The 119,855-nt window shown below is 39.5% G+C and overlaps 3 protein-coding genes across 4 annotated transcripts; all 3 read right to left on the bottom strand.

Moving 5' to 3' along the window:
- Positions 1 to 8,670: 8,670 nt before the first annotated feature.
- Positions 8,671 to 18,537, bottom strand: CCDC34 (coiled-coil domain containing 34; the record flags this gene model as incomplete). The annotated part of the gene is made up of 6 exons (XM_079309971.1): positions 8,671 to 9,123; positions 10,285 to 10,426; positions 10,862 to 11,020; positions 12,741 to 12,848; positions 15,135 to 15,273; positions 18,320 to 18,537. 6 exons carry the CDS (start codon positions 18,535 to 18,537, stop codon positions 8,909 to 8,911), a joined length of 981 nt encoding a protein of 326 aa, XP_079166097.1. The 3' UTR covers positions 8,671 to 8,908.
- Positions 18,538 to 24,749: 6,212 nt separating this feature from the next.
- LGR4 (leucine rich repeat containing G protein-coupled receptor 4) lies at positions 24,750 to 90,920 on the bottom strand. Its single transcript, XM_079310093.1, has 18 exons — positions 90,300 to 90,920; positions 61,940 to 62,011; positions 48,958 to 49,029; positions 47,417 to 47,488; positions 39,340 to 39,555; positions 38,661 to 38,732; positions 37,253 to 37,321; positions 36,603 to 36,674; positions 36,449 to 36,520; positions 35,738 to 35,806; positions 35,244 to 35,315; positions 34,130 to 34,195; positions 33,424 to 33,495; positions 32,508 to 32,579; positions 32,097 to 32,222; positions 31,167 to 31,288; positions 30,536 to 30,610; positions 24,750 to 27,625 (listed from the first exon to the last, which is right to left on the bottom strand). The coding sequence occupies exons 1-18, from the start codon at positions 90,482 to 90,484 to the stop codon at positions 26,355 to 26,357; spliced, it is 2,847 nt and encodes a 948-aa protein (XP_079166219.1). The 5' UTR covers positions 90,485 to 90,920; the 3' UTR covers positions 24,750 to 26,354.
- Positions 90,921 to 94,462: 3,542 nt separating this feature from the next.
- Positions 94,463 to 104,642, bottom strand: LIN7C (lin-7 homolog C, crumbs cell polarity complex component). Of its 2 annotated transcripts, XM_079310107.1 has the most exons (6): positions 104,569 to 104,642; positions 101,076 to 101,194; positions 99,915 to 99,986; positions 99,365 to 99,574; positions 98,675 to 98,742; positions 97,763 to 97,922 (listed from the first exon to the last, which is right to left on the bottom strand). In XM_079310107.1, exons 1-6 carry the CDS (start codon positions 104,636 to 104,638, stop codon positions 97,880 to 97,882), a joined length of 582 nt encoding a protein of 193 aa, XP_079166233.1. In that variant the 5' UTR covers positions 104,639 to 104,642; the 3' UTR covers positions 97,763 to 97,879. The 2 variants fall into 2 exon arrangements, with proteins under 2 accessions (XP_079166232.1, XP_079166233.1); XM_079310106.1 differs by lacking the exon at positions 98,675 to 98,742 and having other exon boundaries at positions 94,463 to 97,922.
- Positions 104,643 to 119,855: the final 15,213 nt, after the last annotated feature.

Genomic DNA, 119,855 nt, shown 5'->3' on the forward strand with positions numbered 1-119,855 from the left:
AGGTGTGCTGTGTCCCAGAGATGAAACATTTGCATTCCAAAGCACGTGAGGAGAATCAGCTTGCAGATAACAAAAGAGCCTTGAGATGCATCACTCCCAGAATTCATCTAAATGAAAAAAAAATCTCATTCATTGCTATCATAATTTTCATCTAAACAGAATAGATTGAAAATGTCTTTACAGCCAAACTCCTTGCCATCTGCCTAATGCACTGATTAAATTATATTTTCTTTCAATTATTTGCTTCACAGTATTTTCATTATTTAAATCAAGTTGAACAATTTCATATTGTACAAAACTAAAGCTAATGGGATCAGTAACATTATTTTCTATTGAATCAATAACTTGACAAACATCACAGAGCTTTAATTGATGCTAGGACTGTTTTGCTTGACAGAATTGTTTTCAGATACAAAAGTGCCCATCCCTTCTAAAAAAAGCAAAATTAGTGCTAGAGAGGATAATGATATCCCCATCATAAAAGGCAACAAGGAATGCACATTTTAGATACCTAAATCCAGAGAAGGTTCTTAAATGTAAGGGTGGAGGAATTGGAGGTTTGCTAAATATGATTTCAAAAATATTGAAGAATCCAGTTCATGTCATGTCTCCAGTTCTTTTTCAAGACTCAGCTTACCAAGAATCATACCATGTCCAGAATATTACAGAGCACTAAGACATCTAGTGAGTGAAAAATATATTGCAAGTACAGTATGTAATGTAAACTAAGCAGTGCTGGGTTTAGTTATGAGAGTAAGAAGTCAATGGGATCATTGCTGCAGGTTAATTATCACCACATGACTTTTTCCACTGTACATTTACAATTCTTACAGTTCCCAGGGAAAGAAATGACTCTGCACCAGAACCTACCTGCTATGGGATCTCACTGCCATGCTCTGGTCCCTCATCAGGTGCTTGCTTTAGTAAAGACCTAGAACAACAGGAACTCAGAGAAATCATATTTACTGGCATTGTCAATATTGCAGATCTGGCATTAAGTCCTACCCATTAAACACAATCCTGACATACTTATGACTACAGACCACGAGTATTTAAATTACAATTCAGAAATTGGGATGAATCACATGGCACAGGGTGTCTAAACCATCCCTTCAAAAGGAAACACAAACTTTTCACAACTGTGCTTACATAAAGTACAACAAAAACCTGGAATGACTTAATTCCTGATTAACAAAAAGATAAAACTAATTATTTTCCCTAATGACCTGGCAAACACAAAAATTTGTTCAAAATTTGTTTCAATTTGTTAAAAATATAGTTTCAAAAAAATTTGCCATCATCAGCTTCAAATACATCAGAACTGCTTCTTGGGTCTCACAAAATAAAGAACATTAGTTCAGAGCAGATCCCTTCATGTTCTGCCAGGAAAACATGGAAAAATACATAGGAAAGATGCAACACCAACACAAGAATGGCTTTGAGAAACAGAAAGGTACTCCTTCAAACTGAAGTTGAAATTACCAAATGATCACAACAAAAAATTGGAGGGTTAATCAATGTGTTGTAACAGGTTCATTATAAGTTGCAAAGTTTAGAAATCATAAGAAATGCTCAAATTCCTTGAAATTGAAACTTAGGTCAGATTCCCTGATTTATGTAATTTTATCAATAGTATTCATTTTTTTACACAATGAATAGCATATACTATATATACACCACATCGGTATTTCTTTCCCTATCTTTCACTAAGACCAATACATTCTTCAAAATAGGAGCAACAGTACAAGGATTTACCTTTTTCCTTCAAAGAACTTCAGGGGAAAAATATTCCCTGTCTGCTGACTTGTAAGCAGACCTTACATTACTCTGGCTGGCTGTTTTACTGGCCAGACATTCTTGGTTTAGGACCCTGCTTAGGTTTTAATTGCTTATGTTTGACCTGGTATTTTCAGATTTCTTGGTATGCAAACTTTACTTTTTGTGATGTTGTGTGAAAATTTTGGATTGAAAAGCATGGAAATTTCATAAATCTTGAGTCCAGACTGACTTCAGTTACCTAAGAGACTTTTTTTCCTCACATTGATTAGGATTCCATCATTAGTTATTTTTACATATCAAATTACTTTTTTACAAATCTCTTGTATTGCAATCCAGCCAGAAACTCCTCAACCAGAATTTCTCAGAAATTTCTAAATATCTCACTAGTTGCAACATGTCTGTATTTTAAAAGGTGTTTGCACAGAAGGCAGAAGAAAAGGGAATTAGGTAAACTAGGAGCATAGTGAACACAAAATCAAAGGTTATATGCTGGGTATTTCACTGTAATCAAAGAATATATTTTTAAAGCACATCAATTGGATTTAATTTAGAAGATTCTGGTTTTTTCACATACCACAATCTCCAATACTGAAATGCCATTACTACACTGTACTCTGACAATTTATGCATATGATCACCTACCTACCTCATCATTGCCTCAACTGCACAAGCTTCAGAAGTCTCATACAGGTTTCTTCACAAAAATCATCTCCCAGACAATTTGCAGGGAGTTTAATTTAGCAGAGTAAAAATTTGGGAGTATTATTTTCAGCTTTTCTTTGTTATGATACTTTCAGTGCAACAGACAATGGTGCTGGGACCAGATGCACAACCCATACTATCCATTGAATTGTGATCCATTTTGGTCCTGCCTAAGTGTTTCTGGAAACTCCTCAAAAACTAAGGATATTCATGCTCCTAGTGACTCTTCTGTCCTACCCAAAACCTACATAACCACATGGACAAAATCTGTCTTTTTAACTTCTAAGAACTTCTTCTCAGTTTTCTCCATCTGACTGAGAATGAAGTTAACTATGGACACTGAAAACTAAAATCTGACAGACAGGGACAACTTATGTCTGGGAGAAACTGGAACCCAAACAAATGGAAATTTAGTTTTGATTGGCCAGTAGTGTTGCTTACCAAAAACCACAACACGCAGGAGTTGATTCTCAGTAAATTGCTGGAACATTAGTTTACAAATCAACAACAAACTTCCTTGACTTTCTCAGCATCTTGAGATTTTGTTGTTTGCTTGTTTATAATGAAAGTGGGATGCAATCCAGGTTTGTAAGGAGAAATACCAAACATAAGACTCAGAATAAAGTTGTAACAGTGACTAATAATAGACACAGCTTATCTCAAGACACAGCTCATGGTAGAGAAGCTGTGGGCTGAAAAGGCACAGGTTGGACATGTAGATCTGATGAAGCAGCAGATCCCTGTACAGTAGATTCTCTCCAAAAGAGTATTTGCATGAAAAAAACCCACACACTTCTGCAGTATAATCTGTCTTTCTCAAAGACCATTGCTGCACCCTGAGCATGCCAATATAAAGCATAATATAAATAAAAACATAATATAAGAAGATATAAAACAACATAGTGGGAGTAGTTTAGAAGGCAGGGATCTGAAGTTAGGTGAGATCAAAGTGAACACAAGTAACTTTTGTTTTTACTTTGCCTCTAATTACTTGAGAGAAATTTTAGGAAAGGCTTATCAGATTTACACTGCTGAGAAATTTCTCAAAAATCTACCTGCTTGGACACATATCATAAACTTATTACCTGAGAAAAAAAACAGCCTTTAAAACTACTCTTGGAAGTGCAGAGCACTGCAACCAGTGCTTGATGTTACACATCAAGCTCCATTTGAAATCTGTGACGCAGACTCTCATCTCTACTCTCCCTCCTCCAGCAACAGGAGAACTGGTTTATCCAGACAGCTGGATTATAAACTGTGCCTCAAGCTGCCAGTGAGTCAAGGTTTCATATTAGATTGGCTGAGCTGCTGTTGCTTTTGTCTTACAGGAGTTTTCTTTTATTCCCCTAAAAAACTACTGAGGGAATCTACTACTGCCCAACTACCAAGGGGTGGAATTCAAGTGCAGAAAAGTAATCTAAAAGTTATCCTTTATAACTGGGAAGAGAGAGGAAAACTTTAACTAAGTAATAACTTCTCTGTACATAGTATTTATTTGTGTGGTGTTGCACACACGTAATTAGTTATAATTTACTGCCAAGGTTTTCCTGGGGTTTTGTTTTTGAAAGGGCAATCACTTCTGCCTTTTAATGTTAGTTCCAGACATTGTTTGAACTTGGTTTGTGCTCTACCAGTAAGTTCTTACTGTATTATTTTTAAAAGTTCACATTTCCAAAGTGGATTTAGTTGCCTAGAAGAGCATGCCTTTAATCATAATCAACAACAACAACATGGCAACAAAGTAAGAAACAAAATTAAAACAAAGTCATCAAAAACGTGTCATGGTCTGGTTTCTAGATAACATTTAATTGCACCTGCTTGAGACAGTGCCTTTTATAGTGATATATATCACTATATATATATATATATATATATATATATATATCACTGTGTAGTTCAGGTACTCCTTCCCATGCCAGCCATTACCAAAAACCCAGATATTAGAAGTCTCCAGTATCACTCAGCTATGCAGTGTAACCCAGACTCCTGCACCATTTCCTATAGGTGTTTTTCACTTGGCAATCCTAAGTGCTAATTTATGAAAGCTAGCACCTTCCAGACATGCTATAACTTTGGCAGAGAGAAGTCTCTTAACATGTCCTTGATCCAGCAAAGATTCAGATACATAACTCGTGAATTTTAAATGAAGTTCTTTGATTTCATTACAAGGCAACATTTTTGACCCATTATATATTGTCTCAACGTTAATTAAAGAGCATACTGTCTAACTCTATACACAGCTAGACAAGAATTCTTTTTTGAGAACCTGATTCAAAAGCTCATGATTATTCAATGTACTTCCCTTTTGTGTTAAGAAACTGAAGCAATACTAAAGCTTAGCCAAATGTTTTTCATATATTTAAAAACACACATATATATTGAGACTATGAGAGAAGTATATATGAACTCTTTATGCAAATAAAAACATAATTTCATATATATTTCTACTAATGAAAAAGTCTCAAGATAAAACAGAATGAAAATGCTTCACAGTACTAACAAGCCAATTCCCAGATAGACTTTGTAGATCTTATCATTAGTTCATGAGGTGTGGCTTTTGCTTACAGTGATATGGTCTGGAAAGTCTGGGTTGCAAATCCTGCTTGTATATGACACAAAAATTACAACTGAATACATTCAAAATTGAAAGGAAACAGTAGCACAGTATTGCAATACCTGTAAAGTCAAAATGCCAATTAAATGTTTCTCTTCCTAGCCAGCCTCTTGTTGAGTACACAGGGAAACACAATTTACAAAAGGTAACACAAGTTGCAGTGCACAAACATGAGTTACCATCCACACACTCATCCTGCCAACCAGCTGTGTGCAGCAAAAGCTTAACTCACACACTCATGGACACAGTTGTAAAAATAAAAAGGGTTTTAGTGTCAGTAGAGGAAGTACATTTTCCCACCTCAGTCCTTTCCCTGAAATACCATTCAAACTGCATCCAAACCCAACCTACAACTTCCCACAGAGAGCAAAAGACTAAAATATTGCTCACTCAGCATTTAACATACAATTTCTTAAAATCATAACTATGATTAAAGGTTTTTTCATAGAACTTTCGGGAAAAAAAAATCATCTCACTATTTCTCTATAGTCAACTTTCATTTCTCCCATGGGTACTCAGGTGAGAGAATATATTACTCCAGATGTTTAATCCTTCTGCTGAAAGCATTTTACTGTGCATATGTAAGTAAAAGTCCTTGGATTAGAGACTGAAATTTGCATATCATATTTTCTAGGCCACTGGCTCTGGAATTACTATTACCTGTAAGTTATTTTAGAAAAATCACAACCATTTCAAGAGGAATGTCAAATGTTTCAAGAGGAGAGAGGTCAAATTCTGTAAATTGATTGATAAGGACAGTAAATTAACAACAAATCACTGGTCTAACTTAAGTAGGCATGAAGTAGATTAACATTTTCAGTCACTGTACCAAGCATTTGAACTGCTTTACAAGATAATTATGCTTTAGAAGTCCCAAAGGCTTAAAGGTAAGTGCCAATGTTCAATAGTTTTAAAATACATAAAGTTGAAGCTTATTGTCCTTACTCCTGTTTAAGCCTTTTAATCCTGAAATTTTATACCTCTGAAGCAGTCTTAGAAGAACCCTAACAATTTCATGTATGAACAACACACCCAAACCACCTGAAATAACAAAAAAGTATGGAGATTTTTTTTCCAAGATCTGTTTGTGTTGGAATCTCATGAAACATGATCAATACATCCTTTCATTCAGGAGATTGCATAGTATTTTCAATTTTTAAAGCTGTTCAGCTTAATGTGAAAGCAAAAATAGTTCCCTGGTCAGCATTTAAACATGAACTGTACAAATAAATCAATAATAACAGCAGCCTAAAAACACAGTTAACAAAAAAAAAAAAAAAAAAATCATCAGCAGCACCTAAATCCTAGAGTTTCTTCTAATTACATTTTCTGTAGTATTTTGTATTACTACCTGATTAAACCAGCATTCCTTGCTAAATTCATTGGGGTGATATTACTCACTTTCCCTACACCAAGAATGCTGGCAGTTTTACCCTCTCACTTTCCTGCCTGAGAATTTGACTATGAAACCAAACTAAGATCTGAAAGCCATTTGAGTTTGAAGTATTACAGGGAAGTTTCATTCAGCTTATGTCAACTGCAATGGGCTGGAACACTACAAACAAGTGCCAGCCAAAAACATTAATGTTCACCCTGTATCAGTGCAGCAGCTGAACAAACATCACTGTCCAGGTTCTAGATGAGGCAGGCACACCACAGCCATCCTGCTCTCCTCCTGGGCACTGATATTCTACACATCTTTCAGGAACTGGGATGTAAAGATGGATGTGCTAACGTGAAGAGGAAATGGAAGAGTTTTCCCTGATCAACATTTACCAAAAAGGATCCACACATTATAAATTTCACACCTGTATATATGGTGATATTGTATAATAAAACCTGCAGGGGTTTTTGTTGTCTTAGTCAGACTCAAGTTAAAGAGAAAACATTCTAGGATCTATTAACATCTTGGCATTGGTGGATGACTTACCACCTTGTTGCCTTAATCCCAAAACAAAATCTTGCACTGTTTAAACAAATTACCTGCAAAAGTCAATGACCTATTTTTCAAAGGACCTACACGCAGAAGCAATTATTTTCATATGTATCAAGCTGAGTTAAAGTACTTTTCATTGCTTAGTGCTAGAAATAAATTTAGTAGTAAGTCCTGTGAAAGAAACCAAGGTCTGAGTCCTTTGTAATGATATCATTAGCATCAACATAACTGAAACATAAATGAATGCAACCTTGCATCTCTCCACAGCATAGGTCAATAGGTTTTAGGAGCTTCTGGTATACCACTTTCCAAATTGCCCTGATATTTCTCTGTAAATCCAAATTTGTCTGTGAATTAAATACTTGCAATTCATGTTTCAGCCAGTGTAAGTTGGGCCAACCAAAAATTGAATTAAGAAAATATAATAACCAAATATAATTAAGAAAATACCTTCACATTTTCCAAAAATTTGCCTCACTTAACTACAATTTTAGAGAATTGTCTAATACACCGCTGTAAAATGAGCTACACATATAAAATCAGGGATATTACCTTACATATGAAATGGAGGCTTTGGTAACTGAACAAGCTTTAGGTCAGAGGCCTCAAATTCCAGATGGCAGGCTGCTTTAGCCCTTCTTTATCAATGATCTCCTTAATGCATTTCAAGCTAACCAAGTATTCATATGCTTTACTAGATCAGAGTGATCAGATTTCCTTTTTGGTATTGAATTTAAACATAGCTCCTGATGTTGCTCCTGTATTTTAATTTGCACTCACTGCCTCTTCTCTCACTGGGAAGGGTCTGCTCTCTCTCTCCACCCATCAGGTACTTACAGACATTGCTCAGACATTACTGAACTTTCTCCCCCTCATGCTGAGCAGCCACAGCTCTCCCAGCTTCTGCCTGTCTGATGCTGCAATCCTTTACCCATCCTTGTGGCCCCTCCCTGAGCCTGCTCCAAAACACCAGTGTCAGTCTTTTCTGCCATGCCCAGGAATGGGCACACACTCCAAAGGTGCTCTCAAGCAGTTATGGGACAAGGGACAGTCTCTTCCTTTGTGGGGCATTCCTGCTGCAGCCCAGGAGGCTGCTCCTGGACATTCACCCTCTGACAGGGCTGAGGTGAGGCTGACTGCTGGCCTGTAGCTCTGCATACACACTCCTCTCCTAGACTGGTGGACATTCACTTTATTCTACTTCTCAGGAACCTCCCCTTATCACCAAACCTCTCAAAGATAGTTAAGAGTATCCTTACAATATTTCCCATTTCCTCAGCATTCTCAGGTGCCCCCTATCAAATCTGACAGACTCACATGTCATTACTAGCCCCAAACTTCACACCCCTGACCAGCTCTCCCTGGTTTTTTACACATCAGGCCCAGCAAAGAGCCTGTGTTTCCCTGGAGAGCCTGCATCCATTTGCTGCAGTACTCCAGCCATGTAAGCTACCCCACTGTATCTCTGTGATCCCAGTGACATGATAACCCTGGAACTGATGTTGGCCCTGGATTCCTTCTGCACTAAGCCAATAATTGTTTTAAAATTTGCTACAAATAGCATCTTTAAAATAACCTAGTTAATACTGTTGTCCAAAAGAATAATTACATATGCAAAAGAACTTCAACAACAAGAGGGAAAGGTAGAAACAATCTTGTGCATTTTATTGGTATTGAGGTACAGTCCCATTACAATTTATCTTTTCCTTTTTTTTTTCACTAAAATGCAATATAGAAAAAACATAACAAGCCTGATTGGTCAACTAGCAGTAAACACAAAAACCTGTTTATAAAAATGGAAAAAAAAAAAAGAAAAAAGAAAGGCACAAAGCAATTTGCTTTAAACCTTTAACTACACAGAACTTTACCTTTATGGACTATAACTTCTTTCTGCACAGAGATCCAACACAAGGGTTAATCTTGGGCTTAGAAATGACCATGGGTAAAGATGCATGTGGCTGACAGGATACAGGTCTCTTACTCTTCTTCATGGTAAGAACACTGTCTTCCTGTGGGGGAGGCACATGCACTGGTTTCCAAGGAATGGGGTTACAATATGCTGGAGCTGGATACAAATTTCTATCAGCACTCCCTGAAACATTCAGAAAATAAACATAACTAAGAAGGAATAATTATACTACAAGTTTGCCAATGCAAGCAGTTAAAATGATTATCTGGACTAAATACAACACAACATCTTCAGAGAAAGACAGCACAGGCATATCACAAAATATAAGTGATCCAAAATAATAAATATCCCACCTTTTTGTTTTTTAAACAGTAACTGGCACATTCTTCACCTCTACTTAAAATAATAGCAGGCTGAATGCTCAGTCCTTTGTGTTCTTAAAAACTGTAAATGTCTACAAATTGGCTACTTTGTTTCACCCAACCACATGACAGATGCATTTCGAAGTTTGTAATATGTTATACTGAATGACACAAGTGAATAGACAAATATTTTTCAAAAATCATTTAGAATAATGAGCTGTCAGTATGTAATGCAGGTCCAACCAAAACATGAAGGCAAGGTATATCACTATTTACAAAGAGTAAAGGTTGTTCACCTGCTTTATACATGTTTCTTGAACATTCAGAGTACAGAATTTTGGTCTCTAAACTACTTCTGTTGCAAAGTCAAATAAAAGCAATTATTTTAGTTGCATAGAAAAATAACATGTTTTCAAACAAAAAAAAAAAAAGGACTAGGATTACAGAAACCATGGAGGTGCAATGCAGGTGAAAAGCAAAACAGAAAGGAAATTTTAGCTCAGAATACAGGTTGATGCCCCTGTGTCCTTTTTCACACAGGACTTCTGTCAGCTTCTAACTGTTCTTGTGCCTCAAAACCCCACCTCTTTTCTAAGGGGGATTCAGGTGTGCTAAGGTGACACACACCCTCTGGAACAATGAAAACTAACTTCACAAAGATGCTGACATAAACAATTTGCTTCACTGGACCCAGTGCTTTCCTCTAGTGATTCCTATGCATGGTAAGAAAAAATCAGATAAAATCATAACTTGGTATGCCACATAATTATCTCAAATAATGTAATTTTCCTCCCAAACACACAAAAGGTCTTAATCTGTTTCCCTGACTTATACCATAGTGTAAGTAATCATTCCTATATGCCAAAATTAGATACTAGATTAATGTCTTAATTCCACATTAAAATATTAAAAAGAATCACTACATAGTGATTGTAGTGATCACTACAAAGTCACTACATCTTTGTGTACTATATGTACAAACCTGTAGACTTCCCATGTGGGAAACCATAACCATTTAAAGCAGGCTGTGGTTTATTCCTAGCATTTTGCAGCCATTCCTTAAAGATTTTCTCTGATCTTATTCTCTTCTCCTGTAGCTCAGCCTCCCGTTCTCTTTCTTTTTCCTAAAAACAAAAGAAAATTAAGACAAAGCCCTGCACAATACACACAAAATAGTAAAGAATTTTTCTGCAGATTTCCAGACTGTTGAATACATTCCAAATATTTCTTCAAATACAAGCACCTTTTCTCACAATGGAAAAGATGCCTTTTATTTTTTGGCTTAATTCTGAAAAACACCCAACCAACCCCAACCTCCATGTTACTCCAGTGTTTCCCTGAGAAAAGACCAAAGGCTGGTAACAAAAATGTGTTAATATGCATCTTACTTTGCTGACCATACCACAGTGTCTTTAATGCACTAACACTGCAACTCTTGGAAGACTTTTCTTCATGCACAACACTGCCATTTGATGTCAATATATTCAATGTAAGATTTGAATAGATAAATCTTCATCTGTAATAAATTACAGATTAGGTGACAATTAGTTCATTAATACCTTCTCTTTTTTCTTCTTTTCTGCCTCTTCAGCTCTCTTTTTCTTTAACCACTCTTTATACTTTATGTCAGCCTTTTCTTGTAACTGCATTTTTTCCAGTTCCCTTGTGACTCTTTCTGCCATTACTTTTCTCACCTCTCGTTTTCTTTCCCTTCTTTCCTATGAAACATATCAAACAAACAGAATAGAAAATGTTTAGTGTATTCAATGAGTGATTATTCTGAGGAATACAGTTAATTTTAACACACAATTACAAAGAGAATTATCATAAACCTGAAAAAATATGTGATACTGTAAGCTCTCTGAAGTCAGAACTTATAAATCACTAGATTTCCAGGTATAAGAGACAAATGAGTTTGTCAAAAAAGACAATCAAAATTTCACTTTCAGTCTCCTCAAGTTTACTACTCTGTTTTATTTATTGATTTTTTTTAAACACTTTAGACACATCTCAGTATTTCTGGGAATGAAATACATGTTGCAATTCTCAACAACAGTGTGTCAGCTTTACTTGTCAGTGAATCTAGAGCAAATTACAGTTCCAAATGGAAGTGAGGTAAACTGCCTCCTTCTAAGAGTCACTGAGAGATGCAGATTGTTCAGCACACTTAAGCATAAATTCTTCACAGGAAAGAAAAGTTCACATAAAAACCCAGTTCATGTTTTGTGGTATTCTCTCAAGTTTTTTATACTCTTCAGTTTATTCACATAGGGACTATTTCAACAAATCAATCTACACATTTCTCCTGTATAAATTATGGAAGGGAAAATGAGAAAACACCTTCTAGTGTAGGCAAAAAGGTAACTTGAGTATGAAGTGAAACTGCTGCCTGTATGATTTGGAAGGTATCATTCACTTCTACATCTTTTCAGTGTGTGTATCAAACAACAATGTTCTGAGGATCTTTATTTAAGCAAATATCCATATATTCATTGTTCATTTCTTGATCTGGAGAGGGAGGCATCTTCAATTGAAGAGTAACAATAGTTCTAATTTCTGTTCCTTGTAACCTTTATGAAGTGTCTGGAATCTGCTGATGTGACACTATTGCTGCTTAACTCAGCTCTGAAGCAACTGCATACACATGCAGAAGCAAAAATCTACCAGACAAGCTTTGATACCCATACTGCCAACTGTAATAATTCTGAGTCAGTATAAGCTCCTGCTAAATTGCATATCTCCATTGTTCAAGAGGAGTGTGCAGGGATGTGTGTAAGTAGAAGATTTCTTAAAAGAAAAATAATGTATTTTTTCCAACTCTTTTCTATTAAGAGGAAACTGGTCTTAAGTGTTTGAATCTCAAGGAGTTCTAAAATTGTGAAAACAAATGTATGAGGTCTGTCCATCCAACCCAGCTAGTTAATCACTGCCTGAAGGAATTCCCAATCACTAACTGTGTTCTACTGAGAATTCCCTCAATCTGACCCCATACCTCAATTATCCCTTCCAAACCATACCCCATGGTAAATACTCTTCACCTGCCCATGGTGATATTTAACTAAATCCTTCCTCTGGCTCTACTTGCTGTACAAAATATTGTGCACAGTCAAGATGTACACTTAACCAAAAATGTTTGGGCACTGAACTTGGGAATGGGAACATCAAAGGCCAAAGCTCCAGCTGCTGCACAAGATGTACTCCAATTGTCACTGATCTGACTACTCAGAAAACAAACCCTTTGTACCTTACAGAAAAATAAAAAAAATCAGTCTTGAAAAAAATGTGTAGCTGCTTTGGCACGTTTTTACAATTTTCAATGAAAGCAGCCACTTACACAGCAAACTAAAACATGGATGTCCAAATAGACTGAGTAAATTTTACATAAGCTTCTTCAATCATGGCATGTACTACAACATTTCCAGCCAAAGCAATATTTACCTCTTCTCTTTTTCTTTGGACCCATTCCTTGTGTTTCTCTTCAGCTATCTTTTTTCTTCTTTCATATTCTTGATTTTCCTTAATTTTCTCGAGCTCTTTATTAATTTCCTAATTGCAGAAAAAGCATACATTTCAAATGTGGTGGCCATTTACAGCAATACTGGCAACAGTGCAGCAGTTAAAACAATGTTAGCATCACATTTTCCTTCATATTTATCATATCATACATATTTTTCCTTCATTAAGATTTTGGGGAAGAAGAATGGCAGTCAACACAAAAATACACAAAAACACATGAAATACAACCAATGAAAATGTATCAATTTTAGGATATTACCTGGAAATACATATTTTAATTAGGCTTTGGAAGTAATTAAATGTATCAAATAACTCCTCAGGTTATTGAAAAGCCTTTTTAGTCAGCAGACTCTTAATTTGCAGCAGTACTTTCCTACAATATTTAAAATTTACATTGTGTACTGCTCTGCACTGTGGAAGGTATCAAAAGCTAAGTGAAATATTATTCACTGTTTTTTTAGCACCAGAACTACTAGAACTTTAGAGCTTAACCCAAGGCTTACTAAAGCCAAAATTATTGCAGATTCTAGCAAATTTTGAAACAGGTGTCTTATTTTGAAGATGAGAGAAGAAAATTCTAAAGTATACTTACATGACATACAGTATATATGCAATCATTTATATCTCTCCAGTGAAGTTAATAAAGAAAAAAAACATAACTAAGGAGACAATTTGAGATGTCTAGCTTCTCCTGCAGCAGCATTAACACAAAGTGCTAATTTTCAATGAAAATACCTTCAAACACAGACAGATGGAATTATTTCCATGAAACTGATTTTATGGTCCCTACACTGCAGTCAGTTTCACAGAGAACCCCTTTTTCTTAGGGCATGGAATTTCAGTTTAGCAGGACAGCAACAGAAGCTTACAGAAAGCTCAAACACCCACAATACACATAGTTTGAAAATACAGGTGTTCTGTATTGAGGCAAAGTTACAGCAAATGACATCTCTTGAGTTCCAAGATGTCTCTATTGCAGGGATCTTGGTTTCTGTAAAAGCACTCTAAGCACCTAATTCCACTCCAAATGTTTATCCACACTTTTAACATTCAGGGCAGACTTGGTACTAATATCAGCAAAAGATCTGGGACTGCACAGCTGTTTCTCAGGATATCAGTTTAGAACACTTTTAATATGTTAATCTAGCAATAATTGTTTATATAAATGTCACATATTTCATTCTCTTCTGGCATCTTACAAAAATGTTGATTATATTTCCCCCCTAAATATAAGCTTTTCACACTGTCTTGCTGCAGTTTAACATCTAAAGTTTTCAAAATCTTACGAAGTAAGAATATTTACCTACATGACTATTTTTTACACAGCTGTAAGTAATGCTTGTTCCATGACTGTTCTTAATACTTAGTTGAGAGATACCTGCTATCTTATATTTTCATGACCAATCCAGAGTATAAATGGGAAGCCACAAAGTGTTTGGTGGATGGGCATTAATGGATCAAAGCATATTCCTCAAATTTAACACTGACCTGTAAAATTCTGTTCCTGAACCTTCCACTGGTAAGTGTTTTATAAACAACATGAAGTAGCCCCCATAAAACAGCTGAATTGACTTTACAGATAATCACAGAAAAGCTGGGAAAACATTCAAGGTCAAATAGTTAATCAGTAACTAAAGTGAGAAATTATCTAATTTTCATGTGATTGTCCTAATCACAATCTAATAGTTCCCATTTGATTTTCAACAACAGTATCATTTAACCAAACTGCAACTACAAACAGAGTAACCAAGAAAAGATGGAGTGCTCTCACTTAATTGTATCCAGCCCTGGTTCTCAAGAACTGTTAATCTGCAAAGGGGCAAGAGATAGAATGAGGGGAAAAAAATGCTGTAACAGGGATCCCTATCCTGGGAAAGGACACCAAAGAGTTGTAAAGTCACATGCTGAGTGGGTAACAGCACTGTGCCTCAAAACTAACCAAGCAGCTCGGCATGCTTACAATCAGCACACACCCCATTTTCTTCTGCAACCTACATGCAGGAGTACATGCCCATGATGAAGATCAAGGCAGTAATTATATAAATGTTTTAATCTTTTAACATCAAACCATTACCTGGCAGTTGGAAAAACAAAATATTGTACAGCACCAGTTCAATGAAGCATAACATGTAGCAAAAGAAAATGCACATAACATCCATCATGCCAGCACTGACAAATACAAACACTATGGAGGCCTAAGACACTAAAAAAACAAAAAAACCCCACAACTACTTGTGTTTCTACAAGCAAGGAAAAGACAATCCTGAATTTGCTGTCTTTCATTAGACTTAGAATCAAAATGACTGATGCAATCACCTCTGCAGCTCTAGCTTGTAAGCGGGCACGCAGCTCCTTCTCTTTGCTAATGAACCATTCTTCCCATGGGGAAAGGTTATCTCCCAAAAATGACACTTTTCTTCCCCCTGCTGCTTCAGAATGTTCAGCCCTCCTGAATTAAAAGCAAGAAACATAAGAGAATATTATCTATAGTGTAGTTGACTGGAAAGTTTAACTGTGTTTAACAGTGTTACTATCTTGAAAAAGTACTTTTCTATTATGGCATAATGTGACAACAGTGACAAAATGTTTCTACTTGCTCACTAATCTCCCCAATGGATAAATAGCATTTATATTACACCTCTGACCATCCCCCTTACAGTCTACATTTTACTTACTGAATTCTAGCTTGTTAATGATTCTAAACCATGGAACACACTCAAACATTAACTTTTAGGAACAAAACAAAAAGAATACTCCTAACATCAAAGTGTCACTTTCCTTCTCACACATGGAAGCCAAGGGAAAACAGACTTGATATTAACATCCTATCCTTGCTCACAAGAAACTCCATGTATCAAGTGGTCTTTAGCAAGAGCAAAGCAAAAGCAAGAATGTTATTTTCTTTGTTCAAGTCTTATACAAGTGGATTCACAGTATCAAGCAACTCAGCATCAGGAATCCATTCATCACGAATCCATCCATTCAATCCAGTTTTCCACCCTAAAACACTTCCACGGGAAATGTGCTTAAGAAACACAGCTAGCATGCAATACTTGATGGTATTACACAAGGTTCTATTAGACATTTAATAGGATGTCTTACATAAGTCATTCATAACTTCTTTACTCATGAATAATGCAGCAATCCTAGCCCCAGGCCAGAAGTATCTTTTATAATATTCTGTACACGTACTATTTCATAAGTTACACAGCATATTAGGGTCCAAGTCAGCAAAATTTGAAAAGGTGCCAAGAGATTTCTTTAAAACATTTCTTCTACTGCCACAGAATTTTTTCTTGAGAACAAAGCAATGAAACTGGACTTCACTTTACTATTTCATATGGATGTACAGGCTCTGTAAATACCTGCCCACATACTTCACTGCAGTGAGGAATTCTGTTTGCTGAATCTAAGCTGCAGAAGAAGCATCCAACAAGCATTTTATGCTGATGCTCCAGAAACCAATTTTTAAAATGTAAGATATATGGATTTTATCAATATAAAAGTACAGCACATTCACAGGACACAGCAGTAGTCTGTCCAGTCATCTTTAGAATACATTTATGTGGCAGAAAGCATCTGGAGACATTTTGGGTAGGGATACTTCCTCAATACATCCTTTTGCTTTGTTTGATTTGCATTATGGCACCTAGTGAAACATGACTGACAAATTAAACCAACCTTAGAAAAAGCAGCAGGAGAATTAATAAATTGAGAAAAAATTATTTATTATGTCTTTTTTTCTATCAGTAAAATGATATTCAAATGAAATTGAAAATGAAATTCAAGCTGTAATTCACAGTAATAGATTAAAAACTTACTGTAGACAAGTAAGAAATAACATAAAACGAAGCTTAAGCAGAGGAAAAGACAAGCTCAGTATTAAGGCCTATTGGGAGAATCACAACACTGCATCTAAAGCTCTCACTACACCAGAACTCAGTGTTTCTTGATGTGCACCACACCACCCTGCCACACCAACCATGCATTTTAAACCACACAGACCCTGAATTTCACAGGACCATTTTCTGAAATTCTAGCAGTTACAAACTTCTTCAAAATAATTAAAATAACAGATTTCTTAAAATGCACCGTTCTCAAGTGTACATTTATTTTTAAATAAGTATCTTAAATCAAACAAGACACATTTGGCATTAAACTGAAGTCTGATTAACAGAAAACAGTGATTATCATTTGCCATATATTCACTAAGGTCACACCATCAAACATAACAATAGATCCACAATGAAAGCATGAAAATGCCTAACACCATTAACAAGGCCTTGTTTTCACCTTTTCTCTTTTGCAAATAATGCATTTCCCACACTGAGTATCTGCCTCCAGGTGATTTTTGTGCAGTTTTAAGAGGACAACACCACCACCACCACCAAAAGGATTGTGGGTGCATGCACATATGGGAGGCTACATAAGAAGTGTTTTTTATTATTACACTTGTGGAACCGTGGCAGCTATACACTGAAGCTGCTGTATGAGCACTTGGCAGGCACTCAGCACAACACAGCAGCAGTGCCACTCAGCAGCAGTGTCTGCAAAGCAGGTTTCTGCCCATGGTTTCATGACTGCCAACTCAGGCCCTAGAAGAGGCTATCTTCAGCTCATCTTACTGCAGCACAGGCCCAAGGCTTGGGAGCTTTTCAAACAGCCTCTCAAGCTGCAAAGACATGCTGTAGCTTGAGCAAACTGCAACAGAACCTCAGGGTGCAAGAGCAAAATTGCTCATTGGTGAACAGAGGGGTAACAGAAAAACTGACACAGAAGGGACCATGAACTGGCTGATCTCTTCACTCTGAAGCTTTTGACTACATTTGAACGCTCTTTCCCTGGGCTTTTAGCACCTTTTTCAAGAAATGCTCTTAAGTGAAGTTAAGTGTGGTATATTCCCTCACTGCACTCCGAGGAAATTTAAAGCCTGCAGCCCTGTGAAGCACTGCTGTCCTTCCTTTGCTCCACTGGCACTTGTCGCTGGGTTCAGCCTTGCTAGTTACATTCACCAGTTAATGCACAAGCCGGTGAAGTTTCCACCACGAAGTTGTATTCCAGAATAGGATAAGCTTTCTCTGCTCTTCCCCCTTCTGTTTTAAAAAGAATAGGAATTGCTTATTCTCCTGTTAAGCCGGTGAGATCCCAAATAATAAGAATGCATGTTATGTTTGCATATAATTAAAATGCAGTAAGATCAAGCCACCGGAGCAGGAGCTGCTCAACGCATAGATACAAACCTGGCTCTGGACCCAGCTATATGCAAAACAGCCCTTTAGTCTGCATGTAAATTAATGCAGAAAAGACTGCAGCTTATCAGGCTCAGGTCAACTGCTAACACACGGTTATGAGCCCATAGAAACACTCAGGGGTCCACTGAGAAGGCTTCCCAAGACAAAGTGTTTAAAGCGCTTATCGGTGCCAACAAGCCCGTATTTATGTGACATGACTCGTGTCCCCACGGCGTTCAGGGCAGGGAATGAGCGCGGGGAGCCCGTTACCTACGGCCCGGCGCCCGCTCCTGCTCCTCACGGCGCGGCGAGCTGCAGCGGGACGCGGCGGAGAGCGGCGAGCCCGAGCCCGAGCCCGAGCCCGAGCCCGAGCCCGAGCCTGAGCCTGAGCCTGAGCCTGAGCCCGAGCCCGAGCCCGAGCCCGAGCCTTCCGAGGGGCTGCGGGAGCGCTCGCCCGGCCTGAGGAGCCCGAGCCCGGCCCCGCTCATGGCGCGGGGCCCGCGGCGGTTACCGGGGCCGGGCCGATCCCGCCTCCTTCCTTCCTTCCTTCCTTCCTTCCCTCCCTCCCTCACGGCCGGGCCGATCCCGCCTCCCTGGGCCGAGCGTGGGGCCGGGGCCGTGCCCGCGGACAGAGCCGGAGCAGGGTCGGAGCGGCGGCCCCGGTGCCTCACTGCCGGCAGCGGGAGCCCTCCCGGCCCGCGGCATCTGCAGGCGACCGCTGACGCGTACAGCCTATAGCAGCTCTATGTCGCATTTCACTCGTCACATTTCACTCGACACATTTCGTGTTCTTTCTTCCTCACCGTCTTTGCGCGTACCAGTCCAATGAACAGGAACCAGCAGCCCTGTCTGCAGGTGACAATCCCGACACATAGAGCAAAAGGCATCTCAACCCTTTCAAACAGCCAAGTGAAAATTTGTAATCCCTATTTGCGTTAAATTGCAAAATCCCATTTCAGTGCTCACAGTTACTACCTTGTTTCTGATTCAAAGTTTTAAAGACTTGGCTTTCACACACCTCTGCTAGGAAAAGGGTGTCCTTTATCTTCTCTATCAGTTAATTCTCCACTGAGTCTACAACTATCTGTAATAAATAGATCAGATTATATATCTCTATATCTCTATCCTTGCTTGCCACTGCATTCTTTGTCAGTTTTATTTGGGTTCCAAACCCCAGGAACAGTCCCCCCATGGCTCATGCTGGCCCCTTTCCTCTTTTACCCACATCTCAAGCAGGATCAGCAACAAACACTACCAGAGCTTTTCCTTACCTCCAAATTTCATCAACCAAGGAGATAACTGCTGATCAGAGGTTGGCAAATTTTTAGAAAACTTTGAATCATTTTGCGGTGGCTGACCAATCAGAAGCATTACAGGTATTAGTACGATACAGACCTTTGAAAATTATTGCAAATTTGGCTGCTATATTAATTGTTCTTGTGAAGATTCTTTAAGTGCTTTAACAAGAAATGTATTTTTAATTGGATAGGCAAGTTGAAAAATAAGAAACTATTTAAAAAGCTTTGTCTTAACCAGGAAAGTAAATTGTGACATCTGAGGCAATTGATTTGCCATAAGAATTGAATTTCAGTAGCTGAATAGTACAAAAAGGTCATCAAATCTATACCATTATGTACACCTAGATACCTCTGTGAGGCAGGAGACATCTCAATGCTATCATTACAGTCCTAAAAGAAGCCTAAAATGATCACATTTGAAAATTTTAAGAAAAATTTGGTGCTTGGGCTGCAGACTGACAGGCACCCAAATCTGTAATTTCTCTGACAAACAGGCTGCATCTCTGTCTTTCAGGAGAACGTACTTCTTCCCTCTTGCTCACTGGACCCACAAAACCTTACTGAAGTGGTTGGAAAATATTTGGCCAAACAACTTGTGTCTGAGCCAGCTAAAGCTCAGGGATGTATCAAACAACTGCTGAGGCCAAAATCAGGCAACAGGAACACACAGCCACAAACTCAGAGGAAGAGGCAGAGGTGAGGTGTAAGGGATTGGGGATTTCCCCCTTTCACTGGTGGAGCTTCTGCATTTCTTACCATTTCACAAGGAACTGCAGTTTTGACAGGTTGGAGAAATAACATTATGGTTCCTGTAAGAAAAAAACAAATGTTACTGCATCGCTGATCACCAGATACTCATACAGAACTGTTTTCCAGCAAGTTGAAAACCACAAAAAAAGGCCTGAATACATCTCTGCTCTAAGCACCCCAGAATATTGAACACAATCACCATGTACCAAATTGATGTTCATGATGCTTAAATAACACCATCCAATTGTGGTAGATTGTTGAGCTGATTATCTTAAAATAAAGAATCAAGTATGATTAGCCACAGTATCTAACAAACAAGTTAAACCTGTTAAAATAATTGAAGTTGATGAATCAAGTATTGGAGACAGCAGAGTATCACTAGAATCTAAATTTCATGCCAAGTAAAGTTACAAGAAAATTTCCAATTGGTCTGAATTCTTATGATATAAGTTACACAATCCAATGCCTCAGCTGTGTTCAACAAAAACCACCTATGGTTTTACAGGAACTTTTGTATATGTGCTGCATTCAGCTAAGAAATAAAGCAGCATAAAAGTTGTTCGCTCCATGGCACCCAAGCAGTGTGAGCAAAGCTCCGTGTCATGGCAAGCAGGAAAACTTCAGGTATTTCAACAAGCTGCAGTCCAAGGTAATTTCAAGACATCTCAGGAAGGCTTGAAAGCCTTCCCTGACCTTAAAGATCATCTGATAGTGAAGACTGGCGACAGTCATAAATGAATAGGAAAAATGAAAAGCCCCATGTTGCCTCAGTAAATTGAGGAATTCTGGAATTCCCTGCACTGGGCATGTCTCATTTCTAATGGAGCCCTACATCACCTGGAATGGCCAGAAACTATGAAATGGATGTCTCAAGGGCAGGTAGCAGCAATTCTGCCTAACACAAACATTTGAGCTGGTTTATTCCCTCCCTACCCTGTTATACAGAATATGGGAATTCCTCTGGATGCAGGAGCACATATTGGGCTAATAACTTACATTAGCAAACCTTAGCATTGGGACAAGCTGGTAGAGTTCATGCATCAAGACTGCCCATGGAGAGGGTGGCAAAAGCCAGTTCACCCTTTGGGAAATTAAAGCATTGCTGCTGGAATGGCAGAAGCATTCCAACTCTGAAGAGATGTGAAAACATGAAATAATATTGTTACTATCCCTCTGACCATTCTGCCCAACTTGTCAAGCCAGCTCCACAGCCACTGTGCCCTAGTTAACACAGGAAAGACATGAGCCCAAATCATGCAATTTTGTAAAAAACCATTGTAACAACCATCCTGCAGGTTCAGGTACACAACTTCTGTGGCCACAGAAGGACTGGGCATGTTGCAAGGACAGCAAAACCTTAATTCTGTGAACTGAATGCCAGAGGCAGCTGCCCTGGCAAGAATTACATGCAAACACTGCTAAAACCCACAGGCAAAATCAGACTGCCACAAGGAAGCACAGAAGTTTGCAAACAACTTAATGTAGTGGATAAATATATACACACACCCCTATGGTTGATACCAGTGTGAAAAATCATCCTAATTTCTCACTAAAGAAACTATAAAAACTACAGTCAGTCTTTCAGTGCTAGCTCACTGTCACAGACTATAGAATAAGCACTCAGAGCTATCTAGCAACAGAGAGAAAAATTCAGAGTAAAAATAGCATGATGTGTTCACAGACCTACACTTTGTGTCTGCATGGTCATGCCAATCAGTGTGTCTGAACAACCAAATGCTCGTGACAAATTTCTCAAAGTATTCCCTACAGTATTTTAAAAAACCTTTTACACATAAAATATCAAGAAAGCAATTCCTTAGGTAATGGACACAGAAAAGATTTATATTCTAGACACAAATCAACTCCTCTGAATCACTAATCACCTTGACTTGCCAACTCTTGTTTATGAAAGCGTTCGGTTTTAGAAATTCAACTGTAACCTGAGGAACTCAGTCACTGAAAACACAGAGCCAGCAGAAGGAAACTTCTCAGTTCAACTTGATGAACACTAGCCAGATTTAATGAAAAGAATGGGATCAGATTGCTTGCAGATGTCATGTCTGATTCCTCACTAGACATTAAAGAACACAGAAGCATAAAATAATCACATGGGGAAAAAAATTACTAAATTTTGGGACCAAGTTTTAAGCTTGAAGACTATTTTACTTGCAACCTTGAAAAAAAGTAAAAAATTTGAACCAAATATCGTTGAATTCAAGTTTTCTTAAGTCTTCAGATTTTCCAGCATAAGGAAAAATAGTGTGTTGGGCACGGGAGTGAGGAAGAAAGCTGCTGCACTCCCAGTCCATGCCAGAGCTGAAGGAACATTGCCTGTGCTTGTCCATGGGTTATTTTTGTGCCTGATGTCTAGTTCTGCTTGCTGAGAGGCTGTGAAACCCGAGAGGCCCTGGTGCTCCATGGGGTGATGTATTCCCATCCTTGCAGACAGTGCCAGCCCAGCCCAGCCCAGATTCTGCAGACTGGAACCATCTGCTTTACAGGGACAGGGCCCTGGATGAGAATTTCTCTCACCTGGGCAAAGGTGCAGCAGCTCTGTGCAACACATTCAGTTTAAAACCACATCTCGGTGAAGCACTAGCAGGATTCCCACTCACCCAGCTGTTTTATGGTAGTTGTAGATCACAGCCCTCCTGCTCTTGAACAGCCTTCACTTCTTTAGCTAGCTTACAGTTCTGCATAAAGTCTCTCCCATTTAAAGCATCAGTTAGTTACTTGCTCATTTTTGGGCTGGAATTTTCAGAACACAGGTTATGCTTTTGTTACTGGAAACCAGTGAGACATTTCATATTCTGTTATTCTCAAATCAAAATTAGTTCCCTATAAGTAAACACCACAGTGACTGCTAACTAGTATTTTTCAAGTAAAACCTAAACAATGTGACTTTATATTGGAGTAGTGCCATAAGTGCAACATATGAAATATGTCCATTCACTTTCCAAGTTCTTAACAGTATACAATGGTACAGAAAACAGCAATCTGGGATATATTATCCCATTTCAGATTTCATTTCCTTTTTTATTGAATCATCTTCAACTGAAGTCTAGTTGTTAAATCAGACTCTACAGTACAATATATGAAAGAAAATATTGAAAAAAATCTCCTGCTAAAATAAACTTATGCTAATAATAAAAGATCAAAAGCATTTATGTAATTAAAAATAACTGAGAGTACATATAAAACAAACTGTGCATTATGCTTTCAATTAAAAATATTACCCTGTAAATTGAAATGGAAGGCATTAGTAATCAAAGTGAAAAGAATTACTGAAGTATCTGTGCAAACTTGAAATTTCAGAGTCAATTAATAAATAAACTAGAAATTCTACTAGAAAGAAATTTAAAAAGGCAAAAGGTGTGTAGATCAAAAAGTTGCAAAGCAGATGTACTACTTTTATAAGAGAATGAAAAAGCTCAGTTTCAAATGAAGAGCTTTCACCAGCATATTGTCACAGAGCAGGCTAACAGAAATCTGTAAGAAATTACTCTTAATGGGGCATAGGAATACCTTTGGCAGTTTTATTTGTGACCATCTCCCTACAAAAAGCGAGGATAAGGAAGAAGAAGATAAGGAAGAAAAACATTTTTCATTTAAAGTCAAGCACTGGAGCTCAGTATGGCACTTGTGGAGAGGTCTAGAGGCAAGATATGTGTCAATGCAACTGGAAGAACAGTTTTAGCCAGCTTTAGACTCCAGAAAATTGGAGGATTTCTTTTCTGTAGGCACCCCAGAAGGGTGTAGCTTGTGATTTCACTTGTTTCAGTCTCAAAACTGAAATTAGGAAGCTTTACCTAGCAGGCTGAAGCTGGCTCTAAGCAGCTGGTGGCTGGTGTGGCTGATTCTCCTTGTGACTGTCCATGGGTGTCATGCGCAGGGTGATGCTGAGAGGCAGGTTTTGCTGCACCATTAACAGCTGCTGCCCACACTCCTTCCCCTCTACCAGCCCCAGACACAAGCAGAGTGTGCTGGAAGACACTGCACTGAATGGCAGTACAGCTGAACTCCAAAAACACACTGACTCACAGTGAAGAGCCAGAGCTTCAAACAGAGCACATGTGCCCTTCTTATACAGCATGGCAGCAAGGACGCACTGGTAAAACAGAAGAAATGAATACACATGCAACAACACTGACAACACTTTCTGGAAGCTTCATTCCCTTCCCTGCTGATCACAAATGGCAGCTGACATTTACAGTCCTTTTTGGAAAGCATTCTTATTGCCTTTGACAGATTGGCCAACAGAGGCAAGGTGGGACAAGCTGTAACTCTTATACAATGATGTTTAAAAAAACCCCACAATTTTCAACAAAGTATCAATCTGAAAATTATAATCTGTATGCTTATTCAAAACACACTCAGAACATTTCCACTCAAACATAGTTCATCACACCTTTAATCAAGAGATTGCTTCATAACACTTTGCTTAAGGTTTTTAACCTTTTGCATGCCAAGAGTCAGTATTATTCTGAAATCATAAAATCACTTGTAAACTGGCAACTTTCTTGTTTTTCTGGCAGTTCTTTCCTGAAACTTTCACTATATGTAGACAAGAGCAGATGAGACATAATTTATATAATTCTCCATGTGCACCATTTTCAGCTTTAACTTCTGAAAAACAGAAATAAATAACCATAGGTATTCATGTACCCTTTATTTGCTTTCAGTGTAACATTCCATGCTAATTGCAGATCTAATATTCGTGAGTGTAAATATAAGAATTAACAACTCTTGGATGTTTTTTTTCCCTTTTTACACTTGAATATTTTGGCTTACAAAATTAACAGCATACAGTAAATATTCCTCCCATACTTTGTACAAACTACATGATTTTGATATACAAGGATCCTGTTTTTATTATAGTGAAAATATACAACCACATCTATTTACAATGAAAAAAGTACATAAACCACATTTTAAACATTCTGCTACTGGCAGCCACTATTGTTTAGGAGGTAGCTTTAATTAACAAAATGAACTGAAGCCACATTTCCCATAATGGGTTCTATCAAATAACTTACAATACAAAGATAAAAATTCATTGTATGAACAGTATATACAGTTTAATTCTCAAAACAGCAATCTAGCTTTACATCTTAACATGAATTTCTCCAGAGTAACTGGGATGGCAGTGGATTTACTCTTGATCTCGTGTATTGTCCAAAAATCTTAGTTAATTCCTCAATCATGCATTATTAACTTTGTATTGATCATATTTCCAGCTAAATATAAAAAATTGATCACTGGTTGTACTTAAATAATTTGGGTCTCAGAACTTTAATGCTTTAAAAAGACTGCACTGATTTATGTGAAAATCAGTGACTTTGCACAGTATACTTTATTGTCAATAAACTAAATAGAAAAAATGCTTTCTTTTTTACTTCCAAATTGCCTTGCATTTTCCCTCCATTTCCTAAAACCTCAGTTTATCCATGGGTATTACAGAAGTGCTGTAACTTCCAACAGGCTGCAGAGTATCAGCCAGTCTTGCTGCAAAGCCATGAGCTGAGTCCATCAGCTCTGCTAACACCCCGAGACACTGACAACTCCTTCCAATGGTGTGACTCCACTGTGTAATACTGAAGAAACTTGCTGTGGTTCACCTGAAGCAATGCATCATCACTGGAAAATGTGTTCAACCCTACTATCCCTGACAGCTGTTAATATTCTTCTTACAATTAATCTACAGAATATTGCCGGTTACGAGTACTTTACTGCAACAAAGTTTTTTTTTTTTTTTTTTAAATTGAACATTAGCTAAAATATGAAACAAACACAGTATTCTGTATATTGCTGTCACAGTTACGTATGGGAGAATTAATCCCTTTTTTGGCCCTGCAATAAAATGCATCCTGAGATTCAATGCTGGATATACTATACAAAGCTAGCAATAGATTTTTTTTTTGTTTAATTATAAAAAAAGACACATTTAAAAATAATTTCTATAATATTAAACAGCTGTCCTTTATATTGTGCTTTCACAAGGGGGAAAAAAAAAATCAACAGAACTTACCACCAGAAGAAGCAATGTAAAAACTGTATAAAAGAAACCACTATTGTGCGAAAAGAGTAAAAACATTGGGTAACAATTTTGGTTTACCAATTATTTACAGCCAGGGCAATGGATTTATTGAATTGTTTAAAGCGTATGGCTCGAGCAGTCCGTGCCCGGCTCCCTGCGCGAATGCCAAGTGCCGCGCTGGGAGGCGCGGGCGGGCGGCCCCGCGGTGCCGCAGGCGGGCTCAGTCCTTGCCCCGGGGCGCGCCCTGGGCGGAGCGCACCAGCGGGAAGCCGCGGCTCTGGTAGAAGCAGGCGCGGCCGCACGCCTGCACCTGCTCTGAGCTGTCCGACACGAACGACTCGTCCTCGTCCGCGTAGTCCGAGGGCGCGGCGGGCGCGCCGCACTCGGAGCAGCAGCGCTCGGGGCCCGGGCACGGCGCCGCCAGCGCGGGGCAGCTCTGCCACCTGAGCAGCCGCCGGCAGGGCACGGCCCCGGCCCCGGGCCCGGCCAGCAGCAGCGAGCGGCAGCACTCGCACACGGGCTGGCTGTAGGCGCCGCACTCGGGGAACAGAGCCTGCGAGGGCCGCCCGCCCTGCGCGCCCCCCGCCAGCGCCGCCGCGCCCTTCCGCCCGCCCGCGCGGCCGCGCAGCGACTGCCAGTCCTCCCTGAACTGCGGGCTGAAGAACGCGTACAGCACCGGGTTCAGGCACGCGGGCAGCGGGAAGAATATCAGAGTGACGGACTTCATGATTTCGGGGCTGATGGAGATCGCGGTGATCAGCGGGGCGAACGAGAAAAACGCAACAGGACAGAAGAAGATGCAGTTCGTGAAGATTAGCCAAGCCACATGCTTAATCGTGCTGGACTGCGAGTTCTCGGACAGATCCTCTTTCTCCAAGTTGCAGTAGAGTTTAGTGTAGATAATAGCCATTAGCAAAAATGCTAATGAATTCAGTAGCACTAAAGTTACTGTGAAACCCAGCAGAGGCGTTTCTCCAGTGGGGAAGGGCAAGCAAAGGGGTGATGCTGAGTATTGTGCTTTATAAAAAAGTGGTAAGCATCCCGCTACGAGAGCGCAAAGGAAAGCAAAAAATGCTGCAATCTGAAACTGTTTCTGGCGATTGCTTTTCCCCTTTTTAATGAACTCCTTTGCAGAGAAGCTCCGTTCAACAGCTGCCAACATCAGGAAAAAAATGGCACTTTCTGATGAAAAAACTGCAAGAAACCCAGCGATTCTGCAGCCGCTGCCAGTCTCCCACCATATGCCAAACTCAGCGAATCTTCCCCAAGATACAGCATCCAAGAAAGTTAAAATACCAGTATAAACTCCCATAAATAAGTTAGAGACAGAAATCAAGCTTATAAATAGTTTGGAAGTTGGCAATGTAGTACAGGATGCAAATGTTGTTAAGATGACAAGCAGGTTGAAGACCAAAGCAACCAAAAAAATAAACCAGACAGTAAGGCGAATCATCCAGCTGCCCAATAAATATTCACAAGGCTTAAAAGCACCTAGAAGAAAACAAAAAAACAAACAGAAGGACAACCAGTTTAGGAAAAAATTCTGCCTTAACAAGCAAGATTTTGAAAAGGTCTTAAAAGTGTACTCCTCATTAATTCATGAATAGAATACACAGCTGAACTGCTAAATAGGTCAGTTGAAAGTAAATTATTCTGCTGAAGTTATTTACTAATTAATCATGCCTGAAATAGTAATTACTGCAGTGAATGGTCACTTGAGAACATTTTACATAAACAAGCTAGCTAAACAAACTTACTTACCTTTTAGCTATTCAAAATAGCTTTTAAATATTTTTATTTCATGTAGGTTTCATATTTCATAAAGAAGGTTGGCAAAAAATATAAAAGAGAATGTTCACAATCCCCTTGTAAGGGAAAAGAATTTTTTAGAAGGAACGTGTTCTCAAAAAATCATTAACAAACATGCCTTCTGGAGTAACTTTTGGTCACAATGAAGCATCTGCAGAACAGCAGACAAATTCAATTTAATCAGCTTTAACAGGGACAGGAATTTACCACATGCTCTATCCCCCAGCCTCGCCACTGAAAGGCACTGTGAGCTTGAAAAATCATATGAGAAAATTATTTTTTTTCTTTTGCCACTTGAAACAGTTTACATAATAAAAAAGTCCAACAAACAAAATAATAGGAGACAAGACAAGGAAAAAAGGTCACTACTATTGCATACTCTTCCAATCCCCCTAACTGCTGCCTATTCCATAGGGAAATCCTACTGATTTTAAGTAACAACTAGAAGAGTTTAACCTCTCCTATATCCACCAGGCACTGCTGATTGTCCCAAGCACAATAGCTCAGGATCCCTCCCTGCAGGGAGCTGAAGAAAAAATGCCAAACTGCCAAGGCTGGAGCTTCTGAGCTGGACTCAGCCTGTGACCTTGGCTCTGTGCAGCACATGCCTTCCCTTTAGACAGGGGGAAAGCAAGGACAACCCATCCCTGACATGGGCAGGAACAGAACTGCCAAAAATGACTAAATGTCAGTGCAAAATCTCCCAAGGCCCAAAGCAACTTCCAGAAATTAATGAACTGACAAGCAAAAAAAAAAAAATTGTTTGTTTAAATGATCAAGCTTCATTTCTGGCATAAAATAGTGGAGCCCACTGGATTATCAGAAAATCAGGAGTAAAACCCCTTTTTAGCAGGTATTCCCAAGTAAAACACCAATGACAGAATAATTAACTTTACAATACATTCATGTGACACAATACCTGCTAAGCTGATCTGCTTAAAAACAACTGCCTACTTATGAAGTTTTAAAATGTCAATTCTGCACTTCCAAAAATCAATTTGAAGGCGTTTTTCTAGTAGCTGTACATTAAACAAATAAAATCCTCCACCCTTTCCTGTCTTTCTCCCAAAGTCTAGCTGTCCTTTTAGTTAAAGATTAGCCTCCTCTCACACTGATATTTCCAGCCTATGCTGGGAGGGGGCAAAGATTCATGCTCAGAAGGATGTTTCAGCAAACTTGAGCACCACTGTTCAGCAACCCATGTTTTAGGCAAAGTGAAAAGTGGGTCTACAGGCTGAGCAGTGATTCAGAACTTATATGGAAAAGTAACTTAGGACCACATGGCAGCATGAAATAGAAACTTGTTAGTCTGAGAGGGACTGGTTAAAAACAAGGCAAATTGTGAACCTGCAGACCAAGCTCTTTCTTTTAGACCTAATACAGCATTTCTGGCATGGACAAAAAGAATGAGCTAAAGACCTTAAAAATTTAACCCATGTAATACACCATCTCAATTCTCATTCTGTAATCAGGAGATCAAAAGCAAATAAGCACCTTTAACCAGTTAACTTTCAGATTATGATTCTTTACAATTACATTAATATATCTGACTTTCTGACTACAGGTTTTTTGGCTGTGATCAATATCACAGCCTTGATATTATGGATATTAAAGCCAGAGCTAGCTCAAAAAGTAAACAGATTTACATAACGTAAAATAGTAGTTAGGAGAAGAGAAAGAAATAAGACTTGGAAAACTCCTGCTGATCCAGAAGTAACTTCATTGAAAGCATACTGCATCTGCATGTTCCTGTTTATGCAGACAAAAGGGTACAAGATGCATGGAAGGAATCCTCTGGAGAGGCTGTGGCAAGGGCAAGAAAGCCAGAGACACCACAGCAAGTCCTTTGGGAGCTGAGTGGAACAGTGTACAGAAATCTACAGTTTGAGTAAGAGAAGCAGAAGGGCAGAAACAAAGCTGACTAGAATGAAAATATTCATTGCAACATCAAAGACTTTCACCACTCCTGGACTGTTGAAGCCTGAATTGGAGTAAATCTGGTATGCCAATAAGAGTATGCACTGCACAAGTGTCTTTAGCAGTTTAAGGCTGCTACTGCCTACCCCAGCTCCTTGTAACAGCCCTCTGCTCACAGTTACTGTGGCTGTAGCAGGGTTGGGGAACAGATCACATGAATGTTCCTCATCCTCTCTCCTGGAATGACATCAAGCCTTGTTAAAACCACCAATGATAGACAGCAGATTGAGTGAAGCTTTTAAAGCACAGGCTGAACTCACTGAAACAGATGAGCATCTCCTTAACAAAATTAAGGCAGAATTGGGAGGCAGTGCATTAGCAGAATCCAAATATGAGCATTACAGTCTTCATTGTGCTGCTTATGGAAAGAAATTTTGGTATTTTTCCTGGCATAGTTCTCCAGTGAAGAGCCACGTGTCTAAAGCTGAGTCAAATCTTTGTGACTGCTCATCCAAAACAACACTGACATCAAATCAGCTTTTACTGAAAGCACTGGAGAATTTAATCTTCTGTCTACAGAATGACTACCAGGAATGAGATGCAATTCTGCACTCTACTCTTTGCATAACACCATGCCTGAAGTTCACTGTGGCTAAAGCACATTGTAAGATTTACCTGTTGCTGGTGTACAGTGAATAATAGTCTGTCCCAATTCCTCATTTTTTGCATTTCTTGTAATATCTGCATTAGCTGTAAAAGTGAAAAACATGTTAGTTGTAGGAAGGAAAAGAAGTGAAATGGCAGTGAAGCTGCCTAGGATGGAAGCAGTTCACTGACACTTGAGCCTTTTGACAAGTGAAGTTGCTCTGGTTTGCCACATAAGGTCAGATACTCAGCAGAAGCTGCTGCTTACAAGGCTTTGTAACAAAGCAACATCTTCAATCACTGGGGAAAGATCTATGGAGCCTGAAGTAGACAGTGGAAAAACAAGTCCTATCTGAATAGAAAGGCTGAAACACTGAGAACAATAAAACCATAACAGAAGCAATACTTGCAGTTTGAATATTTTTAAGTTACTATTTTTTTTCAGACAGGCAAGTCTTTACAGTGTCCAACATATCTTTCACATGTTGAGAAGGAACATGGCACTGCTGATTTGTAAGCAATTGCTAAGCACTTTCAAAGATTGCTTTTGTATCCCCTAGAAAGACTGACATTTTTCATATTCCCTTATTCCAAGGCAACACACACTGTTATTGGTCTGGTACAAAACAATACTGCTGGTTAAGTACAGTTAAACATTTACCCTTCTCATGATCCATCAAGGCACCTTGATCTTGGTGACTGGAATCTTCAGCATTAGAGTTGAGATAAGAATCACAACCCCAAAATGCACAGCACTGATAAGCATATGGTACAGAGAGTGACCTGAAATACAGGCAGAGCAAGGAACACCATTAAACTTGATAACCGAGTTGAGATTACCACCTATTAAAAATATTGAAGCAGCACACTTCAGTGCTAAACTCAAATCTTCTTTTTCACGGTGGCTGATAAAAACTACTTCAAATTCAGGTATCAGGTATAACCATTTCTAATGAAGTCTTGCACTGAGATAAAGGACAGGATGTATACAAGTGACAAGTACAAAGATGATGTTATGATATTTAGCTCTCTACTATTCTTTCTGCTCCATGTGCAAATCAAATTCTGATCAGGGTTAGTTTGTGGCATTGCTGTAGAAATTCAACTGACAACTAATTCAGTGAGCTAATTGAAGAGTAACTGTTTAGTAACAAAGTTAATTTCCAGATGACCACAACCTTGTGTTACATTTTTCCTTCTCACTCTTCAATCTGTGATACCAAAATAAGATTTCTATTTTTTGTGTGTTTGGCAGAATTGGTACATACTGTTATTCTGGCAGAGAAGTAGCACATCTTCACACAGGGTTCTAAAGAAACCACATAAACAATGAGGGAGCAGCAGACTAGCATCTATTTTTTTCATTCAGGGCTACAATATCAACTATCCTGAATTCTCTTCTTGAAAATACTTAGGGGGAACATCAGACTGCTTCTCCTTAATGTGCAGGAAGATCTTTGTAGAACGGAGAATAGTTCATTATTGACTGATCTATCTCTCACCAAAATCAGTTACAGGTTTCCATTTGCATGATTATTTTTATTCTTATTTTCCCCCAAGATAACAAATATAAAGCCTGGTGATTACATACCGGAGTTTTGCAAAGTTCTTTGCTGCCAAAGCTTCTTTCAACTCAGAATTGCCTGTGAGTTTAAGCTGGTTCAGTCCACTCAATCCTTCAACTGGAACTGAACTGAGCTCATTGAAACTTAGGTCTCTGGAATGTGAATATTAAACTGTGTTACAAAGTAAGTTTGAAGATCCTCTGGCATGCATTTCATTAAAGCAGTGAAGGAATTTATCATATGAGGCTGTGGTCTAGAAATGCCTGTCAGTGCAGCAGGCACTCTAAACAAGGGTGCCCTGCATATAATCAGCTAGCAAGAAGCTTTCTGATTCACAGATATTAAACAAATGATGAATGCATCACCTGTAAGCTCAAAATATTTATTATCTCAGCAGCTGAATGACAGAGAGAGGAGGTGACTGCACAGACACTCACAGGGTGAGAAGAGCTCCAACAGTGATGAAAGCTCCCTTGTGGATCTGATGGATCCGGTTTCTACTGAGGTCCCTGCAAGGAATGCCAAAGATTATTATGGCAGTTTCACCAAATGTAACAGCCATTGTACTGAGAAAAAAAAGCTAAGGTGACAAATGTATCATGCCTTTATCAGAGAAACAGAACATACCCTGTCTCTTCCTATTGAGCCAGGTGCAACAGCAGCCAATTCCTTGGTAATGCAGCTGTGTCCTGCTTCAGCTCACTGCTGAGGTAGAATCCATCTCCCATTCCTCTCCCTTTCCCTTTCTGACGCTAGGAGCACAACCTGAGCTCCCAAGGCTCTAGCACCACCTATTCCCAGCACGAAGGTGCCAGGATGACCCTTTGGTGACAACTGCATCTGCAGCAGGACATGTAGGCAGAGATGGGGGAAGGCAACAAAAGAACAAGCAGAAGAGCATCTGCTTTGCTGGATTTCAAATCCAGCTGCAGCTTTTGCTGGACCATCATGACTTATAACATTCTTCTTAAAATACCTGTCTATTTTTGGATTGTTTTTCCTGCAACTTAATATAGCTTGAGTTGTAAGGGGAGAGGATAATTTTGTTTACTTATCTAATTCTCCTGAGGAAAACAGATAGGATCTCTCCAACAAATACTATATAATGAAGTAATAATGGCTACAATACAAAAATTGGACCACTGAAAAAATCTCATGTTTTAGACTTCATATTTATAAAAATATTTTTATAGGCTAGAAAAATAAAAGGGAGAATAGAAGCAACAGAGCTGAAACTGGCTGCTGGCACTTTGCCATCAATCAAATTTTAAACACCAAACCCTAACATCAGTTTAGATGGGAACCAAAACCATGATCTTGTTTGACTCAGCATGCGGCTATATCTGGACTTACAGGACACGAAGGGAGGACAGTCCTTGAAAGGTGTCCTCTGCAATTTCATGGATTTGATTATGCTGCAAGGAACTGCAAAGGGAAGAAGAAGAAACAGAACTTTATTAGCTGATTTCAAATAAAGGGATAGCCTGGTGTCTGCTAAGGGATGGGTGTAGCCTTATCAATGACAAGATTTTACTCATTTTCCCCTGTAGACAAACTGTTCAGTATTTTGCATCAGCTATACTAATACAATCATGAAACACCTTTGTGGCACCTCTGCCCAATCCCAATTCACAACTCATTTAATTAAGAGGAGACTATTAAGTGTGGACTGAATTAATTTCAAGCTAAAAATAATTCTGTGTGAACACTGAAGAGTCATACTGAAATTTAAAACAACTCTCCATTCTGCATGGAGTCATTTAAGCATATCCTAACCATTCCATCTATGTGCACAGCAATACTACTATGAAATGCAGGGTTAAGATGTGTCTTCCATGTCTTTTGTGCCACAGGAATAATTAAACACGAGCTAATTAAGGAAAGCTCAAATGGTTGAATTCTCTGTCCATCACACTTCTCACATGAGATCACCATATTATCTCTCTCTATCCTTAATTTATGAAAATTAAGATCAAACATCAAGCAAAAAAGTCTCTAGAGTTGTGGACTCAGAATACTAAGGAGTTTATAAAAATAAACAACACTTATTTCTACTTACATTTCTTCCAAGGCGTGGCAGCCCTTAAAACTTGGGAGGTCCTTTATATTGTTATAAGACAAGTCCCTTCAAAACAGAAAATGGGAGAAGGGTGCTTAGTTCAACTCCTTTCTACTTGAAACTTTACATCACTTCCAACTATAAAATAGACTGAAAAAAAAATCATTCTATTAGTACCATTCTGCTGAAAAACTAAGGACAATTTAGATAAAATCACAGAGGGAATCACAAGTGTGAACTCTACATCTCAGTACACACATATCCCAAAAACACTTAGGACATGCTCCCTGAATTCTGAGTTATAATCTAAAAAATTTATTCATAACCTGCTTTTTTAGAATAAACTAGGAAAATTGCATGTAAAACACAAATCTGGAGCCAATTTTGTTTTGTGCTGGTAATTGCTTTAGCAAAGCTAGGAAAGCTCAAGCAGCAAAAACAGACTAGAAACAAGAAAACAATCTAAAAAAAATCTATCTGAAAGGTGAATGGCTGTTTGAAAATAAATCCCACCTTATCAAACAGAATGTATTTTTTCTCCTCCCTTTTTCAGGATTTGCTTTTTTTCCACATTTTCCTGCATGCATCCTCTGCAAACATGGTTTGTCCCCATCCTCCTAATGGTTTCAGTTACCAGTTCAGGTGTTTTTGCATTAATTTTAACACATCCTCACTGTTTTTTATGTCTAGCCTTTGTATTGTATCTTCTTCCTAATTCTCATCTCCTTTTCTTTTGGTTCCTGATACTCTCTGCTCTGTTCCTGAATACAAGAAGTCAAAGCACTATAACTAAACTCTTCTTTAACCTCTGAAAGTAGATGACTACTGCTGTGCTAACAATGAATGGTGGCAGAACAAATTTGCAGCACCACCTTTCATATCTCTCATAACACATGAAAGAAATGCGAGATATCCCTGTAAAGGGGATTCTGTTTAAAGAATGTAAGGCATTGTATCAAAGCTGCCAAAAATCTTGATTTGAATAATTAAGAAACCACATTTCCAACTTTAGCAGAACTACTAGAGGAAAAACTCAAGGTAACACTTTAAATTAGATTTAAGTTTCTTTGAAAACATTCTGATGCACAAAGTGAGGCACCACATGTGTACTTACAAAGTTCGAAGCACCTTTTGCTCTTGGCATAAATTAACAGGAATGCTGTTTATCTTGGTCCCTGTAAGAGTCCTGTGGGGGAGAAAACCCAACAAACCACACATATAAATGCTTGTTTTGTTTATGACAGATGGCATAACAAGGATGTATAAGAATAGAATGCTATCAGGGTGCTAGATTCAAATTTTTTTCTTGTTTTTGTCTTTTTTTTTGGAAGAGGACAATTGTTTTTGTTTTTCATTTCTGGGAGAGGGGGTTAGAATCAATGGCCTTTTTCATAGGCTTTTCTCAGCTTCCCCTACTATTAAAAAAAACAAAAAACAAACAAAAAAACCATTAAGTGGCACCCAGGTATCACAGTGAGGGAAACTGTATCATTACATTTATTGGTTGGAAGAGAACATATATGCAGCTTCTCTCCAGATCCAATAATCATATTTCAATTGCTTCACAAGAGGCAAACCCAAGAATTTATTTCTGCAGAAGACACTTACAAGCTCTCCAGATTTATGGTTCCTGTCAAATTAGGAAACCACTGCACCATGCTGGCACCCCGAATGACCCTAAAAAAAAAAATCCCCATGAAAATTGGCTGTGAACTATTATGAAATTGAATTATGACATTCAGTCTTATTACCAGGTAGATATATACACCAATGAGACATTCTAACATTCTTACTGCTTTTAAATTTTACACTTGAATGTGTGAAAGATTGTCTTTTCACTGCCACTCATTTGCTTAATAAATTATTCCTCCATGAGCAAACAATTGGAATTCATCAAACTCTGAAGAGTGCTAGCTATGAAAAGTGTAGCTTGTAGTTCAAAGTCTCACTCCATTTTGCTTATTCATCACCCCCAGAAGTGATATCTTTCAAGAGCATACATGCACTAACCTGCAAAACATTCTCACAATGTACATCCCTGCTCAAAAACCACCAAGGACATATTGCAGATTGTTTAACTAAGAATCTCAGCATTTGGCCTTGGGTTATGTATCTTAAGAAAGGTAATTTAGAAAAAAAAGTTGCTGTGCACATTTGAGCTTCTTAAGAAACTAGATATTCCCAACAATAAATATATTTATTAACTTACTGAAAAAATGCTCTGATGTAAGAGAGAGTCAGAAAATTTATTTATGACAAGTTCTTAGCCATAACATTTCATACTCATTTATTGTATGGTATTGTTAAGAAGATACTTACAGGGAGTGCAGATCTGACAGATTCTGAAATGCTGAGTTCCCCACAAAAGACAAAGGATTATCATACAAATGTCTGGGAAATGAAAAAAATGTTTCAGTGTTTGTTCTTACAGTCACTGTCCCTTAAAGGCTAAAGATGGATGAAAATTACTTACATTGTTCTTAGAAGGGGGTTTCCTGCAAATGCGCCATCAGGAATTATGGAAATGTAGTTACTGTGAAATCCCCTAAAGATATTAACAAAGAAAAACCCAACATTTAAAACTATGCTGCCAGGAGATTCAACCAGTAGTCATTTTCATTGTATCTACTCAATTCCCAATCCTGCCATAGCAAGGACTGCAACAGGACTAAGTTACTTGTAGGAATAACTTTAAAGGCATGATTTCTGTCAACTAAATATCAGCTAAAATGAAAACATTTCATTAGAAAGATACTATTTTGACCAAAAGTGATGCTGTATTTTCACTTTTCTGACTCATCTCTTAAGGAGGGGACAAGGAAAACATCAATGAGTACCTAATCTGCTACTGGAGGCCAAAATCCTCCTGTGATTAAGATCTATGCAAATGGTTCTCCTGAATAAATTGCCTGCTTATGTAACTCCAAAATAATTCTCAACACATGCCCTCTCTAGATGATGATTATATTTTCTTTTAATTACAGCTTCACTTAGCTTAACTTAACCTGATTTAGACTCCTGTACAATGAGACAGGCATTCTTAAATCCAGGATTTTTTTTTCCCTTTTTAGTTATGAAAAGGAGAAAGAAAAGTGATAAAAAGGGAGAATAAGTAATACTCACAACTCCTTTAGATTTGGAAGTGCTTTTATGGCTTCAGGGAACTCTACCATGTTATTATAATTTAAATCCCTAGAAGAAACAAAGCAAGAATATTGTAACATTTTTAACAGTAGCCATGAATTGTCAAAATAATTTTTGTTTAAGGCAGTCCAACGAAAGAAAAAAGTTCTCAGAACTCCTTTAACTAGACCATAGAATAACTTCAACTTAGATTTAGTCTGCTGATATTTTACATGCTTTATAACCAGCTATAACTTAGGTATATTTAATAGTACCCAGAGGATTATTCATATTAAGTCAAACAATATTTCCTTACAGCAAAGCTCAGTATTTTTCAATACCTCACAGACTTTTCCTCAACAGAATTTACATAGAAATGAATCACAACTTCAAAGATTTAAAAGTAAGGAGATATAAATGACTATTCTTTATCATCATCTGGCTAAGAATACTTTTTGTCAAGGTTTTATAAAACAACCAGTAAATAAGCCATTATGTAAAAGCAGATTGTGCAGCAAAACCAATTATAAATATTGATTAGAAGCACAGAAAGACCTCATGACAGACTGGTGATGGGGATCTGTTGAATTCTCAGTTAACCTGTCACTATCCTAGCAATAATGTCAGGACTTCTGCAAAAGGGAATCCTTGTAAATGGCAAAAACCATTTTCAGAGTCTTTATCAGCTGTATCTATTTACACAGCATGTCATTACTTAACTGAGGTTGTAAGATGATGACAAGATGAAGTGAGCAGCATTTCTGGACTCATGCAAGCTTCTCATGTTAGTAGATATTGTCACTGGCTTGCCCTTCATTAGTTTCACTTATTTAGCATTCTCCAAAGCATTAAAAAAAAGCCACTGCGCAGGGAGATATTGCTTATCAGCCATTCCCTGAGTGAGCTGAAGGGAAATAGGAAATGGAACCCAAGCAGCTGAAAGCCATTCCTGGCCACTCAGGAGGTTTAGGATGAGGAAGAGTGGAGTGAAGCCCTCTGAGAGCCTCAGAAACCTCCCATTGTCACAAACAGCTTTGGCACTGTATCCTGGATGTGTTTAACCCCATAGGGCATCTGAGAAAGGAGTGTTTGTCCCTCATCACTCCTGGGCCACTCAAACCCTTGTGATCTATCCACCTGACCCAGCAGAGTGCTGTGCAAAGGCACATCCTAGACCAGGGCTGAGAGCATTAGAGCTACATGATGCAGCAGGACATTCCAGCCAGGCTGATTTTACCTGCTTTAATTGGCTTTTGGTGGAGCAGTGCACTGACAGCTGGACCTCAGTGCCAGTGCCATGTGCTGCACAGTGCACATGCAAAGCTTCCATCACATCAGTATGGCAACCTTCATTAAACTGAGACTGAGACAAACACTGACCACAAACAGTTTTAAGAAACATACTTACAAGGTTTCAAGGTTGTCTAATCCATCAAAACAGTGTTTTCCTATAGTTTTTATTTTATTATTATGAAGATGTCTGAAAAACAAAACCAAAACAAGCAAATGATTTCATGTAAATTAACAAATTAGCAGATATTTCTATGAAATTAAGTGAGTTAAATAGTTTAGGAATAAAAAATATTGCATGTGGTGGATTACACAGAAGAATATCTTTCACTTCCAGACAGAATATTTCATCCTCATATGGAAAAAGACTAGATTGCTTGCTGTCAAGACAGCCGATTTTAAATCTTTAATCACTAGTCAGAAATGTGATAAAAATATAACAAACACAGAAATCAAACTAATTTTCATATTATTCCATAGAGATTTTAAGACTACAAAGTCTTTCAGATAAAATAGATAGGTTTCAGATAAAATAGATAAATTTTTCTTATTTAGAATTTCTGGGAAGTTTTCTCTGATATCCATTCATTATATAATGAGATGTCAGAAATCAAGTCTCCCTACCCATAGCATACATGACTTTGTTTATGATGACGCCTTTATCAAACCTCCAGCAGGTTCTCTAACACACATGGAATCATCTGTTGGCAGTGTAGGCTGTTATATCACCCGAGCTAAACCATTTCCAGTGCCAGCCTGGATTAGTCAGAGCTGGGAGGGGACATGCAAACACTCACAGGACGACAAGGCTGGAGAGGTTTGTGAAGGCATGGTCAGGAATGTGTGTTATCCTGTTGAGAGCCAGGGTCAGAGCCTGCAGAGAGGGCAGGTTGCTCAGGGGGCAGACGGGCACTTGCGTCAGGCTGTTGTCGTCCAGCCAGAGGTGGCGCAGCTGCAGCAGCCCCTCGAAGCTGTCCTCTGGGATGGCAGCAATGTGGTTGGCATCCAGACGCCTGCAGGGACAGGGACAGGGACAGTCCAGAGCGAGCAGCAGCTCCTGCTGCTCACCAGGGACTCTCTTCCACTGAGACCACTCAGTACTGCCAGGGGCACTGCTATCCAAAGGTGCATCAAAGCACTTGCAAGGCAAATGAAGAGCCCATAAAACAAAGTTTCATAATTAACTTTATAAACATTTTTAATAAAGCATTTGAACAAGTTCATATGCTTATAATCAGCTAACAAAAATGAATTAATAACTCCTAGCTTCTAACACTGCAACAATCCTTAAAACAGCTTGATAGCATATCTAGCATTGCAGAGGCAGTTACTTATTTGAATGGATTATATCCCTACATCTACCTTGCTTATAGCATCATTTACTGTTGTATGCTTTGTTTTGTGGTACTGCTGTACTGTAACAAAACAACTACTTTAGAGAACAAGATTATTAAAAGCTGTTTGTGAACAGAGTTATGAATTATCCCAACAAATAAAACAACTAAAAGTGACTGCTGTCTTGCAACCTGATCTTCTCTAATATTCTCCACAACAAAACATAAAATAGCATGTCAGCATTATTAACTATCATACTGGATTTGCCATCATACTTTTTCCCTAAATGAATGCTAATTGCAAAATTAGATACAGCAACTGTTCTGGTTGCAGCCACCAGAGTTTTTGCAGTAACTAAGAGAGGACAAGGGCACATATCTAATACCCAGAGGTTATTCAATATTCTGGGAAGAAGTAAAACATTCATGGTCCATGCACCTTAGTGCGTCTGAGAAGCACAGGGCAGAGAGCACTGGGCAGTATTTGATGGCCCTCTGACCCAAAGGCTGCTCTCAGTCAACATGCAGCTGCACTTGGCTGCAAACACAAAAGGCAGCAGCTGCAGAGCTGATCTGACATGACTGCTATGGAGCATGGTCTGCCAGGCAGGGAGATAGAGCACACACCCTCATTAACAGGGATGCTCATTAAGATACAAACCAGCTCTGGAACCACATCAGCACTCCCTGCTTTCTATAGCCATGATCAGATATGCTCCTGAAAGTCTAGCTGGGGTAGTTTCAGAAGCAATTTCCTCCAGCCATTCATGCTGTCCTCTGGGCAGGCAGTGGGGAACAAGTGATTTTACTGCATTTGTCACAGCAGATCTGGATCCCAACACTTAAAGGACATGCAGAATCCAAAGGGAGAAGACAACCTGACTATGAATTAATGCAGAAGACAAGTCTGATCACAAATTTAACACACTTCATCTTTTTCCTTAAAACAGAGGTTTGTTGTTGTGATGCACAGGTTTGCATATTTCAAATTATTATTTTAAAAAGTAACCAGCTCAATTTTCATGCAATAAAAAGCTAAAAAATACATCCAATTAAGCAAAATATATACTATTACTATTAAGTGGGAACTTACAAAATGGTCTGCAGCCAAAGCTCTCTCCTAAGATGAGTGAGGTGCCATTAGCTCCAAAGCTGTATGACAGGGAGTTAAATCTGATGGTTCATAAACTGTCATCCCCTTATTTGCCCCATGTCTGACAGGTGGGTATGATACTTGTTTGAATGCTCTTAGGCTGCATGGGGACTAGAACATTTCAGAGAAACTGAAGGCTGATGATATTAAAGAAAGAAAATTAAGAGGCTGGAGGGAGAGAGGAAAAAAGCCTGAGGCTCTTCTTCAGAAAAAAAGCAACTAGAAATTACCTCTTTCTTCTCTTCTAAATTTACACAGCTTCCTGAAGATCAAAGAATTATTTCCCAATGGAATAAACATATCTGAGTCTTCTAATTTCTTTCTACCTCTCTCCCCTATTTTTTCTGAGTTTTTTTTTTATTGGGGGAAGGGGTTGGTTTGGGCTTTTTTAAGAGAAGCAGCATACACAAGAGACAGGCCCCAACCCTTGTACCTACTCATCTAGTCTACTTGTACTTCCACTGGTGCCTTGCTAAATTCCATTTATTCTAGGAGACTTTGGAAAACAAAAGCACACCAAAAAGCCACACATCCTGCTGCTCCTCTCCCACCCTTAAAGAAGGTGAACAGACACACAAAGTTGAACCCAGGGAGAACAAAGATGGTCATGGAGATGATGTCAGAGCCTGAATTTTTAGTCTGCTTTGCCAAGGCCTCTGTCCCCCAGAACAGGTGGATCACCAAGGTAACCCTACTTCAAACTGGTGACTGGCCACAGCATCCAGGCTGTATTCATCTGCTCCAGCCCCAGCAGAGAAGACAAGGGGGGGAAGAACACCACCACCAACAATGAACAGGGATGTTTGGAAATATTTGTAAGTTATTTGGTCTCAGACAATTTTTTTGTGTTCGTTCATTTCTCCTAAGAGCCTAATATGCCATGGTTATTTTTTTTTTTTCTGAACTGGACTTCTACAAAGACTGTCTTTTTCTATTATATTTTAAAGATATGAGTATATTCTTTAAATTAGAGCTTGCAGCATGTGCCTTAATCTTTCAGAAGCTATTCCAATTCCAGCTTTCTTATAGGCACTGGCATGTGAGAGGCTTTAGATTTTAGTCTATAAATTAATAGTTCAGTTGTGGAGCTGTCATAGTCACTTCTATTCCTCTCGTCCCCTCCTCACACAAGCACTAACTCCAAAAGAAGAAAAGAGCAGGAGAATGACAGGAACCTGAACATTCAACAGCTCTTACATCAGTATTTGAGATATTGTTAAAACAGGACATAGCAAGGTTTTCAAACAATTGACTCTGCTTTAAGGAAACCAGAACTAGTAAGAACACCTACCTCAGTTAAAATGAGTAGAGGCTCCAAGTCTAACACACGCATAGAAATGAAATTGTACATACAATTACATACAAAGTGCTTAGGGCAACTGCCCTACAGCCTGCATCCCCCATAGGCAGCACCTGAGAGGCCTCCCAGCCTCACTGGCTCTCACCTGGGAGCACAGGCAGGCTTCCAGGCTCCAGCAACTAGGAAATTTGAGCAGCCTAACTTTTAACTAACAGCCTAATTAACAGCCCTGTGCAGCAGGAGTTTACTGCTGATGTTAATAAAAGGCAAATCACTCCCAGCTCTTGTGTTAAACCACTTCTGCTCAATGGCAATCATTAAAGAACATTGCTCTTTAAAGTGCTCCTTCAAAAAGTACAAAGAAATGACTGCAATAAACAGTGGAGTAGGTTTTTAGGTCTTGAAGTTGAGTACTGATAAGGCTGGTACCTCAGAATGCTGCTGCAATGGGAGGCAACAAGCCATGTTAACACTGGTACTCTACACACTGGAGAGTTTGCTCACTCTATCAAGCAGGGCTCTGTGCATTATGAGAACATCAATACAAGGATTTGCTTTATTCAAAGACAAACTCACAGCAGCCCAGACACTAATGACACCTGCTGCAGCTATTTCAACCACCAGTACTGATGTGCCAGCATATCTGTCCCTTCCATCTGAATGTTGAGATGGTACCAGTCACAGGTCAGTTTGCTGCAATGCACCCACAGAGGATTCAGCTAATTCTGCCCACATGATATTTAACTTTCACCATCTCATTTTTCATCATTCAATTTCTAAATAATTCCCTGATTTAGTTTAAACTTAGCAATTCCTTAAGCAAGCCCAGACAGCTAAAAATAAGTGCTACAATAATGCCAGAAATTCCTGAAGTTCACAAAAAACCATTTGTCTCACTTTCAAGAAAACCAGAGCACCTTCTAAAGGTAAAGATGGCATAGAAATATATGTAAAGTATAGAAAGCAGTGTATTAAAATATTTTTCAGCACTATCAGATATGCTCAGAAGAACTCTTATATATTCTTAACTGTAATCAGTCAAGGAAGAAGAATATATTCAGTGTAGTTAAGACTGCATTGGTTTTGCAGGTTAAAGAGAAAATGTGTCCATTTCTTCCATTCCCATTCTGATTAATTCCATATCTTAACACAGACTAAATCTAAGGGCTGATGCCCTTTAACCCTTTAATAATGGCAAAGCAGGATTATGTTTGCATTGTTCTCTCCAAATTCAGGAATCTTCCCTTCTGACACATTTTGCATTTATGGTTTACATTACTAAAATTGTCAGCAATGTGAACTATGGCTTAAAATTGGGCAGTTTCATTACCAGCAGAATGTTTCTAGATTTGACTTTTTAAATAAATACAGATATTAACCTGATCTGTATAAGGAATCCTTCCTAAAATACAAAAAAGCTAGAAATGCAAGATTGTAGCTGATATGTGCTACAGAACATATTTTAAATGTGTCCTGACTGAAATATATTTCCATTTTCTGTCCCCATGCTTTTGCCACACATTTTTCCCCTGCAAAGCATGATTCTGATCACATTCCTTTCAGCTCTACATTAGGATCATTGCAGTCAGGTAGATAAATTATAAAATAAAGGTCTCATAAAATCAGGGCTTGCTCTCTGCTAAATTAATAGCTAGATTGTCACTTCTATGTGCAGCTAAGTAACTTGCCTGCTCCCATGTGATAACAAACTTAAGCATGAAAACATCACAACAAGCTGTTCTGGTAAGAGAACCATTTGCACCTGCAATAAAATGAAATCTGTCTTATGGGAATCAGTGAACAAAATGTGTAAACTAACCAAGAACAGAGAAATTTAACAGACAAGTAAAATACCTTTTACTAACCAATGGAGTAATTGGCAAGAAAACCATTAACCAATCAGAGCTGCACAGGAGGTCTGTAAAAACTATACAAAATAAGCTGTGTGAATAAAGAATTGGCTTTTCCTGCATGAAAAAAATGGAGTCTCAGCTGATTTATTACAATAGGGCCCTTGTCTTTCCTAGCTGGGCCAAGATGATTCCCACTCCCAGAAAATATTATCCCATCCCAGTTCAGCACATGCATGCCTCCTGCCTTACTCTGCCTGCAGCCTGCTCCAGTCTCCTAAAGCAGCCTGAGAAACTGGCTATGATCCTGCTGTGAGCAGAATGGGCTGTTCATGGAGGCAGATGCCAGCAGGCACTGCAGAAAATGAGTGCTGGTGACATGCAGGGAGACACTCACCCCTGCAGCTCAGAGCACCCACACAACAGCAGAGGAGGAGCTCTCCCAGCTCCATATAGAGAACTCAATTCTAGCTCTCTTTTGGAGGCCAGAGCTGATAAAAATATTAAAAGCAAACAGAAAAGAAAGAGCTGTCATTTAGTATTCTGAACCAGGCTGCCTACTCATCAGCTGTAATATAAACACTGCAGATCATGAAACTCCTAAAACTTTTTTATTTATCTTTATTTCCACCCAGGTACGTTTACTGAGTTTGTTAATACAAACCACATACCTATGAAGCTAAAAACTGGAGCACATTAAGACAGGAAACAGTTGTAAAGGTGCTTCAAATGAAATTTTTATCAATATACTACGAAGTTTTATGAGGAAGTAATTTGTGCGTTCACCAAGAAAAAATACTCCTGAACAATCTTCAGAGCAAACTGGGAAACTGCCAAAAGAGCTCAGTAATGTTTAAACTTGCAGGTTTGAGATAGAGGTTGTACAAAAAAGTAGAAGCAGGTTTTCTAACATATATTCTGCAATGAGTTGTTTTAAAAGAAGCTCACAGCAACTTGGGAGTTTTGAATTCACAAAAACTCCTTAGGGAGAGGAATAAATAACTTTTTTCCCTTTTTTTAATACAATAAAGCAGCATGCTGACACTTATGTTTCCATGCTCAGACACCAAATTCAGAGGACCATTCTTATACTCCTTTGCCAGAAGGTGCTACCTACATTACTAGGGGATATGCATAATCAGTGTAATTATGAATGAGTCACACTAACAAAGCTTTCCTGAAATTCATTAACATCACAGAAATGCATTCTGGTGAAGTAAACAAACAGAATAGAAACAATGCTTTTCATCTCCCACTACACTTGTCTCAAAACCCAAATTATTCTCAAATTCCTGCCCATTCTAACAAATTACAGTGATCTTGCAATGCAGACAGGTACCATTGTCAGGAAGGGAGAGGGACAAACCAAAGGCTGGGTCACATCAGTGGATGGAAGCAAAAACAAAAAAAAAGAAGCCCATGACAAGATTTTCCTGAGCTTGCCAGATCAGCTCAATTGGCTGGAGCATGGTGCTACTAACACCAAAATCATGGGTTCAATCCCATTCCCTAGAGAGATGTGATCCTCCAGCTCAGAACTGTCTGTGATTCTGATACCACTGACCTCCAGACTGGATTTGCCCACCATATTTCCAACAGTTATCCAGAAACCTCAGTTTGGTTTTCCTCAGAAAAAGAAGCAACAAGCAGCTTGCTGCTACTTACTAACCTAATTTCCTCCTTTTTCACCATCCTAAAATTGATATAGTTCATCATTTGCCCTTGAACAATGAAGATCCTAGAAAGGGAAATCTCACCACATTTTAAATTGTTATTATTATATCTTAATTGTAAGGATTATTTGGTTAAGGGATTATAATGATTAAATTACACAATCTTACATAATCATCCTACTACTTTTTTCAAAACTAAAATGTTTGCTTTTTAAAAAATAGATCTAACAGTCATCTTTCAAAAATATTAAAGAACATTATGAATTTTTAAAAAATGACAAAGGATGTCTTAGTTTATACATTATTTTTCTCTTAAATTTAGTTCCCTTTTGCACATAAAATTACATCAAATTATCATCCCCAGCAACTGGAGATTTACTATTTTAAACTTTAATTCGAGAACAAACATTACTGCAAATATGTATAGAAAAAAGCATGCTCACTGAAAAGGCAATGGATGATTTTCAGACAAATGTTTTTACTAAAGCAGATTCTCCTTTTGGCATCACAGAAATGCTGGAAGCCAGGAAGATGCTTTTGTTTTAAATGATTACTAAAGGTTTATTTTTATCATGCAATTTGAAGGGCTTTTATTACAATGCATAGTATTTGCACCAAGACTGAGGTATTTTCTCTTCTATGCACATGAAGAGTTAAATGTGGATGCTCAATTCACTGCAATATCCAAGCAGCTACGAGAAGCAGGGGCAAGATCCAAGCTTAAGGAATTGCTGAAAAATCCTTTACAAAAGTCGTGCAATAGTTTGCAAATCTATTTTGCAAAACTGATTTTTTTTTTCAAAAATCCATAATCTGAAAGAAACAGGGTCTTGGGCCAGAAACCTGAGCTTTGGCACAGAGAGAACAGGTAATTTACACTCTCTTTTCCCCTCTCTCTGCAGGCAAGCCAGAAGGAGGAAAAATTCTGCAGCCCCTCCCATCTCCTCCTCCTCACAGTGATAGGCATCTACCACCTAGAGAGCTGCAACTAAACATTAAAGTTTGATTAAAATGCTTTATAAAGCATAATAAGCCATGAGATAGTATAAACACACATTAAATACCTTCTGTGCAACTAGCAATAATCGCTGAGGTATTCACAACTGTCTGAGATTGCAACACCTTCCTGCAAAGACAACACTATGCATGTCCCAAGAAACACTTCTTCCCAGAAATCCCTTTTCCTGCTCTGGATACACAAGATTTGGGCATCATTCATTCTTGCACAGCATTTAAGAACTGCTTAAACACCCCAGGATGTGCAAGAGGGCTTAGAGTTCAACTACACCACCCCTGCATTAACACAGCAATCTTGCACCCAGTGTTTGAGTTTTGAAAGAGTTTGCATTTGGGCCACTCCACCAAAGATGACAAATAAAATTCCCCATGAATTTTAGTTGTGAAACTTTGTCCCAGTTGCAATTGCACTTTCAGAAACTCCAGGTCCATTATTACACATACATTATTGTAATTCATAACTCTATAGAATGAAGCAGAGGTGTACATGACTGAAAACAGAACTTGGAGAACTATCCAAAACCAAAAGCAAAGTAAGGCAACTTACAAGGACTGCAAGCCACTTAATCCTCTGATGGCTTCATTAGGTACAGTCTTCAGCTGGTTGTTCTGTAGGGTTCTGTAAAAATCTACTGTGTTAATGAAGTAGAATTTGACAATCATCTTTATCAAAGGCAGAGGTAACAGAAAAGTCCACAGTCTTGTTATGGTTTCCCAGATTTCTAGGGTATGTAAATGTATGTAGAATTACCAATACCAGATAGCCAAAGGCAACAATCAAACAAGAAAATGGTGCATTTCAGTTTTATTTACAATTCATTCACCAACAGCATTAATTTGCAGAGAATAAGCTCTGACACAGTATGCTGAAATTCCCTTGGGAACTCACTGAAGAGGTTAAACAACTTAACACTAGGTCAAATTTGCTACAAGAGATGATATTTTATTGTTTTATTGTGGAATTATACATGCTAGAAAACACACAAGCCTCTAATTTTTACTGAGGTCGCACAAATGCACAATGCATTAACAATCAAATTTAAAAAGTGTACTCACAACAAAAGCTGAATTAAGCTATACTGTTGTGGGTTCCTTCAACATTCTCTCATAGGACAATGTGTGTCATGTGAGTTCTTTTACAAAGAGAATGCAAATAACCTTTTAAAAAATCTTACTCAGTTGTGGTGCATTAGGGTAAAAATTCAAGCAGACAAGTTAACTGCCAAAATTAAGATATGTCCCACATTTTTTTAAGAACTGCTAGAATTTCAGGCACCTCCAGTGTTAGTATTACAATGGATATGCCTTCAAGAGTTTTGATATTTTGTATTCAATTTACAAAATATCATATTAAATAGTATTGGAAATGGGCAGTTCCCTAATCTGTACCCTGGTGATAGTGTCTGTTTCTTTCTTTAAACCTCAAGATCTGCTATTTAAAAAAAAAAAAAAAATCTCTTTAATTAACTACCTATTACCCTGCTAACATTTGGAAGAATTTACATCAACAGAAATGTTACAGTTTTCAAATAGAGTTTTTTAAAATCTTAAACAACAGAAAACTTTTTTTATCCTTAGCTATGGAAAAACTACTATCATAAAATTTCTTATCTCAGAAAAACAAAGGGTTTTAATGACAGTAAGCCATTCTCACCTAGAGAAGCATCAAACCGTAGCAATTTTTTCTATTGCCAGTAGGGAATAATTCAAACAGCACATTCAATCTACTAAGTAACAGTACTACTGATAATGTCAGCACACCTGGCAGAGGATGCTGAAGGGCTGGAGAACAACAAAAGCTTATGTGTCCCTTTCAGAATTTTTCCTCTGGTTCTTCTGCTACAAAATATACTTTAGAAACAAGGAAGTGTTCTAATAAAATGCAGCAATTAAAGTTTAGTCAAGTTCATCTTGTCATCTGAACCACATCCAGAAGGCTTTGTAAAGGAAAACAAAAACAAAGCAGGAGAGCTATACTTTAGGAGAACAGAGGGCAAAAAAATTTCCTCCAGCCTACCAGTAAGCAGTCTGGCTATGCACTAAGAAAGCATACAGCTAGCTATGAAACTCTAAAACCCAATTACTTACAGAACTTTGAGTTCTTTCAACCCAGACAAGGCCTTTGGATGGATAAAAGTAAGGTCATTGCCAGCCAGCCGCCTGGAAAAAAAATGCAATAGTAATTTTAGTCACAAAATCCAGTACTTCTCCAGCCTGTATCATATCCTGCAAGCCATTATGCATTTTGCATTCAATTACATTATATTCACACTCTTCCAAGTTTGCAATGTTTATTTTACTTATACCACATTTTAAACAGTGAAGATGCATCACTCAGCCTTGTGGATATTCTTTTGTAAATGTGCTAGAAAAACATCACACCCTGCAATGATGAAGAACCTTCTCATGGTACTGGGTTTGACAGAGCATTTGCCAACACAACCCTCTGGCTTTCAGCACTGCTCCACTGAAACACTCATGTTCTGGTACCCACATGTTTGTAATATACACAGCAGTTTCTCAAGGGAGTAAGAACAGCTAGATGCTACAGCAAAGCAGCAGTCTCTATGAGAAAATGAAATCCCAAATATAAAATCAATATTCACAAGCAAGTGGTATGTTCACCCAGTGCTGACAGTTGACAGGACACATGCTGAATATGAACAAGACATAACATTGGTAATATTTCCTCTTTTTGGACAGCAATGTGGAAGAACTTTTCAAGAAAGGGAACTCTTTTGGGGCAGGGAGAAATAGAACTGGATTCTCAGCCATACACACTGGAAATGTGTATGGACTGCCAGACATTAACACAAAGGAAATGATGAAAATCACCATGATATAAAAAGTAATGAAGACATGAGATGCTGCAGAATACAAAGCAGGAAAGCAGAAATAGCAGTCAAAACAGCTTTTTCCAAACAACTCATTCCCCCTTCCCTACTCTTTTTTACTTCAATGCTTTACCTCTCCCCTGACCAGCAGATCCTGTGCAGTCCAGCCTTGGTTGAGCTGCTAATAGCTGTATTTTATCAAGGGTAAAGACAATAATGCAGAACACCTGGTAATCCATAACTGACAAAAGATGCAAAAACTCCAGCCAAAGTATTTGCTTTTGGACTTGGGTTTCATATCCAAGCTAAGCAAAAGCAATGTTAAACAAGGTTGTGCAATGAAATAATCTGTGGAAATACCATGTACAATCCAGTAAGTGTTAATAATTAATAAGCAATCAATGTGCTTTAACAAAGGTTACAGAATATCAAAACCCACCTCCAAAAGGCACTGTGCAGCAAGCCAGACTCAGTAAAGGGAAAATATTATTTCAAAGAGGCAATCAAAGGCAATAACAAGAGCAACATCTAAAGTATCAGCTTGCCAGAACATAGAAATTACATTTTTATCTTCTTCTCTAACTACATAAAAGAGATTACCAAAGTACATAATGCTTATATAAATCTGCTTGCAACAGAATTAGTGACTTCATAAAATGCTGTCTGATAGACAGGACACTAGTTATCTTTATTACATCCATTTCTCAAATGTGGATGGTTATATTTATAAACCAAGGGAGAAGAGGACAACACCTTCATGAACAAGAAGATGACAGCAGAAGATCCTACTTGCTCTTAGAATACTCTGTTCCTCCTGCATGTTAAGGTAGATGTTGGTTTTTAGTCCTGGTATTTTCATGCACCCCCCAGTTGCTATGGTTCTGACATCACTACAAGCATGTTTTAAAAAAGCCCACATCTGCTGACTGCTGAGAAAAGTTTGTCTGCATGGCTTGAGTATAATCAAACACTTCTGACACTAGAAGCAAAATAAGAAGAATCTATGCATAATTATTCTTGAAATCTCCTGTCTGCAAGCAACCTCAGAATTTCAGAGCTGGACACAATTTTTCAAATACTTAGAATTTTTAACATTAATGGAAGTTTCCAGATGGCAACTAAACATTCTCCTAAAATTCATTTTGTTGTCAGCAGCTGTCCAAATCAACTTGATTAACTTATCTGGGGGGATGTGGAGGGAGGTTTGCAATATTTCATGTCTTTCTTTCTAACAATTCCTTAAGAAGTTCACTGTAAACAGAAAGAACTGATGAAACATGCTGGGTCTCTACAGCAGAGAGCTGCAAAACACGTTTATGTTAAAATGTGTTTGAAACAGCAGAATACAAATCCTTAAATCAAACAGAATTCAGCTGAGGCTGTGGCACCTAATCATTTTGCATACAAACATTACTATGATTGCATATTGCACAATTCAATGAGTGGCAGCCCTGGTACATTTGTCAGGCAGCTCTGGCTGCAGCTCAGCCAAGGCTCCCCATTAATCTGGTGTGTGTGAGGCTTGTCAGGCATCTGTTCCCTCTCCCAAAGAGATTGGGGATTATTACTTCAGCTTTTAAAAAGCTAAACTAAACACAGTTGAATAGTATCCCTCAACCTTAATGCCACTAACATCACCTAAAGAGCACTGGAAACAAATTACAGCTGAGCCAGAGCAAGACTTGTCTGACTTCAAATAGAACTGTGCTTCCCTCAAGGCAACTCCTGCTTCTTCAGCCTTTTCCCAACCAACAGAAAAAAGCCAACCCTTGTGATCAATTCCATTTCCATTTCTGCACTATCTGGCAGTGCTCCAGGAAGTGTGGAGAGGCTCTGCTAATCAGTTTGCCAAACACACGTTTATCATTCACATCCCAGCCCTGGGGAGCTGCTCATGAGGAGGGTCCAGCTGCAGCTCTCAAGCAGGCACAGATCAGTGAATCTCACTCTGTTCTCAACACTTTTCCCATGCAGCAGCTGGAAGGATGGAAATTATTCTCTTTACATAACCAGGTTCATTTTAAAGAGATAATTGTAAATTTGATAGCATACAATATAGCACACATACAGCATTATAAATTAGGATGTCATTGAAATCCTCCAGCCAGGTTTTCCATGTTATCTTCTTTCAGCAAGTTTTAAAAGCATTGATTATTAAATAATTTGAAAGCATCCCTGTTTCTCTCCCTCTCTCTCATGCACATGCAAATGTGCTAAGGGAAATTACAGTTTTACCACAGCCAAAACTCTAACACAACAGAAAAGACACAACTTTGATCTCCTGGCAGCAAGAGTCACTATCCTGCTTGAGAGCAGCTCTGGAAATTTCTGCTCTATGCTGGCAGAAATTCACATTGCCACAAAGCAGCCCCTTAAGGCAGCCCTACATTTCCACTATCAAGGGCTGAGCACCTATCCTGCCCTTCATTCTGAGTGGAAATAGTTACAGAGACCTAGTCTGAAAGTCCATCTGTTGCTACTGAACCATGGTACATCACCATTAATTACAACTCTTTCTCCAAAGGCAGTGGGCTGCAAAACAGATTCACCCACAAAGACAGTAAAAAATTAATTAAACAGACAATGTATGGCCACAGTAGGTATCTTTCCTGTAATTGCTTAGCATGAATGTTGTAGTCTTCTATTTTTACTCTAAAAATAAATATTAAGTGTTTTAATGGTAAATTTGGACAAATTCAAATTTACAGACTCAATTTCAGCATAGCAGGATAACAGAGTAGGGCACATGGAGAAAAAATATTTCTGCTAGAGGTGATGAATACCCTGTAACCATTATTTCAAGTGACACAGTAAATACTCTCCAGATGTGGATGACACCTTATTATTACAGACATCAGGATACCATGGAGTTGAAAACTAACATTTCATGGTGTCTCATTCCCAGAGAACACAGCAAGTCTACTTTCTTGCACTGAAACTGCAGCTAATACTGTTTTCTCTCTTTTGGGAAATTAAAACTTCTGCAATTACGAGTCTGGCAACCCAGCTGCATGTTAACCAAGCCAAGTTAATCACTGGTGCTGCTCCAAAAGTCAGGGAGGGCGTTCCAAGGATACATTTTTGCCTGTAACAATTAAAACCATCTCTCTTACTATGACAGAATGCAATAAAACTTCTTGGAAACCTCTCTCCTTATCTTGAATCCCAGATAGTAGCTGTGAACTCCAGCAAAGACTTTCATCTCCTTCTGTCCATCTGCAGGTCTTATGCTCATACAGAAAATGTTTCTTCTGTAGAATTTGGGTTGCTTTTTTCTTTTCCCCTTGGTGTAATGCTCCTAACATTTTCTCTCTCTTGTCTTTGATTATATATATATATGTATATAGGCTACTTTCTGCACAGATCAAATTCAAATAGTGATACAGACTGCAATCCTGATATGTCATAATAAAACACCTGAATTATTATTTTTACCTCTACATTAGCTGCTTTGTGATAAGACCCAAGAGTCCTATTTTAAGGTTTGGTCAAGCCTGAGCCTTCAATATCCATCACTGTTCCTCTGCCTGGCCCACATCCACTTTTAGCTATCCAACTTTTACCTGCCTATTTCCATTTTATTGGAAAGCATTACCCTGCTTCTCCACCTGAATTTTTGCAAACCCTATATTTTGTGCTGTCTGACATTGAACTACTGTTCCAAACTTCCACCTTTTCTAGGTTTACTGTGTTTGCCAAATACAAATTTGAATTTTACTTGAAGTTCTCTCACAACAGAAGTAATCTCTGAAAATGCCTCACAGATAACTTAATCCATGATGCCCAGCATTTCCTCCAGAAAAGAGCTTTAGTCTCCAGCTGTGCCAAAATACCAGTTGCTCTGGAACATAAATCTTTTTTTCTTAAAGGCTGATGCCTACTTATGTGCTACAATTTATTGATCAAGGTTGAAAGCTCTACAGGAGAGGTGCAGTCATCTGCAGGAAAGTACAGAATACAGGGTTTCACTGCATCCCTCATGCAAGTGGATGCCCTGCCTGTGGCATTGTTTACAAAATGCATTTCTGGTCTAAAAAGCTAAAATTCCTAAGTAAACTAAAGCAATTGATTAAAAAGTCGAAAGCTGTTCAGAAGTTCTATGGTTAAATTGCCAGCAAGAGTCACCAGTATCTACCACAAGACAAAATATGCTCTATGGTAATGCTTTTCATGGACTATCAAAAACAGGAAAATAAATTACAGTGGATTTTCAGGAAAGCAAGCATCTACAACCATGCAAAATATGCTCTATACTTTCATTTTCAAGCAGTATCTGTATTTGGACAAGACCTTAAAGTAGAACCCATGGGCTGCAACACATGCACCAAAAATATCTATAACATTAAAAAATTATTATACACTATGAGTTATTGAAACAAGTGGTCTTTGTAATCTCAACAAGTATTCTGCAGCAAAACATCTCAGAAGTTTGCATATATTTTTTATCATGGGCATATATGTCACAAACATAAGCAACAATACCACAGTGTCTTTTAAACTGGTTAACACCTATTCTACAACAGAAATGCTGAGTTGCTGCAGAAAACAATTTTGATTCTTCTCACCTCCAAAGCAAAATGCAGAATATATTTTATAAAATATATTCTCTTCTCCCTACTTGCCTCTGCACATCTTGTACTATACTGTGGTAACTTTGCTCAACCATAGGGCAGATAGAGCTTTCTCTTGATAGCTATCTAAACACTGAGTAATAATGCATTTCACTTACCTAGCCTGCACAGCAGACACACGGAGATGAAAGCCACCAAGTTTAGTTTTGATCAACTGGGATGAAACAACTCAATTAACTACAGATTTGTGCTTTTAGCAGATAGTGGTACTTGGATGCTCAGATGGTTTCCAAGACCATGAAATATGTTAATGGTCAGACATGAGAGGGTGAAAAAACTGCTGCTGTTATAGTAAACACTCAAAGTTGCTCTGTTCTGTTATACAGCCTTGTCTCTTGTCCTGGCATTTATGGGCTATCTAGGCAGGGGATCTTTGAATGACCATGCATCTAGCACGTGACACTGCAGAATGGAGAAGTGGATTAAGTGGACATGTATTAGCAATGAACTTCTGTTACTGCTTTCTAACCACCCCAGACGGATGCTGGGTAAATAAATATAAGACCCAGGTTCTGCAGACACCCTCACAATGAATGACCCTAAAGAAATTGAGGTAATTTTCAGTATGATTCTTTGATTCAGTTTAGGTTGACTGTTATCTTTTTTTTTTGAGCTGGAATAAAAGTAAATATTTTAATAGAATCATCTAGAATTTTACTTTTATATAAGAAGGGCGGGAAAAAGAACTTCATAGGAGTCTGGTTACTATTTCTGTGTCAGGACATCTGCCAAGGCTAATTAGCCAAAAGTACCTGTGTACTAACAAAATATACAAGAATACAAACATGCAAGCAGAGGGGAGGAAAGCAGGGAAAAGAATGACATCACCATGTCTTCTTGTGGTAACATATAGCATCATACTATGAAACTATGATGACAACATAGACTCAGTTACTTTCTCAGAGTATAAGATGTTTATCTTTAACATACAGGATTCATTTCTTTTCCTTTTTCATCCAAGATTTTCATAGAGCTCCTGTGATGACTCCTGAGACCCTAGCCTTGAACTGGCTACCTGATCACTCACACACACATCTCTTGTTCAACACTCCAATTTCTAAAACCAAAAGGAGGAGGGAGGACTGCATGGCACAAGCACCATTTGGAGACCAGCACTTGGAGAGACACAGCTTAAGGGCTTCTCAAGTTACTGCTCAGCCTCCAAAAGTTTCTTATCTGGTTTATACCTTCAGACAGCCCCAACCTGGCAGCATAATAAGGCTTTAAGACTGGTCTTGAAAGGGTAACACAGGAAAGCCCAGCCTTCAGGCCATTTAGCTAAACCAGCTTCTATGTGTGTGCATGTGAGCAGAACACTGAAACTCAAAAAAACTGACAGATAAGGAAAAAGTTTTGTTGTCCTCTAAAAGTACTTGCAGCAGAATAACCAGTCTTGGGACTGTCAACTTTGGAAATTAACATGTGGAAACAGAAACTGGAAAGGAAAAAAAAACCTCTCATCTTCTAAAAAACAATGGAATTTACTCAACCTACCAGCATCTATCCCCACAAACAGGAAAAAACATGCAGCTGTCAAGCAGAGTAAGAACCTTCTAAGCTACAGAAATATTCTTGTATCAGCATGACTAAAACTCATCCAGAATCAAATTGATTTAGGACTCACAGATAAGAAAGCACTAATTAAACACAGGTTGGCCAACATGTTTTGAAACATCATTTAGCATTTAATGCAGACCAAGTAAATGATGTTTAAAAATATCTTAGCTGACTGTGGTTAATTCTACTTGGGAGTCTTTGCCTAAAGGTTTGTCTTGACTAGAATTTGAAGGTGCAAGTTACAACATGCTGATGACTTTTAAAGCTCCAGTGCACACAAGGCAGTAATGTGAGCTGGCTGGTCAAGTTGTTAGGCTTTTAACTTGCTACCACATGAGAAACCTACCCCTTGCATTTTTTTCATTAAAGTTTTACCTCTTGGAATTCAGGCTGGATCAACTAAGGAAATCACCTCCTCCAGCTGTTCAGGTATTCAGAGCTGGTAGATCTATGAAGGGCACTTGGTGGATTCCAACCCTGTATCATACTGCCATTTTTGAGGGACCAACAGCTGGTATCTACACTGGCTGCCTTTGCAAAAAAGGAGCTGAAAATTATCTCTGCCTGCTCCTCAGAGTCTGCTGGTGAGGCTGAACAGGCAGAGATGGGGCAGTAATGTCTCCAACCATGCCAGCCTGTTTTACAAGAGGATGTTTAACCACACTTTTAGTTATCATATGTTAACACAAGGTATCAGGACAACATGAAGAGTCATTCTTACCTTTTCTACTCAAAACAAGTCCTTCACCTCCAGTTTCTAACTATAAACCTTGGGATTTTTCACACAGATGAAAGAGAAAAGAATTGCACCATCTCATCAGCATTCACATACTGAAAACACTGCTCTTGAAAGATCTAGCATGAAGGACAAGGCAAGTCTTTCCATCAAGTGTCCCACAGCCAGGTGAGGAAAGACACAGCATCCTAAACTAACAGCCCAGCCTTGGCATAACTCTGAGACATGTCTTATTCATAGAACTCAGGGAATATAAAATACACTACACTCCGTCTGCCTGCCCAAGGATAATACAACTTGGTGCTGATGGAGAAATTAGAGGAAGTGTACCATCTAAATTACACACTGAAAGAGATACTACAAAAACAAGCAGCTGTGGCATTTCAGCCAGCTGGTCACCTTCAGCTGCAGTCAAGAGGGAAAATAGCTCCAGACATCTCCCTTGCAGATACTTCCTGATTACAACCTTATGGCAAAACCCCACCCCATTTTCACTGCTAGTATACATTTTAATTATTCCTTATGTTCCTAAACTATACTCTGTCAATTAAAAACCATGATCAAAAACTCTGGCCAGGGAAGAGAGGTGAAGAGATATTTAAGCAAGACCTCCTAAGACTTATCAACATGGATATAATTAAACAGTCAAGCAAATACTCAGTCACACTATTTATTTTCTTGCAACAATTAGTTGCACATGTGTGGTCTCTTGTTCACTGTTTATTCATGTCTCAAAAAGCAGAGCAGCATTGTGTTTCAGAAAATAGAAACTTATATGGAACTAACTCTTCATTTTATTACTTGATCTCCCCAGCCATTAAACAAGAAGGTTTTGCCCTTGCTGGATAAAACAAACAAGGCAGTGTCACAGGAGAGAGACTATTTCATACCATGTATGAGCAAAAACCAAAATCACAACAACAGATCTTGGTATCAGCACACACCTGAAGCTAATAGAGCCCTTGTGGCTGTTGGTGCTCTCAGGAAGGATTATTTTCCCTGCAGTGTTACTGGGTGTGGTTTTTGTACCCAACAGTCAGAGTGCAGAGCACCTCTCTAACCCTGCTGGAGAAGGTCAGGACCCTACCCTAAGGCTGAAATCACCTGTGCTCTCCTTGGGACAATCACATCCTTCTGTCACAGCTACAGACAGACATGGAACGTACTGCAGCCCTCTGCCTCTCACACAGACCAGCTAAAAGCTTATCATCTAAATTCTGCCCATGAGTGCAGGGCAAATAAGATGGCAACATTCTAGAGGGTTAAGAGTGGAAATCAAAACAAGCCGAAAAGGTCATTAAGTCTAAGATACGTATGCTTTATTGGAGTGGTTCAAGTTTCTGATGGCAGACTGGAAAACTGGCCAAGAAAAAAAATAATTTTGATTTTTGCCTTCCTCAATAAGAGACTGCCTTTTTAAATAATCTAGCAGATCATTCACAAATAAGAGTGTAAATCCTTCAAACTACTTTAGATAACTTTACATATTGGAAAGGATTGCCACTTTTCAAAAAGGCCAACAAAACGTAACACAACATAGATATTCTAGTTAAAAATTCACACTGGAAAATGGTTTCTACTTTCTAAAAACACTGAATTATCATGTTATATTTTCCTCTTCTAGCTTTCTATAAATACTTTAGGTGTGGTTAGAAAATCATGGCCAAGTTCTCAAAGAATTTTTAGTTTCCATATCACGTTTAAGGCTGCAGCATATTTATGTTAGCATTTTCTGAAGAATACACATCATTAACTGCTAAGGCAAAACCCTTGGTGGTCTGCTTCTGCCTGACTCTGACCATTGCCATTTCAATAGTTTGCAAATTACTTCCAGATGGGTATCAGTTGCACAGGCATGGAGGATTTTTATAACATTTATAAATAATGCTAGAGCCCTGCTGACATATGGTGAGTGTGCTACACAGCAATGTGCATGCCAAGGCTTGAATGAGGGTACACTGAGCACTCACCCATGGTCTGACTCTGCCCATGGACAAATCAAAACCCCTTCCCTTGTACCTGGGAGTAATACTCTGACAGGACATTATCTCAGAGTCACAAAATCCCAGATTATTCCTGCAAATTTGATTCTTTGCTGGGGTCAGTTGTGCAAACATGGCCATTTAGTGCCATTTCAGATGTCCTCTTCCACCTGGTCCCAACATTGCCACTCACAGCACCCACTGGTTTCCCATCTGTGTCAGACCTGTCAGTCTGGTGCAGGGGTCTTGGATGACCCAGAATATCCAAAAAACAGCCTGAGACACAGAACTGAAGCACCCAAGTTGCCTCCTCTTTGTTGACACAGAAGGCACCTGTGAACTGAGCAGCCAGCTTTTCCAAATCTGCTGCTCTGCTTCTTCCACCAGTGTTCATTTTAGAATTTGGGAAATGATCCTCTGACTACCAAATAATTAATTTCACTGAAGAAATGACAGCCCCCATTTCAAATGCCTTCTACTGAACTTTTTTATCTCAGCCTCTTCATACACGCAACTCAGCTGCCTAAATAATACATTCTAATTGTCTGCCATTTCCATTCAATTAAATTCTATGATACTATTTTGCAACACTAATTAGCAGACTGTGCCAAGGGCTAATCAAACACAGAATGTGACAATGGCAGGGCTATGGCATGGTATGAAGATAAAGTGTCTGGAGCTGCCTCCTTGATGGAGACCCACTAGACTGCATGATGCTGTGGGCACTTACTGCATCCCCATTAGTTTGCAGATTTTCATTTTCTTCAGCATAATTCTTGGGAGAACTTCTCAATAAAAAGTCACTTCTAGCACAGATTCCAACATCACTTTAAGTGTTTTCTTTAAATTACTTTTCTTTGGCATGGACACTGCTGGAATAGCAGCTTTGCAAGGGCTTAGCAGTCACAACTTTGATCTGTTAAACTATAAATAAAAGCTAAGAAGAAACTCTGACAATCATAGAAAGGAAAAATTGTGCTTGTACAGTAGGAAGTATGAGAGTTCACTTGTTCCTGTCCATAACCAGCAAAAATAAAGAATGAAATATTTTTGTACCTTAACTCATAGAGAACAAAGCAGAAACGTTTCATATCTGGTGTTGGTCATTTTTATGAAGGAGGAAAGCTGCTTTCATTTGAAGCTACTTTATTATATCTCCCTTTAATAACTTGAACTGAAACAAGAGAATCTAGAGTTGACTTGTGGTTTTGTTTTGGGGTATTTTCCCCAGAAGTTGCTTTAACACATCAAGTAAGCATGCTAAGAATGATTTAAAGCTTCTTGGTGTTCACATATAATCCTGAGCTTAATGCTAGCCTATTTTTTCCCCAAACTGAAAACCTGGAATTTAGGGGGACAATGAGGTACATGTAGCAAATGGCTCTTTGGCAATAAGCACAACAGGTGATGGCTGAAGGCTCTGCCTTTCCTCTTTATCTCCTGACACACCTTAAGGTTTATGAAGTTACACAATATGCACACCCACCCCTTAGTTTTATTGCTTAATTGCTTTTTGGAGGAAAAAAGTGAAGTCTCCCACAGTCATCTAAGCTGGATAAACAGAATTGTTTGGGTGTGAAATTTGCCTATAAAGAATTAAAATGTAAAAAGCAGGTTACAAATCTAGTCTAACAAACGTACAGAAGCACATGTTAGAGAGCACATCTAGAATGTTAGCTAGTATATATGCTGAAGCCAAACAAGCATTTGTCAACACAAATGCATCATCTGAAAACCTATTTTTCTTCATAAAGCATTCTTGACTATATCAAAGACTTAAGCAATACCTAAAAACAAAGGCAATAAACCAGAACCTGTAAACATGAAATAAGATCTCAAAAAATTTATCTGGCATAAATCAACTTAACTGGACTTCACAGTTGTACTGATCTGAGTCAAAACTATTTAAGAACCAGGTAAAATGGAGTTATTTAAGTGCATTAGTAATGTTTGCTGCTACATTATCAGGATATAAGAGAGATCAAAATTCTAAGAAGAGGTGGAACACTTTATTAGAGCAACCAGTGAGGCTGAGGTGAAAACAAAAAGCTTTCAGGAACACAGGTCTTTCTTCAGAAGAAAGTAATCCACCTCTTATCAATTTCTCAGTGTCTTTGCTCCAATGAGGTGTAGTGGCTGTACAGGTTAGAATAGATAACCAGAGTCAAAGGGTGCAGGGCTTAATCTGCAGTTTTGCTACAGGGTTAATTTATCCTTTTGCCCTCTACAAATGGTTTTCATTCTTTGCTTGTTTCCTCATTGGCAATGTCAGAAGAACACTTCCCTACCTCCTAAGGGTGGTCTGGGGAAATGAGCTGCTCTCTCCCTAAGGTGATTTACTGAAAATCCTCTCAATGCAGCATTCATAGTCCTAGTCTTGCCAAGGTTGCAAACAGAGGCAACTTTAATTTGTACTTTTTAGTGCTCTTTAATATGAGAAATCCTACTTTGCCACTGAAAATACAAGAGAGGCAAAGCAAATTGCAGGGGTTTGTCTTATCTATTGCTTGGCACTGGAAGTTCTCAAAACTCTCTTGCAAAGGTTGAACCATTACCCTTACCCTCACTACACTGATAAGGAAACTATAAGGCACAGAAAGTGCTAATCACACAACAGTGTTTAAAGCAGTAAAGTGAATGTCAAACCTGCCTCCCTGTTTACTGACTCTGAAACCCACCTCCTGAAGGACCATGCTGTTGAAAGCATGCTTCAGCTCTGCAAAGGCATCTTAGCAAAGACTGCAGCAAAACACTGAGCACATGACACCCAAGATTCAGAAACCCAAGTATCAGTTAAGTGAAACATAAAATAGCTAAAATGAGAGTAAGACAAAAGGGAGGTAGGAAGTGGGAAAAAATTTCTGCCAGAGAAATGGAGAAAAAGAAGCCCTGTACCACCCAGCTTCTGATATAGGTCAGGATACAGGATATCTTCCTGATATAGGTCAGGGCTTGTGAGCATTGCATCTGCAGCCTACAAGGACAAGGAAGTCACTCAGAACATGAAGCAACACCTATTTTATGGGACTTGTGCAACAGCTACACTGTAGCTCCTGCAGAAACAATGGTAATTACACAACTCTTGTGTTATCTTTGGATAACACTGTAATTAGGATGTGTCATCACTCTAGCCATGATTAAAATAATTACTGTAAAAAGTCCCTTGTAAGTAGCATTTACTGTCCTGGTTTCCAAACATGTACAAGATTACATTTTTAAAGCATAATTGCTTTTTCTGTTCACAGTTCCACTTAACAGTGTTTCTCCACCCACCTTCACTTATACAGCCACATGATGCTGTGGCAAAACTTTAACGTGTAAAATACTTACAGCTCTTCCAAGTAGGGAAAGTTCTTGAAGGCATCTTCTGGTAGTCTGGTGATGTTATTCATGCTGATATCTCTGGAAAAGAACAAATGCAGATTTATCAATAACCAGGAAAGTAATTTTACACTCTATGAAAAGGATAAGAAAAAGAAAGCCTCATGGATAATATGGTAACAGAAAAAAAGCTATTATAGTATCACACAGTAATGTATCTTTCTAGAAATTTGCATGCTAAACTTTCAAGTCACTGTAATTTGAGAATCAGGTTGCAGCAAAGACCTATAAAACAGGAAGTTGACAAAATAAAGTTTTCCAACACCTCTAAACAAAAATAATTACTGTGAAACTACAGGGAAGGCATGCATGGAGGCTCTGCAGTACTGCTATCTCCAGCACTAATTTTTACCAACTTACAGTTTTAACTCAGATGATTAAGACTATTCTAAAACCACAAGCATATGAAAAAAAAAAAAATATTGTGACCACCCACTGTGCAAATTTTCATCCCACAGTGCCTTGAAAAAAAAAAAATGCGTTAGGACTTAATAAATAGCTTCTGGCAATCAAGGCTTCTGCAACTACTGGCAAGAATAGCAGAAACACGTCCTAGCTCTACCACAGATTTTTTTTGTTTTGTTTTCCTTCTACAAAACCTATGAAGTCCTGGAGGTAATAGTTTTAAGCAGATTTCATTCTCAATCCACGGGCAGAGGGAAGCTGGCAGCAAGTGCTTACATGATAGGTATGCAGACCTGCTCAGCTCTTTTCTGTACAAAGCAGCAGTAAGTGGCAAACTTGGTGACATCACCTCAGCTCACACCTACACAATGATCACAGATAATCCAGTCCCAAAGCAAGTTATTACTCAGTGTGAATAAAAGCAGCATGAAAACGATTTGGTTTGATAATTAAACTAACTGCGTAACAATTCATGACATAATCCAAGTTCTTACTTTCCACTTGGTTGCTGGTTTGGGCTCTTTTAGTATGCAGTTAATAAGCAATTCAGTAACACTTGTTAGTAGAGCCTTTCCTGCTTGCTGTCTTCCACATGTTGTTCTCTAGGCTCTATATGCCACCTCCCTTCATAATTCAGATTAAAGAAGCAAACAAAGCCAAACTCTCCTTTTATCTCACTGATGGCCAACAAGTACCACTGAAGCTCCTCCATGACATTAACAAGTCACTGGCAACTGATCTCTGAATCACCTGTGCAGCAGAGACCCTCAGGCACTGCCAATGTCAAACCTGCACTCTTACACTAAATCTAGAGGAAACCGTTTCTCTAAAATAAATGTTAATTAAACAGTCCTCTAAAATAAAAGTTAATTAAACAAGAGTCCAAAAACTTCATTTTTCATTTCCCAGCACAAACTAAGAAAGCTACTCCTCAGCAGCTGCTAATACTGCACTAACCTAACTCAAGAACAGTGACATCAAAATAAGGTTCAGCATATACAAAACAAACCCAACTGTGCTAAGAGTCCAAAAACATCCACTATGGAACAGAAGATTCCCTTCACTGAGCTCCAGAAGGAGTGAACTGGAGATGTTTTATCCCCAGACTCTAGAGCCTGCAGGCTTTAAGCAGTGTTTGTGCCTCAGCAGCAGCCTGCTCACAGTACAATGCTGCTCTTGAGGATGCTTTTCTTCTTGTGCTGGAAAGTAAATACATGTGTCAGGTACATGAAATGTCATCTGTCTGCAACTTCTACTCTCACACAGTTTTCAAATTGTCATAAATACACACACATTTCACACATCCAGGCTTGTCTTCTCCTTTCCAGAGAACTGCAAATCCACTTTTGTTATCAGCTGAGAAGCATTTATGAATAGAAGAGTAAGAAGAGAGTGGAGACCCTAATCTTAAGAATTGGTAACCTGTGCAAGAAAATCACAACTGTCAAAAAACTGTCCAGCTGCTATAAAACCTTACTGTCATATGCACCACAATAAATAGTGGCAGTAGAAGTCAGAAAGCACTGTATGAGTGCTCACACATCACCATGGCAAAGGTTCTGGCTGCACCCACACTTGTTGCAGCACATGGAATCTCTTTTTGCCAGCTGAGGTAAGGAAATCACACCCACCTGAAAGCAAGGGTCTGAATTCCCAGAGCTATGAATGCCCAGTTTCAGAAGTGCCCTACACAATCCCAAACAAAGCCAATGGAAACCATGCAGACACACAGAATGCATGACACCCAAACTCACACAAATCCTGACTTTCTCTGCGATCTGAAATTAACTAAAAACGGTTTTTCCATGTAGCTTCAAGTGTTAGGCTCTACAATTTTAATTTGGGAAGTAGATTTTTGGATGCAAGCATTAAACAGATCACCTTAATAATGAGGACTTAAGAACCACCATCAATATCTCCAAATTCTACTAAAATCTATTTCCAGCTGAATTTGTAACAAAACCAGACAAAAATATAAACTGTGATTGTCTTTATCATGTGAATCTTCACCAACTGCTTATCATGATGCCTCACTAAAAAGCTGAAATTCTTATTAAGTATCTGCATTTGCCTTCATTCCATGTGACAGCAACTCTTACTAAATAAATAAATAAGTCAATCTTTATAGCACTGATTTGCAAACTTTCCAGAATGTCAGAGCACCAACTCTGAAAGTTTCCTAATGATCACCATACAAATCTTAAAACAATTCTTGTTTAATTAAGAACATTATGTAAAAGCAGCTTTGCTAATACATATATAAATAAAATATTCTTTTCTTTTCACTTCACTCTGCAGAGTATCCTTAAAGAATGAGTTCACAGGCACTATAAGCTGGTAATAAAACATTAAGTACTTCACAAGCAAGAATTTACAAACAATATTAGGAACACCCATGACACTAAAATTAGATTACTTAATAACCAGTCTCTATAAAGTTTTACCAAGTTGATTTGGGAAGATACTCTTAATAGCACATAATTAATAGAAGAATTGCAACAAAAATGGTGGAGCACAATACACTATGACAAAATAATGGTAAATAATCCCCAAAACCACAGTCCTAAACAAAAATAGCCCCTTCTAAGTTTCTACTGTATTTTAAAAATAGTCATTTTACTACTACTAAATTAAAAAAAAGGGGGATCAGTCCATGCAGTATCAAGAAAGCCATCTATTTAATAAAGTATTAGTATGCCCCTTGACATGTCAAAGAAATCTCCACTGAAAAGTTGCCATACACCACCTGTTCCTCTGCTAAATAACCCTCAGGTCTATAAGCCCAGAAATCATTTAGGGAGCTGATATACTAAAAAAGTTCCTAAGAATGAATAAAAGAGTATTAATATTTCTACCCCAAGCTCTAGCAGTGCTCATGGGAATGATGCTCTCACACAACAGGAGGATCCTGTCAGCAGCTGCCTGAAGCCCCTTTTCAGCAGGACTAAGCTAGACCTACAATGGACTGGGTTATTACATCCAGATTAAGGTCCCTAAAAACAGCACAACACCTGCAAACCTTTGAATTGCCACCAAACCCATGTGCACACAGAACAAACAAAACACCAAAACCTCCTTACATTTACCCTAGATTTTACTGGCAAACTGAAGTTCAGACTCAGTATCCAGAAGGCTTATAACAGTTTTCTTGTTCTTCCAACAAGTCCTCAGTATGGTCTGTCAGCACAGCAAACTACACCTATGACTCAACACTAAGTTTAGACCCACATTTGTATTTGGGATGTTTTCCCCAGAAAGTGCAAAACAGACAACAGCTCTAAGAGATGTAAGATTATGGTAATGCCATGGGTTTACACTGGGTTTACCCTGCAGACACATCAGGAACAAGGAGAAGCCAGGGCAGACCTGCACCTTTCAGCAGGCAGCCATTAACTAGGTTTATCTGTACTGAACAGCCAGGCTAACTATTCACTCATTCCCCAACATTAGCAGATGCCCCATTCCTGGAAACATTCCTGGAAGGGCATGATGGGGCAAGAAGCTAGCACTGAAACTAAAATGATGGCCAAGAAACTGGCATTGAAACTAAAATATGACCTACCAAAGGTGGTCACCTCTTTAGCAAGAGGCTGCATCTTGGGGGTAACATGAATCACAGCCTTATAATTACAATTAGTTTCACCATTTCAGGTAGGAGAGGTGCAACAAAATAAACACAACAGCACTCCCTCCCTCCAGTGCCATGGCTGCAGCTTTGAATGATAAATAAGACTTCTTACACTCTGCCAGAAGCATTGCCCCTTCTTCCAAGAAGGTACTGCAGAAAAGAATAAAAGTAACTAAAATTAGTGGCTTGCAACTGTAAATGTTATTTCATCATCCTAGGTAATGCAGAGATTCATTTTTTCCAGGCAAAAGGTGAAAAGTCAAGCCAAGGTTCTCCAGCACTCATCTGCTGTCTCCAGCCTGCTCAGGTAGATCCTTTCAGCTTATTCTGACAACCACTTGAATATTAATTTCCAGCTGACTTTAGCAAAGTTTCCTGCTTTCACCTAACACAGAAACACCTTAAAGTCATTAAAAATACTTACACTAACTGGCAACAATAATAAAAGCAATGAAAACCTCTCTCTGTTGAAAACAGGCCATCAAATCAGCTTTCTGTTTTCTTGTGAATATGAAACAGTTGGGTTTTCCCCATTTAAAGCTCTTTCCCCATTTAAAGCTCTTGTGTCCATTCTCCTTGGAAGAAAAAAGCAACTTTGCTGGACACAGTAAAAACTACACAGCACCTCATCTTATCTTGCATCATGCCAGACATTTAATCACTTTTAAACCAAACAGCAGTAGAGACTTCAGAAAAGCAAACTAGAAATAGAAAACACAATGAACTTAAACTTTTTATCATACTCCTCCTTCAAGCATTCCAGTTCCTGATGTGAGGTTTTAGTTGTTTGGATTTTTTTTTCAAGGATTGTTGATTTTACCACTAAGCAAAGTCAAACATCCCCAGGTTTCAAGATGAGCAGGAATACTTAGTCTCTTGGATGGCAACTTATAAATCTCTCATATTTTAAGAGCAGAAACACTCATCTTTTAATAGTGGGTTCAATCACAGCTTTCATAAGTGGCATCACACAAAGAAGAGTCAGAGGCAATGCAGAGCATGTTACAGTGTCTCCTGCAGGCAGAGGCAGCTTCTCTACCATTTTGGTGGAAAGGGAACAGTGGGACAATAATTCTTGCATAAGAAGGAAAGCTGCAACAACAAAAAGGGACCACTCTCCTCTCTCAACACTTGGATCTGCACTGGGATCACACAAACCCTCCCACACATTCATGCACTGCATCCAAATACATGCTAATGACCTAAAACACACCACCTTGTAAAAACACTCTTAAGCCAAATAAAACCATTAAATACCTAGCTACAGAAAAGCAAACTGAAATCTCAACAAAACCAAATTGAGACTGGCTGTTTAAAACAAGATCAAAACACACCCCAGCCTTGTGCTTCCCAGCACTTTATTAATAGCTATCTACTTTCTGGCTTTTTAACTCCACCAGGTTTAAAAAACAAGAAAGAAAGGGAAGGAGTGAGATAGAAAAAGAGAGGGGAGTGTTGGTTGAAGGAAAGAAGATCATGTTTCAACAAGGCACCTTTAAATTCCTATAAAATACTGCCTCTGAGCAAGCTTAACCTGTTTGTTGATAGATAATAGCATGTAATACTGTAGGCTCCATTCAGTCTTTTCAAATGTCTGGGCCATCTGCCACTGAGTTATTTAATTATAACATGTAGAAAATTACTTAGGCAGAGCTGTCTGTATTTGAATAGAGCCCTCCTACCTACTTGTACAAAACCATTAGGTAATAGGTCTTAATCTTATATAAAATTCCCCGGGTAGTAACCGTGATCCAGTTTCAGTAGTACTAGGAAAAGCTGAGGCTGTTTGTATTTTTAGAAACTACATTAAATAAGCCAAGATATTGCAATTGTACCTCAACATAATGCTGGGAAGTACCCAGCAAAAACCAGCCATCCATTACCATTTGGGCCACTGATAACATAGATAATGACCTGATTACATTAACTCTGGTGAGGATAAAGACAAAGCAACATATATTCTTCTTAGCATACAAGACCAACAGTTCTTCACCAATTACCAAAACCAAAACAAAACAAGAACAAAAAACCCACAAACAAACAAAAAGGACCAATTATACAGCTGCATGGCAATGGTCACTGCTTCAAGTTTTGTCCAGGTGGGATCTGTGTTAACCAAGAGAACATCCTGGTGTTTTGGCAGCAGGGAAAGGCAGAGACACTTGTGCCAAGACAAGTGGGCAGGAGGAGACAAGAAATCAGAGAAACTCAAGGTTAGGCTAATACTAAGTTATACTGCAATGCTACAGTCTTGAAGAAAGACATTCAGTGCCCAGTTCTTCATAGGAACACGTTTACATGATGAAAACAAATGTGATTTTCATCCAAACCACACCCCTCAGCAGCCAGTCTCATAGGAGAGAAGGAACTGAATTATATCTCTGCTTTAAATCTTTTTTCCCATTTAGCCAGTTCTTTCAGGATGGTGATAAAACCACTGAAGGACAGAATAAATGAATTTGCTGTCCCATACCTTACCTGTATTCAGTATGTAATGAAAGCATGAACAGCCTAGAGGATTGGCAAGAAATTTTCAATTCAATTAAAAAGAAACAAATTTCGTAGTAGAGTTTTGTTTAGTTGTATCTTCCTGATGACAAGAAGCAAACAATTCTCTTCCAAAAGCACCACATCACAACTACTAGAGTGCAGCTAAAATCCAAGGATATATGTTAGAAGCAGATGTGCCAATCCCAACCGTGAGAAACCATGAATAGGAAGAAAATAAATACCAGGCAAAGATGATGTTTACAGAGGAACCTACACTTGGAAAGTGTTTGAGTTCAAAATAAATAACATGCTGAGAAATTAATTTCTTACCTTTTTGTACTGGAAAAGGTGTAGTATAATAGTATAATACCTATACTATTAGCTAACATTTCTATGGTGATAGGACCCCCATGTCAGACTGGCATTGCATTTAGAGCTTGCATTCTCTCATTTCTGACAGTCACATCTACTAGGGCCCACTGGGCATTCCAACAGACAGAACTCTGCAGCATTATCCATCCCTATTTCCAATCCTTACTGCCATGTCCCAACATATTTTTTCCTCCTGATAGTTACATACACACAGAGCAGTTAATGACAAAAGGGAAGAATTTAAACCTCTCACATTAATATAGATATTTCTTCTTGTTATTCCATCTTTCCCCAGCAATCCTAAGCATGCTTCTGCTGCCTCTGACGTGATCACAAAGACCTCCAGAACTTAAAAGCACAGAAACTCATTCTGTGCTGACAGTCCATTCTGGATAACAGAAAGCCTATGAGACAGGATGTTTTTTCATCCACAAGCATGCTTCACTTTCCAATTCCTCCAGGAAAACACTATTCTGACAAGGAAGGAAATAACCCAACTATTTCAAGCCTTGATCAGTACGTGCTGTGACTGCTAAGCAGGACGCAGGCTGCATTCCCACCCAGTAAATACACTGCCATGTCCCCAGTTCCCGTGCTATCTCCTAATGAGCACAGCTCTTATCACTGCTGTTTGTACTGCAGCAGAAGCCAAGGGCCCTGTTCACCCTGCCCCTGGGCTGGCACTGTACAAACACACACTGCTCACCTGGAGTCTGCTCCCAAATGCACCTGACAAACTGCACGGCAAGCAAAGCAAGGATGCACAGGCACCTCAACTAAGCGATCCAAAATCACAGCCTGAAGCCCCTCCAGCTGACCAAGGCTGCTCCCTATCATATCCTTCCCCAAACCAATTAATTACCTTGCTTCCCCTGCCCCTACTCTTTGTTCAACAGGAAAACACATGAGAATGCTCTGAGAATTTGTTTATCTCCATTTGTTAGCAGCATAAAGAAAATTATGCTGCAACTTGCATGCAACATTTCCATTCATTTTTCTCTGGCTCTAACTGGAAACTATGTGACAGCTCACTTGGGGATTAAGCACTTCACCTGATTTTTTCAAGGAAATAATCAAACTTCAGATCACACACTGACCCCGCCTATTAAAGAGGATTTTGATTATCAGAATTTTAGTAAATAGTGGCACACAGAGCCCTTTTTATTTTTTTTTTTTTAAGCAGCATATAAATCCTGTAGATTTCAGTAGGCTTTTAGCATTTTGCTGAAGCAGTACCTACAACATTTTCACTGGCAGCAACCAAAAACCTGCAGAACTTCAGGCAGGCCTGTTCCTGCAAGAGAAATAAAATCTCCTTTCTCCCACCGTATCTAAGTTATTTCTCCTGCCTCCTCCTTCCCCTGTCACATCAACCTGTTGGGTTTTTTCCTTCCAACATGGTGTTTTAGCTTTCTTTCAGACACAGTAACTAGCTCTGATGTACCCTATTCATGTGCCAATCAAGCCATCATCAAGATCGTGGAGAGAACAATACCTGTATGCAAAGACCTGTTTTGAACTGGTATTTGAGTCACTGCAGGCCAGCCATTAAGCAATCACACGTACATTTAATGGCTTATGTTGATACACGGTAGGGAATTAACCTAGAAAAAAATTCCACTGCGTTATTATGAAAGCGATCCTGTCCCGGAATAGGAATATAGTGCAAATTAACATGCTCATCAGGTGAATTTTAAGAGCCACACTTTGGGTGCAGAGTACAGCCTAAAGGAAGGGCTTATTAAACCTGGAGAAGGAAACAAAATCTTTCAGTGCAGGAGTATTTCTTCTACACAAAGATTTACACAGCTAGAGATTACTTGTAGCAGAGAGTAAAATTTACAGTTTCATAATTATTTACCCTATGGAATACAGTAGTGCCAGGGAATCGAGTACAAAAAATAAAAAAAAATCAAATCATGTGACAGGCACATTAATCAAACAATCCGAGGGCAAGTCTGTACCAAAATACTACTCCTGTACCTCTGAGTATTAATCTCAAAATATGAATAACCTATAAGATCTGAAACCAATTTGCACATCCTGCTACCATCTGACAGGAAAGCTTCCAGCATGGTCACTCCACAGCTACCTCTGACTTGAGACGTTTTAAAATAACTTACACAAAGTAAGATCATCTTAGCTCAAGGCATTTGCATCTGCCATCATACATTACAACCAGTATTTCTGGCAAGACTTGAGATTATTTGTAAAAGTCAGTAAAGGAAAGCAGAAATATTTTTATTTCTTTTAACCCGTAAGTCTCTACACATAGGGAAAAGGGGAATGTAGCAACAGGTGACACACTTTAGAGTTCAACCAGCTATATCCTGGTGGTATATTTCTGTGGTATATTTTCTTTTTTTTTTTTTTTTTCTTGTAATCAGATGGTGCTAGATGTCTTTTATGGAGCAGCAGGCTCCTATGGTAGTAGGAGAGAAAAGCATCGAAGACACTGGGCACATCACACTAAGAAAAAATGTCACATGCAGCTCACGCTGGTAATAAAATCAACACCAGAAAACCTAAAGGAGTTTTATGGAAGGGTATTTGTTATGTTTTAAGTAAATAAAGTTTAACACTATACCTGCAGCTAAGTTAAAACAGGGTAGCATTGCCAGCTGCATCAGCTGTCTTTTACCATAATGGAATCACAGTCACCGAGGTTAACTAAGTAATTTTTAGACAATTCTAACTGAATTTTCTTTATTGAGTTGTCAGTTCCAGTGTTTAAAGTTAAAACATATTGCAAAACTCCACCACTCCACGCATAACTAAGCCACAGTTTTGTTCCTTACTGCTGAGGAAGTTCTCAAGCACCTTTCCCTTATCAAAAGCCTTCAGGAACAACCATTGCTGAAACACCAGGACCATCACCAAAGTATGTAACCTAACCAGTTTAATGGGCTCTGGCTCCCTCCCCACCTCCGCTGCAGTGTCGGGTTTCTGCTGCATTACCACCAACACCTACAAGGCACATTTCACCTCAGTCAGTGCCTTCAAGGGCAATTCCATCAAACCCAAACCGCCTGGCAGGAGCGGCGGCGGGCACACGCACCCTTTGGACTCAAGGACATGATATCCCCCTCCACCGAGCAACCCGGTGTTTAATGCAGCAAATGCTTCACAGTGAGCTCCCGGAGACAACTCCGGACCCAGCCCCTTGCTCAGGCAGAGATGCACTGCATGCCTTTACACAGGCTGCTTTCCTTCCCAGCCCTGGGCTCTAAAGAGAGTATTTCTGCACTTCTGTGAGACTGAAAGAGGCTAAGGCTACCCATGGGTCTGAGCTGTGCAGACAGAACCTTGAATCTGCTTGCTGATAAAAAGCACTTAAATCAATTCACAAACGTTCATATAAAAATCTTCTGTTGCAATTTCACTGCGTGTTGTTGCTCTGCTGCAAAAAGAGAACATAAACAGCTATAAATCCAATTTCATAAGAATGCCAGCTTTAGTAACTCTAAGTACTTTGAATTTTATTCACTTTCTTCAGGTTTATTTTAGTCTTCTAGTCTGTCCCACCCAATGTTTAGAAAGCAACCAGAGCCTCAAAAGTCTGGGAAAGACCTACATTTTTAGAAGGCTAAAACCAAAAAAATAGCAAAACAAAATTGGTGAATGGACAAAGCCTCTGATACAATAAAGTCAGATGACAAAATCTAAATGTCATTCTTAGTCCAAACCTATATACAATAGCTTTAGCATTTAGAAATTTTTTTGAGTCACATATAACTTGGATGTAACTAAAAACTATTTCTGGCAAAAAGCACTCAAAATATCTATGCTGTGGGAAAACTAAAAGCACATAGTACAACTTCCTAGTGCCAAAATAGACTCCATGGCAGCACCTGGAAGGGCCATTTTAGAACCAAAAATGCTTTTATATAGCAATTTTCAAGGTATCCTAAATAAGCTGATGAAGAACAACCAAATTTGATAGAATGTAAAACGAGTTTTGAAAATTTTTGGTCATAAATTATTGCACAGCAACTTAGCATGAGTAATTTCTGCTTAATGACATTTAAAGGATTAAAGTCAGCCTGAAGTTCCCCATGTGGCAGAGTTCATGTGTGCTGACTCAACCCTTGTGTGTCTCTCAGGAAACTGAGCCTTCAACAAACAGCAAAGCTGCTGCCTATTCACAAGGAGTGTAGCTGAATACAAGAATCCAAACAGCCTCATTAGCCTTCCTCATCTGTAGAGTTATGATGGTTTCACCCACATTTCCTTTTTTGATTTGAAATCAATGTCCAAGTTCTTTATAGATACACATGAAGATGTGGGTTAAGCATCCACCTCAGCTTCCAGTGAACCTTAGACATGAATTAAAATGGAAACAGCCAAAATTACCTGCCAGGACACTCTTAGAGAACAGCTACAGGTTCAGCTTCTATTTCAATAGCACAGGACAGAACAAGGGACATCAAGGGAGTATTCAAATACATAAATTCCAATTTTATTTCTTCTCATACAGAGAGCCAGGAATTATCTTGTTATTATCTGACACATCACACAGCTAAGTATTTCATTTCAGGAAGCCAAATTCATGCATGCTTTTTGCCCTGTGAAAAAGCACACAGCTCTTCTTGGTTAGTCCCCTGGGAGCCAGGCTGCTGGCCCATTCCCTCAGCCAGGCTGAGCCCAGGAGATCACCCTGATCCCTGCCAAGTGCTGCTGGCACTCTTCGGACAACTGCACAGCCCCACACCTCTGTCCTTTTGTTTCACAGTACTACTGTGACCTATGCCAAAATATGTATGCAAATGTGCAAAGAGGCTACCACAAGCAGCCCACCTCAGCAACTGGCAGGCCTAATAAGCAGCCAACATGGCAATAATAACTCTAGTACAACAAAGATGGCTCACTCAGAATCTTCCCCTAACTGGAGGGGAATCCAAATAGTTAGAGAACATGGTTCTTAGTCAACCGAAACTCTTTATCCATTTAAACTACAACTGCTGAAACAAAGAAAATTTGCAGGGAAAAGAATACACTCTTAATTAGAAAAGAAAGAGTTTGGGGAAAAGATTTTTATAATGTACTGGGACCAAGCAGTAAGGGATGTGGGAGAAGGGGTGACAGGTTTCAGGCACAGAGACACTTTTTGGAATCCTTAATGGCACAGCTGATGTGTTCTGCTGTTGTAGGGCTGCCCACTAACCTGCAGAGATTGTCCCTCCAGCATTACTGCACACAAAGGAGCCTGAGCTGGCAAGCCATGAGAGAGCTAAATGCACACTGCAGACCGATTAGAAAAACTCTACTGTTAAAACCAACTGCAGTTTCAAGGTAAAAAAGAAAGTAAGAGAAGAAAAATAAATTTTAAAAACCTCACTCGCTCACACTCCCAGAAAAAGCTGAGCACACTGTTCACATGGGGAATCCAGTCCCTCACACGTTCCCATTCCCTGCCAGCATATTCACAGTAGTTTTCAATAAACATCTAGACAAGTCACTGGAAGGCAAAAAAAAGATCTGTTTTCTTTCATACAATTACACAAAAATAACTGTCATCACAACCATCCTTGTGGTAGAAAAGTCCGTATTTGCCTGCAGTGAAATCCCTCTGCAGCTGCCCTGTGGAAAAGACAGCCAATAATTGGCTTCTTTCACCTCTGTTAACCATGAACAAAAGTGTCATTCAGCTCCCAAAAGGATAGAAGGCACCAATAGATGGTCAGCTCTCTGAGCCAATGGGCTGGAATAACAATAACCCTGTAGCGTTTTCTTTTTCCTTTTGTTTAGTCTTTCAAAGCCCTTAATTAAGTCCCTCACAAAGCACCCCTACAGGCTTCCTTCAATGAAGCATTACACGCCTGTTTTCTTGTATTGAAAGAAGAAAAGTAACAGGGATTTCTGAAACACATTAAGCAGTACACACAATTTCCACGTATTCACAACTGAAATACTGTTATATTTTAGCTTTTAAATATTATCATCAATATTTAAGAAGTTCAATCTTACTAAGGTCATTCTTTGCTGTATGTATCCCTTGCTACCTAAAATCAGCCAATCTGCATCTGCTCCCTCCAAGCTATCACAAGACAGCTCCCAAAAGGAAAGCATGTGGAACAAGGCATGTTCATCAAGCATCCCTGGTCATCCTGAAGCAGACAGCTGAGAAAGAGCCGGGTACCACTGACACTGCACATGATGCAACAGCATTGTCTGAAAACAGAGCTGGTGGAGGCTGAAGTATAAACCCTGCTCTGTAATTGGCCTCGCACACAATTAAATATCTACTTGCATTTAATAGAATCACAGTAATCTCACTCCACTATTTAGGACCAAACTGATGTCAGACTGATGACTGTGTATTAAACAGGACATTTGAGCAGTGTGGGCAGGTTCTGTTTGACAGAAATGCTAGAAAAACTTGCAATGTCTGAGCCCCAAACACACAAACCCCCCCACAGTTTTAAGAAAACACCACTGAAATCCCATCCTCATAGATACAGGCTGATTGGAGGAAACCTAATCACCGAATCCTTTTCCACTCCAGTCCAGGCAGCAGACTAATGTGGTCACTGTTTTTTGGGAGGCATGCAGTGTATATGGTGAAGGGCTGAGGGGTGGGCAGGGATTACCAGGTACAACCACCAGGTACAGCCATCACCTGCCAACCATGGTCCAAGCCCTCCAGTGTGCTGCTGCCTCACTCCATTGTCCTGTAAATGCCCCTGCCAGTCCAGCCAAAAACACCAGAATCATTACCACAGCATATTTTTCACATCAAAGAACCACAGGCTGAGGCTCTGGTAATCTCTAAAACACCTTCTTCCCCAAAAGAAAACTGGAATAGCCTTTTTATGATTGACAGAAACCCCCCAAAACATGAAGAACAGACAAATACAAACACCAATCTGAGCAAATGCAAAAAGCAGCATTTTAATATCCTCTCTACACCACCTACATATCAGGCAGGCACTCTTTAACAAGTACTTCATGCTATAAAGAAAACTATCTAGGCAAAACCTGGGATTGCTCAGCTTGGATAAGAGAAGCCTTTGGGGTGACCTAATACCTGAAGGGAGCCTAAAAAAGAAATGGAAAAAGGCAATTTACAAGAGCATGCAGATCAGAACAAGGGGAATGGCATCAAACTGAAAGACAATAGGCTTCCATTATAGCAGGAGGACATTCACTAGTGCAAGGGTGCTGAGACACTGGAACAAGCTCCCCAGAGATCCTGTGTGTGCCTCATGCCTGGAACATTCTTTATTCAGGACCAGGCTGGATGGGAATCTCAGCAACATGGTCTAGGGAAAGGTGCCCCTACCCATGGCAGGGGGTTGGAACTGGGTGATCTTTAGTTCCTTCCAGTCCAAACCACTCTATGATTTTATGAAAACCCAACTGGGTACAAATCAACATAGACCTTTGCATTATTTTTTGGAATAATAAAAAACCCTTTTGTATTTTTGTAAATACACCAGAGAGTCAGCTGCTTGTAACTCAGTTCATATAACCAAAGAAGCAACTTTCATTTCAGCAATGGTAATCTAATGGTACCTGGTGATTTCACTTTTCAAAGATAAGATGGCCTTCTTAGGTATCATACACCAAAATCTCTTTCTAGTCTTACCTTAGACCACAGAATTAAGGCCACAACAAATAATACAAGATGACTACCTGTCCTACCTGGTGTTCCTGTTTCCCCCTCCTACAAGAAAATGCCATGTAACTGTATTAAAGAAAGGAGGAAAAAGCCCAGCAATGTCTGCATGGCTTGGTTTGGTTTGGTGGCCAACTCCAAGCCCATTTTTGGAAAGCCTATTTGTAAGCCTTTATCTAAATGTCTTGTATCACTGACCTTAACAGAGCTGAATATTGATAAAAGAGGAATTTGCACTCAAGTTCTGTTACATTATTGACAATTCCTGTGATTATTTACCACAGCAGCTCAGGAGAAACTCTTCTCTGGCAGCAAAGAGCAAGAAAAGTAATTTACATTCTCAAACCAACATGAACGCTCATCCTAAGCACATCCAATACAGCAGCTACAATCCAAATTCATATCAAGCTGATAAGAATACTGCCAGAATATCTGATAAAACTGCAATATAATGTGAGAATATGCCATTGCAATGCAATATAAAAAAGCATGACAGGACTCCATCCACCCTGTGCAACCAAGGCCCACATGAGGATGAGGTTTTGCCACTCACTAGTTGCATGGCTCAGTGTCTGACCTGCTGCTGTCAAAAAACAAACACTCCCCCCAGTCAAACAACAACAACAAACCAACAAAAACCCTCAAACAAACAAAAACAACTAACCAAACCAAGCAAATACAGCCATAAACTAAAACACAGGAAACAACAACTGAACAGTTGTGCTAATCAAATTTAGAGGGGCAGCTCTGGACTTCTGGATTCTGCCCTAACATGAATGAAATTAGTAATATTTACTATCGCTGACCCAACAAGATGAGCCAATAAAAACTTAGCATATTTTTAAAATTTTAAGTAAAATGTATACAAACATATGAAATGTTTCACAGAAACTCTCTACCCAAAAGCACCAATAGCCATCACTTGCAATTATAAAAGAGGTCAAGGAAGCACTTATTACTAGTGATTTTCTTGAAAAGATTCTCTTCAGTTTAACTTTGTTCTCAGTATTTGAAAGACTACACTATTTAAAACTGATCAGATTTTAATTAACTAGCTGGTCCACACTCTGCAACGGAGATTAAAGCTTGTCAGCTTTGATCATGTACACAGAATTCATTTTTATACAAATAAATCTAATTCATGTGTGATCTAAAAGCAAGTACCCACAGAAGGCACTCAAGTAACCTGCATGTATTTCTAGCTTGCTTATAGACAGAAACAGTACATGAATCTTCTCAGCAATATGCATTTTACAGATTAACTCCAACACAAAAACTTGGCTTATGAACACTGTCTCCTTGGTTATCTCCACAGGACAAACATGGGCATATTTTGACATCATCACAACTATTCCACAGGCAAGGGAATACACTCTAGATCTCACCCAAAGGCCACTGACCAATGTAAATTCCCACTAGGAAAACTATACTGTTTACAAGCTGGACAAAATGCATCCTTCCCAAGCTCCATTAATAACATGATCTGGCTTGCCCTGTTCACACTTGTTTTGAGGAAGGCTGGCTCCTACCTTGAGAGACTATGAATTTTACTGGATCACTAAACCAAGGCCAGTAGAACTTGCTGTGCAGCTTGAAACCTGCTCCTAACACAGACACCTTAAAGCTACTGACAGCCTGTTTCCTCATTACCAATTTAATTATTTACTTCCATTAACACACCCCTTTTTCCAATTTCCAAAACTATGAAGATAACATTAAAAAAAATAAATTAATTCCTTGAAAGTTTACAGCATGAAAAGGTTACTACTGAAACTGGCAAGCTATTGCTAATGCAACAAATAAAATAACATCCTGCAGTTACAATGTCAGATTCCACCACAAATAACAATGTATTTTATATTCACTCCCCATCTGAAGAATGCAAAGCAGATGCAGCAATTTATTTTAACTTTTAGTTGAGGGACAGGTGATCAGATTAGAGGCATAAGACACCACCTTAGGGGAAAGGTGAGGAAACACACAAAACATGATCACTTTTTCTCTGCTTTTTAACAAACACCAGGGTATAATGAAGAAGAAAGTTTTATTCTAAAACATGCATAGCTTTCTCTAGTTAAAACAGTTTATTTTTTTCCACATACACAATAACAGTGTCATTAACAGTAGAGTTAAATAATTATTCCATTTTATAAGAACACTAAATATTCACAGGTTCAGGACAAATGAAACCTTTTGCTACTTTTCATTATATTTACCACAAAATAGTTAGATATAAGGACAATTTATAGTAAACACAGTAGAGTAAAGCAACCCATCCCAGACATACCAGACTGTATTTTTCACAGCATATACATTAATAAATGCTGCAAATAAAACAGCCTTGAAAACTAATTCTGTACCATACAGTTCAAGAAAGTCTCTCTTCTAACTACCACTGAATTAAAATAAAAATGGTTTTAACAAAGAATGTATGCACTTTATCCCTGCTGGCCTTTACTATTTGCATTTCCTTTTCTTTCATCCATACTATGCATTAAATAGGTCATCATGGAAGGCAAACAGAAGGATATATTCCTGTAAAATTTCCACAAGATTAAATATGGATTTCTTTGCTAGCATAGGAGCAATCTGGCTGGCAGCATTGCACCACATTCATCTTATAAATGCATTTTAATACTGTATGACTAAACAGCTGCCAGGAGAAAGAAAGGTTGAATTAATGGCTGTTATTAGGTAACCTGAATGTCTTTTCCTTTGTACCTGCATTGTCCCAACAGAGTATTGAAGGGCAGTGTGAACTGGTGCTTTCCTGCTGAACTCATGGGCCTTAAGTTAAGGGAGAAATGTTTAGAGCTTGCTTATTCAGTACATCTGGTAGTTTACTTTCTGCAAACTGAAGCTTAACATGATATTTAAAAGGTATAATTTATGTTTCCAAGACAGCTCCAGGCACTGCCTTGTTTGGAGTTGCTTACCAAGCAACTATGTTTCTCCAAACAAACTAATGTGCAGAAGTGCAAAGGGCAGTAAAGGTAATTATTGGAAGGAAATCTCTCCCTAGGCCAGAAAAGAATAACTAAACTTGTGTGTGTTAAATCACATGGGGAAGTGAACACTGAAATGATTAATTGAATTTAAGTGATAGCAAGACTCCACAATCTTCCTGAAAGAAATTAAGGCAGGGATAATATAAAGTGGGATTGTGTAGGCAACATGAAGGCAATATCCCCAAACTTCATTCACAGCTCTTTGTATAAACGTTCACATTTTCCCTCACACACACACACACTCCCCACAGCAGAGAAAACCTCCAGTAACCCAGTAATTAAATGAGTGTGCTGAAACCTAAAGCAGTTAAACTGCATTCTGCAACCCTGGATTCAACAGTTTACTTACTGCTATTAATCTCTCCAGAGATGCTATCTCTGCAACAGCTAAAAAAGCTTAAAATATGCTGCTGGTGTTCAGCTACACATGCAGTGATTATTGGCTGAAGCTCCTGGTGATCTGTACATATTCTCTGAAATTACACTGTATTAACTTCTTGTAAATATAAAAATACAAAGCTAATATGCAGCAATATCCTGCATTTCTAATATCCTATGCACTTCAGGGAGACCTAAACCAAAGACAGACTATTTCATAGGGACAGGTTAGGAAGTAATCCCATTTGAGGCTATATGTTTGAGGTCCCAAAGGAGTTAAGCAACATCTCTAACAATGACAGATATTAAGGCTTTCCCAATAGTTTTGCAGATATGAATAGTTAAGACATCTGCTGCCTCAAAAGAATCATCTGCTAGCACTGTTCTGCTGCAAGAACCTGTCTCCTCTACCAAACTTCAACATTTTTTAAGTCACTCTTAACCCTTTTAGCAAAGCCCTCAGATTAAGTTGTTAAACCAGATATCCATACGTTCCTGCAGATTCCCATTTATGTACAACAGAGCTAAAAAGAATTCACCCTTATCATACATAAAGCTTCTACTTGAAAACAAATATGAGCAGTGCTGAAATGCCAAGGCAGTGTGCTACTACTCAACAGTTTTTCTTTCTTTCAATTAGAGATGCAAACTACCTCTACACTTTGCCTGTTGATTCACACAGAGTTCTAGGTTCTCTTAAGAAACTACTTTTCAATTTGACAGTTCAAGGAAGGCACCAACAATTCAAACTTACTTAGCACATGGGATGACAGTAGGCACTACATAATTCTTGTTCTTTTTCTCAGTAACAGCACAATGCAGCTAATGTAGCATCTTTTGAAAGAAGTGTATTTTTCTGAAATATGTACATGCATCATAAACACTGTAGAATCCTCAGTTTCTCCAGTACCTCTAAAGTTATGGGCATTTGGAGGCCAGAGATGAAACAGAAGCTGCCAAAGGACAAAGTGGTTGGAAAGTCAATTTACACAGTAAAGTGGCCAACAATATCAGCCTTGACCTTTTTATAATTAAATAAATCTGACTGAGTACCAAATTCACTGAGGCAAGTTCAATGAAAAATGGCAATTTTTTTTTTAATGTTTACATTATTATTCCTCTATTCTCTGCTCTTGAAGGCACTGAACAAACCCAGACCAGGTGATGTACCTTGCCTGAAGGACATAAGGAATACATCTGGTGAAACAAATACAAAGGGTATTTGAATATTTATCTGATGTTTGTTACAAAATTTCTCCCATTCATGCTATGAGGGGAAAAAAAATTATTTTGTGCAAGTGAAGATACAATCACAGTGCAAGCAGCCTATTCTTAAGCAGGACTTCAGATACATTATTGTTTTCATGCTTTTTGAATACACAGACTTGCTTTACTGGAGTAGTTGCTCATGAGAGTTGAAGAGTTTTAAGGAGGAAAAACCGGTCTTGCTGCAATACTGCAAAGTATTCTGCTGAAGAAGTAAACAACTGCCACTTATTATCCCAAAAACAAATTAAATCCCTGCTTGATCCCCTTGTGCATTGACATAATGTACGTTTTTGGTCTGAAAACTAGAGACCTGCCTTTGCAGCAAGCAAGGTAAAGAAAAACAACACATAAACAAGTTAGCTACATTTTTCAAAAAAATGTCAAGCAACAGCAAGTAAATGCTAAATAAATGACTGAGCTGATATTGAAAAGATACAATGACTCCAGTAAACATTTAGCAATAGTAACACAGAAACAAGATTTGCCCTTGCAATAGACATGGATTTTCTACCCCCAGCAAGATTCACACTAGGTTCTGTAAAACATTAACAGTTTGGTCAATATTAGCCCTTCCACTTCCATTGTTTTTTTTTAAACCCAAATGTTAAAACCAGCAGCAGCAAAACACTACCAAAAGGCATAAGCCTTGCAGGCCCAAATCATCAGTAACCATATTCTCAGAGTAGGACTCTTAGTAAAGAGCATTTCCTTTTCTCTCCCCAGCTAATTCCAGGAAGGCCACCAAGAGCCCAAGAGGACACCCAGCATGGTGAGCATTTCGTGTCTCAAGAGAACAGGTGCTTGAGTGAAACTCTAAATAAAGGAGATGAACAAGAAATATGTAGGTTGCTGCTGGCAATGGCTTTGCAAACTTCCCTTAAAGAACATTTAAGTCTTCCAGACATCTATCTTCCAAACAGTGCAGGGCTCCTTTCAGTAGGTTAAAGGACTCCTAATTTGCAGGAGCAGCTCACAGAATTGCTCAGAGCACTACTACAAGCATGTCCCCCAGTCTCAGAAAGGTTTCCCCCAGTTAAAAAAACAATATATTTCTAGGGCTTCCAACCATGGCACTTGAAAAAAATTACAACCTCTTGACAGCTTCTACATGCACAAGTGCAGTGAAGGACAGATCCAGCAGCTCTGCCACATGAAAAACACCATGCATGTTTCCAGACAGAATGACCCACTGCACCAGAGAGACCTGCACTCCAAAGTCACAGCTTCCAATGTCCTCACTTCTCCAGATGAAGAAATTGCATCTGCTACTAATCTGGATCAGCATTTAGAAAACAGCAAAGAAACTTCTCAAGTAAGAGTTGTTTTTAAAATAACATGGGACAAAGTTTTAAAAAGGATAGTCAGTTTATTGTGTAAATCAAATTCTAGTAACAAAGAAAGGACTGATGCTACACCCCACCAACTCCTTCTGCCAGCCAGGAGCAGCAAGCTTCCCCAAACATCCTTTCCTGACTTGCACCAGCAAAAGGAGCAAACTGTCCTGCTTTCCTGCCACAAGCCCTGAGTGCAGGAAAACCAAATTCTCCCTTTACGAGCTAACACACTGCCAAGTCCTGCTTTGGATAGAACAGTGGGTGCCACTTTGTGCTGTGAAAGGGGAAGCAATGGACACAGGAGAAGCCAACCCCCAGGCACATCCCAGAAGGATCCACACCTGTGCTCATGTCTTTTGCATCTGCTGAACACCAAACACCAACCCCCACAGTGCCCAAACTGAGGGAAAACACTGTATATATCACAGAGAAGAATGAAACAAGCACAGTGAAGTGCACTGCATGGCTGGGGCTCCTGTGCCACCACAGAACAGTGCCAGGCAGAGCCCAGCAGCTTCAGCAAAGGCATTCTGACTGCTCTCAGCAAAGCCTATGGCAGCTCACCAGCCAGCCCTGCAGCCCCACAATGGCTCTCAGGGGTGGCAGTGACACAGCCCATATGCTCCCATTGTCAGGACATGCCTGCTGAAAGCACAGCCTGCTGCTCTCCCCACCGGGCCACTGGGTCAGCCCATTAATCTGGGGGCAGATGGCAGGAAGGTAATGGCAAAATTCCCCAACTCAAACACATTCTCAGAGAGCAACCTTATAAAATATACAACTGCATCTGCAGCATCATTAAGTTAAACTAAACAGGTTTAGGCCTCCCTGCATACCTCTGAAATTGCACATTCATTTATGATTCACTACTAATCGTGGAACCATTTAAAAGTCCAGACATATTTGCTTAAAATTTTTAGGGTAAAGAAAGTCCTTGCAAGACCTAGCATTTCACCATAACTGGTAGGAGAGAGAAAAGGAGGAGACACATCACTTTAAAAGAAAAAAGGGGGGAAAAAAAGCATTCATATTTCTCTAAGAAAATGCTCAAATGAGAGCTGGAAAGATGCCTGTTTACTCTCCAAGGACCCAACTCCACAACTTCACCTGACTTTGGATTTTTCTTCATTTTGGTGGGTTTTTCCACAGTACATCATTAGCACTTGCTCTCTTAGAATCTGCCCCATAGACAGAACTTCTGTGTGACTTCAATCCCATCTTCCAGACCATAATTCTTTGAGGCTGCTCCTTTTTTAATGCAAAGCGTGCAGAAATTAGTTACCACATCTGAAAAAAAGTGATGGTGTTCCTAGTTTTTGCAACATATTTCCTAGTCCTAAGGAAAACTTTAACTTTCATATTTTAATTTGGATTTTAGATCAAAAACAAAACAAAAAAATTCGGACTCAGAAATTATTTCACATATCTCTTTACTCTGCAAAATCTTGAGACTGAGTCCTCAAAAGCCACTAACCACTGTCTCAATTACCTAAAGGTGACAAGTTATAAACAAAGATTTTTAATTACATGTATTTATCAACATTAAATTTGAACATTGAGCAAAAAAACCTCAATACTGATGCACACCAAACATCAAATTTCAGCAACAAATCTTAAATGTTTTAGAGTTGTCTGAGATTATACCAACAAACATCTGAATACTTTAAAACTGCTATGACTTGAGAAACATGAGAAACTTTTTTCAATTCTAAGATATCATTCTTACCTTCCACACATTCATTACTTCATATGTATCCTTAATGAACTGCACTCACCAGATACGTATGCAAAAAACACACAAAGGAAACCTAAGGAAACAATGTTTATTTCTGCCATGCTATGGAGACCATATGGAGAAGACATAAATCAAATAAAATATATTTAATAGTATACCTTTTAGTAGGTTTAAAAAAAAAAAAAAAAAAAGTTCAAAACTTAGCCGAAGTTTTACTAACTCCAAACATACTGTATGACTAAACTGGCCACCAAAGAAAAATATGACTTCCTTTTAACTCAGCAAATACCAAATATTAAAAAAAACACAGGAAGAAAAAGAGGCTGATAAAAATTCCTAAAGTGATATTCTTATTTCCCAAAATCAAACATATCCCTCACAGATGTCAGGCCACAGTCCACCAGGGAATATATATCAATATCACCTGATCAAAAATAGCTGTCTGTATTTTTAAAAAACTGTTATCATATTGGCTGCTATTGTGCAGAATGCCATCAGTTGGCTATTATCCATTCAAATTCAACAGCAGTTTTCAGACACCAACTTTAAACTGTTATTTTTGAGATCACTACAGTCCTCTCTGTGGTTTTGTAAGATGTATAATATCATTGTGCCTTCAAATTCGTGGTGAAGCTGAAATACAGATTTCCCTTACTCTTTCAGCAACAGGAGTATGCTTCTGGGAGGTGGAAAGTGCTGACCTTGTCACAATCCTGTAACAGTTAAAAAATTCAAGAGTAAAATAAAATGGGTTCTGCTAAGTACGTATTTTTAAAAAATGACATATGATTTGAAAATACTGGAAACTTTCAGCTCCAGTGAAACTCACTGATAGGAACATGAATTTAAAAAAAAAAAGGCAAAAAGGTCAACTGTTTTGCAGGTACATTACAGGCCATTTTTTCATTATTTAATTTTACTTTCCAGGTACCCTTATATCTATTTATCTGAAACAAAATAAATCTGGGCCTGATTCTGAAAGAAAAGCTCTCAGACATATTTACAGTACTTTTACAGTAACACCAAGATCTTCCTCTGCCCTGTGTGAGCCCTGTGCCAACCATCACTGCCTGCAATTCTGCATCAATGCAGCCAGCTGCCCCCACCAGCAAAGGGAATATCAGCAGCTCTCTCCAGAGCTGTGCAGAGGTGTGAGTGCACTGGGAACAACTCCACATGACCAGAAATCTCTTTCCAGGCCAAAGCTTGAGAACATCTTATCAGAAACTGCAACAGTACCTGAAAGGTGGAAATGAAAAGCTACACAGGAGTACCTCTCTGTAGCAAAATCCTGGGTCACTGTGGAAGCAGATGGTTAATCAGCCAGGGGAAGAGCATGGCCTCTAATCCATGACATGCTATTGATACCTCTGTAAGCAAAGGTCAGGTAACATTTAAAATTCTGTTGTTCAATGTACAAGTTTCTTCAAGTAGGGAATGGCTGCTTCTGCTCTTCTGTACCCTCTCCTACCTTTGTCTCCTATTTCTAGGATCATACAAATCTCTCTAAATCTTCCTCAAGCTATTTCTGACTTTCTGCTTCTCCCACAAAGAGACCCAAAACAACAGTTTGGCAGCAGAGAGCTGCTGCCTGAAACACATTCACCCTTAACAGGGTAACTGCTGGCCATGAAGTTTAGTGCAGCCTTGCTGAAGCAAACCAGCCCCATCCATTTCCCTTCCTTGCTTCACAACAAGGAGTAGGCAAACCCGGGCTGCTGGCAAATCCCCTGGAACACAAACAAGATCAGCTCCCACCCATTCCCAACAAGAGGCTGATGTGCACAACAAGCTTTCAGGAGACACGGAGTGGCTGAGGAGCATCTGACATCCACAGATACTCCCAGAGCCCTGCAGCTACCATGCTCTCTAAAATGTGACAGGGGTGCTCAGCCCTCCCGAAATCTAGGCCAGTAATTTTCTCTGGGTAAATAAGAGCTTGTGTTCTGCAAAAATTGCTGGCTTAGATGTAGAATTCAAAACAAAGATCCTTGCAGAGGAGTTTTTTTTTTTTTAGTTTTGTTTTGGTTTTTAGTCCGTATATTACAGCTTCCATATTTTCCCTCTCAAGTAGATAGTTACTAGCAAATTCCTCACAAGAACTGAAACAGTAATTATTTACTAGCATAAACTTGCTTACACTAAAGTCCAACTTTATTCCATGCTTTTTCTTAGTATTTATTCCCCAAAAATCACACTTACAAGCCTCTGCTAGCAAGCATCAAACAAGAAATTATATATTGCTGACAAAAATTAGCTCAGCATACAAAATAAATCCCAAATACCTGAGAATTACATGCTGTGGCAGAAGACTGGGGATTTTGGGTGGAGGGATAAAAGATAAAGAGGAAAACACAAAATTTGATACCAACTCTGAAACACCAACAGCTTCACTTTATGTATGTTACCTAAAAGCATCTACTTTTTTACAAGACTGACAGAAAAATTGGCCAGTTTAAAATGAAGGTAAAGACCACAATCCCTGGGTGATATATGCTGGAAAGACTGTTGCTGGAATCACTGAATGCTCAGCAAACTGAAATACCCCTCCTGTCTGTGGGATTTCATGGGCCTCTACAAATATAACAACATTTCTGCTGATTTATAGGAACATTCAAATTGAAATGACATGACTGTGTCTTTCTAAAAGAAGTATAGAATTACAACTTGCCATCACATCACCAAAAATCCCAAAATATCAAAACAACAATTTCATCCTTAAGCCCCCCCCCAACCTTTCACAACTCAAAGAAAGTAAAATTAAAGCAAGGGACCCTACCCTGTAAATATACACAAGAAGCACTAGAATGAAAACTATCTGTATTGTTTTGTTCATTTGCTTCATATTCATTAAAATACAATAGCAGGCACTGAGAAGGGACTACACTCCTCATGGTTGTCAGGCAAGACCTAAGCCAACTAGGCCCATGAAAGAACTCTGCAAAAGTAATTATCTAGAATTATTTGCTTTTAATCTCCTGCACGTGACTCATACCAGTATTAAACCCTCCAAACTGGAATTTGAGTTCTCAAACTGACATCCCTGAGAAGCCTTACCACAATTTCCAGCCACTAGCATGAAGTTTACTAGAACATAGCACGTGAAACATCACAGCAAAAATCAGGAGCATACAGCATTGAAAAAAACCCAACCAAAACCATTTTTATATTTTAGCACATGCACACATGCACCACTTGCACAGACAGTTATTTTGCAACCAAGAAAACTGAACCTTCATAAACAGAAAAACTGGCAGATGGCAATTAAGAGTTACATAAACACCTACCTAAATTATGCAGAACAAACAGTTGCCTACAGTAAAAGTATCAAGCAATTATCCTTGGTCATGTCACCCCAACTCCCTCCGAGTTCCTCCCCATCCATCCCCTCAAGTCCCAACTGAGTGCTGTCACCTGTCTTTTCTGAGCACTTGTACATCTCCCAACAATCTCTTCACTGAGATGCCTGCAGCTGGGACAGCTTTATTCAAATATCACCTCTCAAAGTCACTCAAAGGCAGTCACCAGATACTCCATCTTTTCAAAGCTGCTGGTCTGATAGAATTATCCTCAAGAGACTTCACCATACTTTGGCAATAATATAACTCCCCACCATCACACCAGCCCCTCTCTCTGCTCTCAAGCCACCACAGTAAGCTGAATAAACAGAAATAAGGAATGTGAAGGGTATTCTGTAAGGATGTGCCTTTAAGGCTCTACAGAAACCCCTGCCCGACCATTCACGGCAGCACCTGGGAAACTAGGCTAAATGATTAGACCCCATACAAAGAAATTAAGACTTCAGGAAAACAGAACTAGTAAAAATGAAATACCAGGTTCCTTCTGTAATTCTCAACTGCCTTGGAACTCACTCACTGCCAACATTAACAGTGAGCACGTTTTATTCTGTTGCTGTCATGGCCAAATCAAAAATCTAGGCATACCTTTGCTTTAGTATCACAGAACATCAGCTGTAACATTCTTTCAGCCATCTCTACACTACAGTCTCTCTGCTGCCATGGCTATAATCAAAAACCAGCCCTCTAGCAATGCTAAGGGGTTTTCCTGGCACTGAAGAGCACAGCAAAGTTTTCTTCTCTTCACACAGCTAAGGTGCTTTGCCATGAGACAAACACCTCATGTAGGGCTGGGATTTTATTTCTGTGTCTTCTTCCACACTAACCAGCTCAGCATCTCTGCCAAAACTGTACGTTGTGCAGTTCAAGCAGGTCAAAAGTGAGTTTATTTTATTGCCTCCAAAATTGTCTTCTACATACCATAAACTTCTATTGGCCTCCCTACATGAAATACCAGTTAAGCCCAGAAGTCATCAATTTCTTTTCCATCTGTAAATAAGGAAGCAGGAACTATACACAAACGGGGATCAGGAGTATCCTCCCCACTGCCACAGCATCAGATGGATTCTTCTCGAGTTCAACAAAGTTTCTTCTCAAGTTGAAAGAGTATAAAATCAAAACCTACAAAGACTCATTCCAAAATACACTGAAGCACGTGCAGGTCTCCTCTCACTTTTGCCATAAGTCTCACACTGGCTGTGTGAAATTTACCTGCACGGCAAGGAGAAACCTGCAAACTGAAACTCTCTGGTAGCCTCATCTCTAATGGGTGTTGGCTATGGCAACTCGTGCCCATTAGACAACTTCTGTCATGTTGCAGACACTCGGGGATGCACCAGTCCATTTCATAAGATAGCCAGACAATACAGAAGCCATAAAATATTATGCTTAAATGCAGCTTTTACCAGAGAGACTTCAAGCACTTTATTAATGTGGGTAACTTTCCTGACTTATCTATGGAGCAAAAAGAAGACAATAATTTCAAGGGTTCACGATGGCAGCATCTAACTCTCTAACCCAAACACTCAGAAACCACTATTTCTGCCACAGGAGAAACACCACAAACCCTATGAACACAGAAATAGGAACAAAATATTCAAGCACAGGTAAGAACTGAGACCTGCAACTTCTAGCATTCATCAAGTATTACACAAGAAAAAAGGCCCAGTAATCTTTCTCCACCCAGCCTGAGCCACTAAAAGAACCAATCCAAATATGTAGGAGAAATTGGAAACCTCCTCAGTAAACCAAACATCCAGTAACTAAGAATACACTTGGCATATTAAGTGTGAGCAAACAAAAAGAAAAAAAGTGCAATTTTCGAAGGCATAGACCACTGCTTATGCAGACAAAATAGCAATTCAGTACCGACCTGAAACTATGCCCCATCACTTGCTGCAGTGTGCTGTACTGTATGTTGTAAACACGGCAAAGCTTTAGTAATACCAGACTTGACCACTGGCCCATACTAGACCTTGCTCCACCCTGTGAAATCTGCGCTGAGAAGTGGGGCAAGACTGACAGGTTTTATTGTGAAACTTAACAGGTTTGTGGATTAGCAAAGCTAACGTATTGAAAGCTGCAAATCCCTCCTCGGTCATGTCTCTGCAGAGCAGCGCTCATTCCTCAATTAAAATTTTATTATTAAAGTTACCAAAACTCCACACGAGATCTACAAGTTTCTGCCTGCTTTACAACATTATCGTAGAACAGGGGATTGAATGTTTTAAGGGTTTATGTTTATCGTCATTGCGGAGCGAAACTCATCAAGTTCGCTGTTCGGTTTCTCTGGTTTATCTCACGGCTCCCCCGCGCTTTAGCGAAGCCAAGGCACCGCATTTAACCAGGCTCACGGTTCATCGGGCTGAAACCTTTGTGAGGAAACCGGCCAGCCTAGCAACTGCTGTCCAGAGCAGAACTGGGAGAAAGGCGATCCGGGGCGAGGAGAGCACGCCGAGCCGCACACATGTGCGGGCAGCAGCTCCCCCCGCGGCCCGGCGGCACCGGGAACCGGCACCGAACCACCGAGCCCTAGCGGCTCCCCCGGGGCCCGAGCGGCTCCCCAGCCTCCACACAGCCAGGGCCGATCCCTCCGGCCCGGGGATCCCCCTGAGCCCACCCGGCCCGGAGGCCTCAGGGCGAGCTCGGGGTCAGACCCGCACCACCACCAACCACATACAGACACACACAGACACCGGCCCCCACCCCGACTCACAGGGCGTGCGTGAAGGCGCTGAGTCCCGCGGGCACGGCCGCCAGCCCCCGCCCGGAGCAGTCCACGCCGCGGTCGCCGTCGCAGCTGCAGGGGGCCGGGCAGGGCGGCGGGGACGCTCCGCCGCTGTGGCCGGCCCAGCTCCCCAGGCCCCAGGCGACGAGGCCGAGCAGAGCGAGACACCGCATCGCCGGGCTCGCCGGCCCCCGGCCCGGCTAGGCTCGGCCTGCGGCTCTCCGCCGGCGCCCTCCGCCTACCGAGCCGGCCGGCTGCCGGGAAAACGTGTAAAAACCACCAAAAACAACGACGGCCAAAAAAAACAAAAACAAAAAATCAAAAATCAAAATAAAGAGGCTCCTCCGTACGGCGCGGCGCGGCTCTGGGGCTGCCTTAGCGGGAAGCCAGCCCTCCGCCGCCCGCCTGCCCCGTGCACAGCCCGCAGCGCCGCTCGCCGCCGCTCATCTCAGCCCCGCCGGCAGCGGGAGGCGAGGCCGAGGCGGTGCCGGGCCGTGCGCCCGCTCCCTCGGCAGCCGCGGCTCCGCTCGGAGCGCCCGCCCCTCCGCAGCTCAGCTCGGTCCGCAGCCGCGGCTCCGCTCGGAGCGCCCGCCCCTCCGCAGCTCAGCTCGGTCCCGCAGCCACGCAGGTTCCGCGCCCAGGGCAGAGGTGGGCATGCTAATGAGGCGGCCGCGCCCACACTCCCATTGGTGGGCAGAGGTGAGCATGCTAATAAGACGCCCTCGCCCGCGCTCCCATTGGCTCACAGCTGGCGCGGGGCGGGAATATGCAAATAACGCTTCGATTGCAGCCAATGGGCGCGGGGGGCGGGGTCGGGCGGGTCAGCCCTCTCAGCGCCGCGCTGCCGCCGCGCCCCGGGCCGCTGCCGGGCCCCCGGGACCCGCGGGCCCCCGGCTCGGAGCGCACGGAAACGGGCGCAGGCGGGCCTGTGGAGAGGGCAGCGCCGTGGTGGCCTCAGGACACCATTTGCAGCTCTAGCGTTGCCGCGACAGCAGCGTGCGGGCGGCTGGGCCCAGCAAGGCCCCATCAACAGCGGGAGAAGGGCAGCCCCGTTCAGGCTCCGGTGCTGGGGGTTCCAGCTGGCACGGCACATCCGTCCCTGGAATGAGCACAGCGGGCCGTGCCGTCCTTGTGCCTCAGGGACACAGAGGCATTTCACACTCCTGTCCCCAAAGCAGCGGGGACGGCAGCACAAGCTCTTCTCCGAACCGGTTTGCTTTGGAAGAAGCTGCTTCCTTCCCACACAAAACACTGCCGTGGTACATGGATTTTATACAATATATACATTGCAACCAAACCTGCGCCAGTCTGGGTCCTTTTCTCCTAAACAAAACCGAACCCTGTCTATCGCTCTTAGTCCCCTCCATCGCTTTTATTGTTTTTTTAATGCTTTCCTTTGGATGCTTCTAACCTGCAGCCTCCTCCGGGAGCAAGCCTGCTGCATTAGCTCACTCATCACCGCGCTCCGTGCAGCCACATCTCACCGGGATGTCACAGCGGCGCTTGGGTGACAGGATGAGGGCTCTCACTGTTGTCCCACTGTGATCCAGATCCCACAGGAGGCTCTGAGCCCGCAGAGCAGGCTGAAGAAAGCACAGCAACCCGGGATCGCGTCTGGTGCACACCCACAGCGCCTTTTTGCATGTTTTATGTGGATGCTCTGAGCTCGCCTGCGGAGTTGCCTGCCCGGCTGCACAGCCTGAGCCACATCCAGGCAGGTGTCTGTGCAGCCAACCTAAACCCCACCAACACCCACACGGGCCCACTACAGACCGACACACCCCGGCAGGTACCCTTGGGGCATTCACATAAATGATGGAGAAGCACAGAAAGGGGTCGGTGGCTGTGAACCGGCCCCTGCTGCAGCAGGGAAATGGGATGTACACACCACCGTGTGCACACAGAGCTCTGCCAAACTGCCCTAAAGCCAGGAGCGGGGGGAACTGAGCCCTTAATCCTGAGAAAAAACAACTCTGCAAGGGTGTCACACGGCTTGGTGGCACTTTGTCCTATGTTACAGTGTAAAGATGTGCCCAAAAGTATGAATCTACCACTGTGTGCTAAAACTTTGCCATAAAAGTACAGACAGAGGGTAATCTTTTGTCCTCCCCAGCCGATCTTGGCAGAGAAATGCTGTTGCCAAAGCCATGTTGTTCTAAGAAATGTCAGGGTCACAGACACCATGCGTTCATGTCACTTTTCATGCCTGTGCTCAGGGATAGCAGTGGAGGAGCAGCAACCAGAATAGAAGGGGAAAAAATGTAAAGGAGTTCTCCCAACTTACTTCAGAAAACAGATCCAAACCAATCCCCATAAGAAAAAATTACCTTTACCTTCTACTGCTGGCAAAGAAAAATAACAAAGCAGTTACACTCACTCTGCAAATAGTCTCACTTCACTAACCAAAGATAATGGGAGCAGAAATGGCCCTCAGTGCCTGTTTGGATTTTGGAAGACAAATAGTAGCATGGAGGTTGCTTGGTATGGCAGCAGTGGTACCCTGTAATGTCCCCAGAACAGAAGTATGGACACTGGATTTTTTTCTTCTATTGCCACGTTGTCCAGCAATGTAGCCACTTCTGACAAAAATCCCATTTCAGGGACATGAATTCCTTTGGATTTAATGGGAGTTTGATGTGGAATTTGATGCAGATTAAGCGTGGACACAAAAATAAATACAAAGTGAAGGTAGACTGGAGCATGAGAATTCCTTGATGTGGAGTGTGCCATGAGAGGATGGTAGGTGAATGGGAGTGTAAAGATCATGTCATGATAAAAACTTCATTTTCTTTCACAAACTTATTATACTTTACAGAAAAAAAAAAAGGGATTTGCATGGAGGTTTTCATTTATAAATTGGGGTAAGTCAGTGTGTTACTCCTGCAAGGTGAGGTGTTTCATCCCTGGTTTCACACATCCAAATTATCCTACATCAGAAATGCTAATGTGACAGGATGTGCCCCAAGGGTTGTTCCCTCCCTAAGGATTGCCCAGACCCAGGTTAGCGTGCATATGTAAACACAGAAATGTATGCCATTTAGAACAGCTTTAAATTTTATCTCTGTCTAGTGAAAAATAATTTTTATGCTCCAATAGGCTAGAAATGGACCTGAAGGATTAAGCCAAAGCTCAGTGTGAAGAAGCATCATGTGCAAAAGCTGCTGCTGTTATTTAGCCCCATACTGCTGGGAAATTCACTTAACACTTGGATTCTACTTACACAGTGTGCTGGGTTTGGCTGTTGCTGGCTGGGGTTAAACCATGACACAAGGAAATTAAACAAGGAGCTGCTGTGTGTGGAAAAAGAACAGTCTGGAATAGCTGCACTGACAAAGCAAGCTCTCTTGAAAATAGAAGTATACTTCTTCCCACAAAAAAGGCTGAAACTTTTACTCTGTTGAAGTAGAACTGAAAGTCACTTCAGGTGACAAGTGACAAAAGAAAGGCTCAGCCAAGTCCAAAGCTTTGTTAAGAAAATGAAGGTAAAGATTCAAACCTTGGTATAGCAGAAATACAGAAATGATTTAAAATTTCAGAAAAATGATTGGAAAAAAAAAGTCATTGTGGTAGGGTCAATCATCTACATCAAAATTTCACATAATATTCCTCCATGTATTTTCAATGCACAGTCCAGCTTACTAGATTAAAAATACAAAATCAACAGAACCTCAACTTGTTTTACATTAAAAACTGAAGCATTTTCTCCTATGTTAATCTCAGTTCACAACTTCAGAAACATTTTGCTAACAATCTTACTGAATTTCTGTAAATTTTTCAAAGGACAACTTGTATCTCATTACTTGAGATAATTGATTCAAACAACTAAAAGATAGTACCTGACTCAGAATAATATGCATCTTGGAGTTCATTCAGCTGCTTTCTCAAAAATGCAAAAAAGTTCAAACTATTATAGTTAATTTACAGCCCTCTTTTTCTCCAGCAAATCCCAAAACCTTGGGTAGAAAAGGGGAGATTCAAAAGCAATCAGGAGATGAACTAGTCCCAGATTTGAAGAGAGAAACCCCAGCTTTCTCTCTCTGGATGCCCACACACATGCAGGTGTTTATGTTATGCCCTATGTAACCAGCCAATTAAAGCAGTCTGCAGCTTGCACTCCAAATGGGAAGTCGGAAGAAAAACACACAAACACATGTGTGAAACTGAGTTTTTATTTTTCTCTTGATAAAACTCAAAGATCCTTCACAGCAGCATCAGATGCAGAAGTTACTTGCAGAGATGGTACCTCTTCTTAATGTGGATACCCAAGTGTGAGTAGTGTGTAGGGACTGCATACTAACAGTACAGGCACTGCTCAGTCAGTAGTAAGAGATCAAGTTTCTTGGAGTATTTTAATTGACCCTTTCCTTACTATTAAAGGGTTCTCATAGTATCAAAGATGATTATTAATTAGTTGACTTACTGATTTTTTTGTTACTGCAATTGAAAAACATTTTATCAGATTCTACATGTACTATTTATACACCCAGATACACCTCTCCACATTTAGTAGTTGACAAACCATAACCAAATGCTACAATTCAGAATGAAAATGCTACTGCATTTAGCAGCTAGAGCTGCAGTAAATATTTCATTAGAGTAACAAAACATACTTCTTGTTCAGTAATACAAAGGATACAGTTTGAAAATGAACATTCCTATCTTGGATCCATACCTTTCTGTAATATATATATATTTATATATGGCTCTATAACATATCTCTACCAATTAACAATTAAATTAAAACACATCCACAATTGGTCTAACTAGTGATTTTGGTCTCAATACTTTAAACATTAGTTGTTCCATAAAAATATACAATTCAACAGCATGGTTGTATCAGTAACATGAGGCCTTTTGAAAGGGCCTATGACATAAACCAACCATGCAATTCAGTGCTCAATGTCATTAACTGATAAATACTTATACTGCATTTTCAAATTACCAGTATCTCCCAAACTGCTCTTTGCAGGCTTACCATGCTTACAAACATGCAGAAAGCAATCACATTTCTCACTTGCCAATAGCAACCACTTTTTTTTTCCAAATAGATCAACTGACAAAGCACAAACTTCAAGCTGTCAATTTTAGATTACTAACCTTTTCCTTTCTTCCACATATTGGTTCATGTGAAATAAGACTAGGGATTAGCCACCTAGCAAGAACTGTACTTTTCAGTTTAGGCCTCTAAAAATCAAATTACTAACAGTCAATTAGGATGTACTCATAGCTGCCATACAAGGGAACTGATACCCAGTAGACAATGAAGTTAATTCTTCAAAAGGTGAAGGTTAAAAAAACCCAAATCAAGCCCAAACCTTAAACTATGTAAGTACAACATCAAACCTGGTAGTTTCCAAATGGATCTCTGCCCAGAACTTTTCAAAATGGCACACAAAACCCATGCCACATCAAGAATACATGAGATAAGACAGTAACTGTTTACAGGAGATGTCCTTATTTAGCTACCATGATCTGGTACTTCTGTAGTACAAACAAGAATCCCCCAAGTCAAAAGCCCCAGACAAGTTCACATGTCACAGTAACCTGGCATATAAGACTCAAAACATTTTAGTCTTAGAACAATAACAATCAGTAATTTAGGTACTAACAATTGCAGAACCAATACATTCAATATGCAAATAAGACTACAATAAAAGGTACTAGAAAGACAAGAATGGTATGACAATTAAGATGAATAATTCTTTTACACAGCAGAAAGTCAGGGAAACATCTGGGTTTCTTTTGCACTGCATTTATATATCTTCTGTTTCTCAATATAAAAATACATCTAGAGTCTATCCAGAACTGCATACAGCAATCATGTTTTTCCCCATAACTGCTTTAAATTAGTACAAAATAATGTAAATTACAGGAATGATTGTTGCAAATTTGTAAATGTTGGCTATTACAACATCATTACATAAGAACATCAACTGTAAATTATTTACAGGAGAGGTAATAAAATTTCCAGAGTAGTGAATTATAATTTAGCAGAAGTGTAAAAACAATGTACTTACCAAAAACATTACAAAATCTGGTATTGTTATCAGCTACACAGTAGATTGTGATTACATTTTGTAGTTGACATACACCATACTCTTAAGAAAAGTGCCAAAATACTGCTATATAAGAATTTTCTTTTTTCTTTTTTTTTTTTCAAAAATCAGTTAGCAAAACTCCTGGAAGATTCTATGCTAAGTAATGTCAAAAGAAAACAGGAAAAAAAAAAAAGGATGCTGACTGTACAACTATATCTTATTAAATGCCTTTGAAAAACCTGTAAATTCAGTTTCTTGCTTAAAAGTCTGACACAAGACTTATTAAAAAAAATCAATAGAAATATCACCATACATGCTTTTCCAGGGCATTTTAAGCCATTCTAAACCTACACATTCCTCCTAAACTGTGAAGCACAAGGAGACTGAAGACATTCTGAAACTGGCTGAGCTGCTGAGGATTGTTGTGATCAGTGGCAGAATGTCCTGCTGGGTGCCAGTCACTGCCAGTGCACCCCAGGGCCTGCACTGGGGGCCACACTCTAGAATGATTTTATTAACAACCCAGGGGTGGCACAGATCACACCCTCAGCAAACCATTCAAAGGGACCTCAGCAGGCTGGAGAAAGGGGAAAACAAGAGTCTCAAGAAATTCAGCAAAGAAAAGTGCAAAGTCTTACACTGGGGGGAATAACCTCATCCTCCAGTACAGACTGGGGGACTGAGCAGCTGCAAAGCAGCCTTGCAGAGAACAGCACAAGCCACCACGTGCCCTTGCAGCAAAGAAGCCCCAGTCTCCTGCTCTACACTGAAAAGAGCACTGCCTGCAAGCTGAGGGAGGGGATTCTTCCAGCTCAAGTGCTAGGTCCAGTTTTAGCCCCAGTCCAATACAGAAATGGGCATACAAGAGCATCCAGTTAAGGGCCACAAAGGTGATTAAGTGATTGCAGTATCTTACAGACAAGGAGAAGTTGGAAGAACTGGGATTGTCTCTCTCACCTGGAGAAGAGAAGGCTCAGGTGATCTTACCAACCTGTGTAAATGCCTGAAAGGGAGGAGTAAAGGAAGAGCCTAACTCCTCCTAGTAAATCTAGTGACTGGACAAGAGGAAGTGGGCACAAGTAGAAATACCAGGAGCTCTACTTAAACATAGAAATGGATCTTCATAGTGTAAGGGAGAGGCAAACACTGCAACAGACTGTCCAGAGATCTTCTGGAGTCTCCATCCTTAGAGATGTCTAGGAAGTCAGCTTGTCACACTCCTGAGAAACCTGCTCTAGCTGGCCCTTCTCTGACTGGGGAATGGGGAATGGACTGGATCTAGTCCTCCAACCTCAACTGTCCCATGGTTCTATGAAAAGGACAGGGTCTTATGGCAGGCATTGGATCAAGTGAGTCACAGAGAAACTCTTAACATGTCAAAGCAATATATATTTTGTCTTTCAGCCCTTGCCCAGCGCTAGTTCTGCTGCCTTCGCTTTGCCGATCGCATTTTCTCAAACCTGGACTCCATCTCCTCCAGGACTTTGGGTGTGTAGCGCACAACCAGCTTCACCTTCCCCTGGGCTGCCTTCAGCAGCTCCACTGCCTTCTCGTGGTGCTCGCCTTCAACACTCTGCAGGGCACGAACCAGCATTAGCACAGAAACAACTGGAAACACACTCTTCATTTCTTTGTACAATTCTATACAAACTGTTATATCTATATGTACTCTGCTTGCAAAACTGTATATTCAAGATGCAATTGCAGGACTTATGTTGCAACAAAACAAGAGAGGGGATGATAAAAATGCTAATTAGTAAAAGAATAGTGTAAAAATCTTGTTTAGATTTATGCTGAACAATTAAATTCTGCAATGATAACCGTAGTCAATTATGAAATTACACTCAAAAATCAAAAGCTTCAGGAGAATACTTACTTAAAATTTAGTATTATTTTTCTTCTTTTGCATCCATTTTAATTTGCTTAATAAATCACCAGAGACAATTGCAAGATAGCTGCCTTCTTGATGTTACCTTGCATCACAACAAGGCAAAACACTGGATGCTTGCAGTGGAGCAACTAACATGCAATGTGTTGCTTATCTTAGTGCTCCAAGTCTCTCAGCACACCCAAGACATTCAAGTTCATTTCCTCTAAACTGATTATCAATAGCCTAACCCAGCTCAGGAAGACCAGAATAAAAATTCTTTACTAAAAAAAAACTCTCAGAATTTCTTAGAATTATATTAGATTCACCTAATTACAATTTTTTACCAACGGTTCTCAAAAACTGCACCCAATTACACATTCCTGGTCAGCATATATTTAATTAGCAAAACTTATTTCTCCCAATTAAACACAATGACAGGACTACCCCAAGCCTACCTCCCACTGGTGCTATTAGAAGCTAGAAGGCAGGTGATGTACCTGTTGATTGGAGGGTTTCCCCGTAACTATAAAGTTACTTACAGAAAGAAAAACAACAGTTAACAAAAACCCCAAGTTATTTCTCTTCTATCAGACTTAGACAACACACACATTTGAATGTTTGCATTTTTGTTATTCAAGTGGATGTGTAGGCTGTTCAGCTCAAAACTGGTGGAAGGAAAAAGTACCACACAAGGTAACACCACCTTGCAGTTCCATGCATTACACCTTTCATCATGCAGTAGCATTTTTACTGGGAAAAATGAGAATCTGGTCAGCCAAAACCAACATGGCATAATTTATTACCTACCTTACAAGGTGCAGAAAACTGTATTAGTAAAAAACTGCATCATGAGCTTTGATGAAAAAGGCAGTTTGTATGTTACAAAATTCTTATATATAATCCCTCAGAATCTGAAATACTGATAGTACAGTTCCTTTTTGAGACAGATAACCAAAGCATAATCCTAAAACTCTCAATGCACACTACTCTACAGAAACCTAAGCAAACTTGTTCTGTGAGGACAGAAAGGAAGTATTCTGCCAAGATTAGAAGACAAAACGAGCTTGTGCCACGTGTGCTGTGTGTGCTCCCTCAAGTGGAAACAAGCAGTTACTGCTGCATAAAGGAAAGAAACCAGCCCCTACCACTCCGTTCACAGAAAGCAGCTGGTCTCCACGCTTCAGGCCTCCATGTCTGTCAGCTATACCTCCAGGGATAATTCGGGAGATGTAAATTGGAGAATTTTGCTCTTTGCCTCCCATAATGTTGAAGCCAAGACCTTCTTCAGTTTTGGGTAGTTCGACCACTCTGGGATGAGAATGACCTTCACTAGCAGCAAATGCTGCTACTGTGGCCTGTGAGAAACAAGATTTTCTCATTTATAAGAAATTAAATACAGTCCCTTTAGCTAGACACAGTGAGCAGACTGAAAATGTAATTTATCTCAAAGCACTTAAATGTTAAGACAAATGAGACAATTAATTCCCTACATACTAACACTATTATGAAAAATTCAGAAATCCAAGAATAAAATTGGAATAAATGAGATTCCAAAACAAGTCTTGCTATACCTTTTAATAAGCTGTCAAGCTTATCCATTTTATCAGACATCTAGACAACATTCTTCTGAATTTTCTATAAAGCTTCTGAAGTAATGAACTACTGTATTTTTTCAAGTTATACTTTGACTTTTACCTTTGCTGTTGCATTAGCTCTAACTTCTGGGCTACTGCTGATATCCACAGTTTCATATACGTGTTCATACACCTTTAGAGACAAAACAGTTTCAGAATGAGTAAAACAGTATTTTTCTGCTTAGCTAATATAACAAAATATCATGCACAACTCAAAGCTGTGTAAGTTACAAGTACGCAGCTCTAATGTTACTCCCTGATTCACAACAAGAACAGGCAATCTAACATTCTATGAAGAAACAGATCTCTCAGCATCTTTATTGCTCAGTCTCAGCCTAAGTCCTCCCTCTTTCCACAGGATTCAGACTTCACCAGGACTCTGGAAATGGCTGTGGCTAGGTGTGCACACCTGGCTCAAGGCATGCTGACTGTTTTCTCTTGCTGGATTCAAGCTGGAGCTCTTCAATATGGATGCATCCAAAAACACTTAAGGGCAGCTCTTCAAGGCTTTGCTCACAGCCCATCTCTCCCCACAAACTCCCAAATTTTTCTTCAACTTTAGCAATTAATTGAATATCTTAAGAAAAAATAGGATTGAAAACACAGAGACAATAAGAATACTAAAGTTAAGGAGGTGCTTGCACTGAAGGCTAACCCACATCTTCTCATCTCCCTGCCAACCATCTGTGCTTGCTAAGCAGTAAGTACAGGGTCCTCAAAAGCATGAAAACATCAAGATGACACCTGTGTCTACAAATAGATATTTTAAAACCATTCCAGCTGTTATCATCAGTATTAACATAAGCAACAGCAATAGCAAGGCACATCCAATCACCTTAAGGCCTCCAATACCTGGAATGAAGATGAGGTGGCACAAGACTCCACCTAAAGATGGCATGGATTTGGCTTAAAAATAACATAGACAATTGGTACTTTATCTATTCTTACATGCCAACTGGATAATATCCTGTTAGCTCCCAGGAAGGACAGACTCTCAAAATAACCTTTCAGAAGTGATTTGCTACTAAGACATTATTTTATACACTTATGGTGTCCCCAGTTATTTTACTCTGAAATTACTTAAAAATAAGGCTTGTTCTATTCAGCTCTGTAAATTAACATACAGCTTTATGAAGTTCACTTTTGCACTGAGTACAAAAAGGAAAAAGTAAATCATACTGGTTTTTAACTGCAGGTAACTGCTTACATCAAGTTAACTTACCTCTCTTACAGCATTACAGAATTCACTTTGAAGCACCCTTTGCAATGCCTGTAGCTTTTGTGGTGGCACTTCCCCACTTCTCTGTAATTTCTCCAGCAATTCAATTGCTCTGCAGATGTCTATGAAAAATAATAAAGCACTTGTAATGAGGAATGCCTGAGGAATCTCAAGGTGTCTTTTTTTTTTTTTTAAATTAAGTTCATGTGTGTGTGCACTTGCATACTAAAACAAAGCTTTAAGTTTCATTACCCATAAAACTATGTATTTATAAAATTCTACAATAAAACACTGTTCTTTCAGCCTGTTATAAATCAAGCATAGCAGCAACCCTATAACATATCTGGCACTATCACTGAGACATGCATATTGCAAAGACAATCCAATTTTTCCTCAAAGGACTGAAATATTGGTATGTGTATTACAGTATTGGTAGTGTATACTTCATAATACTCTGTGGGTGGCATTTTGTTAACACCAGCTATAATATTATCAAATATGCCAACATCCCTTTTATATTCAAACATTAGTTCAATAAGGTAAACTCCATATTTCCCCTAGAAGAGGGCTGAGAACTACCTCACCTGTTTCTTTTCCCTCCTCAAGTGCTTATAAAACCAACAGAAATCCTTTTGATGGTCTCAGCTGAGAAACACTATCTCCAGTCTAGAATACTGAACCCCAAACCTCTTTCAGTTTCTTGAAACTAGTCCCTAAGACTTCACATTGCCCATTTTCTTATAAATGCTGCTTTGTGAAACTGAACTCCACAAAGGATTTGATTCCAGACCAGTATGACTCAAGATAGGCATCAAATTCTCTAGACAGTGCCAGAAGAGTAGAATACATTCACATCCCTCTTATTTCCAAACTGTTACATCAGTGATTATTCTGAAGCACAGAAGTTCTTGAACAGAACTAGAACAGTCTCTAGAAAAAGCAGACAGAAAGGATTACTATCATTATCACAAAGACAAAAAAGCAGTGATTAATCTACTATATAAAATAATGGAGAGATCATTTTAGAATGAAGTCTGGGATACTGCTGTGCTATAAATGCATTATTTTCTTTTTTTTGCAATTAATCTCTAGGTGCACATTTTTCATGTGAATGCACATCTGTCTACTCAGTGGTATCACATCATCACAGAGGACATGCCATAGCCATGAATTTCTAAAACATGGCTGTAAAAAGAGAGTACTTATGTACCAGGATGAAAAGGCAGTGGGGTGCAGGTTCTGCAATTAGGGTGAAGTTCACTGGCAGGACACAGCCATTATATCCCATTATATCACTGTAGAAGTGGAATTGAACACAACTTTCTTCTACTGCACAGGACACCATCAAACTTATCAATCAAAAGCTGAATATTCAATCTTATCCCACCTATATTGCTTTAGGAAAAAGAATTTTGCTGGGAATAAGGGGCAAAACACATCTTCTTTCATTTTGCAAGAAAAGCTTGACTACTGTGCTGGTGCAATTTGCCTCCTCCTGAATTACCAGCTGGAATATGATCAGCTGAAAGCTGTCTTCCTCCCAACATAAACACTATAGCTCAGGCAACTGTTCAGCACCAGAGACCAAAATGAACAGTACAGAAGTGTTCCAATGAGGGATTTCAACAAGGATTGATGTAGAAGTAACTCCACAGGTGGACAATTAAAAAAACCCCAACCCATAAAACTGCAAAAACAAATGCATAAATAATGGGAAAACTGCTTTCCTTTTCACCTTTTCTTCCTTATTATACCAAATTGGCTGCTCTTCACAAATCATTTTTTGTGATCATGGATACTAGATTGAAATCCTGAAAAAAAGGAACATTTAATCTAAAAGAATGTGGGGGCAATAAGATGCTACCAGTCCAAGCATGTGTGACCAAAACACAGAAAGAGAAAAAACACAGCATCCTAATAGATACTCCTGGTTAACTACCTCCACTTATGTTCAAATATTCCAGATTCCTAAGCTGTATGTAGAGTTAGCACATGTCACCACTAAACTGCAAGAATCACTGAAATCTTAGCAGTTGTTTCATTCCTGCCCTCTGGTGAATTTGGGTGTTTTCAACGCAGCTTGGAGGAGAAAAGACACAAGAATTTCCAGTTGTCCCGGTGGTAAGCATAAGGTAACAACTTTAAATCAGCTCATTCCCTACACTATTCCCTCTTTTCTTATTCTATATGCCAACAACATGAGTGATGTCAAGCCAATTATGACTCATCATCGGGTTATGTGCAGTCAACCCCACACCATTAACAGTTACTTATTTCTATAAATAAGGTCCATTATAAGGTGCTCTCTTTTTCCTCTTTTCTTAAAAAGACCAACATAGCTCTTTTGTTTCATTGATCCCCAATAACCCTGCAGATTTGTTTTCATGGACAGAGCACAGTGGCAGGGTAATGAGGTGAAGGACAGGAGTCTTAACTGTGCAGAGCTTGGAGCACAACTAATCCAGAGCTGAAGCAGCTGCCCTAATTAGCTTTGGAGGGGAGAGCAGATGAGTGTGAAGCAAAGACCTTACATAACTCACTGTTTACCAGCCAGCTCACAATTACAAAGGGCTCCCTTCTGGAATGGGAAGCAGGACTGGCAAAAAAAAGAAAAACTGAGTTCAGTGGTTAACACGATAGCACCAGAAAAATAACGTGGGTGGGTGCAGTTTGTTAAACACCTGCAGTTTGTTACACACCTACAAAAATACATCTAGGACAGTGAGCAAAAGTGGTGGTCCTAGCAGGAATGGTAGTGAGAAGTCAGATCGTTCAATCACCTACTTGTCTTCATTTTCAAACACGTGATTTCTCATTATGAGTAAAAATTTCCCATGTAACCTTTATTTTCTAATCCCTACTATCCTAAATACATACCAACAAACCAATCTATATTGTTATATAAACACCTTACACAGTACCAGATGATCACATTAAGGAAATTTATAGTTGTTTCTTAAAAACTGTGGATAAATATCACAAAGACACTACACAAAAATACCCAACTATGTTCTATAGTTCAGCTGTTTTGCTCTTAATTTCAGTTACACACTACACGTATTAACAACACAAATTGGAAAAATGGGGTGAAAACATAAACGTGAGAGGGTAATAGAGGACAATCAGGAACAAGTGTAGAGGCACCCAGTAACCCAGCAAAAATGAACCGCGACCAAAACCTCAGGGGGTGCAGAGAGCCGAGCCGCGAGAGGCCGGGCCCGGCGACGGAAGGCTGTTCAACACAAAAACTCAAATGAGCAGCGAGAGCAGCGCCTCAAGCCGGGAGAGCGACACGGGAGGGAAGGGCAGGGCAGGGCAGGGCAGGGCAGGGCAGCAGGAGCTGCGCCGCTCCGGGTCGGGCCGGGCCGGGCAGGGGGTGAGCCCGGGGCTCGGGACAGGCTGCGGCTGCCGGACAGTCCCGGGCCGGGGCTGCACCGCCGCCGCCCGCCCAGAGCCCCGAGCGGCAGCAGCGCCGGCGGGCCGCGGCCGCGCTCACCTCGCTCCAGCCGCACCGGCTCGCCCAGCGCCGCCATCTCCTCCTGCCCGGCCCGGCGGAAGTGACGCATCGGGGCGGGGCCGGGCCGCGAGGGCGGGGCCGGGCAGCGAGGGCGGGGCCGTGCTCGGACATGGCGGGCGGGGCCGGGCCGTGAGGGCGGGGTCGGTGCCCGTATCCTGATGGGAGTTTCACTGGGAAATGTCCTCCCTGCTAGAAATGAGAAATAGAAGTCTCGATATTCAGCAAAATTTAGGTTGCTTTGTTTTATCCAGACAGAGCAAGCAGCGCTGGGGAAAACGTGACGGGTCACCGCCCACTCCACGCTTCCACCAGTCTGGTTTTCCTTGTAGTAATCAATAATTGTTCTTGTTTTGTTGTACTAATTCTGCAAGGTAAGCAGTGGTGGTCAGAGAAACTTCCAAACTTGGTGGGACAGCTCTTGGGACAATTGGTCATGGAACCATCTTGTCTGGGTAGATAAAAACAGGAGAAGTGGGAATTCTGATCTTTAGCAGATAGTTTGTGATTGATCACACAAAAGCAGGAAATCTGATTCTGCAGAATGTGTTGGGCTGTGTAAAAGCCTTGTTTTGCAAGCTGTCAGTTGATGCAACTTATTTAGATAACATAAGATTTAAAATAAAATTATTTAATAATATATTTTCCATTCTTTAGTGTCAGGCTTCATTTCAGAACTCAGTACTCTGGTTTATACGAACCCCCATACTTTTATGCTTAACACGAATCTCTCATCAGTTATCACATCCCCATCCATTAAGTGCCTGAGGAGCATTTTCACCCTAAAAACACCAGGGTGTGAGGGCAGATCTTTCTGTGTGCCCAGAGAGCCCTGCAGATGGGATAGACACAGAAAAGCTAAATACATACACAGCCTCATATAGAGAGAAATGTCTACCTAGGCTTCAGCAGATTTTTGACAATAAATATGACACATTTTTTTACTTTTTCACACACTGATGAGCCAGTCAACGGAGACAGAAGAGTCCTGCAACTTTATTCAAATAAAGGGAGAGTCTTATAGGCCACTGTCTCTCCATTTTTTGGAGTAAAGTTGCAGGACTCGATTGTTGGCACTGGCTTTTCACAGTGTGATTTTCTGCCATGCCATCCTCATAGGTCAGAAATGCGGGATACAGGAATGTATAGAATATGTATTATGTCTAATATATGCATTTTTATATCTATAAATATATACACATATAAATATTGTTCTGCGTGTGTGCTTTATATTTCCTGTTTGGCACCAGTTTAATCTCTTTGTGGGGGTAATGTATTGAATTTACCATCTGTATTAAATCACTGCAAGTACAAGCATGACAAAGTTACTGTGTGAGTTTCTCTGGAAAAGAGTAGGAGACTCTTTCAGAACATGTATTTATATGCTCTTAATTTATTCTGAGAGTATAACTCTTCCCATTTGGCTTTGATTTTGCATTTTGTGTTTTTTGCTTTGAAAGAGAATAGTTCTCAACAGGTCTCCAAGTGTCTGCCAATGTGGCAGTGATGTACTCCCTTCTTTCTGTGATTTATTTGAATGTCAGTTCCTCTCAGTTTGAGGGCTGCTGTATGTGCATTTCAATGAAAAGGTCATACAAATGGAATTTTGCAGGTGAACAAAATTAAATCCTCACATGCTAGTTTCCGGTGAGAGAAGTGTTTTAGCAGCCGGAATTGTAGAATGCTGCTGGAATAAAATCCAGATGTTTCTATCAGTGGTGCAGGAGCTACCATCCCATTAGAAGTGACTGAAATTCTGAATAACCTGCTCAGACTTTGGACAGATTAGCCAATGGAGAAAAATGAGTGTTCAGCAATATTTCATAAATCATAAGACCTTTTCAAAGGATATATAAAAGAATACATGTTTAACCATATCTTTAAGGTGCCATTATTCTGACTTCAGTAAAGACTAAAGATTCAGAAGTTACAGTGGGTACTTTAAATTTCTTGCAGACCCAGTGAACTGGACAATGACATGACAAGAACAAGAAAATCTGAAAAGCAAATTTTAAGTAATGCTGCCACTGTCTACTTGATAGCACTCTCCAACTTAAACCACGTCACTCCAGTAATTTGCACTAATTAATACCTGCAGGGAAAAAAACCCAGCAAAACAAACCAAGAAACCCAAACCAGAACAAAGTTTGGGTTTCTAGGCTGTGATCTGTGAAGATTATTGATAATGTAATAGTTAGCAGGAGACAGGCTTCAAACTCCAGTTGAAGAAGTGGAGTGCCAGTGCAGAAAAATAGGCAAGAAAAATAGGGCTGCAGGTTATACAGAAAAAGAAAAAGACATGCATACCCCCTTGCTTTTTCCTTTCTGAGGGAACATTTCAGCATGCTGCTGCATTTTTATAGGACTGCCTGATTTTTGCAGCAGTTTCTTAAGTTATGAAGGAAGGCAGTGCTATGACAGAAGTATTTTATTGTGGTTTTTATCTTCAAATTAAAAAAATGTACTTAAAGAAATAAGTTACAAGTCTATCCTGATGCACTGGAAGAGAATGAACTGCTGAGTCTATCTCATGCTATATTTTTCTCAAGAAAAATTCAATTCATAAATGGATGCTGACAGATTAAGTATGAACATGACAAACCCTCTGTACCATTTTAGTCAGAAAATCCCTATCCTGGCAAGTGTTTGGAAGAAAAAATGGTCTCTGAGGTGATTCCCAAAGAGTGGGGGATGCATCTCTTGAATTAGTAGGTATTTGATGCACGGATAGTACACATCATTTATTTGCATATGTGTTTTCACATGCATTCAAAAGGCTTTCAACATTTTTAGGCAAGTCTTAAGTCCAAAAGGAATTTTATTTATTTATAATTACCTGGCTAATTGCTGTAGAAGGTATGTATATGCCCAGTTACCTCTCAGGAAGAAATGGCATTTTTATAACACAGTACACCAATGGGGAAAAAAAAATTACGAGTAACGGGATCAGAATTATAAAAATTGTAGAGGACTCTTTACTGTCCATGAAGAGCAGTGTCTCTTCAGAAAACCTGAAAGGCTTGAAAACACTTTTATTTATGATTAATGTCAGAGAGCAGAGTGCAAATTCAATTTTTAGTTTATCATGACTTCTCTTTTCTTCAGTACTATGACATTGGTAGAATTTTATTACATTAATACAGCTGGATCTAATCTCTTTAAATCATTAACCCTGGAATTAGTATTTTCAATTTTAGCAATCCTGGGTGTGGTAAAAAGTCTTAGCTGAAAACCATAAAACAACATTGCTAGAAGAGTTAAAAAGATTGTTGCTTACCTTATCGTTCTATCCACTCATTCGTTTGTTGGTTCTTTGATCAAGTTGTTATGTTCTTTTCCCCAGTTAAATGTAGTCCCTATGTAATTCAAACCCTGGTTTATTGTATTTCCCCTATCCCAGTTACTTCCTCCTTCCGCCCTTCCCCTTACCTCATTTCCGGCCTTACCATTTCCGCCCTTTCCCTTACCTCATTTCCGGCCTGCTGCTGCCTGCCTATCAAGTTAGCCACACCCTATATGTAAATCTCCAGAAGTTTCCCAGTACCACCATTACTGGAAGTTGTTGTTGAAGAAAAGATTCACAAAAATAGTCAACCAACACCGAACCCAAGTTCACAGATCATCTCAACTAACAAGCCAAGTCACCTGCAATATGTCCTTTGTAACTGTTTAATCACCACAACCTTAAGGGCAGTTAAGAAGAATGACACCCCCAGACCAATGAGCCACTATTGAGATCTCGGACGTGTCCGTGAGGCTGAGACTCCCATCCCTACGTTCGTCGGGATCGGCAGGACCTCCTCCCGGCGTTGCCTAGCAGCAGCAGCAGGCGTAGGGCCTATTCCCTGTGACCCCCATTAATAAAGAGCTGTTTAATAAAGGCCTTGGCCCTGCTACATTCATTACACTGGGATTCACTGACCTAGTCCAATGTGAGTTTCATGATCTACCACACACTGTGCTGATTGCTGTTGTCCCTGTCCAAGTTCAGGTGTTTGTATCTATAGCACTTGGTACCTTTGGTCAGATACTGGCCATTTTTATTGTCTTCATATGACTGAAGGTAATTTTGCTCTGTTACTTGTTACAGGATATACATTTTGATAAATCTTTCTCACACTGATTATTAACATGTAGAACAAGTTCAGCTTTTTATAAGTGTCACTTAAACTCCATCAGAATTACTTTTTCCACATAAAATTTGACTATGTGAGTTGTCTGAATTTTTCTAGTCACTTCTGTTGAATGTGAGAGCATGTAGTAGATATATAGAGAGCTCTGCCTGTTACATATTTTTTAATCTTATCAAACTCTGCCCTTTTTTATAGATGAAAATGCTGTTTACTGATGACACGACTGACAGAAGCAGCAAAGTCAAACTGTAAAGTCAGTGATGCATCTAGGTGCTAATTACAATTAATACTCAGAAATAATTAAATGCATCTGCTTGGTTTCAGAGGCAAACAGTTGATCTTGCAAATGTTCTTTTTTAACAAATACACAGTATCCATGAAAGAACTCATACATATGAGACTTGATGCATCACCTCCAAGCTCTTCTCCAACCTAGCTGAATCTGTGATTATTTTGATTCTGTATGATGTAGTGAACATACACATGGGAAAGGTCTGCAGGAAACACTTCACTATTAAGTTTTAGAGGAGAGCAAGCTTCTATTTACGAAACAGGATACTAGTATATATTATTATACATGAATACTATTATCAAATGGTATAGAATTCCATAAAGAACCAAAATCTACTTTCCAACATAAATATTACAGATCTTACTGTTTTCCACATGCAAGTTGCAGTACAGTAATTAAGCTGGCACAGTTCTCACCTATAAGCACACTTTCCTTGGTACAAAATTGAAATTATTTAGGGAATCATCTTGTATTAATTGGTGAATTTCAGAAGAAATGGGGACTGTTTTGTTTCACCTTGAATGGGATGGGAATTAGATGAAATCTGACATTGTATGTCTGTATCAGACAATACAGAATTTGCTATTCCACAGCTTTTGAGAATAGCTCTCCTGAGCAGATGAACTGCTACAATCAGCAAGGGTCACAGAATAATAAATCTGTGTTTTTCAGGATTTTGTGAGTATTTGGACTGGAATTTAATTTCATGTTTTGGCTTTTTTTCTCTGCTTTGTGGCAATTTCTCTGCTCAGTCAGGCTGCATTTGAGCCTTACACTGACTCCCTGGCCAGTGTTCCTTGGCTAGTCCTCCTGCAATGAACCATTTCTCTGTGTATCTTTAGATTGGCTGTCTCAGGAAAAAGCTCTTTGAGATCAGAAAATTTTCTAGAAAACTCTGGTTTGACTCCTAATATCTGAAGCTGTTCTGTGTAAGTTCTGCTTAAGTCATTAAATGTATGCCATTGGCCTGAGCAGAAGTTGACTAAACTCCAGAAAACCATCCAAATTCACTGAAGTGGTTCTTGCTCTCTGCTGGTCCAAGTGAGGAAGTTTGAATACAATTAAGTTATATATTTAGGATTTAGGACTGTAGAGCAGATGGACTTAGCTGTATGATAGGCTACACATTTCTGGCTTTGTAAAGACACTCTTTTTCTCCAGGATTTTTGGACAAAATGATTTTTATATATATAGTATCTCAAAGGCTTTATTGTAAAAAAAAAATGATACAAACTGCTAACATAACATTAAAGTGAAATTACTGTCAAACTGTTTATGCTTTCAAAACCATATCTACTATTTAGGGTCCCCAGCAGATTCTTAATCTCCACATAAAGAGGCCTTCTGATACATAAAGATTTCAGAGACACTGACTGTGTTTTAGGAATATCACTGAAGTTTAGTGACCTGTGGAAGTGTTCTGTTACACATTTAAAACTCAGGGAAAACATTTCAAGTTAATATGTAAAATTTCCTTTAAAATACTTGAATAATAAAAGAAAGTGAACATTATCTTTCTCTATACACAGAGTAGTGATCTGGTAGTGCCAGATTAGTTGCTGATGCAGTGCATGCAGCCCTGCAGTCTCCTGCTGGTGTTTTACTGCTGCAGTGACAATTTATGCAAGGTTTGCTTCCTACAGCCCCAGGAGTTCTGCTGTTATTGGCAGCAGCAGGGCTGCACCACTCTACAGGTGACAAGGAGGTATGTACTTGCTGTTGTGTATTTTCCACATCAACAAGGGTGTTCAGAGCATTGGAGAGTATACAGTAATTTATTATTGGAGAGAGTACAGTAATTTATTATTGGAGAGTGTACAGTAATTTATTGTTTCCCAAAATGGAGTCTTTAGAGAGACTTTCCCTGGCAAAGCTACCAGCTGATAATGCTAGAGATAATTAATCTTGCTTTGTTAAAATAGCTGATCTGCATGAAGCCAGTGAGTTTGACTGATACGAAATTGGCTAAATTAATGTATCTAACTGGTATCTAATAATGTCTTTCCATTGTCATTCCACTTTATCACATTACTCTGCTTTCTAATCTTGCAAATACTTTTAAGAGAAATTACTCCCATGGATAAAATGACCTTTAATGCTTGCAGGCTTGGAACCCAGGTGACAATCTCATTTACATGAAAATGGTTTCTGAGCAAAAAAGGCTCCTAATTATTCCAGATGCTGCATTTAGGCTATATTTTAAAGGGAGAAATACATCTTTGTTGTCTGTTTTTTTTCTTCTTTTCTAGTTTCCTTACAATCTGTTTTGCAGTTACGCATATGGGCAGCATGGTGTAAATGGAAAAATATTTGGTGTTTTGGTGAATGAAATGTTCTTTGTGCTCAAAGAATGAACAATTACATCTGGTCTGACTTTTTTGATTTTGCTAAAAATGGAGGAAGCAATTCAATTTGTAATATGATCTATCAATTTATACTTTGATGATCAGTACAAAATGACATTTGAAACATTAATTTGTTTGCATTTGCACATTTGAGAAACACAGGGTTTTAATTTTCTTCAAGTATTTATCCTTGTTTTACATTTTAGTCAAAGGAGTGAAATAAAGTTTGTTAAGAAATTAAGTTAGAAAGGCACAAAGTACTTGCAACTGCTACTTATTTTCAGTCTATGAAAAATTGAATTTGTAAATTCAATTGGCAGTTTGTAAACTCACTAAATTTAGAATTTCAGATAGTATTAAAAGCAAAGCAAGTAAATGATTGAAGAAGGTAAATCTGCCTGCAAGACAGTGAGTTTGGCAACTTAGACAATTCTAAAACATTTTAACGTAAGGTTATTCTTCCCTGAGAAAAAAAAAAAATTGCACCTCTGATATGTCTGGCTCCTGCCAAAGATAGGAAAGCCATTGATTTATAACAGATGGAAAGAGAGGCTTCTTGGATAATTAGGTGAAGAGAGACTAACACACAAGAAAAGGGGGAAGAGGAGAAGATTACCTGCTTTGAGTATGTTGGGGAACATATGCTGGGTACTGGGGAGAGGCAGCAGAGGTGGATTACAAACAGATGCAGGCAATAGTAAAGTTAGGAATTATCAACAAGCTGTCTGCCATTAATGATATTTGATTTGAAGCTGAAGCTTTGCAGCCAAAACAGGCAAACCCCCCATTCCTGTCTTTAGCAGGGAAGATCAGTTTGTTCATAGGAGGGGGAATGCCTGCAGTTCTGGGAAACAAATTTTGACTGGACTGGCATCTCAGGACTGCATTTTATTTCTACTTTTTATGATTTCAGAGCCTCTTTTACTGCCATGACAACATTCAGGGTCCTCAAGCAATTTTCCATCGCTTCCTCCAAGAAGTTTCCAACAACCAAGAATTATTTTATCTGCCGGTAGTTTGGCAGAACAAGAATAGAATTACCCATTAAGACAGGGCATCTGCAAGGAATGGACACACCTTTTCCACCAAATAGCAAAGAATTTACACTCTGCTTGTTGTACATTTACTCAATCCTATCTGTAACACTCTACATAGCACAATGTAGCCACCTAAGCCAAGTTGCATTTTCCATCCTAAATGCTTTGCCAATTTCTATTCCTCCATGTAGTGTCATCAGTATAAGCCAGTATTATATAAACACTCTATTTTTTGTAGTAGTCTTTCATCTCTCTTTAAGGTGATCCTGAAATAGGAGTGCAGTGAATTGTATATTTTTTTACTCTTCAGAAAGATTGATGTGGATTTATCTCTCAAACTTGCCATGCTGTCTGGTCTCAGCTCACACATGTATCTCAAAAAGACAAAAGCTTGTTTCCTGTTTATGTTATGCTTGTCAGGAAGTGCCTGGGAGCTTCACAGGGCTGCAGTGAGGTGGATGTGAGAAGTTCTGCTTTTCTGCAACTTGCCTGCAATGCCCAGAGCAGTCTCTCAGAAACATTTCTCCTCTTGATGAAAACTCCTTACAAAGAGAACCTTAATTAAAAAGATTTCATTAATGTTCAGTAGCAATGTGTTTTGGATTATGGTTAAGATGTCTTGCTGTTACAAAGAGTCTAGATTAAAAAAAAACAAACCAAAAAATGAAAAAGGTTGAGGGTAACCCAAAATATTATTGTATTCCATATCTATCTGTGCAATCAGAATCTTTTTGGAGTTTATTTTACAAACCCTGTTGGCAGAGTTTTTAAAATAATTTTGGCAGAGAAAATTTAGTATAAAGCATAAATATAACGGTGAGATTTATTGTTCTTACAGTGAAAATCCACACCTTTTTAAGTGAGCATGGATTTATCTTTACAACTCACCATACTCTGTAACAGTCACAATGGCCTAACACAAGTGAAATATCCCCTCTCTGCAGGTGTAATAATCCTCAAAATCATTATCCTGAGTAGGTGACCGTGTGTTATTCCTGTGTGTTAACAGCATAGGTTCTTACAGGGTGGATGATGGATAAGCCTGACAGGAATTAATGTCCATTCATGCTGGATTTTCAGCCCTTGGGATGTGGTAAGGCAGTGGGGACCCTTACTCAGCTTCAAAATATCCCCTGATAGACTTTTTCTTTGTTAGTGTCCTCTTGTTGACAGAACAACTGGGGCAAATCCCCTCTGTTTAGAGAGCTGGTGAAGAACATCCTTCCAGGTCCCAAAATCTGAGCTGTTCCTCCTCTCCCACCAAACTGCTGGTAGTGAGCACCACAAGAAGTCCTACCCCAAGCTACCACCCACAAGTCTGGGCAGAATTATGCAGATTTCTTTAGAAATACTTTTATTAAAGGTTACATAAGAAATTTCAAACATCAAGAGAAGGATTAAGAGGTTTGTTGTGCTTTGGGTGTAAAAGATTTTGTAGAAGAGGATGAACTGGAAAAGCCAGATCCCAAACCTGGCACTCCTGCCAGAGTCTGGTATGTTTAGAAGTGAATGCAAAGGAGCAGTCTTGGTTAGAAAAATTTATTTATTTTAAATTTTAAAAAAGGGTCAATACTTATTTTCACTTGCAGCAAGATGGAACCAGGATTAAAATTTTTAATGATGAACTGGAATGAGAGGAAAGACTGCAGAATATCTAGGAATTCTGTGCTAGGAAGCTCTTTAGGAGATGTGATACAATGCAGAGTCAAACCCAAAGATGTCATGTCTGAGGTCAGCTCACTAGTCACAGGGCTAATGTATTTTCTAACATTTTTCTACCATCCACTGGCTTTTTGCATTTTGCATTTTTGCATTTTGCCCCTACCCCTTTAAATGCTTGCTTCTGTTTCAGTTCAGATCAAAACCAACTATAAGAATCACAGGTTTATATTAATTGTTACAGTAAAAACAGTAATTTGCAGCCTTTGCATGAATGCATATTCACATGTGAATGCAAAATTAAATAGCTCCATTCAAAGAAAGAGGAGAATATATAATCAATCACAGAAATCATAAAACTATCTGTAGCCCCCACTTACTTCTAGTTCCAAATTAATATCCTAAGCTACCTCTTTGGAGGTGAATAATCATAAGGATATTGCCTATTCTAAAACTGCTCCATCATCTCCCATCTCTTTTCTATGTCTTATTTTAACTAGATATTCTTGCTTGAGCCCAGCAACGTAGTAGTAAACATATTTATAAGAAGCCTATTCCAAATTAATAGCATGCTTATTCTTTTCATTCATTTCTTTTCATTCTTTCTGGAATAGATTTGTGCAACAGCTTCACAGGAAATTCCCTTAGCACAATTTAATTACTGCATACCTTTAGCCTTCAATGAGGACATCTGAGGCCACACAGTTCATGCTGGAATATGTTAGCATTTCTGGAAGTGGATAGAAAAAAAAAAAAAAGTAGCTGAAGAGGTACTAAAGATTTAAAGATTAAAAGAATCCGTATTGGTGGGCACCAGACTACATAAATTTTGCTCAATGAAATATATATATCTTTATTCTTAAAAGTCCAGCTAAAAAATATTTAAAAATTAGGATTTGTTGCTGTGCTTTAAGATGAAGTTTTCTAGTCTTCCTGCTGTGTTCCCCAGGTGAGTAACAAGATCCTTCTGAGATCATTTAGCCTCACTGGCTCTGGGGTTTTTAGCTCCTGCCTTGGGCCAGAGCATGTCTGTGGTGACAGATGCCTGTGCCTGCATGTGCCAGGCAGCTTGCTTCCAAATGGTTCCTTGATATGGCATCCCCAAAGAGCCTGTAATCCTGGTTTGCTTTGTTCTGCATTGCTTAATATCCAGTGACTCAGCAGCATCCCCTGCCACCCACTGGCATGTTTTCCCTGTTATTTTATGCATTGTGAAACAGCCCCTGTTTTCATTTCTTGGGTGAGGAATGGGCCTGCCACACGTAATTCCCAGCATGTTATGTGGGATCTTATCAGGGAGCTCTCACAGCCCCAGGAAAGGTTTAGCTGGCATCTCAGCAGAGGCTCAGCTTTTGGAAAGAGAGTTTTAAAGTGTTTATCCCAGTGATCACACGGGGTCCAGGAACCCAAGAGAATTGCAGGAGAAGCACCAAGGAATGGTTTCTGTGTGAGTGATGAGCAGGTGCTCCAGAAGAGACACTAAACCAGCCGTGGAGCAGCCCTGCCACACCTCAAAGGCTCTCAGGAGCAGGAGTCAGGGCAGCAGCTGGGGTATTCCTGCTCCAGGGGATAGAGGCCCAGCTGATCCACCTTCAGCACTCCTGCACTTCCACCCTGGAGCCTGAGCACGGTGTGAATAGTCCTTAAAATGAAGCAGGCATCCATCTTATGCTGGCAAAGGGACAGCTGCTCTGATTTATGGTCCTACAGGACATGTTTGTGCCCACCCTGGGCTGAAAATAAATTGATTGAATTGCTTCAGAGGAGTGAGCATACACTTACTGGATTTTTCTGGGGTGGTTAAAGTTTTCAGTTTGGAATTCATCTCCATTTTTCCTCTTCTGTTCCACAAGCTGAAGGCTTCACATGTATTTTATGCCAGGCACAGCTGTGCGATGTGCACCTCAGAGTTGTTCATGGAGAGCATCCATACAGGATAATAAATCTGTTTAACCAAGCAGAAGAACAAACCTGTCTCAGTATTGAACACGTTGTGCCATGTCTCTGTAGAGGCAGGTGTGACACACAAGAGGCTTCAGAAGGATAACATCTGTTTATTACAACATGCACTGTCTTTTACACCCTCTACACAGCTTACACTTTCTTTGTTGGTCACAATTAGTCAACATAACAATCACTGCTGGAAAGTTCTCCACCCCTGTTCTTCCCAGGACCCTTCTAAAAATGCTGTGGGGTATTTTTCCTAGTTATCTTCTTTTTCTCCTTCTTCACTTCACTCCATGCCAACAGTCTTGGTCAGAAAATACTTCTCAAAACAACCTCATTCATTAACCCTCTGTCTTAGGTTATGATAATTGACAAGTCAAACAGGAGAGCCCATATCTAAAGATGGAAAGAAATTAGTCTCTGAAACAATTATGAATTTATTCCTTCTCAATGGATTTTCCCAAGGTAATCTTCAACCCCCTAAGATAACCTCACCAGAAGATACAGTAGATAAAAAGAGAGATTGTGTCACAGATATTGCATTTGTGATCTAATAATTCAAATGTTGAATACTAAATGTTCTTACTGAATGGTGAAAAGCAGGATAAACTTTACCTGTGGGACAGTGGCTTGAGCCAAAGGTATCATGATAGTGGGAGACCCATAGTTTCAGTGATTATCTTGAGCTGTACCACAAGGATTTGCTCATCTTGGGCAGCAGTTAGAAGAGCCTGTTTCACTTGCCTTTGCCAAACTTTAGCTGAGGGGAACATAAAAAATATCCATGAGACAAAGAAAAACCCATAGCCACAAGAACAAGAGACATAATCTGAGTATGAAAGAAGTTGGAGCAAAAAAAGAAGGGGAGAAAAAAGGTCTCCAGCACTACTGGGCCAACAGGAGGCTCAACAAGTTGCCTCATCTGCAAGAAGTCGCTTCCAGGGACATCACTAGGGGAAGGATGTTATTTATTTGCTTGGTTCTTATTCCTCCTCATTTCTGCTCCTGCCATTACTGGAGAGGGGCTTCTGGACTGCAGGGACCTTCATCCTGGCTGCTTTTATGCTGCCTCCCATCTTGGTGAATAAGACTGTGAGTGAATCAAAAGCAGCTTCTGTAATGAGGTAAGATGGGTGGAAAAAGCATGGAAAGATTTATTTACCTTGGAGACTAGCCATCTGTAAATAGTATAATTAGCTCTGAAAATAAGGAGTGTGAGTTAGCTGAACTCCCAAAGACTCTCAGCTTCAGTCTTTGACACCTTTCCAGGGACACAGCCTGAAGTCATGGGAGATTTTCTGATTCTTCACCTTCTTCAGAGGACCACTGATAGCAGTCTGCTAAGTATACTTTGGATTCTCTTGAAATAATTAATTTGTAATTTAACATTTTTTTTCCTTGGCAGAGAATGAGAACAGATCTCTTGATGGTCATAGGTATAAGGGGATTTTATTTTCAGGCTGGATTAAGCACCCCAGAGAAATGCTGTATGACAGCTGAACTCCTTGCATGCTCTGGAGGAGGTGTTGGCCACTGCAGTAAATATGATAGTAGAAAACACAAGAATGAGAAGAAAGGAGCAGGATCCTTTTTCTTCCTCATACATTACTATGAATTCACAATTAAAAGCAACTGCATCATTCTGCAAAGAAAAAATTTAGTATAATCTGCCTTATTTCTTTACACCAAAGTTATTAAACCTGATGCAAAAACATATTTTCAGTTAAATAATTTCTCACCCAACCTATAGGGTAGGCTGTTACACAATATTCAGAATTAATTCTCTAAATAACTCCAGTGATTTATTACTAAGAAGGATAATATTTTAATTGCTCTCCAGCAGTTTTAGGTTACACTTCACTGCTTCTACCCTCTGCAGATGTTTAATCCTGGAGCTGTCTTCCAGCAGCAGTTTGGCAACATTTGTGAAACAGTTGGTGTGCTAAAACTCCAAATATGTTTCTGGTGCTAGTACTGGAGGGGTATGGCATTTTCCATATTGAGTAATGATATATATGATGTAATTGCAGTGTCTTTTCCACAACATATTTATAAGGATCAAAACCTTCCTTTGTCACTTATTCTCATGCTAGGTCTGTCACTATGTGAAAATCTATAAATAACTCACTGCAAGCAATATCAGGTTTTATTAGCTGAGGGGAGGAAAAGCAGTGGATCTGTTCCTCTCCCTTCAGTCCTTCTCCAGCAGATCTCCACAGTTCCAAATCCCAGGGTGGGATTTGGCTCAAAGATTAATAATGCCCTGTTTGCTTTGCTCCATGTGATTCTGAAGACTTGGTTGGTACATTCAGCTGTGTAACTCTCTACTGTTTTTTTGAAATAAATTAAAATGTTTGAAGAATTATCTATCCTATCAACAGTTCTGTATTGATACAGCTCTCTGCTCCAGCTATTATGATTTTCCCCTGGGAGGAGCTAGCTTAATAGCTTGCTAGTTTGAGTTAAATGACTTAAATGATAAGTGGCATTTTGTTCTCATTACACTAAGAAAAGTCAATCAATATAAAGCCCATCAATGCCTTAATACAAAAGCAGAAACCAAAGAAAACTGATACTAAATGGCAATTTAGGATCCATTATATTGAACACTACAACTCAGTTTACTGAACTAGAGTTGACAAACCACCCTGTGTGTCCCTCTGCACTGCCAGGGTTTCACTGCTCCTGACATTCCACTGCATTCCCAGTAGATGCTACTCTGCCCTAGATGCTTGCTGGTCAGGAGCTGCTCCCCTCCCAGATGCCAGACCTGGACACAAACAGTTCTTTCTGCATTTCCAGGACACAGGAAAACAGTCTTTATCCATCAGAAGCTGATCAGTGGAATGACATGTTTAATTAACAAGCAAAAAGGAAGGGGAAGGGCCATGCCTAACCAGTGAAGCCCATGGTGAAGAGCCAGTGCAGAACTGAGCTCAATAATTTAAAAACATTTTAGTAAACAGTGGCAAGAATGTGGGAGATTGCATTATACATCAGCACTGCTGGTAAAAAGCATGGGTGCAGGAGAAGCAATAAAATCTTTAGTAGTGAAATAAGGGAGAATGGAATAAAACATCCGTTCTGAAACTTTATGAATTAAAACAACAAATTTGACTGCAAATTGTTTTGTGTTCCCACTTAGAGTATTGAATGCTATCTGCATATCTTATCCTTGACCAATTTGTCATATTGCTCTGCTTCTCTAAAAAAAAAAAAAAGAAGTATGTGGTCTCCTTTTCATTGAAGGAATTGCAGGACTTCTGAAAAACTTTCAGGACAAAGGGCACAGTTTAGCTGAAATAAAAATAAAATTAGAATAATATTATTATATTTTTCATAATTATATGTATAAAATTTTAGATAAAATATTGTATATTTTAACCTCTCCATCCCCTGCACAATCTGTGCTTTGGACAGAAAGCCTGCCATCCATCAGAAAGCAGAAAAAAAAAAATCTTCTCCTAATGTGAGCTAGGCCATGCCGGAAAGAAAAGGTAAGTACCTTGTTCAAATCTGTGTTCATGTTAGTTGAGGTTTAATGTTCTTCTGCTGGAAGCACTGGAAGGATAAAAGCTGATGCCAGGTGTCTCACATCAAGCAATTGTTTTCCATCAAAGGAGGGAGGACACTTGATTCTCGCAGGAGCTCTGTCCCAGTATAAACTGCCCTTGATGCTGGAGACCAGCAGCACCCTCCTGCTGACACCCCCACTCAAAACCTCTGCCTTCTGTGCAGGACAGGCCCTAAAACTTTCTCCTGCCCTTCTTTCAAGGAGAAGGACTCATGCAAACTCACTAATAAAACACAGGGAATTCTGTGAAATAATGAAAAGGGGAAAGAATGAAAGGAGGAA

Source organism: Erithacus rubecula (genome assembly GCF_903797595.1).
Source record: "Erithacus rubecula genome assembly, chromosome: 6".
Lineage (NCBI taxonomy): Eukaryota > Metazoa > Chordata > Aves > Passeriformes > Muscicapidae > Erithacus > Erithacus rubecula.

Excerpts from the sequence above, each read along its gene's own strand:
- LGR4 (XM_079310093.1), bottom strand. The coding sequence starts at position 90,484 with ATGCGGTGTCTCGCTCTGCTCGGCCTCGTCGCCTGGGGCCTGGGGAGC. Across the intron at positions 36,675-37,252 it reads CTTCCAAATCTAAAGGAGTT|GGGATTTCACAGTAACTACA; the intron begins GTGAGTATTACT and ends TAATATCTTTAG. Across the intron at positions 32,580-33,423 it reads CTGTCCTCCCTTCGTGTCCT|GGACCTCAGTAGAAACCGGA; the intron begins GTAAGTCCAGAT and ends CATTCCTTGCAG.
- LIN7C (XM_079310106.1), bottom strand. The coding sequence starts at position 104,638 with ATGCGTCACTTCCGCCGGGCCGGGCAGGAGGAGATGGCGGCGCTGGGC. Across the intron at positions 99,575-99,914 it reads GAGCTAATGCAACAGCAAAG|GCCACAGTAGCAGCATTTGC; the intron begins GTAAAAGTCAAA and ends TGTTTCTCACAG. Across the intron at positions 97,923-99,364 it reads TGCTTTCTGTGAACGGAGTG|AGTGTTGAAGGCGAGCACCA; the intron begins GTAGGGGCTGGT and ends CGTGCCCTGCAG.